This window comes from Eschrichtius robustus, chromosome 8, assembly GCF_028021215.1.
Source record: "Eschrichtius robustus isolate mEscRob2 chromosome 8, mEscRob2.pri, whole genome shotgun sequence".
NCBI lineage: Eukaryota > Metazoa > Chordata > Mammalia > Artiodactyla > Eschrichtiidae > Eschrichtius > Eschrichtius robustus.
In genome coordinates, this window is record NC_090831.1 from 29,749,338 (window position 1) to 29,893,516 (window position 144,179).

Below are 144,179 nucleotides of genomic sequence, written 5' to 3' on the forward strand. Positions count from 1 at the left end.
TTATGTCTCATTACTTCTTCTTGGTTTTTAAAATTGTTTTAATCTGGGTAAAGTTTAGAATATTGTTTGTCCTAGGTGTACACAATCTGGTTCATTTGTACATCATGTATGTCTATTAACGTACAGATCCTCTTCCCATGTAAAATATACCAGTGTTCCGTCGACCTCCCTTGCTATATGTTCGGTCTTTTTGATACATGTATATAATATGTATTTGTATATGTATAGTAACACTAATCTTCATTTCTCAATTTCCCCCCCCCTCCTTTCCTTTTAGATGAGCATAGTTTGTTTTCTAAGCCTGTGAGTGTCTCTCTCTTTGGAAATCTGTTCATCTGTGTCAGTTATTAGATAATGCCATAAGTGATAATATAGGCTGTAGGCCTTTTGCTTTCCGACCTACTTCATGTTCTGTGATTATCTCCAGGCTCATCTATGGTGCCTCAAAGAGCAGTGCTTCAATGTTTTCCATGGCTAATATTCCATTGTGTACATGGACCACTTCTTCTTGGTGCATTCCTCTGTTGATGGACATTTTCGTTGCTTCCAAGTGTTGCCTATGGTAAATATTGCTGGAGTGCAGGATTGCCAGCCTGTGATTTTTGATTTTCATTTTCTCAGGTGATAGACCCAGCAGTGGGTATGATTGATTGACTGGTATGGTAGCTCAACGTTTACCTTTTCAAGGCACCTCAATTGTGCTTTCATTAGTGGCTCTTACCACGTCCCCCTTAGAATCGAGGGTACGCATTTCTCCACAATCACGTCAGCATTTATTGTTTGCAGCATTTTTGTTGATGGCCATTCTGACTGGTGTGAGCTGATAGGTTTTTGTAATTTGGGTTTACGTGTCTGTAAAAATTCCTACAATTCATCATTTTTCCACGCCTTTTTCTTTTCTGTTAAAAGAAAAAAGAAAAAAAGTGTGAGTATAATATACCTCTTCAAATTTCCTTTTTGGAAGGTTGCACTCTAGAATTTTTTGGTCGATTTTCGACCTCAGTATTTTTTGGAGGGCAGGTGTCATTTACAGCACTGCAATTGGTGAATATTTAGTGACCTTTTGCAGTGGGTTTAAAGCTGCTGTTGTGGGAAACGGCCACAAGGATGCAGCATTTCTCCATTCCCAAATCTGGGTACTAGGGCAGCAGAGCCGTTCTGGAAGTCGTTTGCCTAGGTTGTAAATTTGAATGGAATGGGCCAGGAAAACCCCCCATAAGTTCATGTCTCATTACTCCTAGTTCGTGGTTTTAATTTTTTCAATTGGGGTAATGGTTAGAATGTTGCTTGTCCAAGGTATACGCACTCTGGTTCATCTACATATTCTATATACCTATTTATGTAGAGATCCTCTTCCCGTGTAAATTATTACAGAGTGTTGCGTAAACCTTCCTTGCTGTATGGTCGGTCTTTTTGATATATGTGTATAATATGTGTTTGTATACATATGGTAATGCTAATCTTCATTTATCCATTCCCCCCACCTTTCCTTTTAGATAAGCATAGTATTTTTTTTAATAAGTCTGTGATTGACTTTCTCTGTGGAAATATGTTCCTTTGTGTCAGTTATTAGATAACGCCTCTAAGTGATATCATAGGATATAGGACTTTTGCTTTCCGACTTACCTCATGTTCTGTGATTATCTCCAAGATCATCTATGGTGCCTCAAAGAGCAGTGTTTCATTGTTTTCCATGGCTAGTATTCATTGTGTACATGGACCACTTCTTCTTTATCCTTTCATCTGTTGATGGACATTTTGGTTGCTTCACTGTCCTGTCTATTGTGAATAAGGCTGCAGTGCAGCTTTGGCAGCCCGGGTCTTCTTCATTCTGGTCTTCTCAGGTGAGAGGCCCATTGGTGCGCCTGCTGGATTGAATGGTACCTCAATTTTTCCTTTTAAACGCAGCTCCTTTCTGTTCTCATTATTAGCGTTTAACCCTTTTACATCTCACCAGCAGCTAGAGGGTACACAGTTCTCTAAAACCTCTTCAGCATTATTGTTTGTAGACTTTTTGCCAATGGTCAGTCGACTGGTGCGAGTTGAAAACTTTTTGTAGATTAGATTGCATGAGTCTAATAATTCCTGAGGTTGAGCTTTTATCCATTTTCCTTTCTTTAAAAAGAGAGTGAGTAAAACTTACCTCTTCATACTATCTTCTTGAAAATTTTGCCTGTTTTGAATTTTTTTTATCCATTCCCTATCTCAGCACAATTTTGAGGGCAGGTGTCCTTTACAGCCCTGAGTCCTTGTGAATGGTAAGTGACCATTAGCTGTGGGTTAAAAGCTGCTCTTGCGGGAATCGGCCACAAGGCGGCAGCATTTCTCCTTTACCAAATCTGGTTACTAGGGCAACAGAGCCTTACTGGAAGTGGTGTTCTAGGTTGTAAATTAGAATGGAATGTGCGAGGAAAAAGCCCTTTAATTTATGTCTCATTACTTCTTGTTGGTATTTTTAACTTAATTTTTATTTTTTACCACAGCAAACTTGATTACAATGTTTTGTTTGTTCTAGGTGTGCAAGATGTGGTTCTTTCACACATATACATATATCTGTTCTTCTTCGGATCCTTTTCCCATGTAGGTTATGACACAATGTTGAGTAGTCTTCTCTTGGTATTGCGTAGGTCTTTGGTGATTATATATTTCATATGTGTATGTATCTCTCTGTTAACCTCAATATGGTAATGTATCCAATCCTCACACCATTCCATATGGTGAACCATAAGTTTTTTTAATGAATCTATGATAGTGTTTCTCTGTGGAAATATCTTTGTTTGTATCATTTTTTAGGTAACACCTATATGTGATATGATAGGATATGTGTCTTTCGTTTTCTCACTTACTCCAAGTTGCGTGATTACTTCTAGACTCATCTATGGTGCTGCAAATGGCATTGTTTCATTTTTTCACTAGCTCATATTCCATCTGTACGGGTAGCAGCTTTCTTTGTCCACCCATCTGTCGTTGGACTTTTTGGTTACTTCCATATCTTGGCTATTGTAATACTATGTAATGCAGATTTGCGTGCCTGTGTCCTTCCAATTCTGTCTTCTTAGTTTATAGGTCCAGGAATAGGTCTGCTGGATCATATGGTAGCTCAATGTTTACCTTTTCAAGGCACCTCTATTTTGTTCTCCTTAGTGGCTCTTTCCAGGTTACGTCCCACTTAAAGTGGAGGGTATGTATTTCTTCCCAGCACCTTCAGCATTTATTCTTTGTAGTTTTTGCTGATGGTTATTCTGAGTGGTGTGAGCTGATACCTCTTTGTGGTTCAATTTGCATGTGTCTCATAATGCGTTGAAATTGAGCTTTAAGACACGTCCTTTTTATTTTTCCAGCTGTGATTAGAGCTTATTTCTTCAAAGTGTTTTCTTAAAGTATGTGTCACCATTTGAAATATTTTAGCCGTTATCTCCCTCAAGACATTTTGAGGGCAGGTTTCATTTACAGCCCTGCAGTACTTGTTCACATGAAGTGACCGTTCGCTCAGGCTTTAAACCTGCTTTTGCAGGTAACGGCCAGAGAGCGGCAGCCTTTCTACGTTCCCCATGCTGGTACTAGGGAAACAGACCTACCGGCCAGGGGTGTTCTTCGGTTATAAATTAGAGTGCAATGTGCCCGGGTAAACCCACAAATGTTGATGTCTCCTTGCTTTTGTTTGTTTTTAAATTTAATTTCTATTTATTATTAGAGTAATAGTCCATTGTGTACGTGGACCACTTCTTCTTGGTGCATTCCTCTGTTGATGGACATTTTCATGGCTTCCAAGTGCTGGCTGTGGTAAATCTTGCTGGCGTACAGGTTTGCCAGCCTGTGACTTTTTGATTCTCATTTTCTCAGGTGATAGGCCAAGCAGCGGTTGTGATTGATTGACTGGTAGCTCAATGTTTCCCTTTTCAAAGCACCTACATTGTGTTTTCATTAGTGGCTCTTTACATGCCCCCCCTTACAACCGAGGGTACGCATTTCTCCACACTCCCTTCACCATTTATTTTTTGCAGCATTTATCCTAATGGCCATTCTGACTGCTGTGAGCTGATAGGTTTTTGTAATATGGGTATGCATGTCATTAAAATTTTTAAAATTCATCATATTCCTACGCCTTTTTCTTTACTCTTAAAAGAAAAAAACGTGAGTACAATAGAGCTCTTGAAAATGTCTTCTTCGAAGGTTGCCCTCTTTTGAATTTTTTGGTCGATTTTTGACCCCAGACATTTTCTGGAGGGCTGGTGTCATTTACAGAACTGCAAGTTGGTGAAAATTTAGTGACCTTATGCAGTGGGTTCAAAGCTGCTGTTGTGGGAAACGGCCACAAGGAGGTAGCATTTCTCCATGCCCCAATCTGGGTACTAGGGCAGCAGAGCCTTTCTGGAAGTCATTGTCCTAGGTTGTAAATTAGAATGGAATTTGCCAGGAGAAATCCCCATAAGTTTATGTCTCATTACTTCTTCTTGGTTTTTAAAATTTTTTTTAATCTGGGTAAAGTTTAGAATATTGTTTGTCCTAGGTGTACACAATCTGGTTCATTTGTACATCATGTATGTCTATTAACGTACAGATCCTCTTCCCATGTAAAATATACCAGTGTTCCGTCGACCTCCCTTGCTATATGTTCGGTCTTTTTGATACATGTATATAATATGTATTTGTATATGTATAGTAACACTAATCTTCATTTCTCAATTTCCCCCCCTCCTTTCCTTTTAGATGAGCATAGTTTGTTTTCTAAGCCTGTGAGTGTCTTTCTCTTTGGAAATCTGTTCATCTGTGTCAGTTATTAGATAATGCCATAAGTGATAATATAGGCTGTAGGCCTTTTGCTTTCCGACCTACTTCATGTTCTGTGATTATCTCCAGGCTCATCTATGGTGCCTCAAAGAGCAGTGCTTCAATTTTTTCCATGGCTAATATTCCATTGTGTACATGGACCACTTCTTCTTGGTGCATTCCTCTGTTGATGGACATTTTCGTTGCTTCCAAGTGTTGCCTATGGTAAATATTGCTGGAGTGCAGGATTGCCAGCCTGTGATTTTTGATTTTCATTTTCTCAGGTGATAGACCCAGCAGTGGGTATGATTGATTGACTGGTATGGTAGCTCAACGTTTACCTTTTCAAGGCACCTCAATTGTGCTTTCATTAGTGGCTCTTACCACGTCCCCCTTAGAATCGAGGGTACGCATTTCTCCACAATCACGTCAGCATTTATTGTTTGCAGCATTTTTGTTGATGGCCATTCTGACTGGTGTGAGCTGATAGGTTTTTGTAATTTGGGTTTACGTGTCTGTAAAAATTCCTACAATTCATCATTTTTCCACGCCTTTTTCTTTTCTGTTAAAAGAAAAAAGAAAAAAAGTGTGAGTATAATATACCTCTTCAAATTTCCTTTTTGGAAGGTTGCACTCTAGAATTTTTTGGTCGATTTTCGACCTCAGTATTTTTTGGAGGGCAGGTGTCATTTACAGCACTGCAATTGGTGAATATTTAGTGACCTTTTGCAGTGGGTTTAAAGCTGCTGTTGTGGGAAACGGCCACAAGGATGCAGCATTTCTCCATTCCCAAATCTGGGTACTAGGGCAGCAGAGCCGTTCTGGAAGTCGTTTGCCTAGGTTGTAAATTTGAATGGAATGGGCCAGGAAAACCCCCCATAAGTTCATGGCTCATTACTCCTAGTTCGTGGTTTTAATTTTTTCAATTGGGGTAATGGTTAGAATGTTGCTTGTCCAAGGTATACGCACTCTGGTTCATCTACATATTCTATATACCTATTTATGTAGAGATCCTCTTCCCGTGTAAATTATTACAGAGTGTTGCGTAAACCTTCCTTGCTGTATGGTCGGTCTTTTTGATATATGTGTATAATACGTGTTTGTATACATATGATAACGCTAATCTTCATTTATCCATTCCCCACACCTTTCCTTTTAGATAAGCATAGTATTTTTTTTAATAAGTCTGTGATTGACTTTCTCTGTGGAAATATGTTCCTTTGTGTCAGTTATTAGATAACGCCTCTAAGTGATATCATAGGATATAGGACTTTTGCTTTCCGACTTACCTCATGTTCTGTGATTATCTCCAAGATCATCTATGGTGCCTCAAAGAGCAGTGTTTCATTGTTTTCCATGGCTAGTATTCATTGTGTACATGGACCACTTCTTCTTTATCTTTTCATCTGTTGATGGACATTTTGGTTGCTTCACTGTCCTGTCTATTGTGAATAAGGCTGCAGTGCAGCTTTGGCAGCCCGGGTCTTCTTCATTCTGGTCTTCTCAGGTGAGAGGCCCATTGGTGCGCCTGCTGGATTGAATGGTACCTCAATTTTTCCTTTTAAACGCAGCTCCTTTCTGTTCTCATTATTAGCGTTTAACCCTTTTACATCTCACCAGCAGCTAGAGGGTACACAGTTCTCTAAAACCTCTTCAGCATTATTGTTTGTAGACTTTTTGCCAATGGTCAGTCGACTGGTGCGAGTTGAAAACTTTTTGTAGATTAGATTGCATGAGTCTAATAATTCCTGAGGTTGAGCTTTTATCCATTTTCCTTTCTTTAAAAAGAGAGTGAGTAAAACTTACCTCTTCATACTATCTTCTTGAAAATTTTGCCTGTTTTGAATTTTTTTTATCCATTCCCTATCTCAGCACAATTTTGAGGGCAGGTGTCCTTTACAGCCCTGAGTCCTTGTGAATGGTAAGTGACCATTAGCTGTGGGTTAAAAGCTGCTCTTGCGGGAATCGGCCACAAGGCGGCAGCATTTCTCCTTTACCAAATCTGGTTACTAGGGCAACAGAGCCTTACTGGAAGTGGTGTTCTAGGTTGTAAATTAGAATGGAATGTGCGAGGAAAAAGCCCTTTAATTTATGTCTCATTACTTCTTGTTGGTATTTTTAACTTAATTTTTATTTTTTACCACAGCAAACTTCATTACAATGTTTTGTTTGTTCTAGGTGTGCAAGATGTGGTTCTTTCACACATATACATATATCTGTTCTTCTTCGGATCCTTTTCCCATGTAGGTTATGACACAATGTTGAGTAGACTTCTCTTGGTATTGCGTAGGTCTTTGGTGATTATATATTTCATATGTGTATGTATCTCTCTGTTAACCTCAATATGGTAATGTATCCAATCCTCACACCATTCCATATGGTGAACCATAAGTTTTTTTAATGAATCTATGATAGTGTTTCTCTGTGGAAATATCTTTGTTTGTATCATTTTTTAGGTAACACCTATATGTGATATGATAGGATATGTGTCTTTCGTTTTCTCACTTACTCCAAGTTGAGTGATTACTTCTAGACTCATCTATGGTGCTGCAAATGGCATTGTTTCATTTTTTCACTAGCTCATATTCCATCTGTACGGGTAGCAGCTTTCTTTGTCCACCCATCTGTCGTTGGACTTTTTGGTTACTTCCATATCTTGGCTATTGTAATACTATGTAATGCAGATTTGCGTGCCTGTGTCCTTCCAATTCTGTCTTCTTAGTTTATAGGTCCAGGAATAGGTCTGCTGGATCATATGGTAGCTCAATGTTTACCTTTTCAAGGCACCTCTATTTTGTTCTCCTTAGTGGCTCTTTCCAGGTTACGTCCCACTTAAAGTGGAGGGTATGTATTTCTTCCCAGCACCTTCAGCATTTATTCTTTGTAGTTTTTGCTGATGGTTATTCTGAGTGGTGTGAGCTGATACCTCTTTGTGGTTGAATTTGCATGTGTCTCATAATGCGTTGAAATTGAGCTTTAAGACACGTCCTTTTTATTTTTCCAGCTGTGATTAGAGCTTATTTCTTCAAAGTGTTTTCTTAAAGTATGTGTCACCATTTGAAATATTTTAGCCGTTATCTCCCTCAAGACATTTTGAGGGCAGGTTTCATTTACAGCCCTGCAGTACTTGTTCACATGAAGTGACCGTTCGCTCAGGCTTTAAACCTGCTTTTGCAGGTAACGGCCAGAGAGCGGCAGCCTTTCTACGTTCCCCATGCTGGTACTAGGGAAACAGACCTACCGGCCAGGGGTGTTCTTCGGTTATAAATTAGAGTGCAATGTGCCCGGGTAAACCCACAAATGTTGATGTCTCCTTGCTTTTGTTTGTTTTTAAATTTAATTTATATTTATTATTAGAGTAATAGTCCATTGTGTACGTGGACCACTTCTTCTTGGTGCATTCCTCTGTTGATGGACATTTTCATGGCTTCCAAGTGCTGGCTGTGGTAAATCTTGCTGGCGTACAGGTTTGCCAGCCTGTGACTTTTTGATTCTCATTTTCTCAGGTGATAGGCCAAGCAGCGGTTGTGATTGATTGACTGGTAGCTCAATGTTTCCCTTTTCAAAGCACCTACATTGTGTTTTCATTAGTGGCTCTTTACATGCCCCCCCTTACAACCGAGGGTACGCATTTCTCCACACTCCCTTCACCATTTATTTTTTGCAGCATTTATCCTAATGGCCATTCTGACTGCTGTGAGCTGATAGGTTTTTGTAATATGGGTATGCATGTCATTAAAATTTTTAAAATTCATCATATTCCTACGCCTTTTTCTTTTCTCTTATAAGAAAAAACCGTGAGTACAATAGAGCTCTTGAAATTGTCTTCTTCGAAGGTTGCCCTCTTTTGAAATTTTTGGTCGATTTTTGACCCCAGACATTTTCTGGAGGGCTGGTGTCATTTACAGAACTGCAAGTTGGTGAAAATTTAGTGACCTTATGCAGTGGGTTCAAAGCTGCTGTTGTGGGAAACGGCCACAAGGAGGTAGCATTTCTCCATGCCCCAATCTGGGTACTAGGGCAGCAGAGCCTTTCTGGAAGTCATTGTCCTAGGTTGTAAATTAGAATGGAATTTGCCAGGAGAAATCCCCATAAGTTTATGTCTCATTACTTCTTCTTGGTTTTTAAAATTTTTTTTAATCTGGGTAAAGTTTAGAATATTGTTTGTCCTAGGTGTACACAATCTGGTTCATTTGTACATCATGTATGTCTATTAACGTACAGATCCTCTTCCCATGTAAAATATACCAGTGTTCCGTCGACCTCCCTTGCTATATGTTCGGTCTTTTTGATACATGTATATAATATGTATTTGTATATGTATAGTAACACTAATCTTCATTTCTCAATTTCCCCCCCTCCTTTCCTTTTAGATGAGCATAGTTTGTTTTCTAAGCCTGTGAGTGTCTTTCTCTTTGGAAATCTGTTCATCTGTGTCAGTTATTAGATAATGCCATAAGTGATAATATAGGCTGTAGGCCTTTTGCTTTCCGACCTACTTCATGTTCTGTGATTATCTCCAGGCTCATCTATGGTGCCTCAAAGAGCAGTGCTTCAATGTTTTCCATGGCTAATATTCCATTGTGTACATGGACCACTTCTTCTTGGTGCATTCCTCTGTTGATGGACATTTTCGTTGCTTCCAAGTGTTGCCTATGGTAAATATTGCTGGAGTGCAGGATTGCCAGCCTGTGATTTTTGATTTTCATTTTCTCAGGTGATAGACCCAGCAGTGGGTATGATTGATTGACTGGTATGGTAGCTCAACGTTTACCTTTTCAAGGCACCTCAATTGTGCTTTCATTAGTGGCTCTTACCACGTCCCCCTTAGAATCGAGGGTACGCATTTCTCCACAATCACGTCAGCATTTATTGTTTGCAGCATTTTTGTTGATGGCCATTCTGACTGGTGTGAGCTGATAGGTTTTTGTAATTTGGGTTTACGTGTCTGTAAAAATTCCTACAATTCATCATTTTTCCACGCCTTTTTCTTTTCTGTTAAAAGAAAAAAGAAAAAAAGTGTGAGTATAATATACCTCTTCAAATTTCCTTTTTGGAAGGTTGCATTCTAGAATTTTTTGGTCGATTTTCGACCTCAGTATTTTTTGGAGGGCAGGTGTCATTTACAGCACTGCAATTGGTGAATATTTAGTGACCTTTTGCAGTGGGTTTAAAGCTGCTGTTGTGGGAAACGGCCACAAGGATGCAGCATTTCTCCATTCCCAAATCTGGGTACTAGGGCAGCAGAGCCGTTCTGGAAGTCGTTTGCCTAGGTTGTAAATTTGAATGGAATGGGCCAGGAAAACCCCCCATAAGTTCATGTCTCATTACTCCTAGTTCGTGGTTTTAATTTTTTCAATTGGGGTAATGGTTAGAATGTTGCTTGTCCAAGGTATACGCACTCTGGTTCATCTACATATTCTATATACCTATTTATGTAGAGATCCTCTTCCCGTGTAAATTATTACAGAGTGTTGCGTAAACCTTCCTTGCTGTATGGTCGGTCTTTTTGATATATGTGTATAATACGTGTTTGTATACATATGATAACGCTAATCTTCATTTATCCATTCCCCACACCTTTCCTTTTAGATAAGCATAGTATTTTTTTTAATAAGTCTGTGATTGACTTTCTCTGTGGAAATATGTTCCTTTGTGTCAGTTATTAGATAACGCCTCTAAGTGATATCATAGGATATAGGACTTTTGCTTTCCGACTTACCTCATGTTCTGTGATTATCTCCAAGATCATCTATGGTGCCTCAAAGAGCAGTGTTTCATTGTTTTCCATGGCTAGTATTCATTGTGTACATGGACCACTTCTTCTTTATCTTTTCATCTGTTGATGGACATTTTGGTTGCTTCACTGTCCTGTCTATTGTGAATAAGGCTGCAGTGCAGCTTTGGCAGCCCGGGTCTTCTTCATTCTGGTCTTCTCAGGTGAGAGGCCCATTGGTGCGCCTGCTGGATTGAATGGTACCTCAATTTTTCCTTTTAAACGCAGCTCCTTTCTGTTCTCATTATTAGCGTTTAACCCTTTTACATCTCACCAGCAGCTAGAGGGTACACAGTTCTCTAAAACCTCTTCAGCATTATTGTTTGTAGACTTTTTGCCAATGGTCAATCGACTGGTGCGAGTTGAAAACTTTTTGTAGATTAGATTGCATGAGTCTAATAATTCCTGAGGTTGAGCTTTTATCCATTTTCCTTTCTTTAAAAAGAGAGTGAGTAAAACTTACCTCTTCATACTATCTTCTTGAAAATTTTGCCTGTTTTGAATTTTTTTTATCCATTCCCTATCTCAGCACAATTTTGAGGGCAGGTGTCCTTTACAGCCCTGAGTCCTTGTGAATGGTAAGTGACCATTAGCTGTGGGTTAAAAGCTGCTCTTGCGGGAATCGGCCACAAGGCGGCAGCATTTCTCCTTTACCAAATCTGGTTACTAGGGCAACAGAGCCTTACTGGAAGTGGTGTTCTAGGTTGTAAATTAGAATGGAATGTGCGAGGAAAAAGCCCTTTAATTTATGTCTCATTACTTCTTGTTGGTATTTTTAACTTAATTTTTATTTTTTACCACAGCAAACTTCATTACAATGTTTTGTTTGTTCTAGGTGTGCAAGATGTGGTTCTTTCACACATATACATATATCTGTTCTTCTTCGGATCCTTTTCCCATGTAGGTTATGACACAATGTTGAGTAGTCTTCTCTTGGTATTGCGTAGGTCTTTGGTGATTATATATTTCATATGTGTATGTATCTCTCTGTTAACCTCAATATGGTAATGTATCCAATCCTCACACCATTCCATATGGTGAACCATAAGTTTTTTTAATGAATCTATGATAGTGTTTCTCTGTGGAAATATCTTTGTTTGTATCATTTTTTAGGTAACACCTATATGTGATATGATAGGATATGTGTCTTTCGTTTTCTCACTTACTCCAAGTTGAGTGATTACTTCTAGACTCATCTATGGTGCTGCAAATGGCATTGTTTCATTTTTTCACTAGCTCATATTCCATCTGTACGGGTAGCAGCTTTCTTTGTCCACCCATCTGTCGTTGGACTTTTTGGTTACTTCCATATCTTGGCTATTGTAATACTATGTAATGCAGATTTGCGTGCCTGTGTCCTTCCAATTCTGTCTTCTTAGTTTATAGGTCCAGGAATAGGTCTGCTGGATCATATGGTAGCTCAATGTTTACCTTTTCAAGGCACCTCTATTTTGTTCTCCTTAGTGGCTCTTTCCAGGTTACGTCCCACTTAAAGTGGAGGGTATGTATTTCTTCCCAGCACCTTCAGCATTTATTCTTTGTAGTTTTTGCTGATGGTTATTCTGAGTGGTGTGAGCTGATACCTCTTTGTGGTTGAATTTGCATGTGTCTCATAATGCGTTGAAATTGAGCTTTAAGACACGTCCTTTTTATTTTTCCAGCTGTGATTAGAGCTTATTTCTTCAAAGTGTTTTCTTAAAGTATGTGTCACCATTTGAAATATTTTAGCCGTTATCTCCCTCAAGACATTTTGAGGGCAGGTTTCATTTACAGCCCTGCAGTACTTGTTCACATGAAGTGACCGTTCGCTCAGGCTTTAAACCTGCTTTTGCAGGTAACGGCCAGAGAGCGGCAGCCTTTCTACGTTCCCCATGCTGGTACTAGGGAAACAGACCTACCGGCCAGGGGTGTTCTTCGGTTATAAATTAGAGTGCAATGTGCCCGGGTAAACCCACAAATGTTGATGTCTCCTTGCTTTTGTTTGTTTTTAAATTTAATTTATATTTATTATTAGAGTAATAGTCCATTGTGTACGTGGACCACTTCTTCTTGGTGCATTCCTCTGTTGATGGACATTTTCATGGCTTCCAAGTGCTGGCTGTGGTAAATCTTGCTGGCGTACAGGTTTGCCAGCCTGTGACTTTTTGATTCTCATTTTCTCAGGTGATAGGCCAAGCAGCGGTTGTGATTGATTGACTGGTAGCTCAATGTTTCCCTTTTCAAAGCACCTACATTGTGTTTTCATTAGTGGCTCTTTACATGCCCCCCCTTACAACCGAGGGTACGCATTTCTCCACACTCCCTTCACCATTTATTTTTTGCAGCATTTATCCTAATGGCCATTCTGACTGCTGTGAGCTGATAGGTTTTTGTAATATGGGTATGCATGTCATTAAAATTTTTAAAATTCATCATATTCCTACGCCTTTTTCTTTACTCTTAAAAGAAAAAAACGTGAGTACAATAGAGCTCTTGAAAATGTCTTCTTCGAAGGTTGCCCTCTTTTGAATTTTTTGGTCGATTTTTGACCCCAGACATTTTCTGGAGGGCTGGTGTCATTTACAGAACTGCAAGTTGGTGAAAATTTAGTGACCTTATGCAGTGGGTTCAAAGCTGCTGTTGTGGGAAACGGCCACAAGGAGGTAGCATTTCTCCATGCCCCAATCTGGGTACTAGGGCAGCAGAGCCTTTCTGGAAGTCATTGTCCTAGGTTGTAAATTAGAATGGAATTTGCCAGGAGAAATCCCCATAAGTTTATGTCTCATTACTTCTTCTTGGTTTTTAAAATTTTTTTTAATCTGGGTAAAGTTTAGAATATTGTTTGTCCTAGGTGTACACAATCTGGTTCATTTGTACATCATGTATGTCTATTAACGTACAGATCCTCTTCCCATGTAAAATATACCAGTGTTCCGTCGACCTCCCTTGCTATATGTTCGGTCTTTTTGATACATGTATATAATATGTATTTGTATATGTATAGTAACACTAATCTTCATTTCTCAATTTCCCCCCCTCCTTTCCTTTTAGATGAGCATAGTTTGTTTTCTAAGCCTGTGAGTGTCTTTCTCTTTGGAAATCTGTTCATCTGTGTCAGTTATTAGATAATGCCATAAGTGATAATATAGGCTGTAGGCCTTTTGCTTTCCGACCTACTTCATGTTCTGTGATTATCTCCAGGCTCATCTATGGTGCCTCAAAGAGCAGTGCTTCAATGTTTTCCATGGCTAATATTCCATTGTGTACATGGACCACTTCTTCTTGGTGCATTCCTCTGTTGATGGACATTTTCGTTGCTTCCAAGTGTTGCCTATGGTAAATATTGCTGGAGTGCAGGATTGCCGGCCTGTGATTTTTGATTTTCATTTTCTCAGGTGATAGACCCAGCAGTGGGTATGATTGATTGACTGGTATGGTAGCTCAACGTTTACCTTTTCAAGGCACCTCAATTGTGCTTTCATTAGTGGCTCTTACCACGTCCCCCTTAGAATCGAGGGTACGCATTTCTCCACAATCACGTCAGCATTTATTGTTTGCAGCATTTTTGTTGATGGCCATTCTGACTGGTGTGAGCTGATAGGTTTTTGTAATTTGGGTTTACGTGTCTGTAAAAATTCCTACAATTCATCATTTTTCCACGCCTTTTTCTTTTCTGTTAAAAGAAAAAAGAAAAAAAGTGTGAGTATAATATACCTCTTCAAATTTCCTTTTTGGAAGGTTGCATTCTAGAATTTTTTGGTCGATTTTCGACCTCAGTATTTTTTGGAGGGCAGGTGTCATTTACAGCACTGCAATTGGTGAATATTTAGTGACCTTTTGCAGTGGGTTTAAAGCTGCTGTTGTGGGAAACGGCCACAAGGATGCAGCATTTCTCCATTCCCAAATCTGGGTACTAGGGCAGCAGAGCCGTTCTGGAAGTCGTTTGCCTAGGTTGTAAATTTGAATGGAATGGGCCAGGAAAACCCCCCATAAGTTCATGTCTCATTACTCCTAGTTCGTGGTTTTAATTTTTTCAATTGGGGTAATGGTTAGAATGTTGCTTGTCCAAGGTATACGCACTCTGGTTCATCTACATATTCTATATACCTATTTATGTAGAGATCCTCTTCCCGTGTAAATTATTACAGAGTGTTGCGTAAACCTTCCTTGCTGTATGGTCGGTCTTTTTGATATATGTGTATAATACGTGTTTGTATACATATGATAACGCTAATCTTCATTTATCCATTCCCCACACCTTTCCTTTTAGATAAGCATAGTATTTTTTTTAATAAGTCTGTGATTGACTTTCTCTGTGGAAATATGTTCCTTTGTGTCAGTTATTAGATAACGCCTCTAAGTGATATCATAGGATATAGGACTTTTGCTTTCCGACTTACCTCATGTTCTGTGATTATCTCCAAGATCATCTATGGTGCCTCAAAGAGCAGTGTTTCATTGTTTTCCATGGCTAGTATTCATTGTGTACATGGACCACTTCTTCTTTATCTTTTCATCTGTTGATGGACATTTTGGTTGCTTCACTGTCCTGTCTATTGTGAATAAGGCTGCAGTGCAGCTTTGGCAGCCCGGGTCTTCTTCATTCTGGTCTTCTCAGGTGAGAGGCCCATTGGTGCGCCTGCTGGATTGAATGGTACCTCAATTTTTCCTTTTAAACGCAGCTCCTTTCTGTTCTCATTATTAGCGTTTAACCCTTTTACATCTCACCAGCAGCTAGAGGGTACACAGTTCTCTAAAACCTCTTCAGCATTATTGTTTGTAGACTTTTTGCCAATGGTCAGTCGACTGGTGCGAGTTGAAAACTTTTTGTAGATTAGATTGCATGAGTCTAATAATTCCTGAGGTTGAGCTTTTATCCATTTTCCTTTCTTTAAAAAGAGAGTGAGTAAAACTTACCTCTTCATACTATCTTCTTGAAAATTTTGCCTGTTTTGAATTTTTTTTATCCATTCCCTATCTCAGCACAATTTTGAGGGCAGGTGTCCTTTACAGCCCTGAGTCCTTGTGAATGGTAAGTGACCATTAGCTGTGGGTTAAAAGCTGCTCTTGCGGGAATCGGCCACAAGGCGGCAGCATTTCTCCTTTACCAAATCTGGTTACTAGGGCAACAGAGCCTTACTGGAAGTGGTGTTCTAGGTTGTAAATTAGAATGGAATGTGCGAGGAAAAAGCCCTTTAATTTATGTCTCATTACTTCTTGTTGGTATTTTTAACTTAATTTTTATTTTTTACCACAGCAAACTTCATTACAATGTTTTGTTTGTTCTAGGTGTGCAAGATGTGGTTCTTTCACACATATACATATATCTGTTCTTCTTCGGATCCTTTTCCCATGTAGGTTATGACACAATGTTGAGTAGTCTTCTCTTGGTATTGCGTAGGTCTTTGGTGATTATATATTTCATATGTGTATGTATCTCTCTGTTAACCTCAATATGGTAATGTATCCAATCCTCACACCATTCCATATGGTGAACCATAAGTTTTTTTAATGAATCTATGATAGTGTTTCTCTGTGGAAATATCTTTGTTTGTATCATTTTTTAGGTAACACCTATATGTGATATGATAGGATATGTGTCTTTCGTTTTCTCACTTACTCCAAGTTGAGTGATTACTTCTAGACTCATCTATGGTGCTGCAAATGGCATTGTTTCATTTTTTCACTAGCTCATATTCCATCTGTACGGGTAGCAGCTTTCTTTGTCCACCCATCTGTCGTTGGACTTTTTGGTTACTTCCATATCTTGGCTATTGTAATACTATGTAATGCAGATTTGCGTGCCTGTGTCCTTCCAATTCTGTCTTCTTAGTTTATAGGTCCAGGAATAGGTCTGCTGGATCATATGGTAGCTCAATGTTTACCTTTTCAAGGCACCTCTATTTTGTTCTCCTTAGTGGCTCTTTCCAGGTTACGTCCCACTTAAAGTGGAGGGTATGTATTTCTTCCCAGCACCTTCAGCATTTATTCTTTGTAGTTTTTGCTGATGGTTATTCTGAGTGGTGTGAGCTGATACCTCTTTGTGGTTGAATTTGCATGTGTCTCATAATGCGTTGAAATTGAGCTTTAAGACACGTCCTTTTTATTTTTCCAGCTGTGATTAGAGCTTATTTCTTCAAAGTGTTTTCTTAAAGTATGTGTCACCATTTGAAATATTTTAGCCGTTATCTCCCTCAAGACATTTTGAGGGCAGGTTTCATTTACAGCCCTGCAGTACTTGTTCACATGAAGTGACCGTTCGCTCAGGCTTTAAACCTGCTTTTGCAGGTAACGGCCAGAGAGCGGCAGCCTTTCTACGTTCCCCATGCTGGTACTAGGGAAACAGACCTACCGGCCAGGGGTGTTCTTCGGTTATAAATTAGAGTGCAATGTGCCCGGGTAAACCCACAAATGTTGATGTCTCCTTGCTTTTGTTTGTTTTTAAATTTAATTTATATTTATTATTAGAGTAATAGTCCATTGTGTACGTGGACCACTTCTTCTTGGTGCATTCCTCTGTTGATGGACATTTTCATGGCTTCCAAGTGCTGGCTGTGGTAAATCTTGCTGGCGTACAGGTTTGCCAGCCTGTGACTTTTTGATTCTCATTTTCTCAGGTGATAGGCCAAGCAGCGGTTGTGATTGATTGACTGGTAGCTCAATGTTTCCCTTTTCAAAGCACCTACATTGTGTTTTCATTAGTGGCTCTTTACATGCCCCCCCTTACAACCGAGGGTACGCATTTCTCCACACTCCCTTCACCATTTATTTTTTGCAGCATTTATCCTAATGGCCATTCTGACTGCTGTGAGCTGATAGGTTTTTGTAATATGGGTATGCATGTCATTAAAATTTTTAAAATTCATCATATTCCTACGCCTTTTTCTTTACTCTTAAAAGAAAAAAACGTGAGTACAATAGAGCTCTTGAAAATGTCTTCTTCGAAGGTTGCCCTCTTTTGAATTTTTTGGTCGATTTTTGACCCCAGACATTTTCTGGAGGGCTGGTGTCATTTACAGAACTGCAAGTTGGTGAAAATTTAGTGACCTTATGCAGTGGGTTCAAAGCTGCTGTTGTGGGAAACGGCCACAAGGAGGTAGCATTTCTCCATGCCCCAATCTGGGTACTAGGGCAGCAGAGCCTTTCTGGAAGTCATTGTCCTAGGTTGTAAATTAGAATGGAATTTGCCAGGAGAAATCCCCATAAGTTTATGTCTCATTACTTCTTCTTGGTTTTTAAAATTTTTTTAATCTGGGTAAAGTTTAGAATATTGTTTGTCCTAGGTGTACACAATCTGGTTCATTTGTACATCATGTATGTCTATTAACGTACAGATCCTCTTCCCATGTAAAATATACCAGTGTTCCGTCGACCTCCCTTGCTATATGTTCGGTCTTTTTGATACATGTATATAATATGTATTTGTATATGTATAGTAACACTAATCTTCATTTCTCAATTTCCCCCCCTCCTTTCCTTTTAGATGAGCATAGTTTGTTTTCTAAGCCTGTGAGTGTCTTTCTCTTTGGAAATCTGTTCATCTGTGTCAGTTATTAGATAATGCCATAAGTGATAATATAGGCTGTAGGCCTTTTGCTTTCCGACCTACTTCATGTTCTGTGATTATCTCCAGGCTCATCTATGGTGCCTCAAAGAGCAGTGCTTCAATGTTTTCCATGGCTAATATTCCATTGTGTACATGGACCACTTCTTCTTGGTGCATTCCTCTGTTGATGGACATTTTCGTTGCTTCCAAGTGTTGCCTATGGTAAATATTGCTGGAGTGCAGGATTGCCAGCCTGTGATTTTTGATTTTCATTTTCTCAGGTGATAGACCCAGCAGTGGGTATGATTGATTGACTGGTATGGTAGCTCAACGTTTACCTTTTCAAGGCACCTCAATTGTGCTTTCATTAGTGGCTCTTACCACGTCCCCCTTAGAATCGAGGGTACGCATTTCTCCACAATCACGTCAGCATTTATTGTTTGCAGCATTTTTGTTGATGGCCATTCTGACTGGTGTGAGCTGATAGGTTTTTGTAATTTGGGTTTACGTGTCTGTAAAAATTCCTACAATTCATCATTTTTCCACGCCTTTTTCTTTTCTGTTAAAAGAAAAAAGAAAAAAAGTGTGAGTATAATATACCTCTTCAAATTTCCTTTTTGGAAGGTTGCACTCTAGAATTTTTTGGTCGATTTTCGACCTCAGTATTTTTTGGAGGGCAGGTGTCATTTACAGCACTGCAATTGGTGAATATTTAGTGACCTTTTGCAGTGGGTTTAAAGCTGCTGTTGTGGGAAACGGCCACAAGGATGCAGCATTTCTCCATTCCCAAATCTGGGTACTAGGGCAGCAGAGCCGTTCTGGAAGTCGTTTGCCTAGGTTGTAAATTTGAATGGAATGGGCCAGGAAAACCCCCCATAAGTTCATGGCTCATTACTCCTAGTTCGTGGTTTTAATTTTTTCAATTGGGGTAATGGTTAGAATGTTGCTTGTCCAAGGTATACGCACTCTGGTTCATCTACATATTCTATATACCTATTTATGTAGAGATCCTCTTCCCGTGTAAATTATTACAGAGTGTTGCGTAAACCTTCCTTGCTGTATGGTCGGTCTTTTTGATATATGTGTATAATATGTGTTTGTATACATATGGTAATGCTAATCTTCATTTATCCATTCCCCCCACCTTTCCTTTTAGATAAGCATAGTATTTTTTTTAATAAGTCTGTGATTGACTTTCTCTGTGGAAATATGTTCCTTTGTGTCAGTTATTAGATAACGCCTCTAAGTGATATCATAGGATATAGGACTTTTGCTTTCCGACTTACCTCATGTTCTGTGATTATCTCCAAGATCATCTATGGTGCCTCAAAGAGCAGTGTTTCATTGTTTTCCATGGCTAGTATTCATTGTGTACATGGACCACTTCTTCTTTATCTTTTCATCTGTTGATGGACATTTTGGTTGCTTCACTGTCCTGTCTATTGTGAATAAGGCTGCAGTGCAGCTTTGGCAGCCCGGGTCTTCTTCATTCTGGTCTTCTCAGGTGAGAGGCCCATTGGTGCGCCTGCTGGATTGAATGGTACCTCAATTTTTCCTTTTAAACGCAGCTCCTTTCTGTTCTCATTATTAGCGTTTAACCCTTTTACATCTCACCAGCAGCTAGAGGGTACACAGTTGTCTAAAACCTCTTCAGCATTTATTGTTTGTAGACTTTTTGCCAATGGTCAGTCGACTGGTGCGAGTTGAAAACTTTTTGTAGATTAGATTGCATGAGTCTACTAATTCCTGAGGTTGAGCTTTTATCCATTTTCCTTTCTTTAAAAAGAGAGTGAGTAAAACTTACCTCTTCATACTATCTTCTTGAAAATTTTGCCTGTTTTGAATTTTTTTTATCCATTCCCTACCTCAGCACAATTTTGAGGGCAGGTGTCCTTTACAGCCCTGAGTCCTTGTGAATGGTAAGTGACCATTAGCTGTGGGTTAAAAGCTGCTCTTGCGGGAATCGGCCACAAGGCGGCAGCATTTCTCCTTTACCAAATCTGGTTACTAGGGCAACAGAGCCTTACTGGAAGTGGTGTTCTAGGTTGTAAATTAGAATGGAATGTGCGAGGAAAAAGCCCTTTAATTTATGTCTCATTACTTCTTGTTGGTATTTTTAACTTAATTTTTATTTTTTACCACAGCAAACTTGATTACAATGTTTTGTTTGTTCTAGGTGTGCAAGATGTGGTTCTTTCACACATATACATATATCTGTTCTTCTTCGGATCCTTTTCCCATGTAGGTTATGACACAATGTTGAGTAGTCTTCTCTTGGTATTGCGTAGGTCTTTGGTGATTATATATTTCATATGTGTATGTATCTCTCTGTTAACCTCAATATGGTAATGTATCCAATCCTCACACCATTCCATATGGTGAACCATAAGTTTTTTTAATGAATCTATGATAGTGTTTCTCTGTGGAAATATCTTTGTTTGTATCATTTTTTAGGTAACACCTATATGTGATATGATAGGATATGTGTCTTTCGTTTTCTCACTTACTCCAAGTTGCGTGATTACTTCTAGACTCATCTATGGTGCTGCAAATGGCATTGTTTCATTTTTTCACTAGCTCATATTCCATCTGTACGGGTAGCAGCTTTCTTTGTCCACCCATCTGTCGTTGGACTTTTTGGTTACTTCCATATCTTGGCTATTGTAATACTATGCAATGCAGATTTGCGTGCCTGTGTCCTTCCAATTCTGTCTTCTTAGTTTATAGGTCCAGGAATAGGTCTGCTGGATCATATGGTAGCTCAATGTTTACCTTTTCAAGGCACCTCTATTTTGTTCTCCTTAGTGGCTCTTTCCAGGTTACGTCCCACTTAAAGTGGAGGGTATGTATTTCTTCCCAGCACCTTCAGCATTTATTCTTTGTAGTTTTTGCTGATGGTTATTCTGAGTGGTGTGAGCTGATACCTCTTTGTGGTTGAATTTGCATGTGTCTCATAATGCGTTGAAATTGAGCTTTAAGACACGTCCTTTTTATTTTTCCAGCTGTGATTAGAGCTTATTTCTTCAAAGTGTTTTCTTAAAGTATGTGTCACCATTTGAAATATTTTAGCCGTTATCTCCCTCAAGACATTTTGAGGGCAGGTTTCATTTACAGCCCTGCAGTACTTGTTCACATGAAGTGACCGTTCGCTCAGGCTTTAAACCTGCTTTTGCAGGTAACGGCCAGAGAGCGGCAGCCTTTCTACGTTCCCCATGCTGGTACTAGGGAAACAGACCTACCGGCCAGGGGTGTTCTTCGGTTATAAATTAGAGTGCAATGTGCCCGGGTAAACCCACAAATGTTGATGTCTCCTTGCTTTTGTTTGTTTTTAAATTTAATTTATATTTATTATTAGAGTAATAGTCCATTGTGTACGTGGACCACTTCTTCTTGGTGCATTCCTCTGTTGATGGACATTTTCATGGCTTCCAAGTGCTGGCTGTGGTAAATCTTGCTGGCGTACAGGTTTGCCAGCCTGTGACTTTTTGATTCTCATTTTCTCAGGTGATAGGCCAAGCAGCGGTTGTGATTGATTGACTGGTAGCTCAATGTTTCCCTTTTCAAAGCACCTACATTGTGTTTTCATTAGTGGCTCTTTACATGCCCCCCCTTACAACCGAGGGTACGCATTTCTCCACACTCCCTTCACCATTTATTTTTTGCAGCATTTATCCTAATGGCCATTCTGACTGCTGTGAGCTGATAGGTTTTTGTAATATGGGTATGCATGTCATTAAAATTTTTAAAATTCATCATATTCCTACGCCTTTTTCTTTTCTCTTATAAGAAAAAACCGTGAGTACAATAGAGCTCTTGAAATTGTCTTCTTCGAAGGTTGCCCTCTTTTGAATTTTTTGGTCGATTTTTGACCCCAGACATTTTCTGGAGGGCTGGTGTCATTTACAGAACTGCAAGTTGGTGAAAATTTAGTGACCTTATGCAGTGGGTTCAAAGCTGCTGTTGTGGGAAACGGCCACAAGGAGGTAGCATTTCTCCATGCCCCAATCTGGGTACTAGGGCAGCAGAGCCTTTCTGGAAGTCATTGTCCTAGGTTGTAAATTAGAATGGAATTTGCCAGGAGAAATCCCCATAAGTTTATGTCTCATTACTTCTTCTTGGTTTTTAAAATTTTTTTAATCTGGGTAAAGTTTAGAATATTGTTTGTCCTAGGTGTACACAATCTGGTTCATTTGTACATGATGTATGTCTATTAACGTACAGATCCTCTTCCCATGTAAAATATACCAGTGTTCCGTCGACCTCCCTTGCTATATGTTCGGTCTTTTTGATACATGTATATAATATGTATTTGTATATGTATAGTAACACTAATCTTCATTTCTCAATTTCCCCCCCTCCTTTCCTTTTAGATGAGCATAGTTTGTTTTCTAAGCCTGTGAGTGTCTTTCTCTTTGGAAATCTGTTCATCTGTGTCAGTTATTAGATAATGCCATAAGTGATAATATAGGCTGTAGGCCTTTTGCTTTCCGACCTACTTCATGTTCTGTGATTATCTCCAGGCTCATCTATGGTGCCTCAAAGAGCAGTGCTTCAATGTTTTCCATGGCTAATATTCCATTGTGTACATGGACCACTTCTTCTTGGTGCATTCCTCTGTTGATGGACATTTTCGTTGCTTCCAAGTGTTGCCTATGGTAAATATTGCTGGAGTGCAGGATTGCCAGCCTGTGATTTTTGATTTTCATTTTCTCAGGTGATAGACCCAGCAGTGGGTATGATTGATTGACTGGTATGGTAGCTCAACGTTTACCTTTTCAAGGCACCTCAATTGTGCTTTCATTAGTGGCTCTTACCACGTCCCCCTTAGAATCGAGGGTACGCATTTCTCCACAATCACGTCAGCATTTATTGTTTGCAGCATTTTTGTTGATGGCCATTCTGACTGGTGTGAGCTGATAGGTTTTTGTAATTTGGGTTTACGTGTCTGTAAAAATTCCTACAATTCATCATTTTTCCACGCCTTTTTCTTTTCTGTTAAAAGAAAAAAGAAAAAAAGTGTGAGTATAATATACCTCTTCAAATTTCCTTTTTGGAAGGTTGCACTCTAGAATTTTTTGGTCGATTTTCGACCTCAGTATTTTTTGGAGGGCAGGTGTCATTTACAGCACTGCAATTGGTGAATATTTAGTGACCTTTTGCAGTGGGTTTAAAGCTGCTGTTGTGGGAAACGGCCACAAGGATGCAGCATTTCTCCATTCCCAAATCTGGGTACTAGGGCAGCAGAGCCGTTCTGGAAGTCGTTTGTCTAGGTTGTAAATTTGAATGGAATGGGCCAGGAAAACCCCCCATAAGTTCATGGCTCATTACTCCTAGTTCGTGGTTTTAATTTTTTCAATTGGGGTAATGGTTAGAATGTTGCTTGTCCAAGGTATACGCACTCTGGTTCATCTACATATTCTATATACCTATTTATGTAGAGATCCTCTTCCCGTGTAAATTATTACAGAGTGTTGCGTAAACCTTCCTTGCTGTATGGTCGGTCTTTTTGATATATGTGTATAATATGTGTTTGTATACATATGGTAATGCTAATCTTCATTTATCCATTCCCCCCACCTTTCCTTTTAGATAAGCATAGTATTTTTTTTAATAAGTCTGTGATTGACTTTCTCTGTGGAAATATGTTCCTTTGTGTCAGTTATTAGATAACGCCTCTAAGTGATATCATAGGATATAGGACTTTTGCTTTCCGACTTACCTCATGTTCTGTGATTATCTCCAAGATCATCTATGGTGCCTCAAAGAGCAGTGTTTCATTGTTTTCCATGGCTAGTATTCATTGTGTACATGGACCACTTCTTCTTTATCTTTTCATCTGTTGATGGACATTTTGGTTGCTTCACTGTCCTGTCTATTGTGAATAAGGCTGCAGTGCAGCTTTGGCAGCCCGGGTCTTCTTCATTCTGGTCTTCTCAGGTGAGAGGCCCATTGGTGCGCCTGCTGGATTGAATGGTACCTCAATTTTTCCTTTTAAACGCAGCTCCTTTCTGTTCTCATTATTAGCGTTTAACCCTTTTACATCTCACCAGCAGCTAGAGGGTACACAGTTGTCTAAAACCTCTTCAGCATTTATTGTTTGTAGACTTTTTGCCAATGGTCAGTCGACTGGTGCGAGTTGAAAACTTTTTGTAGATTAGATTGCATGAGTCTACTAATTCCTGAGGTTGAGCTTTTATCCATTTTCCTTTCTTTAAAAAGAGAGTGAGTAAAACTTACCTCTTCATACTATCTTCTTGAAAATTTTGCCTGTTTTGAATTTTTTTTATCCATTCCCTACCTCAGCACAATTTTGAGGGCAGGTGTCCTTTACAGCCCTGAGTCCTTGTGAATGGTAAGTGACCATTAGCTGTGGGTTAAAAGCTGCTCTTGCGGGAATCGGCCACAAGGCGGCAGCATTTCTCCTTTACCAAATCTGGTTACTAGGGCAACAGAGCCTTACTGGAAGTGGTGTTCTAGGTTGTAAATTAGAATGGAATGTGCGAGGAAAAAGCCCTTTAATTTATGTCTCATTACTTCTTGTTGGTATTTTTAACTTAATTTTTATTTTTTACCACAGCAAACTTGATTACAATGTTTTGTTTGTTCTAGGTGTGCAAGATGTGGTTCTTTCACACATATACATATATCTGTTCTTCTTCGGATCCTTTTCCCATGTAGGTTATGACACAATGTTGAGTAGTCTTCTCTTGGTATTGCGTAGGTCTTTGGTGATTATATATTTCATATGTGTATGTATCTCTCTGTTAACCTCAATATGGTAATGTATCCAATCCTCACACCATTCCATATGGTGAACCATAAGTTTTTTTAATGAATCTATGATAGTGTTTCTCTGTGGAAATATCTTTGTTTGTATCATTTTTTAGGTAACACCTATATGTGATATGATAGGATATGTGTCTTTCGCTTTCTCACTTACTCCAAGTTGCGTGATTACTTCTAGACTCATCTATGGTGCTGCAAATGGCATTGTTTCATTTTTTCACTAGCTCATATTCCATCTGTACGGGTAGCAGCTTTCTTTGTCCACCCATCTGTCGTTGGACTTTTTGGTTACTTCCATATCTTGGCTATTGTAATACTATGCAATGCAGATTTGCGTGCCTGTGTCCTTCCAATTCTGTCTTCTTAGTTTATAGGTCCAGGAATAGGTCTGCTGGATCATATGGTAGCTCAATGTTTACCTTTTCAAGGCACCTCTATTTTGTTCTCCTTAGTGGCTCTTTCCAGGTTACGTCCCACTTAAAGTGGAGGGTATGTATTTCTTCCCAGCACCTTCAGCATTTATTCTTTGTAGTTTTTGCTGATGGTTATTCTGAGTGGTGTGAGCTGATACCTCTTTGTGGTTGAAATTGCATGTGTCTCATAATGCGTTGAAATTGAGCTTTAAGACACGTCCTTTTTATTTTTCCAGCTGTGATTGGAGCTTATTTCTTCAAAGTGTTTTCTTAAAGTATGTGTCACCATTTGAAATATTTTGGCCGTTATCTCCCTCAAGACATTTTGAGGGCAGGTTTCATTTACAGCCCTGCAGTACTTGTTCATATGAAGTGACCGTTCGCTCAGGCTTTAAACCTGCTTTTGCAGGTAACGGCCAGAGAGCGGCAGCCTTTCTACGTTCCCCATGCTGGTACTAGGGAAACAGACCTACCGGCCATGGGTGTTCTTCGGTTATAAATTAGAGTGCAATGTGCGCGGGTAAACCCACAAATGTTGATGTCTCCTTGCTTTTGTTTGTTTTTAAATTTAATTTCTATTTATTATTAGAGTAATAGTCCATTGTGTACGTGGACCACTTCTTCTTGGTGCATTCCTCTGTTGATGGACATTTTCATGGCTTCCAAGTGCTGGCTGTGGTAAATCTTGCTGGCGTACAGGTTTGCCAGCCTGTGACTTTTTGATTCTCATTTTCTCAGGTGATAGGCCAAGCAGCGGTTGTGATTGATTGACTGGTAGCTCAATGTTTCCCTTTTCAAAGCACCTACATTGTGTTTTCATTAGTGGCTCTTTACATGCCCCCCCTTACAACCGAGGGTACGCATTTCTCCACACTCCCTTCACCATTTATTTTTTGCAGCATTTATCCTAATGGCCATTCTGACTGCTGTGAGCTGATAGGTTTTTGTAATATGGGTATGCATGTCATTAAAATTTTTAAAATTCATCATATTCCTACGCCTTTTTCTTTTCTCTTAAAAGAAAAAACCGTGAGTACAATAGAGCTCTTGAAATTGTCTTCTTCGAAGGTTGCCCTCTTTTGAATTTTTTGGTCGATTTTTGACCCTAGACATTTTCTGGAGGGCTGGTGTCATTTACAGAACTGCAAGTTGGTGAAAATTTAGTGACCTTTTGCAGTGGGTTCAAAGCTGCTGCTGTGGGAAACGGCCACAAGGAGGTAGCATTTCTCCATGCCCCAATCTGGGTACTAGGGCAGCAGAGCCTTTCTGGAAGTCATTGTCCTAGTTTGTAAATTAGAATGGAATTTGCCAGGAGAAATCCCCAAAAGTTTATGTCTCATTACTTCTTCTTTGTTTTTAAAATTTTTTTAATCTGGGTAAAGTTTAGAATATTGTTTGTCCTAGGTGTACACAATCTGGTTCATTTGTACATCATGTATGTCTATTAACGTACAGATCCTCTTCCCATGTAAAATATACCAGTGTTCCGTCGACCTCCCTTGCTATATGTTCGGTCTTTTTGATACATGTATATAATATGTATTTGTATATGTATAGTAACACTAATCTTCATTTCTCAATTTCCCCCCCTCCTTTCCTTTTAGATGAGCATAGTTTGTTTTCTAAGCCTGTGAGTGTCTTTCTCTTTGGAAATCTGTTCATCTGTGTCAGTTATTAGATAATGCTATAAGTGATAATATAGGCTGTAGGCCTTTTGCTTTCCGACCTACTTCATGTTCTGTGATTATCTCCAGGCTCATCTATGGTGCCTCAAAGAGCAGTGCTTCAATGTTTTCCATGGCTAATATTCCATTGTGTACATGGACCACTTCTTCTTGGTGCATTCCTCTGTTGATGGACATTTTCGTTGCTTCCAAGTGTTGCCTATGGTAAATATTGCTGGAGTGCAGGATTGCCAGCCTGTGATTTTTGATTTTCATTTTCTCAGGTGATAGACCCAGCAGTGGGTATGATTGATTGACTGGTATGGTAGCTCAACGTTTACCTTTTCAAGGCACCTCAATTGTGCTTTCATTAGTGGCTCTTACCACGTCCCCCTTAGAATCGAGGGTACGCATTTCTCCACAATCACGTCAGCATTTATTGTTTGCAGCATTTTTGTTGATGGCCATTCTGACTGGTGTGAGCTGATAGGTTTTTGTAATTTGGGTTTACGTGTCTGTAAAAATTCCTACAATTCATCATTTTTCCACGCCTTTTTCTTTTCTGTTAAAAGAAAAAAGAAAAAAAGTGTGAGTATAATATACCTCTTCAAATTTCCTTTTTGGAAGGTTGCACTCTAGAATTTTTTGGTCGATTTTCGACCTCAGTATTTTTTGGAGGGCAGGTGTCATTTACAGCACTGCAATTGGTGAATATTTAGTGACCTTTTGCAGTGGGTTTAAAGCTGCTGTTGTGGGAAACGGCCACAAGGATGCAGCATTTCTCCATTCCCAAATCTGGGTACTAGGGCAGCAGAGCCGTTCTGGAAGTCGTTTGCCTAGGTTGTAAATTTGAATGGAATGGGCCAGGAAAACCCCCCATAAGTTCATGGCTCATTACTCCTAGTTCGTGGTTTTAATTTTTTCAATTGGGGTAATGGTTAGAATGTTGCTTGTCCAAGGTATATGCACTCTGGTTCATCTACATATTCTATATACCTATTTATGTAGAGATCCTCTTCCCGTGTAAATTATTACAGAGTGTTGCGTAAACCTTCCTTGCTGTATGGTCGGTCTTTTTGATATATGTGTATAATATGTGTTTGTATACATATGGTAATGCTAATCTTCATTTATCCATTCCCCCCACCTTTCCTTTTAGATAAGCATAGTATTTTTTTTAATAAGTCTGTGATTGACTTTCTCTGTGGAAATATGTTCCTTTGTGTCAGTTATTAGATAACGCCTCTAAGTGATATCATAGGATATAGGACTTTTGCTTTCCGACTTACCTCATGTTCTGTGATTATCTCCAAGATCATCTATGGTGCCTCAAAGAGCAGTGTTTCATTGTTTTCCATGGCTAGTATTCATTGTGTACATGGACCACTTCTTCTTTATCCTTTCATCTGTTGATGGACATTTTGGTTGCTTCACTGTCCTGTCTATTGTGAATAAGGCTGCAGTGCAGCTTTGGCAGCCCGGGTCTTCTTCATTCTGGTCTTCTCAGGTGAGAGGCCCATTGGTGCGCCTGCTGGATTGAATGGTACCTCAATTTTTCCTTTTAAACGCAGCTCCTTTCTGTTCTCATTATTAGCGTTTAACCCTTTTACATCTCACCAGCAGCTAGAGGGTACACAGTTGTCTAAAACCTCTTCAGCATTTATTGTTTGTAGACTTTTTGCCAATGGTCAGTCGACTGGTGCGAGTTGAAAACTTTTTGTAGATTAGATTGCATGAGTCTACTAATTCCTGAGGTTGAGCTTTTATCCATTTTCCTTTCTTTAAAAAGAGAGTGAGTAAAACTTACCTCTTCATACTATCTTCTTGAAAATTTTGCCTGTTTTGAATTTTTTTTATCCATTCCCTACCTCAGCACAATTTTGAGGGCAGGTGTCCTTTACAGCCCTGAGTCCTTGTGAATGGTAAGTGACCATTAGCTGTGGGTTAAAAGCTGCTCTTGCGGGAATCGGCCACAAGGCGGCAGCATTTCTCCTTTACCAAATCTGGTTACTAGGGCAACAGAGCCTTACTGGAAGTGGTGTTCTAGGTTGTAAATTAGAATGGAATGTGCGAGGAAAAAGCCCTTTAATTTATGTCTCATTACTTCTTGTTGGTATTTTTAACTTAATTTTTATTTTTTACCACAGCAAACTTGATTACAATGTTTTGTTTGTTCTAGGTGTGCAAGATGTGGTTCTTTCACACATATACATATATCTGTTCTTCTTCGGATCCTTTTCCCATGTAGGTTATGACACAATGTTGAGTAGTCTTCTCTTGGTATTGCGTAGGTCTTTGGTGATTATATATTTCATATGTGTATGTATCTCTCTGTTAACCTCAATATGGTAATGTATCCAATCCTCACACCATTCCATATGGTGAACCATAAGTTTTTTTAATGAATCTATGATAGTGTTTCTCTGTGGAAATATCTTTGTTTGTATCATTTTTTAGGTAACACCTATATGTGATATGATAGGATATGTGTCTTTCGCTTTCTCACTTACTCCAAGTTGCGTGATTACTTCTAGACTCATCTATGGTGCTGCAAATGGCATTGTTTCATTTTTTCACTAGCTCATATTCCATCTGTACGGGTAGCAGCTTTCTTTGTCCACCCATCTGTCGTTGGACTTTTTGGTTACTTCCATATCTTGGCTATTGTAATACTATGCAATGCAGATTTGCGTGCCTGTGTCCTTCCAATTCTGTCTTCTTAGTTTATAGGTCCAGGAATAGGTCTGCTGGATCATATGGTAGCTCAATGTTTACCTTTTCAAGGCACCTCTATTTTGTTCTCCTTAGTGGCTCTTTCCAGGTTACGTCCCACTTAAAGTGGAGGGTATGTATTTCTTCCCAGCACCTTCAGCATTTATTCTTTGTAGTTTTTGCTGATGGTTATTCTGAGTGGTGTGAGCTGATACCTCTTTGTGGTTGAAATTGCATGTGTCTCATAATGCGTTGAAATTGAGCTTTAAGACACGTCCTTTTTATTTTTCCAGCTGTGATTAGAGCTTATTTCTTCAAAGTGTTTTCTTAAAGTATGTGTCACCATTTGAAATATTTTGGCCGTTATCTCCCTCAAGACATTTTGAGGGCAGGTTTCATTTACAGCCCTGCAGTACTTGTTCATATGAAGTGACCGTTCGCTCAGGCTTTAAACCTGCTTTTGCAGGTAACGGCCAGAGAGCGGCAGCCTTTCTACGTTCCCCATGCTGGTACTAGGGAAACAGACCTACCGGCCAGGGGTGTTCTTCGGTTATAAATTAGAGTGCAATGTGCCCGGGTAAACCCACAAATGTTGATGTCTCCTTGCTTTTGTTTGTTTTTAAATTTAATTTCTATTTATTATTAGAGTAATAGTCCATTGTGTACGTGGACCACTTCTTCTTGGTGCATTCCTCTGTTGATGGACATTTTCATGGCTTCCAAGTGCTGGCTGTGGTAAATCTTGCTGGCGTACAGGTTTGCCAGCCTGTGACTTTTTGATTCTCATTTTCTCAGGTGATAGGCCAAGCAGCGGTTGTGATTGATTGACTGGTAGCTCAATGTTTCCCTTTTCAAAGCACCTACATTGTGTTTTCATTAGTGGCTCTTTACATGCCCCCCCTTACAACCGAGGGTACGCATTTCTCCACACTCCCTTCACCATTTATTTTTTGCAGCATTTATCCTAATGGCCATTCTGACTGCTGTGAGCTGATAGGTTTTTGTAATATGGGTATGCATGTCATTAAAATTTTTAAAATTCATCATATTCCTACGCCTTTTTCTTTTCTCTTAAAAGAAAAAACCGTGAGTACAATAGAGCTCTTGAAATTGTCTTCTTCGAAGGTTGCCCTCTTTTGAATTTTTTGGTCGATTTTTGACCCTAGACATTTTCTGGAGGGCTGGTGTCATTTACAGAACTGCAAGTTGGTGAAAATTTAGTGACCTTTTGCAGTGGGTTCAAAGCTGCTGCTGTGGGAAACGGCCACAAGGAGGTAGCATTTCTCCATGCCCCAATCTGGGTACTAGGGCAGCAGAGCCTTTCTGGAAGTCATTGTCCTAGTTTGTAAATTAGAATGGAATTTGCCAGGAGAAATCCCCAAAAGTTTATGTCTCATTACTTCTTCTTGGTTTTTAAAATTTTTTTAATCTGGGTAAAGTTTAGAATATTGTTTGTCCTAGGTGTACACAATCTGGTTCATTTGTACATCATGTATGTCTATTAACGTACAGATCCTCTTCCCATGTAAAATATACCAGTGTTCCGTCGACCTCCCTTGCTATATGTTCGGTCTTTTTGATACATGTATATAATATGTATTTGTATATGTATAGTAACACTAATCTTCATTTCTCAATTTCCCCCCCTCCTTTCCTTTTAGATGAGCATAGTTTGTTTTCTAAGCCTGTGAGTGTCTTTCTCTTTGGAAATCTGTTCATCTGTGTCAGTTATTAGATAATGCCATAAGTGATAATATAGGCTGTAGGCCTTTTGCTTTCCGACCTACTTCATGTTCTGTGATTATCTCCAGGCTCATCTATGGTGCCTCGAAGAGCAGTGCTTCAATGTTTTCCATGGCTAATATTCCATTGTGTACATGGACCACTTCTTCTTGGTGCATTCCTCTGTTGATGGACATTTTCGTTGCTTCCAAGTGTTGCCTATGGTAAATATTGCTGGAGTGCAGGATTGCCAGCCTGTGATTTTTGATTTTCATTTTCTCAGGTGATAGACCCAGCAGTGGGTATGATTGATTGACTGGTATGGTAGCTCAACGTTTACCTTTTCAAGGCACCTCAATTGTGCTTTCATTAGTGGCTCTTACCACGTCCCCCTTAGAATCGAGGGTACGCATTTCTCCACAATCACGTCAGCATTTATTGTTTGCAGCATTTTTGTTGATGGCCATTCTGACTGGTGTGAGCTGATAGGTTTTTGTAATTTGGGTTTACGTGTCTGTAAAAATTCCTACAATTCATCATTTTTCCACGCCTTTTTCTTTTCTGTTAAAAGAAAAAAGAAAAAAAGTGTGAGTATAATATACCTCTTCAAATTTCCTTTTTGGAAGGTTGCACTCTAGAATTTTTTGGTCGATTTTCGACCTCAGTATTTTTTGGAGGGCAGGTGTCATTTACAGCACTGCAATTGGTGAATATTTAGTGACCTTTTGCAGTGGGTTTAAAGCTGCTGTTGTGGGAAACGGCCACAAGGATGCAGCATTTCTCCATTCCCAAATCTGGGTACTAGGGCAGCAGAGCCGTTCTGGAAGTCGTTTGCCTAGGTTGTAAATTTGAATGGAATGGGCCAGGAAAACCCCCCATAAGTTCATGGCTCATTACTCCTAGTTCGTGGTTTTAATTTTTTCAATTGGGGTAATGGTTAGAATGTTGCTTGTCCAAGGTATACGCACTCTGGTTCATCTACATATTCTATATACCTATTTATGTAGAGATCCTCTTCCCGTGTAAATTATTACAGAGTGTTGCGTAAACCTTCCTTGCTGTATGGTCGGTCTTTTTGATATATGTGTATAATATGTGTTTGTATACATATGGTAATGCTAATCTTCATTTATCCATTCCCCCCACCTTTCCTTTTAGATAAGCATAGTATTTTTTTTAATAAGTCTGTGATTGACTTTCTCTGTGGAAATATGTTCCTTTGTGTCAGTTATTAGATAACGCCTCTAAGTGATATCATAGGATATAGGACTTTTGCTTTCCGACTTACCTCATGTTCTGTGATTATCTCCAAGATCATCTATGGTGCCTCAAAGAGCAGTGTTTCATTGTTTTCCATGGCTAGTATTCATTGTGTACATGGACCACTTCTTCTTTATCCTTTCATCTGTTGATGGACATTTTGGTTGCTTCACTGTCCTGTCTATTGTGAATAAGGCTGCAGTGCAGCTTTGGCAGCCCGGGTCTTCTTCATTCTGGTCTTCTCAGGTGAGAGGCCCATTGGTGCGCCTGCTGGATTGAATGGTACCTCAATTTTTCCTTTTAAACGCAGCTCCTTTCTGTTCTCATTATTAGCGTTTAACCCTTTTACATCTCACCAGCAGCTAGAGGGTACACAGTTGTCTAAAACCTCTTCAGCATTTATTGTTTGTAGACTTTTTGCCAATGGTCAGTCGACTGGTGCGAGTTGAAAACTTTTTGTAGATTAGATTGCATGAGTCTACTAATTCCTGAGGTTGAGCTTTTATCCATTTTCCTTTCTTTAAAAAGAGAGTGAGTAAAACTTACCTCTTCATACTATCTTCTTGAAAATTTTGCCTGTTTTGAATTTTTTTTATCCATTCCCTACCTCAGCACAATTTTGAGGGCAGGTGTCCTTTACAGCCCTGAGTCCTTGTGAATGGTAAGTGACCATTAGCTGTGGGTTAAAAGCTGCTCTTGCGGGAATCGGCCACAAGGCGGCAGCATTTCTCCTTTACCAAATCTGGTTACTAGGGCAACAGAGCCTTACTGGAAGTGGTGTTCTAGGTTGTAAATTAGAATGGAATGTGCGAGGAAAAAGCCCTTTAATTTATGTCTCATTACTTCTTGTTGGTATTTTTAACTTAATTTTTATTTTTTACCACAGCAAACTTGATTACAATGTTTTGTTTGTTCTAGGTGTGCAAGATGTGGTTCTTTCACACATATACATATATCTGTTCTTCTTCGGATCCTTTTCCCATGTAGGTTATGACACAATGTTGAGTAGTCTTCTCTTGGTATTGCGTAGGTCTTTGGTGATTATATATTTCATATGTGTATGTATCTCTCTGTTAACCTCAATATGGTAATGTATCCAATCCTCACACCATTCCATATGGTGAACCATAAGTTTTTTTAATGAATCTATGATAGTGTTTCTCTGTGGAAATATCTTTGTTTGTATCATTTTTTAGGTAACACCTATATGTGATATGATAGGATATGTGTCTTTCGCTTTCTCACTTACTCCAAGTTGCGTGATTACTTCTAGACTCATCTATGGTGCTGCAAATGGCATTGTTTCATTTTTTCACTAGCTCATATTCCATCTGTACGGGTAGCAGCTTTCTTTGTCCACCCATCTGTCGTTGGACTTTTTGGTTACTTCCATATCTTGGCTATTGTAATACTATGCAATGCAGATTTGCGTGCCTGTGTCCTTCCAATTCTGTCTTCTTAGTTTATAGGTCCAGGAATAGGTCTGCTGGATCATATGGTAGCTCAATGTTTACCTTTTCAAGGCACCTCTATTTTGTTCTCCTTAGTGGCTCTTTCCAGGTTACGTCCCACTTAAAGTGGAGGGTATGTATTTCTTCCCAGCACCTTCAGCATTTATTCTTTGTAGTTTTTGCTGATGGTTATTCTGAGTGGTGTGAGCTGATACCTCTTTGTGGTTGAAATTGCATGTGTCTCATAATGCGTTGAAATTCAGCTTTAAGACACGTCCTTTTTATTTTTCCAGCTGTGATTGGAGCTTATTTCTTCAAAGTGTTTTCTTAAAGTATGTGTCACCATTTGAAATATTTTGGCCGTTATCTCCCTCAAGACATTTTGAGGGCAGGTTTCATTTACAGCCCTGCAGTACTTGTTCATATGAAGTGACCGTTCGCTCAGGCTTTAAACCTGCTTTTGCAGGTAACGGCCAGAGAGCGGCAGCCTTTCTACGTTCCCCATGCTGGTACTAGGGAAACAGACCTACCGGCCATGGGTGTTCTTCGGTTATAAATTAGAGTGCAATGTGCGCGGGTAAACCCACAAATGTTGATGTCTCCTTGCTTTTGTTTGTTTTTAAATTTAATTTCTATTTATTATTAGAGTAATAGTCCATTGTGTACGTGGACCACTTCTTCTTGGTTCATTCCTCTGTTGATGGACATTTTCATGGCTTCCAAGTGCTGGCTGTGGTAAATCTTGCTGGCGTACAGGTTTGCCAGCCTGTGACTTTTTGATTCTCATTTTCTCAGGTGATAGGCCAAGCAGCGGTTGTGATTGATTGACTGGTAGCTCAATGTTTCCCTTTTCAAAGCACCTACATTGTGTTTTCATTAGTGGCTCTTTACATGCCCCCCCTTACAACCGAGGGTACGCATTTCTCCACACTCCCTTCACCATTTATTTTTTGCAGCATTTATCCTAATGGCCATTCTGACTGCTGTGAGCTGATAGGTTTTTGTAATATGGGTATGCATGTCATTAAAATTTTTAAAATTCATCATATTCCTACGCCTTTTTCTTTTCTCTTAAAAGAAAAAACCGTGAGTACAATAGAGCTCTTGAAATTGTCTTCTTCGAAGGTTGCCCTCTTTTGAATTTTTTGGTCGATTTTTGACCCCAGACATTTTCTGGAGGGCTGGTGTCATTTACAGAACTGCAAGTTGGTGAAAATTTAGTGACCTTTTGCAGTGGGTTCAAAGCTGCTGTTGTGGGAAAAGGCCACAAGGAGGTAGCATTTCTCCATGCCCCAATCTGGGTACTAGGGCAGCAGAGCCTTTCTGGAAGTCATTGTCCTAGGTTGTAAATTAGAATGGAATTTGCCAGGAGAAATCCCCATAAGTTTATGTCTCATTACTTCTTCTTGGTTTTTAAAATTTTTTTAATCTGGGTAAAGTTTAGAATATTGTTTGTCCTAGGTGTACACAATCTGGTTCATTTGTACATCATGTATGTCTATTAACGTACAGATCCTCTTCCCATGTAAAATATTCAGGTGTTCCGTCGACCTCCCTTGCTATATGTTCGGTCTTTTTGATACATGTATATAATATGTATTTGTATGTGTATAGTACCACTAATCTTCATTTCTCAATTTCCCCCCCTCCTTTCCTTTTAGATGAGCATAGTTTGTTTTCTAAGCCTGTGAGTGTCTTTCTCTTTGGAAATCTGTTCATCTGTGTCAGTTATTAGATAATGCCATAAGTGATAATATAGGCTGTAGGCCTTTTGCTTTCCGACCTACTTCATGTTTTGTGATTATCTCCAGGCTCCTCTATGGTGCCTCAAAGAGCAGTGCTTCAATGTTTTCCATGGCTAATATTCCATTGTGTACATGGACCACTTCTTCTTGGTGCATTCCTCTGTTGATGGACATTTTCGTTGCTTCCAAGTGTTGCCTATGGTAAATATTGCTGGAGTGCAGGATTGCCAGCCTGTGATTTTTGATTTTCATTTTCTCAGGTGATAGACCCAGCAGTGGGTATGATTGATTGACTGGTATGGTAGCTCAACGTTTACCTTTTCAAGGCACCTCAATTGTGCTTTCATTAGTGGCTCTTACCACGTCCCCCTTAGAATCGAGGGTACGCATTTCTCCACAATCACGTCAGCATTTATTGTTTGCAGCATTTTTGTTGATGGCCATTCTGACTGGTGTGAGCTGATAGGTTTTTGTAATTTGGGTTTACGTGTCTGTAAAAATTCCTACAATTCATCATTTTTCCACGCCTTTTTCTTTTCTGTTAAAAGAAAAAAGAAAAAAAGTGTGAGTATAATATACCTCTTCAAATTTCCTTTTTGGAAGGTTGCACTCTAGAATTTTTTGGTCGATTTTCGACCTCAGTATTTTTTGGAGGGCAGGTGTCATTTACAGCACTGCAATTGGTGAATATTTAGTGACCTTTTGCAGTGGGTTTAAAGCTGCTGTTGTGGGAAACGGCCACAAGGATGCAGCATTTCTCCATTCCCAAATCTGGGTACTAGGGCAGCAGAGCCGTTCTGGAAGTCGTTTGCCTAGGTTGTAAATTTGAATGGAATGGGCCAGGAAAACCCCCCATAAGTTCATGGCTCATTACTCCTAGTTCGTGGTTTTAATTTTTTCAATTGGGGTAATGGTTAGAATGTTGCTTGTCCAAGGTATATGCACTCTGGTTCATCTACATATTCTATATACCTATTTATGTAGAGATCCTCTTCCCGTGTAAATTATTACAGAGTGTTGCGTAAACCTTCCTTGCTGTATGGTCGGTCTTTTTGATATATGTGTATAATATGTGTTTGTATACATATGGTAACGCTAATCTTCATTTATCCATTCCCCCCACCTTTCCTTTTAGATAAGCATAGTATTTTTTTTAATAAGTCTGTGATTGACTTTCTCTGTGGAAATATGTTCCTTTGTGTCAGTTATTAGATAACGCCTCTAAGTGATATCATAGGATATAGGACTTTTGCTTTCCGACTTACCTCATGTTCTGTGATTATCTCCAAGATCATCTATGGTGCCTCAAAGAGCAGTGTTTCATTGTTTTCCATGGCTAGTATTCATTGTGTACATGGACCACTTCTTCTTTATCCTTTCATCTGTTGATGGACATTTTGGTTGCTTCACTGTCCTGTCTATTGTGAATAAGGCTGCAGTGCAGCTTTGGCAGCCCGGGTCTTCTTCATTCTGGTCTTCTCAGGTGAGAGGCCCATTGGTGCGCCTGCTGGATTGAATGGTACCTCAATTTTTCCTTTTAAACGCAGCTCCTTTCTGTTCTCATTATTAGCGTTTAACCCTTTTACATCTCACCAGCAGCTAGAGGGTACACAGTTGTCTAAAACCTCTTCAGCATTTATTGTTTGTAGACTTTTTGCCAATGGTCAGTCGACTGGTGCGAGTTGAAAACTTTTTGTAGATTAGATTGCATGAGTCTACTAATTCCTGAGGTTGAGCTTTTATCCATTTTCCTTTCTTTAAAAAGAGAGTGAGTAAAACTTACCTCTTCATACTATCTTCTTGAAAATTTTGCCTGTTTTGAATTTTTTTTATCCATTCCCTACCTCAGCACAATTTTGAGGGCAGGTGTCCTTTACAGCCCTGAGTCCTTGTGAATGGTAAGTGACCATTAGCTGTGGGTTAAAAGCTGCTCTTGCGGGAATCGGCCACAAGGCGGCAGCATTTCTCCTTTACCAAATCTGGTTACTAGGGCAACAGAGCCTTACTGGAAGTGGTGTTCTAGGTTGTAAATTAGAATGGAATGTGCGAGGAAAAAGCCCTTTAATTTATGTCTCATTACTTCTTGTTGGTATTTTTAACTTAATTTTTATTTTTTACCACAGCAAACTTGATTACAATGTTTTGTTTGTTCTAGGTGTGCAAGATGTGGTTCTTTCACACATATACATATATCTGTTCTTCTTCGGATCCTTTTCCCATGTAGGTTATGACACAATGTTGAGTAGTCTTCTCTTGGTATTGCGTAGGTCTTTGGTGATTATATATTTCATATGTGTATGTATCTCTCTGTTAACCTCAATATGGTAATGTATCCAATCCTCACACCATTCCATATGGTGAACCATAAGTTTTTTTAATGAATCTATGATAGTGTTTCTCTGTGGAAATATCTTTGTTTGTATCATTTTTTAGGTAACACCTATATGTGATATGATAGGATATGTGTCTTTCGCTTTCTCACTTACTCCAAGTTGCGTGATTACTTCTAGACTCATCTATGGTGCTGCAAATGGCATTGTTTCATTTTTTCACTAGCTCATATTCCATCTGTACGGGTAGCAGCTTTCTTTGTCCACCCATCTGTCGTTGGACTTTTTGGTTACTTCCATATCTTGGCTATTGTAATACTATGCAATGCAGATTTGCGTGCCTGTGTCCTTCCAATTCTGTCTTCTTAGTTTATAGGTCCAGGAATAGGTCTGCTGGATCATATGGTAGCTCAATGTTTACCTTTTCAAGGCACCTCTATTTTGTTCTCCTTAGTGGCTCTTTCCAGGTTACGTCCCACTTAAAGTGGAGGGTATGTATTTCTTCCCAGCACCTTCAGCATTTATTCTTTGTAGTTTTTGCTGATGGTTATTCTGAGTGGTGTGAGCTGATACCTCTTTGTGGTTGAAATTGCATGTGTCTCATAATGCGTTGAAATTGAGCTTTAAGACACGTCCTTTTTATTTTTCCAGCTGTGATTAGAGCTTATTTCTTCAAAGTGTTTTCTTAAAGTATGTGTCACCATTTGAAATATTTTGGCCGTTATCTCCCTCAAGACATTTTGAGGGCAGGTTTCATTTACAGCCCTGCAGTACTTGTTCATATGAAGTGACCGTTCGCTCAGGCTTTAAACCTGCTTTTGCAGGTAACGGCCAGAGAGCGGCAGCCTTTCTACGTTCCCCATGCTGGTACTAGGGAAACAGACCTACCGGCCAGGGGTGTTCTTCGGTTATAAATTAGAGTGCAATGTGCCCGGGTAAACCCACAAATGTTGATGTCTCCTTGCTTTTGTTTGTTTTTAAATTTAATTTCTATTTATTATTAGAGTAATAGTCCATTGTGTACGTGGACCACTTCTTCTTGGTGCATTCCTCTGTTGATGGACATTTTCATGGCTTCCAAGTGCTGGCTGTGGTAAATCTTGCTGGCGTACAGGTTTGCCAGCCTGTGACTTTTTGATTCTCATTTTCTCAGGTGATAGGCCAAGCAGCGGTTGTGATTGATTGACTGGTAGCTCAATGTTTCCCTTTTCAAAGCACCTACATTGTGTTTTCATTAGTGGCTCTTTACATGCCCCCCCTTACAACCGAGGGTACGCATTTCTCCACACTCCCTTCACCATTTATTTTTTGCAGCATTTATCCTAATGGCCATTCTGACTGCTGTGAGCTGATAGGTTTTTGTAATATGGGTATGCATGTCATTAAAATTTTTAAAATTCATCATATTCCTACGCCTTTTTCTTTTCTCTTAAAAGAAAAAACCGTGAGTACAATAGAGCTCTTGAAATTGTCTTCTTCGAAGGTTGCCCTCTTTTGAATTTTTTGGTCGATTTTTGACCCTAGACATTTTCTGGAGGGCTGGTGTCATTTACAGAACTGCAAGTTGGTGAAAATTTAGTGACCTTTTGCAGTGGGTTCAAAGCTGCTGCTGTGGGAAACGGCCACAAGGAGGTAGCATTTCTCCATGCCCCAATCTGGGTACTAGGGCAGCAGAGCCTTTCTGGAAGTCATTGTCCTAGTTTGTAAATTAGAATGGAATTTGCCAGGAGAAATCCCCAAAAGTTTATGTCTCATTACTTCTTCTTGGTTTTTAAAATTTTTTTAATCTGGGTAAAGTTTAGAATATTGTTTGTCCTAGGTGTACACAATCTGGTTCATTTGTACATCATGTATGTCTATTAACGTACAGATCCTCTTCCCATGTAAAATATACCAGTGTTCCGTCGACCTCCCTTGCTATATGTTCGGTCTTTTTGATACATGTATATAATATGTATTTGTATATGTATAGTAACACTAATCTTCATTTCTCAATTTCCCCCCCTCCTTTCCTTTTAGATGAGCATAGTTTGTTTTCTAAGCCTGTGAGTGTCTTTCTCTTTGGAAATCTGTTCATCTGTGTCAGTTATTAGATAATGCCATAAGTGATAATATAGGCTGTAGGCCTTTTGCTTTCCGACCTACTTCATGTTCTGTGATTATCTCCAGGCTCATCTATGGTGCCTCGAAGAGCAGTGCTTCAATGTTTTCCATGGCTAATATTCCATTGTGTACATGGACCACTTCTTCTTGGTGCATTCCTCTGTTGATGGACATTTTCGTTGCTTCCAAGTGTTGCCTATGGTAAATATTGCTGGAGTGCAGGATTGCCAGCCTGTGATTTTTGATTTTCATTTTCTCAGGTGATAGACCCAGCAGTGGGTATGATTGATTGACTGGTATGGTAGCTCAACGTTTACCTTTTCAAGGCACCTCAATTGTGCTTTCATTAGTGGCTCTTACCACGTCCCCCTTAGAATCGAGGGTACGCATTTCTCCACAATCACGTCAGCATTTATTGTTTGCAGCATTTTTGTTGATGGCCATTCTGACTGGTGTGAGCTGATAGGTTTTTGTAATTTGGGTTTACGTGTCTGTAAAAATTCCTACAATTCATCATTTTTCCACGCCTTTTTCTTTTCTGTTAAAAGAAAAAAGAAAAAAAGTGTGAGTATAATATACCTCTTCAAATTTCCTTTTTGGAAGGTTGCACTCTAGAATTTTTTGGTCGATTTTCGACCTCAGTATTTTTTGGAGGGCAGGTGTCATTTACAGCACTGCAATTGGTGAATATTTAGTGACCTTTTGCAGTGGGTTTAAAGCTGCTGTTGTGGGAAACGGCCACAAGGATGCAGCATTTCTCCATTCCCAAATCTGGGTACTAGGGCAGCAGAGCCGTTCTGGAAGTCGTTTGCCTAGGTTGTAAATTTGAATGGAATGGGCCAGGAAAACCCCCCATAAGTTCATGGCTCATTACTCCTAGTTCGTGGTTTTAATTTTTTCAATTGGGGTAATGGTTAGAATGTTGCTTGTCCAAGGTATATGCACTCTGGTTCATCTACATATTCTATATACCTATTTATGTAGAGATCCTCTTCCCGTGTAAATTATTACAGAGTGTTGCGTAAACCTTCCTTGCTGTATGGTCGGTCTTTTTGATATATGTGTATAATATGTGTTTGTATACATATGGTAATGCTAATCTTCATTTATCCATTCCCCCCACCTTTCCTTTTAGATAAGCATAGTATTTTTTTTAATAAGTCTGTGATTGACTTTCTCTGTGGAAATATGTTCCTTTGTGTCAGTTATTAGATAACGCCTCTAAGTGATATCATAGGATATAGGACTTTTGCTTTCCGACTTACCTCATGTTCTGTGATTATCTCCAAGATCATCTATGGTGCCTCAAAGAGCAGTGTTTCATTGTTTTCCATGGCTAGTATTCATTGTGTACATGGACCACTTCTTCTTTATCCTTTCATCTGTTGATGGACATTTTGGTTGCTTCACTGTCCTGTCTATTGTGAATAAGGCTGCAGTGCAGCTTTGGCAGCCCGGGTCTTCTTCATTCTGGTCTTCTCAGGTGAGAGGCCCATTGGTGCGCCTGCTGGATTGAATGGTACCTCAATTTTTCCTTTTAAACGCAGCTCCTTTCTGTTCTCATTATTAGCGTTTAACCCTTTTACATCTCACCAGCAGCTAGAGGGTACACAGTTGTCTAAAACCTCTTCAGCATTTATTGTTTGTAGACTTTTTGCCAATGGTCAGTCGACTGGTGCGAGTTGAAAACTTTTTGTAGATTAGATTGCATGAGTCTACTAATTCCTGAGGTTGAGCTTTTATCCATTTTCCTTTCTTTAAAAAGAGAGTGAGTAAAACTTACCTCTTCATACTATCTTCTTGAAAATTTTGCCTGTTTTGAATTTTTTTTATCCATTCCCTACCTCAGCACAATTTTGAGGGCAGGTGTCCTTTACAGCCCTGAGTCCTTGTGAATGGTAAGTGACCATTAGCTGTGGGTTAAAAGCTGCTCTTGCGGGAATCGGCCACAAGGCGGCAGCATTTCTCCTTTACCAAATCTGGTTACTAGGGCAACAGAGCCTTACTGGAAGTGGTGTTCTAGGTTGTAAATTAGAATGGAATGTGCGAGGAAAAAGCCCTTTAATTTATGTCTCATTACTTCTTGTTGGTATTTTTAACTTAATTTTTATTTTTTACCACAGCAAACTTGATTACAATGTTTTGTTTGTTCTAGGTGTGCAAGATGTGGTTCTTTCACACATATACATATATCTGTTCTTCTTCGGATCCTTTTCCCATGTAGGTTATGACACAATGTTGAGTAGTCTTCTCTTGGTATTGCGTAGGTCTTTGGTGATTATATATTTCATATGTGTATGTATCTCTCTGTTAACCTCAATATGGTAATGTATCCAATCCTCACACCATTCCATATGGTGAACCATAAGTTTTTTTAATGAATCTATGATAGTGTTTCTCTGTGGAAATATCTTTGTTTGTATCATTTTTTAGGTAACACCTATATGTGATATGATAGGATATGTGTCTTTCGCTTTCTCACTTACTCCAAGTTGCGTGATTACTTCTAGACTCATCTATGGTGCTGCAAATGGCATTGTTTCATTTTTTCACTAGCTCATATTCCATCTGTACGGGTAGCAGCTTTCTTTGTCCACCCATCTGTCGTTGGACTTTTTGGTTACTTCCATATCTTGGCTATTGTAATACTATGCAATGCAGATTTGCGTGCCTGTGTCCTTCCAATTCTGTCTTCTTAGTTTATAGGTCCAGGAATAGGTCTGCTGGATCATATGGTAGCTCAATGTTTACCTTTTCAAGGCACCTCTATTTTGTTCTCCTTAGTGGCTCTTTCCAGGTTACGTCCCACTTAAAGTGGAGGGTATGTATTTCTTCCCAGCACCTTCAGCATTTATTCTTTGTAGTTTTTGCTGATGGTTATTCTGAGTGGTGTGAGCTGATACCTCTTTGTGGTTGAAATTGCATGTGTCTCATAATGCGTTGAAATTGAGCTTTAAGACACGTCCTTTTTATTTTTCCAGCTGTGATTAGAGCTTATTTCTTCAAAGTGTTTTCTTAAAGTATGTGTCACCATTTGAAATATTTTGGCCGTTATCTCCCTCAAGACATTTTGAGGGCAGGTTTCATTTACAGCCCTGCAGTACTTGTTCATATGAAGTGACCGTTCGCTCAGGCTTTAAACCTGCTTTTGCAGGTAACGGCCAGAGAGCGGCAGCCTTTCTACGTTCCCCATGCTGGTACTAGGGAAACAGACCTACCGGCCAGGGGTGTTCTTCGGTTATAAATTAGAGTGCAATGTGCCCGGGTAAACCCACAAATGTTGATGTCTCCTTGCTTTTGTTTGTTTTTAAATTTAATTTCTATTTATTATTAGAGTAATAGTCCATTGTGTACGTGGACCACTTCTTCTTGGTGCATTCCTCTGTTGATGGACATTTTCATGGCTTCCAAGTGCTGGCTGTGGTAAATCTTGCTGGCGTACAGGTTTGCCAGCCTGTGACTTTTTGATTCTCATTTTCTCAGGTGATAGGCCAAGCAGCGGTTGTGATTGATTGACTGGTAGCTCAATGTTTCCCTTTTCAAAGCACCTACATTGTGTTTTCATTAGTGGCTCTTTACATGCCCCCCCTTACAACCGAGGGTACGCATTTCTCCACACTCCCTTCACCATTTATTTTTTGCAGCATTTATCCTAATGGCCATTCTGACTGCTGTGAGCTGATAGGTTTTTGTAATATGGGTATGCATGTCATTAAAATTTTTAAAATTCATCATATTCCTACGCCTTTTTCTTTTCTCTTAAAAGAAAAAACCGTGAGTACAATAGAGCTCTTGAAATTGTCTTCTTCGAAGGTTGCCCTCTTTTGAATTTTTTGGTCGATTTTTGACCCTAGACATTTTCTGGAGGGCTGGTGTCATTTACAGAACTGCAAGTTGGTGAAAATTTAGTGACCTTTTGCAGTGGGTTCAAAGCTGCTGCTGTGGGAAACGGCCACAAGGAGGTAGCATTTCTCCATGCCCCAATCTGGGTACTAGGGCAGCAGAGCCTTTCTGGAAGTCATTGTCCTAGTTTGTAAATTAGAATGGAATTTGCCAGGAGAAATCCCCAAAAGTTTATGTCTCATTACTTCTTCTTGGTTTTTAAAATTTTTTTAATCTGGGTAAAGTTTAGAATATTGTTTGTCCTAGGTGTACACAATCTGGTTCATTTGTACATCATGTATGTCTATTAACGTACAGATCCTCTTCCCATGTAAAATATACCAGTGTTCCGTCGACCTCCCTTGCTATATGTTCGGTCTTTTTGATACATGTATATAATATGTATTTGTATATGTATAGTAACACTAATCTTCATTTCTCAATTTCCCCCCCTCCTTTCCTTTTAGATGAGCATAGTTTGTTTTCTAAGCCTGTGAGTGTCTTTCTCTTTGGAAATCTGTTCATCTGTGTCAGTTATTAGATAATGCCATAAGTGATAATATAGGCTGTAGGCCTTTTGCTTTCCGACCTACTTCATGTTCTGTGATTATCTCCAGGCTCATCTATGGTGCCTCGAAGAGCAGTGCTTCAATGTTTTCCATGGCTAATATTCCATTGTGTACATGGACCACTTCTTCTTGGTGCATTCCTCTGTTGATGGACATTTTCGTTGCTTCCAAGTGTTGCCTATGGTAAATATTGCTGGAGTGCAGGATTGCCAGCCTGTGATTTTTGATTTTCATTTTCTCAGGTGATAGACCCAGCAGTGGGTATGATTGATTGACTGGTATGGTAGCTCAACGTTTACCTTTTCAAGGCACCTCAATTGTGCTTTCATTAGTGGCTCTTACCACGTCCCCCTTAGAATCGAGGGTACGCATTTCTCCACAATCACGTCAGCATTTATTGTTTGCAGCATTTTTGTTGATGGCCATTCTGACTGGTGTGAGCTGATAGGTTTTTGTAATTTGGGTTTACGTGTCTGTAAAAATTCCTACAATTCATCATTTTTCCACGCCTTTTTCTTTTCTGTTAAAAGAAAAAAGAAAAAAAGTGTGAGTATAATATACCTCTTCAAATTTCCTTTTTGGAAGGTTGCACTCTAGAATTTTTTGGTCGATTTTCGACCTCAGTATTTTTTGGAGGGCAGGTGTCATTTACAGCACTGCAATTGGTGAATATTTAGTGACCTTTTGCAGTGGGTTTAAAGCTGCTGTTGTGGGAAACGGCCACAAGGATGCAGCATTTCTCCATTCCCAAATCTGGGTACTAGGGCAGCAGAGCCGTTCTGGAAGTCGTTTGCCTAGGTTGTAAATTTGAATGGAATGGGCCAGGAAAACCCCCCATAAGTTCATGGCTCATTACTCCTAGTTCGTGGTTTTAATTTTTTCAATTGGGGTAATGGTTAGAATGTTGCTTGTCCAAGGTATACGCACTCTGGTTCATCTACATATTCTATATACCTATTTATGTAGAGATCCTCTTCCCGTGTAAATTATTACAGAGTGTTGCGTAAACCTTCCTTGCTGTATGGTCGGTCTTTTTGATATATGTGTATAATATGTGTTTGTATACATATGGTAATGCTAATCTTCATTTATCCATTCCCCCCACCTTTCCTTTTAGATAAGCATAGTATTTTTTTTTAATAAGTCTGTGATTGACTTTCTCTGTGGAAATATGTTCCTTTGTGTCAGTTATTAGATAACGCCTCTAAGTGATATCATAGGATATAGGACTTTTGCTTTCCGACTTACCTCATGTTCTGTGATTATCTCCAAGATCATCTATGGTGCCTCAAAGAGCAGTGTTTCATTGTTTTCCATGGCTAGTATTCATTGTGTACATGGACCACTTCTTCTTTATCCTTTCATCTGTTGATGGACATTTTGGTTGCTTCACTGTCCTGTCTATTGTGAATAAGGCTGCAGTGCAGCTTTGGCAGCCCGGGTCTTCTTCATTCTGGTCTTCTCAGGTGAGAGGCCCATTGGTGCGCCTGCTGGATTGAATGGTACCTCAATTTTTCCTTTTAAACGCAGCTCCTTTCTGTTCTCATTATTAGCGTTTAACCCTTTTACATCTCACCAGCAGCTAGAGGGTACACAGTTGTCTAAAACCTCTTCAGCATTTATTGTTTGTAGACTTTTTGCCAATGGTCAGTCGACTGGTGCGAGTTGAAAACTTTTTGTAGATTAGATTGCATGAGTCTACTAATTCCTGAGGTTGAGCTTTTATCCATTTTCCTTTCTTTAAAAAGAGAGTGAGTAAAACTTACCTCTTCATACTATCTTCTTGAAAATTTTGCCTGTTTTGAATTTTTTTTATCCATTCCCTACCTCAGCACAATTTTGAGGGCAGGTGTCCTTTACAGCCCTGAGTCCTTGTGAATGGTAAGTGACCATTAGCTGTGGGTTAAAAGCTGCTCTTGCGGGAATCGGCCACAAGGCGGCAGCATTTCTCCTTTACCAAATCTGGTTACTAGGGCAACAGAGCCTTACTGGAAGTGGTGTTCTAGGTTGTAAATTAGAATGGAATGTGCGAGGAAAAAGCCCTTTAATTTATGTCTCATTACTTCTTGTTGGTATTTTTAACTTAATTTTTATTTTTTACCACAGCAAACTTGATTACAATGTTTTGTTTGTTCTAGGTGTGCAAGATGTGGTTCTTTCACACATATACATATATCTGTTCTTCTTCGGATCCTTTTCCCATGTAGGTTATGACACAATGTTGAGTAGTCTTCTCTTGGTATTGCGTAGGTCTTTGGTGATTATATATTTCATATGTGTATGTATCTCTCTGTTAACCTCAATATGGTAATGTATCCAATCCTCACACCATTCCATATGGTGAACCATAAGTTTTTTTAATGAATCTATGATAGTGTTTCTCTGTGGAAATATCTTTGTTTGTATCATTTTTTAGGTAACACCTATATGTGATATGATAGGATATGTGTCTTTCGCTTTCTCACTTACTCCAAGTTGCGTGATTACTTCTAGACTCATCTATGGTGCTGCAAATGGCATTGTTTCATTTTTTCACTAGCTCATATTCCATCTGTACGGGTAGCAGCTTTCTTTGTCCACCCATCTGTCGTTGGACTTTTTGGTTACTTCCATATCTTGGCTATTGTAATACTATGCAATGCAGATTTGCGTGCCTGTGTCCTTCCAATTCTGTCTTCTTAGTTTATAGGTCCAGGAATAGGTCTGCTGGATCATATGGTAGCTCAATGTTTACCTTTTCAAGGCACCTCTATTTTGTTCTCCTTAGTGGCTCTTTCCAGGTTACGTCCCACTTAAAGTGGAGGGTATGTATTTCTTCCCAGCACCTTCAGCATTTATTCTTTGTAGTTTTTGCTGATGGTTATTCTGAGTGGTGTGAGCTGATACCTCTTTGTGGTTGAAATTGCATGTGTCTCATAATGCGTTGAAATTGAGCTTTAAGACACGTCCTTTTTATTTTTCCAGCTGTGATTAGAGCTTATTTCTTCAAAGTGTTTTCTTAAAGTATGTGTCACCATTTGAAATATTTTGGCCGTTATCTCCCTCAAGACATTTTGAGGGCAGGTTTCATTTACAGCCCTGCAGTACTTGTTCATATGAAGTGACCGTTCGCTCAGGCTTTAAACCTGCTTTTGCAGGTAACGGACAGAGAGCGGCAGCCTTTCTACGTTCCCCATGCTGGTACTAGGGAAACAGACCTACCGGCCAGGGGTGTTCTTCGGTTATAAATTAGAGTGCAATGTGCCCGGGTAAACCCACAAATGTTGATGTCTCCTTGCTTTTGTTTGTTTTTAAATTTAATTTCTATTTATTATTAGAGTAATAGTCCATTGTGTACGTGGACCACTTCTTCTTGGTGCATTCCTCTGTTGATGGACATTTTCATGGCTTCCAAGTGCTGGCTGTGGTAAATCTTGCTGGCGTACAGGTTTGCCAGCCTGTGACTTTTTGATTCTCATTTTCTCAGGTGATAGGCCAAGCAGCGGTTGTGATTGATTGACTGGTAGCTCAATGTTTCCCTTTTCAAAGCACCTACATTGTGTTTTCATTAGTGGCTCTTTACATGCCCCCCCTTACAACCGAGGGTACGCATTTCTCCACACTCCCTTCACCATTTATTTTTTGCAGCATTTATCCTAATGGCCATTCTGACTGCTGTGAGCTGATAGGTTTTTGTAATATGGGTATGCATGTCATTAAAATTTTTAAAATTCATCATATTCCTACGCCTTTTTCTTTTCTCTTAAAAGAAAAAACCGTGAGTACAATAGAGCTCTTGAAATTGTCTTCTTCGAAGGTTGCCCTCTTTTGAATTTTTTGGTCGATTTTTGACCCTAGACATTTTCTGGAGGGCTGGTGTCATTTACAGAACTGCAAGTTGGTGAAAATTTAGTGACCTTTTGCAGTGGGTTCAAAGCTGCTGCTGTGGGAAACGGCCACAAGGAGGTAGCATTTCTCCATGCCCCAATCTGGGTACTAGGGCAGCAGAGCCTTTCTGGAAGTCATTGTCCTAGTTTGTAAATTAGAATGGAATTTGCCAGGAGAAATCCCCAAAAGTTTATGTCTCATTACTTCTTCTTGGTTTTTAAAATTTTTTTAATCTGGGTAAAGTTTAGAATATTGTTTGTCCTAGGTGTACACAATCTGGTTCATTTGTACATCATGTATGTCTATTAACGTACAGATCCTCTTCCCATGTAAAATATACCAGTGTTCCATCGACCTCCCTTGCTATATGTTCGGTCTTTTTGATACATGTATATAATATGTATTTGTATATGTATAGTAACACTAATCTTCATTTCTCAATTTCCCCCCCTCCTTTCCTTTTAGATGAGCATAGTTTGTTTTCTAAGCCTGTGAGTGTCTTTCTCTTTGGAAATCTGTTCATCTGTGTCAGTTATTAGATAATGCCATAAGTGATAATATAGGCTGTAGGCCTTTTGCTTTCCGACCTACTTCATGTTCTGTGATTATCTCCAGGCTCATCTATGGTGCCTCAAAGAGCAGTGCTTCAATGTTTTCCATGGCTAATATTCCATTGTGTACATGGACCACTTCTTCTTGGTGCATTCCTCTGTTGATGGACATTTTCGTTGCTTCCAAGTGTTGCCTATGGTAAATATTGCTGGAGTGCAGGATTGCCAGCCTGTGATTTTTGATTTTCATTTTCTCAGGTGATAGACCCAGCAGTGGGTATGATTGATTGACTGGTATGGTAGCTCAACGTTTACCTTTTCAAGGCACCTCAATTGTGCTTTCATTAGTGGCTCTTACCACGTCCCCCTTAGAATCGAGGGTACGCATTTCTCCACAATCACGTCAGCATTTATTGTTTGCAGCATTTTTGTTGATGGCCATTCTGACTGGTGTGAGCTGATAGGTTTTTGTAATTTGGGTTTACGCGTCTGTAAAAATTCCTACAATTCATCATTTTTCCACGCCTTTTTCTTTTCTGTTAAAAGAAAAAAGAAAAAAAGTGTGAGTATAATATACCTCTTCAAATTTCCTTTTTGGAAGGTTGCAGTCTAGAAATTTTTGGTCGATTTTCGACCTCAGTATTTTTTGGAGGGCAGGTGTCATTTACAGCACTGCAATTGGTGAATATTTAGTGACCTTTTGCAGTGGGTTTAAAGCTGCTGTTGTGGGAAACGGCCACAAGGATGCAGCATTTCTCCATTCCCAAATCTGGGTACTAGGGCAGCAGAGCCGTTCTGGAAGTCGTTTGCCTAGGTTGTAAATTTGAATGGAATGGGCCAGGAAAACCCCCCATAAGTTCATGGCTCATTACTCCTAGTTCGTGGTTTTAATTTTTTCAATTGGGGTAATGGTTAGAATGTTGCTTGTCCAAGGTATACGCACTCTGGTTCATCTACATATTCTATATACCTATTTATGTAGAGATCCTCTTCCCGTGTAAATTATTACAGAGTGTTGCGTAAACCTTCCTTGCTGTATGGTCGGTCTTTTTGATATATGTGTATAATATGTGTTTGTATACATATGGTAATGCTAATCTTCATTTATCCATTCCCCCCACCTTTCCTTTTAGATAAGCATAGTATTTTTTTTAATAAGTCTGTGATTGACTTTCTCTGTGGAAATATGTTCCTTTGTGTCAGTTATTAGATAACGCCTCTAAGTGATATCATAGGATATAGGACTTTTGCTTTCCGACTTACCTCATGTTCTGTGATTATCTCCAAGATCATCTATGGTGCCTCAAAGAGCAGTGTTTCATTGTTTTCCATGGCTAGTATTCATTGTGTACATGGACCACTTCTTCTTTATCCTTTCATCTGTTGATGGACATTTTGGTTGCTTCACTGTCCTGTCTATTGTGAATAAGGCTGCAGTGCAGCTTTGGCAGCCCGGGTCTTCTTCATTCTGGTCTTCTCAGGTGAGAGGCCCATTGGTGCGCCTGCTGGATTGAATGGTACCTCAATTTTTCCTTTTAAACGCAGCTCCTTTCTGTTCTCATTATTAGCGTTTAACCCTTTTACATCTCACCAGCAGCTAGAGGGTACACAGTTGTCTAAAACCTCTTCAGCATTTATTGTTTGTAGACTTTTTGCCAATGGTCAGTCGACTGGTGCGAGTTGAAAACTTTTTGTAGATTAGATTGCATGAGTCTACTAATTCCTGAGGTTGAGCTTTTATCCATTTTCCTTTCTTTAAAAAGAGAGTGAGTAAAACTTACCTCTTCATACTATCTTCTTGAAAATTTTGCCTGTTTTGAATTTTTTTTATCCATTCCCTACCTCAGCACAATTTTGAGGGCAGGTGTCCTTTACAGCCCTGAGTCCTTGTGAATGGTAAGTGACCATTAGCTGTGGGTTAAAAGCTGCTCTTGCGGGAATCGGCCACAAGGCGGCAGCATTTCTCCTTTACCAAATCTGGTTACTAGGGCAACAGAGCCTTACTGGAAGTGGTGTTCTAGGTTGTAAATTAGAATGGAATGTGCGAGGAAAAAGCCCTTTAATTTATGTCTCATTACTTCTTGTTGGTATTTTTAACTTAATTTTTATTTTTTACCACAGCAAACTTGATTACAATGTTTTGTTTGTTCTAGGTGTGCAAGATGTGGTTCTTTCACACATATACATATATCTGTTCTTCTTCGGATCCTTTTCCCATGTAGGTTATGACACAATGTTGAGTAGTCTTCTCTTGGTATTGCGTAGGTCTTTGGTGATTATATATTTCATATGTGTATGTATCTCTCTGTTAACCTCAATATGGTAATGTATCCAATCCTCACACCATTCCATATGGTGAACCATAAGTTTTTTTAATGAATCTATGATAGTGTTTCTCTGTGGAAATATCTTTGTTTGTATCATTTTTTAGGTAACACCTATATGTGATATGATAGGATATGTGTCTTTCGCTTTCTCACTTACTCCAAGTTGCGTGATTACTTCTAGACTCATCTATGGTGCTGCAAATGGCATTGTTTCATTTTTTCACTAGCTCATATTCCATCTGTACGGGTAGCAGCTTTCTTTGTCCACCCATCTGTCGTTGGACTTTTTGGTTACTTCCATATCTTGGCTATTGTAATACTATGCAATGCAGATTTGCGTGCCTGTGTCCTTCCAATTCTGTCTTCTTAGTTTATAGGTCCAGGAATAGGTCTGCTGGATCATATGGTAGCTCAATGTTTACCTTTTCAAGGCACCTCTATTTTGTTCTCCTTAGTGGCTCTTTCCAGGTTACGTCCCACTTAAAGTGGAGGGTATGTATTTCTTCCCAGCACCTTCAGCATTTATTCTTTGTAGTTTTTGCTGATGGTTATTCTGAGTGGTGTGAGCTGATACCTCTTTGTGGTTGAAATTGCATGTGTCTCATAATGCGTTGAAATTGAGCTTTAAGACACGTCCTTTTTATTTTTCCAGCTGTGATTAGAGCTTATTTCTTCAAAGTGTTTTCTTAAAGTATGTGTCACCATTTGAAATATTTTGGCCGTTATCTCCCTCAAGACATTTTGAGGGCAGGTTTCATTTACAGCCCTGCAGTACTTGTTCATATGAAGTGACCGTTCGCTCAGGCTTTAAACCTGCTTTTGCAGGTAACGGCCAGAGAGCGGCAGCCTTTCTACGTTCCCCATGCAGGTACTAGGGAAACAGACCTACCGGCCAGGGGTGTTCTTCGGTTATAAATTAGAGTGCAATGTGCCCGGGTAAACCCACAAATGTTGATGTCTCCTTGCTTTTGTTTGTTTTTAAATTTAATTTCTATTTATTATTAGAGTAATAGTCCATTGTGTACGTGGACCACTTCTTCTTGGTGCATTCCTCTGTTGATGGACATTTTCATGGCTTCCAAGTGCTGGCTGTGGTAAATCTTGCTGGCGTACAGGTTTGCCAGCCTGTGACTTTTTGATTCTCATTTTCTCAGGTGATAGGCCAAGCAGCGGTTGTGATTGATTGACTGGTAGCTCAATGTTTCCCTTTTCAAAGCACCTACATTGTGTTTTCATTAGTGGCTCTTTACATGCCCCCCCTTACAACCGAGGGTACGCATTTCTCCACACTCCCTTCACCATTTATTTTTTGCAGCATTTATCCTAATGGCCATTCTGACTGCTGTGAGCTGATAGGTTTTTGTAATATGGGTATGCATGTCATTAAAATTTTTAAAATTCATCATATTCCTACGCCTTTTTCTTTTCTCTTAAAAGAAAAAACCGTGAGTACAATAGAGCTCTTGAAATTGTCTTCTTCGAAGGTTGCCCTCTTTTGAATTTTTTGGTCGATTTTTGACCCTAGACATTTTCTGGAGGGCTGGTGTCATTTACAGAACTGCAAGTTGGTGAAAATTTAGTGACCTTTTGCAGTGGGTTCAAAGCTGCTGCTGTGGGAAACGGCCACAAGGAGGTAGCATTTCTCCATGCCCCAATCTGGGTACTAGGGCAGCAGAGCCTTTCTGGAAGTCATTGTCCTAGTTTGTAAATTAGAATGGAATTTGCCAGGAGAAATCCCCAAAAGTTTATGTCTCATTACTTCTTCTTGGTTTTTAAAATTTTTTTAATCTGGGTAAAGTTTAGAATATTGTTTGTCCTAGGTGTACACAATCTGGTTCATTTGTACATCATGTATGTCTATTAACGTACAGATCCTCTTCCCATGTAAAATATACCAGTGTTCCGTCGACCTCCCTTGCTATATGTTCGGTCTTTTTGATACATGTATATAATATGTATTTGTATATGTATAGTAACACTAATCTTCATTTCTCAATTTCCCCCCCTCCTTTCCTTTTAGATGAGCATAGTTTGTTTTCTAAGCCTGTGAGTGTCTTTCTCTTTGGAAATCTGTTCATCTGTGTCAGTTATTAGATAATGCCATAAGTGATAATATAGGCTGTAGGCCTTTTGCTTTCCGACCTACTTCATGTTCTGTGATTATCTCCAGGCTCATCTATGGTGCCTCGAAGAGCAGTGCTTCAATGTTTTCCATGGCTAATATTCCATTGTGTACATGGACCACTTCTTCTTGGTGCATTCCTCTGTTGATGGACATTTTCGTTGCTTCCAAGTGTTGCCTATGGTAAATATTGCTGGAGTGCAGGATTGCCAGCCTGTGATTTTTGATTTTCATTTTCTCAGGTGATAGACCCAGCAGTGGGTATGATTGATTGACTGGTATGGTAGCTCAACGTTTACCTTTTCAAGGCACCTCAATTGTGCTTTCATTAGTGGCTCTTACCACGTCCCCCTTAGAATCGAGGGTACGCATTTCTCCACAATCACGTCAGCATTTATTGTTTGCAGCATTTTTGTTGATGGCCATTCTGACTGGTGTGAGCTGATAGGTTTTTGTAATTTGGGTTTACGTGTCTGTAAAAATTCCTACAATTCATCATTTTTCCACGCCTTTTTCTTTTCTGTTAAAAGAAAAAAGAAAAAAAGTGTGAGTATAATATACCTCTTCAAATTTCCTTTTTGGAAGGTTGCACTCTAGAATTTTTTGGTCGATTTTCGACCTCAGTATTTTTTGGAGGGCAGGTGTCATTTACAGCACTGCAATTGGTGAATATTTAGTGACCTTTTGCAGTGGGTTTAAAGCTGCTGTTGTGGGAAACGGCCACAAGGATGCAGCATTTCTCCATTCCCAAATCTGGGTACTAGGGCAGCAGAGCCGTTCTGGAAGTCGTTTGCCTAGGTTGTAAATTTGAATGGAATGGGCCAGGAAAACCCCCCATAAGTTCATGGCTCATTACTCCTAGTTCGTGGTTTTAATTTTTTCAATTGGGGTAATGGTTAGAATGTTGCTTGTCCAAGGTATACGCACTCTGGTTCATCTACATATTCTATATACCTATTTATGTAGAGATCCTCTTCCCGTGTAAATTATTACAGAGTGTTGCGTAAACCTTCCTTGCTGTATGGTCGGTCTTTTTGATATATGTGTATAATATGTGTTTGTATACATATGGTAATGCTAATCTTCATTTATCCATTCCCCCCACCTTTCCTTTTAGATAAGCATAGTATTTTTTTTAATAAGTCTGTGATTGACTTTCTCTGTGGAAATATGTTCCTTTGTGTCAGTTATTAGATAACGCCTCTAAGTGATATCATAGGATATAGGACTTTTGCTTTCCGACTTACCTCATGTTCTGTGATTATCTCCAAGATCATCTATGGTGCCTCAAAGAGCAGTGTTTCATTGTTTTCCATGGCTAGTATTCATTGTGTACATGGACCACTTCTTCTTTATCCTTTCATCTGTTGATGGACATTTTGGTTGCTTCACTGTCCTGTCTATTGTGAATAAGGCTGCAGTGCAGCTTTGGCAGCCCGGGTCTTCTTCATTCTGGTCTTCTCAGGTGAGAGGCCCATTGGTGCGCCTGCTGGATTGAATGGTACCTCAATTTTTCCTTTTAAACGCAGCTCCTTTCTGTTCTCATTATTAGCGTTTAACCCTTTTACATCTCACCAGCAGCTAGAGGGTACACAGTTGTCTAAAACCTCTTCAGCATTTATTGTTTGTAGACTTTTTGCCAATGGTCAGTCGACTGGTGCGAGTTGAAAACTTTTTGTAGATTAGATTGCATGAGTCTACTAATTCCTGAGGTTGAGCTTTTATCCATTTTCCTTTCTTTAAAAAGAGAGTGAGTAAAACTTACCTCTTCATACTATCTTCTTGAAAATTTTGCCTGTTTTGAATTTTTTTTATCCATTCCCTACCTCAGCACAATTTTGAGGGCAGGTGTCCTTTACAGCCCTGAGTCCTTGTGAATGGTAAGTGACCATTAGCTGTGGGTTAAAAGCTGCTCTTGCGGGAATCGGCCACAAGGCGGCAGCATTTCTCCTTTACCAAATCTGGTTACTAGGGCAACAGAGCCTTACTGGAAGTGGTGTTCTAGGTTGTAAATTAGAATGGAATGTGCGAGGAAAAAGCCCTTTAATTTATGTCTCATTACTTCTTGTTGGTATTTTTAACTTAATTTTTATTTTTTACCACAGCAAACTTGATTACAATGTTTTGTTTGTTCTAGGTGTGCAAGATGTGGTTCTTTCACACATATACATATATCTGTTCTTCTTCGGATCCTTTTCCCATGTAGGTTATGACACAATGTTGAGTAGTCTTCTCTTGGTATTGCGTAGGTCTTTGGTGATTATATATTTCATATGTGTATGTATCTCTCTGTTAACCTCAATATAGTAATGTATCCAATCCTCACACCATTCCATATGGTGAACCATAAGTTTTTTTAATGAATCTATGATAGTGTTTCTCTGTGGAAATATCTTTGTTTGTATCATTTTTTAGGTAACACCTATATGTGATATGATAGGATATGTGTCTTTCGCTTTCTCACTTACTCCAAGTTGCGTGATTACTTCTAGACTCATCTATGGTGCTGCAAATGGCATTGTTTCATTTTTTCACTAGCTCATATTCCATCTGTACGGGTAGCAGCTTTCTTTGTCCACCCATCTGTCGTTGGACTTTTTGGTTACTTCCATATCTTGGCTATTGTAATACTATGCAATGCAGATTTGCGTGCCTGTGTCCTTCCAATTCTGTCTTCTTAGTTTATAGGTCCAGGAATAGGTCTGCTGGATCATATGGTAGCTCAATGTTTACCTTTTCAAGGCACCTCTATTTTGTTCTCCTTAGTGGCTCTTTCCAGGTTACGTCCCACTTAAAGTGGAGGGTATGTATTTCTTCCCAGCACCTTCAGCATTTATTCTTTGTAGTTTTTGCTGATGGTTATTCTGAGTGGTGTGAGCTGATACCTCTTTGTGGTTGAAATTGCATGTGTCTCATAATGCGTTGAAATTGAGCTTTAAGACACGTCCTTTTTATTTTTCCAGCTGTGATTAGAGCTTATTTCTTCAAAGTGTTTTCTTAAAGTATGTGTCACCATTTGAAATATTTTGGCCGTTATCTCCCTCAAGACATTTTGAGGGCAGGTTTCATTTACAGCCCTGCAGTACTTGTTCATATGAAGTGACCGTTCGCTCAGGCTTTAAACCTGCTTTTGCAGGTAACGGCCAGAGAGCGGCAGCCTTTCTACGTTCCCCATGCTGGTACTAGGGAAACAGACCTACCGGCCAGGGGTGTTCTTCGGTTATAAATTAGAGTGCAATGTGCCCGGGTAAACCCACAAATGTTGATGTCTCCTTGCTTTTGTTTGTTTTTAAATTTAATTTCTATTTATTATTAGAGTAATAGTCCATTGTGTACGTGGACCACTTCTTCTTGGTGCATTCCTCTGTTGATGGACATTTTCATGGCTTCCAAGTGCTGGCTGTGGTAAATCTTGCTGGCGTACAGGTTTGCCAGCCTGTGACTTTTTGATTCTCATTTTCTCAGGTGATAGGCCAAGCAGCGGTTGTGATTGATTGACTGGTAGCTCAATGTTTCCCTTTTCAAAGCACCTACATTGTGTTTTCATTAGTGGCTCTTTACATGCCCCCCCTTACAACCGAGGGTACGCATTTCTCCACACTCCCTTCACCATTTATTTTTTGCAGCATTTATCCTAATGGCCATTCTGACTGCTGTGAGCTGATAGGTTTTTGTAATATGGGTATGCATGTCATTAAAATTTTTAAAATTCATCATATTCCTACGCCTTTTTCTTTTCTCTTAAAAGAAAAAACCGTGAGTACAATAGAGCTCTTGAAATTGTCTTCTTCGAAGGTTGCCCTCTTTTGAATTTTTTGGTCGATTTTTGACCCTAGACATTTTCTGGAGGGCTGGTGTCATTTACAGAACTGCAAGTTGGTGAAAATTTAGTGACCTTTTGCAGTGGGTTCAAAGCTGCTGCTGTGGGAAACGGCCACAAGGAGGTAGCATTTCTCCATGCCCCAATCTGGGTACTAGGGCAGCAGAGCCTTTCTGGAAGTCATTGTCCTAGTTTGTAAATTAGAATGGAATTTGCCAGGAGAAATCCCCAAAAGTTTATGTCTCATTACTTCTTCTTGGTTTTTAAAATTTTTTTAATCTGGGTAAAGTTTAGAATATTGTTTGTCCTAGGTGTACACAATCTGGTTCATTTGTACATCATGTATGTCTATTAACGTACAGATCCTCTTCCCATGTAAAATATACCAGTGTTCCATCGACCTCCCTTGCTATATGTTCGGTCTTTTTGATACATGTATATAATATGTATTTGTATATGTATAGTAACACTAATCTTCATTTCTCAATTTCCCCCCCTCCTTTCCTTTTAGATGAGCATAGTTTGTTTTCTAAGCCTGTGAGTGTCTTTCTCTTTGGAAATCTGTTCATCTGTGTCAGTTATTAGATAATGCCATAAGTGATAATATAGGCTGTAGGCCTTTTGCTTTCCGACCTACTTCATGTTCTGTGATTATCTCCAGGCTCATCTATGGTGCCTCAAAGAGCAGTGCTTCAATGTTTTCCATGGCTAATATTCCATTGTGTACATGGACCACTTCTTCTTGGTGCATTCCTCTGTTGATGGACATTTTCGTTGCTTCCAAGTGTTGCCTATGGTAAATATTGCTGGAGTGCAGGATTGCCAGCCTGTGATTTTTGATTTTCATTTTCTCAGGTGATAGACCCAGCAGTGGGTATGATTGATTGACTGGTATGGTAGCTCAACGTTTACCTTTTCAAGGCACCTCAATTGTGCTTTCATTAGTGGCTCTTACCACGTCCCCCTTAGAATCGAGGGTACGCATTTCTCCACAATCACGTCAGCATTTATTGTTTGCAGCATTTTTGTTGATGGCCATTCTGACTGGTGTGAGCTGATAGGTTTTTGTAATTTGGGTTTACGTGTCTGTAAAAATTCCTACAATTCATCATTTTTCCACGCCTTTTTCTTTTCTGTTAAAAGAAAAAAGAAAAAAAGTGTGAGTATAATATACCTCTTCAAATTTCCTTTTTGGAAGGTTGCAGTCTAGAAATTTTTGGTCGATTTTCGACCTCAGTATTTTTTGGAGGGCAGGTGTCATTTACAGCACTGCAATTGGTGAATATTTAGTGACCTTTTGCAGTGGGTTTAAAGCTGCTGTTGTGGGAAACGGCCACAAGGATGCAGCATTTCTCCATTCCCAAATCTGGGTACTAGGGCAGCAGAGCCGTTCTGGAAGTCGTTTGCCTAGGTTGTAAATTTGAATGGAATGGGCCAGGAAAACCCCCCATAAGTTCATGGCTCATTACTCCTAGTTCGTGGTTTTAATTTTTTCAATTGGGGTAATGGTTAGAATGTTGCTTGTCCAAGGTATACGCACTCTGGTTCATCTACATATTCTATATACCTATTTATGTAGAGATCCTCTTCCCGTGTAAATTATTACAGAGTGTTGCGTAAACCTTCCTTGCTGTATGGTCGGTCTTTTTGATATATGTGTATAATATGTGTTTGTATACATATGGTAATGCTAATCTTCATTTATCCATTCCCCCCACCTTTCCTTTTAGATAAGCATAGTATTTTTTTTAATAAGTCTGTGATTGACTTTCTCTGTGGAAATATGTTCCTTTGTGTCAGTTATTAGATAACGCCTCTAAGTGATATCATAGGATATAGGACTTTTGCTTTCCGACTTACCTCATGTTCTGTGATTATCTCCAAGATCATCTATGGTGCCTCAAAGAGCAGTGTTTCATTGTTTTCCATGGCTAGTATTCATTGTGTACATGGACCACTTCTTCTTTATCCTTTCATCTGTTGATGGACATTTTGGTTGCTTCACTGTCCTGTCTATTGTGAATAAGGCTGCAGTGCAGCTTTGGCAGCCCGGGTCTTCTTCATTCTGGTCTTCTCAGGTGAGAGGCCCATTGGTGCGCCTGCTGGATTGAATGGTACCTCAATTTTTCCTTTTAAACGCAGCTCCTTTCTGTTCTCATTATTAGCGTTTAACCCTTTTACATCTCACCAGCAGCTAGAGGGTACACAGTTGTCTAAAACCTCTTCAGCATTTATTGTTTGTAGACTTTTTGCCAATGGTCAGTCGACTGGTGCGAGTTGAAAACTTTTTGTAGATTAGATTGCATGAGTCTACTAATTCCTGAGGTTGAGCTTTTATCCATTTTCCTTTCTTTAAAAAGAGAGTGAGTAAAACTTACCTCTTCATACTATCTTCTTGAAAATTTTGCCTGTTTTGAATTTTTTTTATCCATTCCCTACCTCAGCACAATTTTGAGGGCAGGTGTCCTTTACAGCCCTGAGTCCTTGTGAATGGTAAGTGACCATTAGCTGTGGGTTAAAAGCTGCTCTTGCGGGAATCGGCCACAAGGCGGCAGCATTTCTCCTTTACCAAATCTGGTTACTAGGGCAACAGAGCCTTACTGGAAGTGGTGTTCTAGGTTGTAAATTAGAATGGAATGTGCGAGGAAAAAGCCCTTTAATTTATGTCTCATTACTTCTTGTTGGTATTTTTAACTTAATTTTTATTTTTTACCACAGCAAACTTGATTACAATGTTTTGTTTGTTCTAGGTGTGCAAGATGTGGTTCTTTCACACATATACATATATCTGTTCTTCTTCGGATCCTTTTCCCATGTAGGTTATGACACAATGTTGAGTAGTCTTCTCTTGGTATTGCGTAGGTCTTTGGTGATTATATATTTCATATGTGTATGTATCTCTCTGTTAACCTCAATATGGTAATGTATCCAATCCTCACACCATTCCATATGGTGAACCATAAGTTTTTTTAATGAATCTATGATAGTGTTTCTCTGTGGAAATATCTTTGTTTGTATCATTTTTTAGGTAACACCTATATGTGATATGATAGGATATGTGTCTTTCGCTTTCTCACTTACTCCAAGTTGCATGATTACTTCTAGACTCATCTATGGTGCTGCAAATGGCATTGTTTCATTTTTTCACTAGCTCATATTCCATCTGTAGGGGTAGCAGCTTTCTTTGTCCACCCATCTGTCGTTGGACTTTTTGGTTACTTCCATATCTTGGCTATTGTAATACTATGCAATGCAGATTTGCGTGCCTGTGTCCTTCCAATTCTGTCTTCTTAGTTTATAGGTCCAGGAATAGGTCTGCTGGATCATATGGTAGCTCAATGTTTACCTTTTCAAGGCACCTCTATTTTGTTCTCCTTAGTGGCTCTTTCCAGGTTACGTCCCACTTAAAGTGGAGGGTATGTATTTCTTCCCAGCACCTTCAGCATTTATTCTTTGTAGTTTTTGCTGATGGTTATTCTGAGTGGTGTGAGCTGATACCTCTTTGTGGTTGAAATTGCATGTGTCTCATAATGCGTTGAAATTCAGCTTTAAGACACGTCCTTTTTATTTTTCCAGCTGTGATTAGAGCTTATTTCTTCAAAGTGTTTTCTTAAAGTATGTGTCACCATTTGAAATATTTTGGCCATTATCTCCCTCAAGACATTTTGAGGGCAGGTTTCATTTACAGCCCTGCAGTACTTGTTCATATGAAGTGACCGTTCGCTCAGGCTTTAAACCTGCTTTTGCAGGTAACGGCCAGAGAGCGGCAGCCTTTCTACGTTCCCCATGCTGGTACTAGGGAAACAGACCTACCGGCCAGGGGTGTTCTTCGGTTATAAATTAGAGTGCAATGTGCCCGGGTAAACCCACAAATGTTGATGTCTCCTTGCTTTTGTTTGTTTTTAAATTTAATTTCTATTTATTATTAGAGTAATAGTCCATTGTGTACGTGGACCACTTCTTCTTGGTGCATTCCTCTGTTGATGGACATTTTCATGGCTTCCAAGTGCTGGCTGTGGTAAATCTTGCTGGCGTACAGGTTTGCCAGCCTGTGACTTTTTGATTCTCATTTTCTCAGGTGATAGGCCAAGCAGCGGTTGTGATTGATTGACTGGTAGCTCAATGTTTCCCTTTTCAAAGCACCTACATTGTGTTTTCATTAGTGGCTCTTTACATGCCCCCCCTTACAACCGAGGGTACGCATTTCTCCACACTCCCTTCACCATTTATTTTTTGCAGCATTTATCCTAATGGCCATTCTGACTGCTGTGAGCTGATAGGTTTTTGTAATATGGGTATGCATGTCATTAAAATTTTTAAAATTCATCATATTCCTACGCCTTTTTCTTTTCTCTTAAAAGAAAAAACCGTGAGTACAATAGAGCTCTTGAAATTGTCTTCTTCGAAGGTTGCCCTCTTTTGAATTTTTTGGTCGATTTTTGACCCCAGACATTTTCTGGAGGGCTGGTGTCATTTACAGAACTGCAAGTTGGTGAAAATTTAGTGACCTTTTGCAGTGGGTTCAAAGCTGCTGTTGTGGGAAAAGGCCACAAGGAGGTAGCATTTCTCCATGCCCCAATCTGGGTACTAGGGCAGCAGAGCCTTTCTGGAAGTCATTGTCCTAGGTTGTAAATTAGAATGGAATTTGCCAGGAGAAATCCCCATAAGTTTATGTCTCATTACTTCTTCTTGGTTTTTAAAATTTTTTTAATCTGGGTAAAGTTTAGAATATTGTTTGTCCTAGGTGTACACAATCTGGTTCATTTGTACATCATGTATGTCTATTAACGTACAGATCCTCTTCCCATGTAAAATATTCAGGTGTTCCGTCGACCTCCCTTGCTATATGTTCGGTCTTTTTGATACATGTATATAATATGTATTTGTATGTGTATAGTACCACTAATCTTCATTTCTCAATTTCCCCCCCTCCTTTCCTTTTAGATGAGCATAGTTTGTTTTCTAAGCCTGTGAGTGTCTTTCTCTTTGGAAATCTGTTCATCTGTGTCAGTTATTAGATAATGCCATAAATGATAATATAGGCTGTAGGCCTTTTGCTTTCCGACCTACTTCATGTTTTGTGATTATCTCCAGGCTCCTCTATGGTGCCTCAAAGAGCAGTGCTTCAATGTTTTCCATGGCTAATATTCCATTGTGTACATGGACCACTTCTTCTTGGTGCATTCCTCTGTTGATGGACATTTTCGTTGCTTCCAAGTGTTGCCTATGGTAAATATTGCTGGAGTGCAGGATTGGCAGCCTGTGATTTTTGATTTTCATTTTCTCAGGTGATAGACCCAGCAGTGGGTATGATTGATTGACTGGTATGGTAGCTCAACGTTTACCTTTTCAAGGCACCTAAATTGTGCTTTCATTAGTGGCTCTTACCACGTCCCCCTTAGAATCGAGGGTACGCATTTCTCCACAATCACGTCAGCATCTATTGTTTGCAGCATTTTTGTTGATGGCCATTCTGACTGGTGTGAGCTGATAGGTTTTTGTAATTTGGGTTTACGTGTCTGTAAAAATTCCTACAATTCATCATTTTTCCACGCCTTTTTCTTTTCTGTTAAAAGAAAAAAGAAAAAAAGTGTGAGTATAATATACCTCTTCAAATTTCCTTTTTGGAAGGTTGCACTCTAGAATTTTTTGGTCGATTTTCGACCTCAGTATTTTTTGGAGGGCAGGTGTCATTTACAGCACTGCAATTGGTGAATATTTAGTGACCTTTTGCAGTGGGTTTAAAGCTGCTGTTGTGGGAAACGGCCACAAGGATGCAGCATTTCTCCATTCCCAAATCTGGGTACTAGGGCAGCAGAGCCGTTCTGGAAGTCGTTTGCCTAGGTTGTAAATTTGAATGGAATGGGCCAGGAAAACCCCCCATAAGTTCATGTCTCATTACTCCTAGTTCGTGGTTTTAATTTTTTCAATTGGGGTAATGGTTAGAATGTTGCTTGTCCAAGGTGTACGCACTCTGGTTCATCTACATATTCTATATACCTATTTATGTAGAGATCCTCTTCCCGTGTAAATTATTACAGAGTGTTGCGTAAACCCTCCTTGCTGTATGGTCGGTCTTTTTGATATATGTGTATAATATGTGTTTGTATACATATGGTAACGCTAATCTTCATTTATCCATTCCCCCCACCTTTCCTTTTAGATAAGCATAGTATTTTTTTTAATAAGTCTGTGATTGACTTTCTCTGTGGAAATATGTTCCTTTGTGTCAGTTATTAGATAACGCCTCTAAGTGATATCATAGTATATAGGACTTTTGCTTTCCGACTTACCTCATGTTCTGTGATTATCTCCAAGATCATCTATGGTGCCTCAAAGAGCAGTGTTTCATTGTTTTCCATGGCTAGTATTCATTGTGTACATGGACCACTTCTTCTTTACCCTTTCATCTGTTGATGGACATTTTGGTTGCTTCACTGTCCTGTCTATTGTGAATAAGGCTGCAGTGCAGCTTTGGCAGCCCGGGTCTTCTTCATTCTGGTCTTCTCAGGTGAGAGGCCCATTGGTGCGCCTGCTGGATTGAATGGTACCTCAATTTTTCCTTTTAAACGCAGCTCCTTTCTGTTCTCATTATTAGCGTTTAACCCTTTTACATCTCACCAGCAGCTAGAGGGTACACAGTTGTCTAAAACCTCTTCAGCATTTATTGTTTGTAGACTTTTTGCCAATGGTCAGTCGACTGGTGCGAGTTGAAAACTTTTTGTAGATTAGATTGCATGAGTCTACTAATTCCTGAGGTTGAGCTTTTATCCATTTTCCTTTCTTTAAAAAGAGAGTGAGTAAAACTTACCTCTTCATACTATCTTCTTGAAAATTTTGCCTGTTTTGAATTTTTTTTATCCATTCCCTACCTCAGCACAATTTTGAGGGCAGGTGTCCTTTACAGCCCTGAGTCCTTGTGAATGGTAAGTGACCATTAGCTGTGGGTTAAAAGCTGCTCTTGCGGGAATCGGCCACAAGGCGGCAGCATTTCTCCTTTACCAAATCTGGTTACTAGGGCAACAGAGCCTTAGTGGAAGTGGTGTTTTAGGTTGTAAATTAGAATGGAATGTGCGAGGAAACAGCCCTTTAATTTATGTCTCATTACTTCCTGTTGGTATTTTTAACTTAATTTTTATTTTGTATCACAGCAAACTTGATTACAATGTTTTGTTTGTTCTAGGTGTGCAAGATGTGGTTCTTTCACACATATACATATATCTGTTCTTCTTCGGATCCTTTTCCCATGTAGGTTATGACACAATGTTGAGTAGTCTTCTCTTGGTATTGCGTAGGTCTTTGGTGATTATATATTTCATATGTGTATGTATCTCTCTGTTAACCTCAATATGGTAATGTATCCAATCCTCACACCATTCCATATGGCGAAGTATAAGTTTTTTTTAATGAATCTATGATAGTGTTTCTCTGTGGAAATATCTTTGTTTGTATCATTTTTTAGGTAACACCTATGTGTGATATGATAGGATATGTGTCTTTCGCTTTCTCACTTACTCCAAGTTGCGTGATTACTTCTAGACTCATCTATGGTGCTGCAAATGGCATTGTTTCATTTTTTCACTAGCTCATATTCCATCTGTACAGGTAGCAGCTTTCTTTGTCCACCCATCTGTCGTTGGACTTTTTGGTTACTTCCATATCTTGGCTATTGTAATACTATGCAATGCAGATTTGCGTGCCTGTGTCCTTCCAATTCTGTCTTCTTAGTTTATAGGTCCAGGAATAGGTCTGCTGGATCATATGGTAGCTCAATGTTTACCTTTTCAAGGCACCTCTATTTTGTTCTCCTTAGTGGCTCTTTCCAGGTTACGTCCCATTTAAAGTGGAGGGTATGTATTTCTTCCCAGCACCTTCAGCATTTATTCTTTGTAGTTTTTGCTGATGGTTATTCTGAGTGGTGTGAGCTGATACCTCTTTGTGGTTGAATTTGCATGTGTCACATAATGCGTTGAAATTGAGCTTTAAGACATGTCCTTTTTATTTTTCCAGCTGTGATTAGAGCTTATTTCTTCAAAGTGTTTTCTTAAAGTATGTGTCACCTTTTGAAATATTTTGGCCATTATCTCCCTCAAGACATTTTGAGGGCAGGTTTCATTTACAGCCCTGCAGTACTTGTTCATATGAAGTGACCGTTAGCTCAGGCTTTAAACCTGCTTTTGCAGGTAACGGCCAGAGAGCGGCAGCCTTTCTACGTTCCCCATGCTGGTACTAGGGAAACAGACCTACCGGCCAGTGGTGTTCTTCGGTTATAAATTAGAGTGCAATGTGCCCGTGTAAACCCACAAATGTTGATGTCTCCTTGCTTTTGTTTGTTTTTAAATTTAATTTATATTTATTTTTAGAGTAATAGTCCATTGTGTACGTGGACCACTTCTTCTTGGTGCATTTCTCTGGTGATGCACATATTCATTGCTTCCAAATATTGGCTATGGCAAATGTTGCTTGAGTGCAGGATTGCCAACTCTTGTCTTTTTGATCCTCATCTTCTCAGGTGATAGCCCCAGCAGTGGGCATGGAAAAATGCTCAACCTCTTGAATTAATAAAGACATGCTAATCCAATCTACAGAAACATTTACCTCACAACAGTCAGAATGATCATCACCAGAAAATCTACAAACGATAAATGCTGAACAGGTATTAGAGAACTGTGTACCCTCTAGCAGCTGATTGGATGTAAACTGGTAACAGTCAGTAGTGAGAACATAATGGAGGTGAGTTTAAAGGTAAACACTGAGCTACTATATGATCTGGAAAGCCCACTGCTGGGACTACCACCTCAGAAGACCAGAATCAGAAAGAAACAGGCTGGCAATCCTGCACTGAAGCAATATTTACCATAGCCAAAGTTGGAAACAACCAAAATGTCCTTCAACAGATGAATGCACAAAGAAGAAGTTTTCATTGTACACAGTCGAATATTAGCCATGGAAAAGAATGAAACAGTGACGTTTGCAACACCATAGAAAGACCTAGAGATAATCACACAACTTGAAGTAACGAAGAAACTGAAAGACAGATATCGTATGATATCACTTTTAGGTTTTACCTAAAAATTGATACACATGAACTTATTTCCAAGACAAGGGCCCTAATGGATGAAGAAAACAAAATTATATTTAACCAAATGGAAAGGAGTGAGGCATGTATAAATTAGGATATGCTGGATGACAGACCTATACTAATACATATGAAAAATATAAATCACCAAAACCTAGGCTATACCTACAGAGGTCTACTCAACACTCTGTAATAACCTACGTGGGATAGGATCCAAAGATCTATAGATACATATATAGAATGAACCAGATTCTGTACACCTAGAAGAAACACAACATTTTAATCAAATTTGCTCTAATAAAAAATAAATTTAAAAATCAAACAGAAAGTAAGGAGATATAAGCTGTTGGGTGTTGTCTTGGCACATTCCACTCTAATTTTCAGCCTACTAACACGATTTCCAGGAAGGCTCTTTTGCCCAAGTGCCGAGAGTTGGAAATGTAGAAATGCTGCCTCCTTGTGGCCATTTAACGCAAGACCAGCTTTAACCCCACAGCTAATGGTCAGTTAATATTCACAAGGACTCAGGGCTGTAAAGGACACCTGCCCTCAAAAAATGTCCTGAGGCAGGGAATGGGCAAAAAACTCAACACACAAAAATTTTTCAAGAAGATCATAGGTAAGTTTTACTCATTTTTTAAGGGGTAAGTTTTACTCACTTTTTTTTAAAAAGGAAAATGGATACAAACTAAACATAAAGAATTATTAGACTAATGCAAATCTAATCTACACAAAGTTTCAACTCGCACCAGTCAAATAACCATTAGAAAAACGTCTACGAACAATAAATGCTGAAGGGGTTTTAGCCAACTCTGTGCCCTGTAGCGGCTGGTGAGATGTAAAGTGGTAAGAGGCAATAATGAGAAGAGAAAGGAGCTGAGTTTAAAAGTAAAAATTGAGCCACCATTTGATCCAGCAGGCCCAGAGCTGGGCCTATCACCAGAGAAGAGCAGAATCGAGAAGACAGAGGCTGCAAAAGCTGCACTGCAGCAGTATTCACAATAGACAAGACAAGGAAACAACAAAAATGCCCATCAACATGAATAGACAAAGAAGAAGTGGTCGGGGTACACAATGGAATATTTGCCATGGAAACAATGAAACACTGCTCTTTGCAGCACCATAGATGAGTCTAGATATAATCACAGAACATGAGGTAATTCAGAAAGCAAAAGAAAAATATACTATGATATTATTTATAGGTATTATCTAACAACTGACACAAATGAACATATTTCCACAGAGAAAGACCCAGAGTTAGAAGAAAAACTATGCTTATGTTTAATATAACAGTGAGCATACGTAAAGAAATACATATTAAATACATATACCAAAAAGACCGACCATATAGAAATGGAGGTCTATGGAACACTCTAAATAATTTACATGAGAAGGTGATCTGTACATGAAGAAATATATGTAATGTACAATTGAAACAGAATATGTACACCTGAGAAAAAACATATTCTAAAAATTAAAATAATGAACAAGAAGTAATGAGACATAAACTTCAGGGTCTTCTTCCTGGCACATTCCATTCTAATTTACAACCTAGAACACCACTTCCAGTAAGCCTCTGTTTCCCTAGTAACCAAATTTGGTAAAGGAGAAATGCTGCCACCTTGTGGCCGTTTCCTGCAAGAGCAGCTTTAAACTCACAGCTAATGGTCACTTAACACTCAGAAGGACTGAGGGCTGTAAAGGACACCTGCCCTAAAAAAGTGTGCTGAAGTAGGGAGTGGACAAAAAAATTCAAAACAGGCAAATGTTTCAAGAGGAGGGTATGAAGAGTTAAGTTTTATTCACACTCTTTTTAAAAAGAAGGAAAATGGATAAAAGCTCAACCTCAGGGAGTGTTAGACCCATGCAATCTAATCTACAAAAAGTTTCAACTTACACCAGTCGACTGACCATCAGCAAAAAGTCTACAAACAATAAATGCTGAAGGGGTTTTAGAGAACTGTGTACCCTCTACCTGCTGGTGAGACGTAAAGGGGTCACAGCCAATAATGAGAACAGAAAGGAGCTCTGTTTCAAAGTAAAAATGGAGGTACCGTTCAATCCAGCAGGCGCACCATTGGACCTCTCACCTGAGAAGACAAGAATCGAGAAGACACAGGCCGCAAAAGCTGCAGAGCAGCCTTATTCACAATAGCCAAGAGAGTAAAGCAATCAAAATGTACAACAACAGGTGAATGGATAAAGAAGAAGTGGTCCATGTACACAATGGAATATTAGCTATGGAAAACAATGAACCATTGCTCTCTGAGGCACCACAAATGAGTCTGGAGATAATCATGAAACATGAGGTAGGTCGGAAAGCAAAAGACCTATACTCTATGATATCACTTATAGGCGTTATCTAATAACTGACACAAATGAACATATTTCCACAGAGAAAGACACTCACAGAGTTAGAAAACAAACTATGCTCATCTAAAAGGAAAGGTGGGGGGAATGGATAAATTAAGATTAGTGTTACTATATGTATACAAACACATATTATATACATATCTCAAAAAGACCGACAATATAGCAAGGGAGGTCTGCGGAACCCTCTGTAACATTTTACAAGGGAAGAGGATCTGTACTTGAATAGACATATGTAATGTACAAATGAACCAGATTGTGTACACCTAGGACAAACAATATGCTAAGCTTTGCCCCAATTAAAAAAAATTTTTAAAACCAAGAAGAAATAATGAGACATAAACTTATGGGGGTTTCTCCATGCACATTCCAATGTAATTTACAACCTAGGAACACGACTTCCAGAAAGGCTCTGCTGCCCTAGTACCCAGATTTGGGAATGGAGAAATGCTGCCTGCTTGACGCCTCTTCCCACAACAGCAGCTTTAAACCCATTGCTAAAGGTCACTAAATATTCACCACACTTGCAGTTCGGTAAATGACACCTGCTCTCTAAAAAAATTCTGGGGTGGAAAATCGACCAAAAATTTCAAAAGAGGGCAACCTTCCAAGAGGACAATTTCAAGAGTTATACTGTACGCCCAACTGTTTCCTTTTTTGAACAGAAAAGAAAACGGCGGAGAAAAATAATGAGTTTTACGAATTTTCAACGACATGCAAACCCAAATTACAAAATCCTATCAGCTCACAGCAGCCAGAAGGGCCATTAGCATACAGGCTGCAAACAATAAATGCTGAAGCGATTGTGGAGAAATGCGTACCCTCGATTCTAAGGGGGACGTGGTAAGTGCCACTAATGAAAACGCAAAGAAGGTGCTTTGAAAAGGGAAACACGGTGCTACCAGTCAGTCAATCACACCCACTGCTGGGCCTATCACCTGAGAACATGAGAATCAAAAAGTCACAGGCTGGCAATCCTGCACTCCAACAATATTTACCATCGCCAACGCTTGGAAGCAATGAAAATGTCCATCAACCGAGGAATGCACAAAGTAGAAGTGGTCCACGTACACAGTGGAAAATTACTCCAATAAGAAATAAAAATTAAGTTTAAAAATCCAACAAAAGTAAGGAGACATCAGATTGTGTGGGTGTGTCCGGGCACACTCCACTCTAATTTATAACCGAGAAACACCACAGGCCGCAAGGGCTTTTCCCTAGGTACCAGGGTGGGGAACATAGAAAGGCTGCCACCCTCTGGCAGTTACCTGCACAAGCAGCTTTAAAGCCTGTGCTAATGGTCATTGCATAGGAACAAGTACTGCAGAACTGTAAATGAAACCTGCCCTCAAAATGTCTTGAGGGAGGTAATGGCCAAAACATTTCAAAATGTGACACATACTTTAAGAGAACCCTCTGAAGAACGAAGGGGTAATCACAGCTTGAAAAATAAAAAGGACATGTCTTAAAGCTCAATTTCAACGGATTATGAGGCACGTGCGAATTCAACCACAAAGCGGTATCAGCTCACAAGTGGCAGAATAACCATCAGCAAGAAAACTACAAACAATAAATGCTGAAGGTGTTGTGGAGAAATGCCTACCCTCAACTTCAAGGGGGACGTAACTTGGAAAGGGCCACGAACGAGAACAGAAGGGAGGTGCCTTAAAAAGGTAAACATTGAGCTACCATATGATCCAGCAGGCCCACTCCTCGACCTATAATCTAAGAAGAGAGAATTGGAAAGACACAGGCAGGCAAATCTGCATGGCACAGTATTACAATAGCCAAGATATGGAAGTAACCAAGAAGTCCACCAACAGACGGGTGGACACAGAAGAACTCCTCCATGTACAGATGGAATAGTCGCTAGTGAAAAAAATGAAACAATGCCATTTGCAGCACCATAGATGAGTCTAGACGTAATCACGCCACCTGTAGTAAGTGAGAAAGCAAAAGACACATATCCTATCATATCACTTTCAGGAGTTACTTCAAAATTGATACCAGTGAAGATATTGCCACAGAGAAAGGCAATCACAGATTCATTAAAAAACTTATGGTTCACCAAATAGAAAGGGATGAGGATTGGACACACTACCATATTGGGGTTAACAGAGATATACAAACCATGTGAAATATATAATCACCAAAGATGTACGGAAGGCCAGGAGAAGACTACTCAACATTGTGTCATAACCTACATGGGAAAAGGATGCGAGGAAGAATAGATACACGTATATGTGTGAAAGAACCACATCTTGCACACCTAGAACAAACAAGGCATTGTAATCAAATGTGCTGGGATAAAAAATAAAAAGTAAATTACAAATATGAACAAGAAGTAATGAGACATAACCTTAAAGGGCTTTTTCCTGGCACATTCCATTCTAATTTACAACCTAGAACACCACTTCCATTAAGCCTCTGTTTCCCTAGTAACCAAATTTGGTAAAGGAGAAATGCTGCCACCTTGTGGCCGTTTCCTGCAAGAGCAGCTTTAAACTCACAGCTAATGGTCACTTAACACTCAGAAGGACTGAGGGCTGTAAAGGACACCTGCCCTAAAAAAGTGTGCTGAAGTAGGGAGTGGACACAAAAATTCAAAACAGGCAAATGTTTCAAGAGGAGGGTATGAAGAGTTAAGTTTTATTCACACTCTTTTTAAAAAGAAGGAAAATGGATAAAAGCTCAACCTCAGGGAGTGTTAGACCCATGCAATCTAATCTACAAAAAGTTTCAACTTACACCAGTCGACTGACCATCAGCAAAAAGTCTACAAACAATAAATGCTGAAGGGGTTTTAGAGAACTGTGTACCCTCTACCTGCTGGTGAGACGTAAAGGGGTCACAGCCAATAATGAGAACAGAAAGGAGCTCTGTTTCAAAGTAAAAATGGAGGTACCGTTCAATCCAGCAGGCGCACCATTGGACCTCTCACCTGAGAAGACAAGAATCGAGAAGACACAGGCCGCAAAAGCTGCAGAGCAGCCTTATTCACAAGAGCCAAGAGAGTAAAGCAATCAAAATGTACAACAACAGGTGAATGGATAAAGAAGAAGTGGTCCATGTACACAATGGAATATTAGCTATGGAAAACAATGAACCATTGCTCTCTGAGGCACCACAAATGAGTCTGGAGATAATCATGAAACATGAGGTAGGTCGGAAAGCAAAAGACCTATACTCTATGATATCACTTATAGGCGTTATCTAATAACTGACACAAATGAACATATTTCCACAGAGAAAGACACTCACAGAGTTAGAAAACAAACTATGCTCATCTAAAAGGAAAGGTGGGGGGAATGGATAAATTAAGATTAGTGTTACTATATGTATACAAACACATATTATATACATATCTCAAAAAGACCGACAATATAGCAAGGGAGGTCTGCGGAACCCTCTGTAACATTTTACAAGGGAAGAGGATCTGTACTTGAATAGACATATGTAATGTACAAATGAACCAGATTGTGTACACCTAGGACAAACAATATGCTAAGCTTTGCCCCAATTAAAAAAAAATTTTAAAACCAAGAAGAAATAATGAGACATAAACTTATGGGGGTTTCTCCATGCACATTCCAATGTAATTTACAACCTAGGAACACGACTTCCAGAAAGGCTCTGCTGCCCTAGTACCCAGATTTGGGAATGGAGAAATGCTGCCTGCTTGACGCCTCTTCCCACAACAGCAGCTTTAAACCCATTGCTAAAGGTCACTAAATATTCACCACACTTGCAGTTCGGTAAATGACACCTGCTCTCTAAAAAAATTCTGGGGTGGAAAATCGACCAAAAATTTCAAAAGAGGGCAACCTTCCAAGAGGACAATTTCAAGAGTTATACTGTACGCCCAACTGTTTCCTTTTTTGAACAGAAAAGAAAACGGCGGAGAAAAATAATGAGTTTTACGAATTTTCAACGACATGCAAACCCAAATTACAAAATCCTATCAGCTCACAGCAGCCAGAAGGGCCATTAGCATACAGGCTGCAAACAATAAATGCTGAAGCGATTGTGGAGAAATGCGTACCCTCGATTCTAAGGGGGACGTGGTAAGTGCCACTAATGAAAACGCAAAGAAGGTGCTTTGAAAAGGGAAACACGGTGCTACCAGTCAGTCAATCACACCCACTGCTGGGCCTATCACCTGAGAACATGAGAATCAAAAAGTCACAGGCTGGCAATCCTGCACTCCAACAATATTTACCATCGCCAACGCTTGGAAGCAATGAAAATGTCCATCAACCGAGGAATGCACAAAGTAGAAGTGGTCCACGTACACAGTGGAAAATTACTCCAATAAGAAATAAAAATTAAGTTTAAAAATCCAACAAAAGTAAGGAGACATCAGATTGTGTGGGTGTGTCCGGGCACACTCCACTCTAATTTATAACCGAGAAACACCACAGGCCGCAAGGGCTTTTCCCTAGGTACCAGGGTGGGGAACATAGAAAGGCTGCCACCCTCTGGCAGTTACCTGCACAAGCAGCTTTAAAGCCTGTGCTAATGGTCATTGCATAGGAACAAGTACTGCAGAACTGTAAATGAAACCTGCCCTCAAAATGTCTTGAGGGAGGTAATGGCCAAAACATTTCAAAATGTGACACATACTTTAAGAGAACCCTCTGAAGAACGAAGGGGTAATCACAGCTTGAAAAATAAAAAGGACATGTCTTAAAGCTCAATTTCAACGGATTATGAGGCACGTGTGAATTCAACCACAAAGCGGTATCAGCTCACAAGTGGCAGAATAACCATCAGCAAGAAAACTACAAACAATAAATGCTGAAGGTGTTGTGGAGAAATGCCTACCCTCAACTTCAAGGGGGACGTAACTTGGAAAGGGCCACGAACGAGAACAGAAGGGAGGTGCCTTAAAAAGGTAAACATTGAGCTACCATATGATCCAGCAGGCCCACTCCTCGACCTATAATCTAAGAAGAGAGAATTGGAAAGACACAGGCAGGCAAATCTGCATGGCACAGTATTACAATAGCCAAGATATGGAAGTAACCAAGAAGTCCACCAACAGACGGGTGGACACAGAAGAACTCCTCCATGTACAGATGGAATATTCGCTAGTGAAAAAAATGAAACAATGCCATTTGCAGCACCATAGATGAGTCTAGACGTAATCACGCCACCTGTAGTAAGTGAGAAAGCAAAAGACACATATCCTATCATATCACTTTCAGGAGTTACTTCAAAATTGATACCAGTGAAGATATTGCCACAGAGAAAGGCAATCACAGATTCATTAAAAAACTTATGGTTCACCAAATAGAAAGGGATGAGGATTGGATACACTACCATTTTGGGGTTAACAGAGATATACAAACCATGTGAAATATATAATCACCAAAGATGTACGGAAGGCCAGGAGAAGACTACTCAACATTGTGTCATAACCTACATGGGAAAAGGATGCGAGGAAGAATAGATACACGTATATGTGTGAAAGAACCACATCTTGCACACCTAGAACAAACAAGGCATTGTAATCAAATGTGCTGGGATAAAAAATAAAAAGTAAATTACAAATATGAACAAGAAGTAATGAGACATAACCTTAAAGGGCTTTTTCCTGGCACATTCCATTCTAATTTACAACCTAGAACACCACTTCCATTAAGCCTCTGTTTCCCTAGTAACCAAATTTGGTAAAGGAGAAATGCTGCCACCTTGTGGCCGTTTCCTGCAAGAGCAGCTTTAAACTCACAGCTAATGGTCACTTAACACTCAGAAGGACTGAGGGCTGTAAAGGACACCTGCCCTAAAAAAGTGTGCTGAAGTAGGGAGTGGACACAAAAATTCAAAACAGGCAAATGTTTCAAGAGGAGGGTATGAAGAGTTAAGTTTTATTCACACTCTTTTTAAAAAGAAGGAAAATGGATAAAAGCTCAACCTCAGGGAGTGTTAGACCCATGCAATCTAATCTACAAAAAGTTTCAACTTACACCAGTCGACTGACCATCAGCAAAAAGTCTACAAACAATAAATGCTGAAGGGGTTTTAGAGAACTGTGTACCCTCTACCTGCTGGTGAGACGTAAAGGGGTCACAGCCAATAATGAGAACAGAAAGGAGCTCTGTTTCAAAGTAAAAATGGAGGTACCGTTCAATCCAGCAGGCGCACCATTGGACCTCTCACCTGAGAAGACAAGAATCGAGAAGACACAGGCCGCAAAAGCTGCAGAGCAGCCTTATTCACAAGAGCCAAGAGAGTAAAGCAATCAAAATGTACAACAACAGGTGAATGGATAAAGAAGAAGTGGTCCATGTACACAATGGAATATTAGCTATGGAAAACAATGAACCATTGCTCTCTGAGGCACCACAAATGAGTCTGGAGATAATCATGAAACATGAGGTAGGTCGGAAAGCAAAAGACCTATACTCTATGATATCACTTATAGGCGTTATCTAATAACTGACACAAATGAACATATTTCCACAGAGAAAGACACTCACAGAGTTAGAAAACAAACTATGCTCATCTAAAAGGAAAGGTGGGGGGAATGGATAAATTAAGATTAGTGTTACTATATGTATACAAACACATATTATATACATATCTCAAAAAGACCGACAATATAGCAAGGGAGGTCTGCGGAACCCTCTGTAACATTTTACAAGGGAAGAGGATCTGTACTTGAATAGACATATGTAATGTACAAATGAACCAGATTGTGTACACCTAGGACAAACAATATGCTAAGCTTTGCCCCAATTAAAAAAAAATTTTAAAACCAAGAAGAAATAATGAGACATAAACTTATGGGGGTTTCTCCATGCACATTCCAATGTAATTTACAACCTAGGAACACGACTTCCAGAAAGGCTCTGCTGCCCTAGTACCCAGATTTGGGAATGGAGAAATGCTGCCTGCTTGAGGCCTCTTCCCACAACAGCAGCTTTAAACCCATTGCTAAAGGTCACTAAATATTCACCACACTTGCAGTTCGGTAAATGACACCTGCTCTCTAAAAAAATTCTGGGGTGGAAAATCGACCAAAAATTTCAAAAGAGGGCAACCTTCCAAGAGGACAATTTCAAGAGTTATACTGTACGCCCAACTGTTTCCTTTTTTGAACAGAAAAGAAAACGGCGGAGAAAAATAATGAGTTTTACGAATTTTCAACGACATGCAAACCCAAATTACAAAATCCTATCAGCTCACAGCAGCCAGAAGGGCCATTAGCATACAGGCTGCAAACAATAAATGCTGAAGCGATTGTGGAGAAATGCATACCCTCGATTCTAAGGGGGACGTGGTAAGTGCCACTAATGAAAACGCAAAGAAGGTGCTTTGAAAAGGGAAACACGGTGCTACCAGTCAGTCAATCACACCCACTGCTGGGCCTATCACCTGAGAACATGAGAATCAAAAAGTCACAGGCTGGCAATCCTGCACTCCAACAATATTTACCATCGCCAACGCTTGGAAGCAATGAAAATGTCCATCAACCGAGGAATGCACAAAGTAGAAGTGGTCCACGTACACAGTGGAAAATTACTCCAATAAGAAATAAAAATTAAGTTTAAAAATCCAACAAAAGTAAGGAGACATCAGATTGTGTGGGTGTGTCCGGGCACACTCCACTCTAATTTATAACCGAGAAACACCACAGGCCGCAAGGGCTTTTCCCTAGGTACCAGGGTGGGGAACATAGAAAGGCTGCCACCCTCTGGCAGTTACCTGCACAAGCAGCTTTAAAGCCTGTGCTAATGGTCATTGCATAGGAACAAGTACTGCAGAACTGTAAATGAAACCTGCCCTCAAAATGTCTTGAGGGAGGTAATGGCCAAAACATTTCAAAATGTGACACATACTTTAAGAGAACCCTCTGAAGAACGAAGGGGTAATCACAGCTTCAAAAATAAAAAGGACATGTCTTAAAGCTCAATTTCAACGGATTATGAGGCACGTGTGAATTCAACCACAAAGCGGTATCAGCTCACAAGTGGCAGAATAACCATCAGCAAGAAAACTACAAACAATAAATGCTGAAGGTGTTGTGGAGAAATGCCTACCCTCAACTTCAAGGGGGACGTAACTTGGAAAGGGCCACGAACGAGAACAGAAGGGAGGTGCCTTAAAAAGGTAAACATTGAGCTACCATATGATCCAGCAGGCCCAGTCCTCGACCTATAATCTAAGAAGAGAGAATTGGAAAGACACAGGCAGGCAAATCTGCATGGCACAGTATTACAATAGCCAAGATATGGAAGTAACCAAGAAGTCCACCAACAGACGGGTGGACACAGAAGAACTCCTCCATGTACAGATGGAATATTCGCTAGTGAAAAAAATGAAACAATGCCATTTGCAGCACCATAGATGAGTCTAGACGTAATCACGCCACCTGTAGTAAGTGAGAAAGCAAAAGACACATATCCTATCATATCACTTTCAGGAGTTACTTCAAAATTGATACCAGTGAAGATATTTCCACAGAGAAAGGCAATCACAGATTCATTAAAAAACTTATGGTTCACCAAATAGAAAGGGATGAGGATTGGACACACTACCATATTGGGGTTAACAGAGATATACAAACCATGTGAAATATATAATCACCAAAGATGTACGGAAGACCAGGAGAAGACTACTCAACATTGTGTCATAACCTACATGGGAAAAGGATGCGAGGAAGAATAGATACACGTATATGTGTGAAAGAAGCACATCTTGCACACCTAGAACAAACAAGGCATTGTAATCAAATGTGCTGGGATAAAAAATAAAAAGTAAATTACAAATATGAACAAGAAGTAATGAGACATAACCTTAAAGGGCTTTTTCCTGGCACATTCCATTCTAATTTACAACCTAGAACACCACTTCCATTAAGCCTCTGTTTCCCTAGTAACCAAATTTGGTAAAGGAGAAATGCTGCCACCTTGTGGCCGTTTCCTGCAAGAGCAGCTTTAAACTCACAGCTAATGGTCACTTAACACTCAGAAGGACTGAGGGCTGTAAAGGACACCTGCCCTAAAAAAGTGTGCTGAAGTAGGGAGTGGACAAAAAAATTCAAAACAGGCAAATGTTTCAAGAGGAGGGTATGAAGAGTTAAGTTTTATTCACACTCTTTTTAAAAAGAAGGAAAATGGATAAAAGCTCAACCTCAGGGAGTGTTAGACCCATGCAATCTAATCTACAAAAAGTTTCAACTTACACCAGTCGACTGACCATCAGCAAAAAGTCTACAAACAATAAATGCTGAAGGGGTTTTAGAGAACTGTGTACCCTCTACCTGCTGGTGAGACGTAAAGGGGTCACAGCCAATAATGAGAACAGAAAGGAGCTCTGTTTCAAAGTAAAAATGGAGGTACCGTTCAATCCAGCAGGCGCACCATTGGACCTCTCACCTGAGAAGACAAGAATCGAGAAGACACAGGCCGCAAAATCTGCAGAGCAGCCTTATTCACAAGAGCCAAGAGAGTAAAGCAATCAAAATGTACAACAACAGGTGAATGGATAAAGAAGAAGTGGTCCATGTACACAATGGAATATTAGCTACGGAAAACAATGAACCATTGCTCTCTGAGGCACCACAAATGAGTCTGGAGATAATCATGAAACATGAGGTAGGTCGGAAAGCAAAAGACCTATACTCTATGATATCACTTACAGGCGTTATCTAATAACTGACACAAATGAACATATTTCCACAGAGAAAGACACTCACAGAGTTAGAAAACAAACTATGCTCATCTAAAAGGAAAGGTGGGGGGAATGGATAAATTAAGATTAGTGTTACTATATGTATACAAACACATATTATATACATATCTCAAAAAGACCGACAATATAGCAAGGGAGGTCTGCGGAACCCTCTGTAACATTTTACAAGGGAAGAGGATCTGTACTTGAATAGACATATGTAATGTACAAATGAACCAGATTGTGTACACCTAGGACAAACAATATGCTAAGCTTTACCCCAATTAAAAAAATTTTTAAAACCAAGAAGAAATAATGAGACATAAACTTATGGGGGTTTCTCCATGCACATTCCAATGTAATTTACAACCTAGGAACACGACTTCCAGAAAGGCTCTGCTGCCCTAGTACCCAGATTTGGGAATGGAGAAATGCTGCCTGCTTGAGGCCTCTTCCCACAACAGCAGCTTTAAACCCATTGCTAAAGGTCACTAAATATTCACCACACTTGCAGTTCGGTAAATGACACCTGCTCTCTAAAAAAATTCTGGGGTGGAAAATCGACCAAAAATTTCAAAAGAGGGCAACCTTCCAAGAGGACAATTTCAAGAGTTATACTGTACGCCCAACTGTTTCCTTTTTTGAACAGAAAAGAAAACGGCGGAGAAAAATAATGAGTTTTACGAATTTTCAAAGACATGCAAACCCAAATTACAAAATCCTATCAGCTCACAGCAGCCAGAAGGGCCATTAGCATACAGGCTGCAAACAATAAATGCTGAAGCGATTGTGGAGAAATGCGTACCCTCGATTCTAAGGGGGACGTGGTAAGTGCCACTAATGAAAACGCAAAGAAGGTGCTTTGAAAAGGGAAACACGGTGCTACCAGTCAGTCAATCACACCCACTGCTGGGCCTATCACCTGAGAACATGAGAATCAAAAAGTCACAGGCTGGCAATCCTGCACTCCAACAATATTTACCATCGCCAACGCTTGGAAGCAATGAAAATGTCCATCAACCGAGGAATGCACAAAGTAGAAGTGGTCCACGTACACAGTCGAAAATTACTCCAATAAGAAATAAAAATTAAGTTTAAAAATCCAACAAAAGTAAGGAGACATCAGATTGTGTGGGTGTGTCCGGGCACACTCCACTCTAATTTATAACCGAGAAACACCACAGGCCGCAAGGGCTTTTCCCTAGGTACCAGGGTGGGGAACATAGAAAGGCTGCCCCCCTCTGGCAGTTACCTGCACAAGCAGCTTTAAAGCCTGTGCTAATGGTCATTGCATAGGAACAAGTACTGCAGAACTGTAAATGAAACCTGCCCTCAAAATGTCTTGAGGGAGGTAATGGCCAAAACATTTCAAAATGTGACACATACTTTAAGAGAACCCTCTGAAGAACGAAGGGGTAATCACAGCTTGAAAAATAAAAAGGACATGTCTTAAAGCTCAATTTCAACGGATTATGAGGCACGTGCGAATTCAACCACAAAGCGGTATCAGCTCACAAGTGGCAGAATAACCATCAGCAAGAAAACTACAAACAATAAATGCTGAAGGTGTTGTGGAGAAATGCCTACCCTCAACTTCAAGGGGGACGTAACTTGGAAAGGGCCACGAACGAGAACAGAAGGGAGGTGCCTTAAAAAGGTAAACATTGAGCTACCATATGATCCAGCAGGCCCACTCCTCGACCTATAATCTAAGAAGAGAGAATTGGAAAGACACAGGCAGGCAAATCTGCATGGCACAGTATTACAATAGCCAAGATATGGAAGTAACCAAGAAGTCCACCAACAGACGGGTGGACACAGAAGAACTCCTCCATGTACAGATGGAATATTCGCTAGTGAAAAAAATGAAACAATGCCATTTGCAGCACCATAGATGAGTCTAGACGTAATCACGCCACCTGTAGTAAGTGAGAAAGCAAAAGACACATATCCTATCATATCACTTTCAGGAGTTACTTCAAAATTGATACCAGTGAAGATATTTCCACAGAGAAAGGCAATCACAGATTCATTAAAAAACTTATGGTTCACCAAATAGAAAGGGATGAGGATTGGACACACTACCATATTGGGGTTAACAGAGATATACAAACCATGTGAAATATATAATCACCAAAGATGTACGGAAGACCAGGAGAAGACTACTCAACATTGTGTCATAACCTACATGGGAAAAGGATGCGAGGAAGAATAGATACACGTATATGTGTGAAAGAAGCACATCTTGCACACCTAGAACAAACAAGGCATTGTAATCAAATGTGCTGGGATAAAAAATAAAAAGTAAATTACAAATATGAACAAGAAGTAATGAGACATAACCTTAAAGGGCTTTTTCCTGGCACATTCCATTCTAATTTACAACCTAGAACACCACTTCCATTAAGCCTCTGTTTCCCTAGTAACCAAATTTGGTAAAGGAGAAATGCTGCCACCTTGTGGCCGTTTCCTGCAAGAGCAGCTTTAAACTCACAGCTAATGGTCACTTAACACTCAGAAGGACTGAGGGCTGTAAAGGACACCTGCCCTAAAAAAGTGTGCTGAAGTAGGGAGTGGACAAAAAAATTCAAAACAGGCAAATGTTTCAAGAGGAGGGTATGAAGAGTTAAGTTTTATTCACACTCTTTTTAAAAAGAAGGAAAATGGATAAAAGCTCAACCTCAGGGAGTGTTAGACCCATGCAATCTAATCTACAAAAAGTTTCAACTTACACCAGTCGACTGACCATCAGCAAAAAGTCTACAAACAATAAATGCTGAAGGGGTTTTAGAGAACTGTGTACCCTCTACCTGCTGGTGAGACGTAAAGGGGTCACAGCCAATAATGAGAACAGAAAGGAGCTCTGTTTCAAAGTAAAAATGGAGGTACCGTTCAATCCAGCAGGCGCACCATTGGACCTCTCACCTGAGAAGACAAGAATCGAGAAGACACAGGCCGCAAAATCTGCAGAGCAGCCTTATTCACAAGAGCCAAGAGAGTAAAGCAATCAAAATGTACAACAACAGGTGAATGGATAAAGAAGAAGTGGTCCATGTACACAATGGAATATTAGCTACGGAAAACAATGAACCATTGCTCTCTGAGGCACCACAAATGAGTCTGGAGATAATCATGAAACATGAGGTAGGTCGGAAAGCAAAAGACCTATACTCTATGATATCACTTACAGGCGTTATCTAATAACTGACACAAATGAACATATTTCCACAGAGAAAGACACTCACAGAGTTAGAAAACAAACTATGCTCATCTAAAAGGAAAGGTGGGGGGAATGGATAAATTAAGATTAGTGTTACTATATGTATACAAACACATATTATATACATATCTCAAAAAGACCGACAATATAGCAAGGGAGGTCTGCGGAACCCTCTGTAACATTTTACAAGGGAAGAGGATCTGTACTTGAATAGACATATGTAATGTACAAATGAACCAGATTGTGTACACCTAGGACAAACAATATGCTAAGCTTTACCCCAATTAAAAAAATTTTTAAAACCAAGAAGAAATAATGAGACATAAACTTATGGGGGTTTCTCCATGCACATTCCAATGTAATTTACAACCTAGGAACACGACTTCCAGAAAGGCTCTGCTGCCCTAGTACCCAGATTTGGGAATGGAGAAATGCTGCCTGCTTGAGGCCTCTTCCCACAACAGCAGCTTTAAACCCATTGCTAAAGGTCACTAAATATTCACCACACTTGCAGTTCGGTAAATGACACCTGCTCTCTAAAAAAATTCTGGGGTGGAAAATCGACCAAAAATTTCAAAAGAGGGCAACCTTCCAAGAGGACAATTTCAAGAGTTATACTGTACGCCCAACTGTTTCCTTTTTTGAACAGAAAAGAAAACGGCGGAGAAAAATAATGAGTTTTACGAATTTTCAAAGACATGCAAACCCAAATTACAAAATCCTATCAGCTCACAGCAGCCAGAAGGGCCATTAGCATACAGGCTGCAAACAATAAATGCTGAAGCGATTGTGGAGAAATGCGTACCCTCGATTCTAAGGGGGACGTGGTAAGTGCCACTAATGAAAACGCAAAGAAGGTGCTTTGAAAAGGGAAACACGGTGCTACCAGTCAGTCAATCACACCCACTGCTGGGCCTATCACCTGAGAACATGAGAATCAAAAAGTCACAGGCTGGCAATCCTGCACTCCAACAATATTTACCATCGCCAACGCTTGGAAGCAATGAAAATGTCCATCAACCGAGGAATGCACAAAGTAGAAGTGGTCCACGTACACAGTCGAAAATTACTCCAATAAGAAATAAAAATTAAGTTTAAAAATCCAACAAAAGTAAGGAGACATCAGATTGTGTGGGTGTGTCCGGGCACACTCCACTCTAATTTATAACCGAGAAACACCACAGGCCGCAAGGGCTTTTCCCTAGGTACCAGGGTGGGGAACATAGAAAGGCTGCCCCCCTCTGGCAGTTACCTGCACAAGCAGCTTTAAAGCCTGTGCTAATGGTCATTGCATAGGAACAAGTACTGCAGAACTGTAAATGAAACCTGCCCTCAAAATGTCTTGAGGGAGGTAATGGCCAAAACATTTCAAAATGTGACACATACTTTAAGAGAACCCTCTGAAGAACGAAGGGGTAATCACAGCTTGAAAAATAAAAAGGACATGTCTTAAAGCTCAATTTCAACGGATTATGAGGCACGTGCGAATTCAACCACAAAGCGGTATCAGCTCACAAGTGGCAGAATAACCATCAGCAAGAAAACTACAAACAATAAATGCTGAAAGTGTTGTGGAGAAATGCCTACCCTCAACTTCAAGGGGGACGTAACTTGGAAAGGGCCACGAACGAGAACAGAAGGGAGGTGCCTTAAAAAGGTAAACATTGAGCTACCATATGATCCAGCAGGCCCACTCCTCGACCTATAATCTAAGAAGAGAGAATTGGAAAGACACAGGCAGGCAAATCTGCATGGCACAGTATTACAATAGCCAAGATATGGAAGTAACCAAGAAGTCCACCAACAGACGGGTGGACACAGAAGAACTCCTCCATGTACAGATGGAATATTCGCTAGTGAAAAAAATGAAACAATGCCATTTGCAGCACCATAGATGAGTCTAGACGTAATCACGCCACCTGTAGTAAGTGAGAAAGCAAAAGACACATATCCTATCATATCACTTTCAGGAGTTACTTCAAAATTGATACCAGTGAAGATATTTCCACAGAGAAAGGCAATCACAGATTCATTAAAAAACTTATGGTTCACCAAATAGAAAGGGATGAGGATTGGACACACTACCATATTGGGGTTAACAGAGATATACAAACCATGTGAAATATATAATCACCAAAGATGTACGGAAGACCAGGAGAAGACTACTCAACATTGTGTCATAACCTACATGGGAAAAGGATGCGAGGAAGAATAGATACACGTATATGTGTGAAAGAAGCACATCTTGCACACCTAGAACAAACAAGGCATTGTAATCAAATGTGCTGGGATAAAAAATAAAAAGTAAATTACAAATATGAACAAGAAGTAATGAGACATAACCTTAAAGGGCTTTTTCCTGGCACATTCCATTCTAATTTACAACCTAGAACACCACTTCCATTAAGCCTCTGTTTCCCTAGTAACCAAATTTGGTAAAGGAGAAATGCTGCCACCTTGTGGCCGTTTCCTGCAAGAGCAGCTTTAAACTCACAGCTAATGGTCACTTAACACTCAGAAGGACTGAGGGCTGTAAAGGACACCTGCCCTAAAAAAGTGTGCTGAAGTAGGGAGTGGACAAAAAAATTCAAAACAGGCAAATGTTTCAAGAGGAGGGTATGAAGAGTTAAGTTTTATTCACACTCTTTTTAAAAAGAAGGAAAATGGATAAAAGCTCAACCTCAGGGAGTGTTAGACCCATGCAATCTAATCTACAAAAAGTTTCAACTTACACCAGTCGACTGACCATCAGCAAAAAGTCTACAAACAATAAATGCTGAAGGGGTTTTAGAGAACTGTGTACCCTCTACCTGCTGGTGAGACGTAAAGGGGTCACAGCCAATAATGAGAACAGAAAGGAGCTCTGTTTCAAAGTAAAAATGGAGGTACCGTTCAATCCAGCAGGCGCACCATTGGACCTCTCACCTGAGAAGACAAGAATCGAGAAGACACAGGCCGCAAAAGCTGCAGAGCAGCCTTATTCACAAGAGCCAAGAGAGTAAAGCAATCAAAATGTACAACAACAGGTGAATGGATAAAGAAGAAGTGGTCCATGTACACAATGGAATATTAGCTACGGAAAACAATGAACCATTGCTCTCTGAGGCACCACAAATGAGTCTGGAGATAATCATGAAACATGAGGTAGGTCGGAAAGCAAAAGACCTATACTCTATGATATCACTTACAGGCGTTATCTAATAACTGACACAAATGAACATATTTCCACAGAGAAAGACACTCACAGAGTTAGAAAACAAACTATGCTCATCTAAAAGGAAAGGTGGGGGGAATGGATAAATTAAGATTAGTGTTACTATATGTATACAAACACATATTATATACATATCTCAAAAAGACCGACAATATAGCAAGGGAGGTCTGCGGAACCCTCTGTAACATTTTACAAGGGAAGAGGATCTGTACTTGAATAGACATATGTAATGTACAAATGAACCAGATTGTGTACACCTAGGACAAACAATATGCTAAGCTTTACCCCAATTAAAAAAATTTTTAAAACCAAGAAGAAATAATGAGACATAAACTTATGGGGGTTTCTCCATGCACATTCCAATGTAATTTACAACCTAGGAACACGACTTCCAGAAAGGCTCTGCTGCCCTAGTACCCAGATTTGGGAATGGAGAAATGCTGCCTGCTTGAGGCCTCTTCCCACAACAGCAGCTTTAAACCCATTGCTAAAGGTCACTAAATATTCACCACACTTGCAGTTCGGTAAATGACACCTGCTCTCTAAAAAAATTCTGGGGTGGAAAATCGACCAAAAATTTCAAAAGAGGGCAACCTTCCAAGAGGACAATTTCAAGAGTTATACTGTACGCCCAACTGTTTCCTTTTTTGAACAGAAAAGAAAACGGCGGAGAAAAATAATGAGTTTTACGAATTTTCAAAGACATGCAAACCCAAATTACAAAATCCTATCAGCTCACAGCAGCCAGAAGGGCCATTAGCATACAGGCTGCAAACAATAAATGCTGAAGCGATTGTGGAGAAATGCGTACCCTCGATTCTAAGGGGGACGTGGTAAGTGCCACTAATGAAAACGCAAAGAAGGTGCTTTGAAAAGGGAAACACGGTGCTACCAGTCAGTCAATCACACCCACTGCTGGGCCTATCACCTGAGAACATGAGAATCAAAAAGTCACAGGCTGGCAATCCTGCACTCCAACAATATTTACCATCGCCAACGCTTGGAAGCAATGAAAATGTCCATCAACCGAGGAATGCACAAAGTAGAAGTGGTCCACGTACACAGTCGAAAATTACTCCAATAAGAAATAAAAATTAAGTTTAAAAATCCAACAAAAGTAAGGAGACATCAGATTGTGTGGGTGTGTCCGGGCACACTCCACTCTAATTTATAACCGAGAAACACCACAGGCCGCAAGGGCTTTTCCCTAGGTACCAGGGTGGGGAACATAGAAAGGCTGCCCCCCTCTGGCAGTTACCTGCACAAGCAGCTTTAAAGCCTGTGCTAATGGTCATTGCATAGGAACAAGTACTGCAGAACTGTAAATGAAACCTGCCCTCAAAATGTCTTGAGGGAGGTAATGGCCAAAACATTTCAAAATGTGACACATACTTTAAGAGAACCCTCTGAAGAACGAAGGGGTAATCACAGCTTGAAAAATAAAAAGGACATGTCTTAAAGCTCAATTTCAACGGATTATGAGGCACGTGCGAATTCAACCACAAAGCGGTATCAGCTCACAAGTGGCAGAATAACCATCAGCAAGAAAACTACAAACAATAAATGCTGAAGGTGTTGTGGAGAAATGCCTACCCTCAACTTCAAGGGGGACGTAACTTGGAAAGGGCCACGAACGAGAACAGAAGGGAGGTGCCTTAAAAAGGTAAACATTGAGCTACCATATGATCCAGCAGGCCCACTCCTCGACCTATAATCTAAGAAGAGAGAATTGGAAAGACACAGGCAGGCAAATCTGCATGGCACAGTATTACAATAGCCAAGATATGGAAGTAACCAAGAAGTCCACCAACAGACGGGTGGACACAGAAGAACTCCTCCATGTACAGATGGAATATTCGCTAGTGAAAAAAATGAAACAATGCCATTTGCAGCACCATAGATGAGTCTAGACGTAATCACGCCACCTGTAGTAAGTGAGAAAGCAAAAGACACATATCCTATCATATCACTTTCAGGAGTTACTTCAAAATTGATACCAGTGAAGATATTTCCACAGAGAAAGGCAATCACAGATTCATTAAAAAACTTATGGTTCACCAAATAGAAAGGGATGAGGATTGGACACACTACCATATTGGGGTTAACAGAGATATACAAACCATGTGAAATATATAATCACCAAAGATGTACGGAAGACCAGGAGAAGACTACTCAACATTGTGTCATAACCTACATGGGAAAAGGATGCGAGGAAGAATAGATACACGTATATGTGTGAAAGAAGCACATCTTGCACACCTAGAACAAACAAGGCATTGTAATCAAATGTGCTGGGATAAAAAATAAAAAGTAAATTACAAATATGAACAAGAAGTAATGAGACATAACCTTAAAGGGCTTTTTCCTGGCACATTCCATTCTAATTTACAACCTAGAACACCACTTCCATTAAGCCTCTGTTTCCCTAGTAACCAAATTTGGTAAAGGAGAAATGCTGCCACCTTGTGGCCGTTTCCTGCAAGAGCAGCTTTAAACTCACAGCTAATGGTCACTTAACACTCAGAAGGACTGAGGGCTGTAAAGGACACCTGCCCTAAAAAAGTGTGCTGAAGTAGGGAGTGGACACAAAAATTCAAAACAGGCAAATGTTTCAAGAGGAGGGTATGAAGAGTTAAGTTTTATTCACACTCTTTTTAAAAAGAAGGAAAATGGATAAAAGCTCAACCTCAGGGAGTGTTAGACCCATGCAATCTAATCTACAAAAAGTTTCAACTTACACCAGTCGACTGACCATCAGCAAAAAGTCTACAAACAATAAATGCTGAAGGGGTTTTAGAGAACTGTGTACCCTCTACCTGCTGGTGAGACGTAAAGGGGTCACAGCCAATAATGAGAACAGAAAGGAGCTCTGTTTCAAAGTAAAAATGGAGGTACCGTTCAATCCAGCAGGCGCACCATTGGACCTCTCACCTGAGAAGACAAGAATCGAGAAGACACAGGCCGCAAAAGCTGCAGAGCAGCCTTATTCACAAGAGCCAAGAGAGTAAAGCAATCAAAATGTACAACAACAGGTGAATGGATAAAGAAGAAGTGGTCCATGTACACAATGGAATATTAGCTACGGAAAACAATGAACCATTGCTCTCTGAGGCACCACAAATGAGTCTGGAGATAATCATGAAACATGAGGTAGGTCGGAAAGCAAAAGACCTATACTCTATGATATCACTTACAGGCGTTATCTAATAACTGACACAAATGAACATATTTCCACAGAGAAAGACACTCACAGAGTTAGAAAACAAACTATGCTCATCTAAAAGGAAAGGTGGGGGGAATGGATAAATTAAGATTAGTGTTACTATATGTATACAAACACATATTATATACATATCTCAAAAAGACCGACAATATAGCAAGGGAGGTCTGCGGAACCCTCTGTAACATTTTACAAGGGAAGAGGATCTGTACTTGAATAGACATATGTAATGTACAAATGAACCAGATTGTGTACACCTAGGACAAACAATATGCTAAGCTTTACCCCAATTAAAAAAATTTTTAAAACCAAGAAGAAATAATGAGACATAAACTTATGGGGGTTTCTCCATGCACATTCCAATGTAATTTACAACCTAGGAACACGACTTCCAGAAAGGCTCTGCTGCCCTAGTACCCAGATTTGGGAATGGAGAAATGCTGCCTGCTTGAGGCCTCTTCCCACAACAGCAGCTTTAAACCCATTGCTAAAGGTCACTAAATATTCACCACACTTGCAGTTCGGTAAATGACACCTGCTCTCTAAAAAAATTCTGGGGTGGAAAATCGACCAAAAATTTCAAAAGAGGGCAACCTTCCAAGAGGACAATTTCAAGAGTTATACTGTACGCCCAACTGTTTCCTTTTTTGAACAGAAAAGAAAACGGCGGAGAAAAATAATGAGTTTTACGAATTTTCAAAGACATGCAAACCCAAATTACAAAATCCTATCAGCTCACAGCAGCCAGAAGGGCCATTAGCATACAGGCTGCAAACAATAAATGCTGAAGCGATTGTGGAGAAATGCGTACCCTCGATTCTAAGGGGGACGTGGTAAGTGCCACTAATGAAAACGCAAAGAAGGTGCTTTGAAAAGGGAAACACGGTGCTACCAGTCAGTCAATCACACCCACTGCTGGGCCTATCACCTGAGAACATGAGAATCAAAAAGTCACAGGCTGGCAATCCTGCACTCCAACAATATTTACCATCGCCAACGCTTGGAAGCAATGAAAATGTCCATCAACCGAGGAATGCACAAAGTAGAAGTGGTCCACGTACACAGTCGAAAATTACTCCAATAAGAAATAAAAATTAAGTTTAAAAATCCAACAAAAGTAAGGAGACATCAGATTGTGTGGGTGTGTCCGGGCACACTCCACTCTAATTTATAACCGAGAAACACCACAGGCCGCAAGGGCTTTTCCCTAGGTACCAGGGTGGGGAACATAGAAAGGCTGCCCCCCTCTGGCAGTTACCTGCACAAGCAGCTTTAAAGCCTGTGCTAATGGTCATTGCATAGGAACAAGTACTGCAGAACTGTAAATGAAACCTGCCCTCAAAATGTCTTGAGGGAGGTAATGGCCAAAACATTTCAAAATGTGACACATACTTTAAGAGAACCCTCTGAAGAACGAAGGGGTAATCACAGCTTGAAAAATAAAAAGGACATGTCTTAAAGCTCAATTTCAACGGATTATGAGGCACGTGCGAATTCAACCACAAAGCGGTATCAGCTCACAAGTGGCAGAATAACCATCAGCAAGAAAACTACAAACAATAAATGCTGAAGGTGTTGTGGAGAAATGCCTACCCTCAACTTCAAGGGGGACGTAACTTGGAAAGGGCCACGAACGAGAACAGAAGGGAGGTGCCTTAAAAAGGTAAACATTGAGCTACCATATGATCCAGCAGGCCCACTCCTCGACCTATAATCTAAGAAGAGAGAATTGGAAAGACACAGGCAGGCAAATCTGCATGGCACAGTATTACAATAGCCAAGATATGGAAGTAACCAAGAAGTCCACCAACAGACGGGTGGACACAGAAGAACTCCTCCATGTACAGATGGAATATTCGCTAGTGAAAAAAATGAAACAATGCCATTTGCAGCACCATAGATGAGTCTAGACGTAATCACGCCACCTGTAGTAAGTGAGAAAGCAAAAGACACATATCCTATCATATCACTTTCAGGAGTTACTTCAAAATTGATACCAGTGAAGATATTTCCACAGAGAAAGGCAATCACAGATTCATTAAAAAACTTATGGTTCACCAAATAGAAAGGGATGAGGATTGGACACACTACCATATTGGGGTTAACAGAGATATACAAACCATGTGAAATATATAATCACCAAAGATGTACGGAAGACCAGGAGAAGACTACTCAACATTGTGTCATAACCTACATGGGAAAAGGATGCGAGGAAGAATAGATACACGTATATGTGTGAAAGAAGCACATCTTGCACACCTAGAACAAACAAGGCATTGTAATCAAATGTGCTGGGATAAAAAATAAAAAGTAAATTACAAATATGAACAAGAAGTAATGAGACATAACCTTAAAGGGCTTTTTCCTGGCACATTCCATTCTAATTTACAACCTAGAACACCACTTCCATTAAGCCTCTGTTTCCCTAGTAACCAAATTTGGTAAAGGAGAAATGCTGCCACCTTGTGGCCGTTTCCTGCAAGAGCAGCTTTAAACTCACAGCTAATGGTCACTTAACACTCAGAAGGACTGAGGGCTGTAAAGGACACCTGCCCTAAAAAAGTGTGCTGAAGTAGGGAGTGGACACAAAAATTCAAAACAGGCAAATGTTTCAAGAGGAGGGTATGAAGAGTTAAGTTTTATTCACACTCTTTTTAAAAAGAAGGAAAATGGATAAAAGCTCAACCTCAGGGAGTGTTAGACCCATGCAATCTAATCTACAAAAAGTTTCAACTTACACCAGTCGACTGACCATCAGCAAAAAGTCTACAAACAATAAATGCTGAAGGGGTTTTAGAGAACTGTGTACCCTCTACCTGCTGGTGAGACGTAAAGGGGTCACAGCCAATAATGAGAACAGAAAGGAGCTCTGTTTCAAAGTAAAAATGGAGGTACCGTTCAATCCAGCAGGCGCACCATTGGACCTCTCACCTGAGAAGACAAGAATCGAGAAGACACAGGCCGCAAAAGCTGCAGAGCAGCCTTATTCACAAGAGCCAAGAGAGTAAAGCAATCAAAATGTACAACAACAGGTGAATGGATAAAGAAGAAGTGGTCCATGTACACAATGGAATATTAGCTACGGAAAACAATGAACCATTGCTCTCTGAGGCACCACAAATGAGTCTGGAGATAATCATGAAACATGAGGTAGGTCGGAAAGCAAAAGACCTATACTCTATGATATCACTTACAGGCGTTATCTAATAACTGACACAAATGAACATATTTCCACAGAGAAAGACACTCACAGAGTTAGAAAACAAACTATGCTCATCTAAAAGGAAAGGTGGGGGGAATGGATAAATTAAGATTAGTGTTACTATATGTATACAAACACATATTATATACATATCTCAAAAAGACCGACAATATAGCAAGGGAGGTCTGCGGAACCCTCTGTAACATTTTACAAGGGAAGAGGATCTGTACTTGAATAGACATATGTAATGTACAAATGAACCAGATTGTGTACACCTAGGACAAACAATATGCTAAGCTTTACCCCAATTAAAAAAATTTTTAAAACCAAGAAGAAATAATGAGACATAAACTTATGGGGGTTTCTCCATGCACATTCCAATGTAATTTACAACCTAGGAACACGACTTCCAGAAAGGCTCTGCTGCCCTAGTACCCAGATTTGGGAATGGAGAAATGCTGCCTGCTTGAGGCCTCTTCCCACAACAGCAGCTTTAAACCCATTGCTAAAGGTCACTAAATATTCACCACACTTGCAGTTCGGTAAATGACACCTGCTCTCTAAAAAAATTCTGGGGTGGAAAATCGACCAAAAATTTCAAAAGAGGGCAACCTTCCAAGAGGACAATTTCAAGAGTTATACTGTACGCCCAACTGTTTCCTTTTTTGAACAGAAAAGAAAACGGCGGAGAAAAATAATGAGTTTTACGAATTTTCAAAGACATGCAAACCCAAATTACAAAATCCTATCAGCTCACAGCAGCCAGAAGGGCCATTAGCATACAGGCTGCAAACAATAAATGCTGAAGCGATTGTGGAGAAATGCGTACCCTCGATTCTAAGGGGGACGTGGTAAGTGCCACTAATGAAAACGCAAAGAAGGTGCTTTGAAAAGGGAAACACGGTGCTACCAGTCAGTCAATCACACCCACTGCTGGGCCTATCACCTGAGAACATGAGAATCAAAAAGTCACAGGCTGGCAATCCTGCACTCCAACAATATTTACCATCGCCAACGCTTGGAAGCAATGAAAATGTCCATCAACCGAGGAATGCACAAAGTAGAAGTGGTCCACGTACACAGTCGAAAATTACTCCAATAAGAAATAAAAATTAAGTTTAAAAATCCAACAAAAGTAAGGAGACATCAGATTGTGTGGGTGTGTCCGGGCACACTCCACTCTAATTTATAACCGAGAAACACCACAGGCCGCAAGGGCTTTTCCCTAGGTACCAGGGTGGGGAACATAGAAAGGCTGCCCCCCTCTGGCAGTTACCTGCACAAGCAGCTTTAAAGCCTGTGCTAATGGTCATTGCATAGGAACAAGTACTGCAGAACTGTAAATGAAACCTGCCCTCAAAATGTCTTGAGGGAGGTAATGGCCAAAACATTTCAAAATGTGACACATACTTTAAGAGAACCCTCTGAAGAACGAAGGGGTAATCACAGCTTGAAAAATAAAAAGGACATGTCTTAAAGCTCAATTTCAACGGATTATGAGGCACGTGCGAATTCAACCACAAAGCGGTATCAGCTCACAAGTGGCAGAATAACCATCAGCAAGAAAACTACAAACAATAAATGCTGAAGGTGTTGTGGAGAAATGCCTACCCTCAACTTCAAGGGGGACGTAACTTGGAAAGGGCCACGAACGAGAACAGAAGGGAGGTGCCTTAAAAAGGTAAACATTGAGCTACCATATGATCCAGCAGGCCCACTCCTCGACCTATAATCTAAGAAGAGAGAATTGGAAAGACACAGGCAGGCAAATCTGCATGGCACAGTATTACAATAGCCAAGATATGGAAGTAACCAAGAAGTCCACCAACAGACGGGTGGACACAGAAGAACTCCTCCATGTACAGATGGAATATTCGCTAGTGAAAAAAATGAAACAATGCCATTTGCAGCACCATAGATGAGTCTAGACGTAATCACGCCACCTGTAGTAAGTGAGAAAGCAAAAGACACATATCCTATCATATCACTTTCAGGAGTTACTTCAAAATTGATACCAGTGAAGATATTTCCACAGAGAAAGGCAATCACAGATTCATTAAAAAACTTATGGTTCACCAAATAGAAAGGGATGAGGATTGGACACACTACCATATTGGGGTTAACAGAGATATACAAACCATGTGAAATATATAATCACCAAAGATGTACGGAAGACCAGGAGAAGACTACTCAACATTGTGTCATAACCTACATGGGAAAAGGATGCGAGGAAGAATAGATACACGTATATGTGTGAAAGAAGCACATCTTGCACACCTAGAACAAACAAGGCATTGTAATCAAATGTGCTGGGATAAAAAATAAAAAGTAAATTACAAATATGAACAAGAAGTAATGAGACATAACCTTAAAGGGCTTTTTCCTGGCACATTCCATTCTAATTTACAACCTAGAACACCACTTCCATTAAGCCTCTGTTTCCCTAGTAACCAAATTTGGTAAAGGAGAAATGCTGCCACCTTGTGGCCGTTTCCTGCAAGAGCAGCTTTAAACTCACAGCTAATGGTCACTTAACACTCAGAAGGACTGAGGGCTGTAAAGGACACCTGCCCTAAAAAAGTGTGCTGAAGTAGGGAGTGGACAAAAAAATTCAAAACAGGCAAATGTTTCAAGAGGAGGGTATGAAGAGTTAAGTTTTATTCACACTCTTTTTAAAAAGAAGGAAAATGGATAAAAGCTCAACCTCAGGGAGTGTTAGACCCATGCAATCTAATCTACAAAAAGTTTCAACTTACACCAGTCGACTGACCATCAGCAAAAAGTCTACAAACAATAAATGCTGAAGGGGTTTTAGAGAACTGTGTACCCTCTACCTGCTGGTGAGACGTAAAGGGGTCACAGCCAATAATGAGAACAGAAAGGAGCTCTGTTTCAAAGTAAAAATGGAGGTACCGTTCAATCCAGCAGGCGCACCATTGGACCTCTCACCTGAGAAGACAAGAATCGAGAAGACACAGGCCGCAAAAGCTGCAGAGCAGCCTTATTCACAAGAGCCAAGAGAGTAAAGCAATCAAAATGTACAACAACAGGTGAATGGATAAAGAAGAAGTGGTCCATGTACACAATGGAATATTAGCTACGGAAAACAATGAACCATTGCTCTCTGAGGCACCACAAATGAGTCTGGAGATAATCATGAAACATGAGGTAGGTCGGAAAGCAAAAGACCTATACTCTATGATATCACTTACAGGCGTTATCTAATAACTGACACAAATGAACATATTTCCACAGAGAAAGACACTCACAGAGTTAGAAAACAAACTATGCTCATCTAAAAGGAAAGGTGGGGGGAATGGATAAATTAAGATTAGTGTTACTATATGTATACAAACACATATTATATACATATCTCAAAAAGACCGACAATATAGCAAGGGAGGTCTGCGGAACCCTCTGTAACATTTTACAAGGGAAGAGGATCTGTACTTGAATAGACATATGTAATGTACAAATGAACCAGATTGTGTACACCTAGGACAAACAATATGCTAAGCTTTACCCCAATTAAAAAAATTTTTAAAACCAAGAAGAAATAATGAGACATAAACTTATGGGGGTTTCTCCATGCACATTCCAATGTAATTTACAACCTAGGAACACGACTTCCAGAAAGGCTCTGCTGCCCTAGTACCCAGATTTGGGAATGGAGAAATGCTGCCTGCTTGAGGCCTCTTCCCACAACAGCAGCTTTAAACCCATTGCTAAAGGTCACTAAATATTCACCACACTTGCAGTTCGGTAAATGACACCTGCTCTCTAAAAAAATTCTGGGGTGGAAAATCGACCAAAAATTTCAAAAGAGGGCAACCTTCCAAGAGGACAATTTCAAGAGTTATACTGTACGCCCAACTGTTTCCTTTTTTGAACAGAAAAGAAAACGGCGGAGAAAAATAATGAGTTTTACGAATTTTCAAAGACATGCAAACCCAAATTACAAAATCCTATCAGCTCACAGCAGCCAGAAGGGCCATTAGCATACAGGCTGCAAACAATAAATGCTGAAGCGATTGTGGAGAAATGCGTACCCTCGATTCTAAGGGGGACGTGGTAAGTGCCACTAATGAAAACGCAAAGAAGGTGCTTTGAAAAGGGAAACACGGTGCTACCAGTCAGTCAATCACACCCACTGCTGGGCCTATCACCTGAGAACATGAGAATCAAAAAGTCACAGGCTGGCAATCCTGCACTCCAACAATATTTACCATAGCCAACGCTTGGAAGCAATGAAAATGTCCATCAACCGAGGAATGCACAAAGTAGAAGTGGTCCACGTACACAGTCGAAAATTACTCCAATAAGAAATAAAAATTAAGTTTAAAAATCCAACAAAAGTAAGGAGACATCAGATTGTGTGGGTGTGTCCGGGCACACTCCACTCTAATTTATAACCGAGAAACACCACAGGCCGCAAGGGCTTTTCCCTAGGTACCAGGGTGGGGAACATAGAAAGGCTGCCCCCCTCTGGCAGTTACCTGCACAAGCAGCTTTAAAGCCTGTGCTAATGGTCATTGCATAGGAACAAGTACTGCAGAACTGTAAATGAAACCTGCCCTCAAAATGTCTTGAGGGAGGTAATGGCCAAAACATTTCAAAATGTGACACATACTTTAAGAGAACCCTCTGAAGAACGAAGGGGTAATCACAGCTTGAAAAATAAAAAGGACATGTCTTAAAGCTCAATTTCAACGGATTATGAGGCACGTGCGAATTCAACCACAAATCGGTATCAGCTCACAAGTGGCAGAATAACCATCAGCAAGAAAACTACAAACAATAAATGCTGAAGGTGTTGTGGAGAAATGCCTACCCTCAACTTCAAGGGGGACGTAACTTGGAAAGGGCCACGAACGAGAACAGAAGGGAGGTGCCTTGAAAAGGTAAACATTGAGCTACCATATGATCCAGCAGGCCCACTCCTCGACCTATAATCTAAGAAGAGAGAATTGGAAAGACACAGGCAGGCAAATCTGCATGGCACAGTATTACAATAGCCAAGATATGGAAGTAACCAAGAAGTCCACCAACAGACGGGTGGACACAGAAGAACTCCTCCATGTACAGATGGAATATTCGCTAGTGAAAAAAATGAAACAATGCCATTTGCAGCACCATAGATGAGTCTAGACGTAATCACGCCACCTGTAGTAAGTGAGAAAGCAAAAGACACATATCCTATCATATCACTTTCAGGAGTTACTTCAAAATTGATACCAGTGAAGATATTTCCACAGAGAAAGGCAATCACAGATTCATTAAAAAACTTATGGTTCACCAAATAGAAAGGGATGAGGATTGGACACACTACCATATTGGGGTTAACAGAGATATACAAACCATGTGAAATATATAATCACCAAAGATGTACGGAAGACCAGGAGAAGACTACTCAACATTGTGTCATAACCTACATGGGAAAAGGATGCGAGGAAGAATAGATACACGTATATGTGTGAAAGAAGCACATCTTGCACACCTAGAACAAACAAGGCATTGTAATCAAATGTGCTGGGATAAAAAATAAAAAGTAAATTACAAATATGAACAAGAAGTAATGAGACATAACCTTAAAGGGCTTTTTCCTGGCACATTCCATTCTAATTTACAACCTAGAACACCACTTCCATTAAGCCTCTGTTTCCCTAGTAACCAAATTTGGTAAAGGAGAAATGCTGCCACCTTGTGGCCGTTTCCTGCAAGAGCAGCTTTAAACTCACAGCTAATGGTCACTTAACACTCAGAAGGACTGAGGGCTGTAAAGGACACCTGCCCTAAAAAAGTGTGCTGAAGTAGGGAGTGGACACAAAAATTCAAAACAGGCAAATGTTTCAAGAGGAGGGTATGAAGAGTTAAGTTTTATTCACACTCTTTTTAAAAAGAAGGAAAATGGATAAAAGCTCAACCTCAGGGAGTGTTAGACCCATGCAATCTAATCTACAAAAAGTTTCAACTTACACCAGTCGACTGACCATCAGCAAAAAGTCTACAAACAATAAATGCTGAAGGGGTTTTAGAGAACTGTGTACCCTCTACCTGCTGGTGAGACGTAAAGGGGTCACAGCCAATAATGAGAACAGAAAGGAGCTCTGTTTCAAAGTAAAAATGGAGGTACCGTTCAATCCAGCAGGCGCACCATTGGACCTCTCACCTGAGAAGACAAGAATCGAGAAGACACAGGCCGCAAAAGCTGCAGAGCAGCCTTATTCACAAGAGCCAAGAGAGTAAAGCAATCAAAATGTACAACAACAGGTGAATGGATAAAGAAGAAGTGGTCCATGTACACAATGGAATATTAGCTACGGAAAACAATGAACCATTGCTCTCTGAGGCACCACAAATGAGTCTGGAGATAATCATGAAACATGAGGTAGGTCGGAAAGCAAAAGACCTATACTCTATGATATCACTTACAGGCGTTATCTAATAACTGACACAAATGAACATATTTCCACAGAGAAAGACACTCACAGAGTTAGAAAACAAACTATGCTCATCTAAAAGGAAAGGTGGGGGGAATGGATAAATTAAGATTAGTGTTACTATATGTATACAAACACATATTATATACATATCTCAAAAAGACCGACAATATAGCAAGGGAGGTCTGCGGAACCCTCTGTAACATTTTACAAGGGAAGAGGATCTGTACTTGAATAGACATATGTAATGTACAAATGAACCAGATTGTGTACACCTAGGACAAACAATATGCTAAGCTTTACCCCAATTAAAAAAATTTTTAAAACCAAGAAGAAATAATGAGACATAAACTTATGGGGGTTTCTCCATGCACATTCCAATGTAATTTACAACCTAGGAACACGACTTCCAGAAAGGCTCTGCTGCCCTAGTACCCAGATTTGGGAATGGAGAAATGCTGCCTGCTTGAGGCCTCTTCCCACAACAGCAGCTTTAAACCCATTGCTAAAGGTCACTAAATATTCACCACACTTGCAGTTCGGTAAATGACACCTGCTCTCTAAAAAAATTCTGGGGTGGAAAATCGACCAAAAATTTCAAAAGAGGGCAACCTTCCAAGAGGACAATTTCAAGAGTTATACTGTACGCCCAACTGTTTCCTTTTTTGAACAGAAAAGAAAACGGCGGAGAAAAATAATGAGTTTTACGAATTTTCAAAGACATGCAAACCCAAATTACAAAATCCTATCAGCTCACAGCAGCCAGAAGGGCCATTAGCATACAGGCTGCAAACAATAAATGCTGAAGCGATTGTGGAGAAATGCGTACCCTCGATTCTAAGGGGGACGTGGTAAGTGCCACTAATGAAAACGCAAAGAAGGTGCTTTGAAAAGGGAAACACGGTGCTACCAGTCAGTCAATCACACCCACTGCTGGGCCTATCACCTGAGAACATGAGAATCAAAAAGTCACAGGCTGGCAATCCTGCACTCCAACAATATTTACCATAGCCAACGCTTGGAAGCAATGAAAATGTCCATCAACCGAGGAATGCACAAAGTAGAAGTGGTCCCCGTACACAGTCGAAAATTACTCCAATAAGAAATAAAAATTAAGTTTAAAAATCCAACAAAAGTAAGGAGACATCAGATTGTGTGGGTGTGTCCGGGCACACTCCACTCTAATTTATAACCGAGAAACACCACAGGCCGCAAGGGCTTTTCCCTAGGTACCAGGGTGGGGAACATAGAAAGGCTGCCCCCCTCTGGCAGTTACCTGCACAAGCAGCTTTAAAGCCTGTGCTAATGGTCATTGCATAGGAACAAGTACTGCAGAACTGTAAATGAAACCTGCCCTCAAAATGTCTTGAGGGAGGTAATGGCCAAAACATTTCAAAATGTGACACATACTTTAAGAGAACCCTCTGAAGAACGAAGGGGTAATCACAGCTTGAAAAATAAAAAGGACATGTCTTAAAGCTCAATTTCAACGGATTATGAGGCACGTGCGAATTCAACCACAAATCGGTATCAGCTCACAAGTGGCAGAATAACCATCAGCAAGAAAACTACAAACAATAAATGCTGAAGGTGTTGTGGAGAAATGCCTACCCTCAACTTCAAGGGGGACGTAACTTGGAAAGGGCCACGAACGAGAACAGAAGGGAGGTGCCTTGAAAAGGTAAACATTGAGCTACCATATGATCCAGCAGGCCCACTCCTCGACCTATAATCTAAGAAGAGAGAATTGGAAAGACACAGGCAGGCAAATCTGCATGGCACAGTATTACAATAGCCAAGATATGGAAGTAACCAAGAAGTCCACCAACAGACGGGTGGACACAGAAGAACTCCTCCATGTACAGATGGAATATTCGCTAGTGAAAAAAATGAAACAATGCCATTTGCAGCACCATAGATGAGTCTAGACGTAATCACGCCACCTGTAGTAAGTGAGAAAGCAAAAGACACATATCCTATCATATCACTTTCAGGAGTTACTTCAAAATTGATACCAGTGAAGATATTTCCACAGAGAAAGGCAATCACAGATTCATTAAAAAACTTATGGTTCACCAAATAGAAAGGGATGAGGATTGGACACACTACCATATTGGGGTTAACAGAGATATACAAACCATGTGAAATATATAATCACCAAAGATGTACGGAAGACCAGGAGAAGACTACTCAACATTGTGTCATAACCTACATGGGAAAAGGATGCGAGGAAGAATAGATACACGTATATGTGTGAAAGAAGCACATCTTGCACACCTAGAACAAACAAGGCATTGTAATCAAATGTGCTGGGATAAAAAATAAAAAGTAAATTACAAATATGAACAAGAAGTAATGAGACATAACCTTAAAGGGCTTTTTCCTGGCACATTCCATTCTAATTTACAACCTAGAACACCACTTCCATTAAGCCTCTGTTTCCCTAGTAACCAAATTTGGTAAAGGAGAAATGCTGCCACCTTGTGGCCGTTTCCTGCAAGAGCAGCTTTAAACTCACAGCTAATGGTCACTTAACACTCAGAAGGACTGAGGGCTGTAAAGGACACCTGCCCTAAAAAACTGTGCTGAAGTAGGGAGTGGACAAAAAAATTCAAAACAGGCAAATGTTTCAAGAGGAGGGTATGAAGAGTTAAGTTTTATTCACACTCTTTTTAAAAAGAAGGAAAATGGATAAAAGCTCAACCTCAGGGAGTGTTAGACCCATGCAATCTAATCTACAAAAAGTTTCAACTTACACCAGTCGACTGACCATCAGCAAAAAGTCTACAAACAATAAATGCTGAAGGGGTTTTAGAGAACTGTGTACCCTCTACCTGCTGGTGAGACGTAAAGGGGTCACAGCCAATAATGAGAACAGAAAGGAGCTCTGTTTCAAAGTAAAAATGGAGGTACCGTTCAATCCAGCAGGCGCACCATTGGACCTCTCACCTGAGAAGACAAGAATCGAGAAGACACAGGCCGCAAAAGCTGCAGAGCAGCCTTATTCACAAGAGCCAAGAGAGTAAAGCAATCAAAATGTACAACAACAGGTGAATGGATAAAGAAGAAGTGGTCCATGTACACAATGGAATATTAGCTATGGAAAACAATGAACCATTGCTCTCTGAGGCACCACAAATGAGTCTGGAGATAATCATGAAACATGAGGTAGGTCGGAAAGCAAAAGACCTATACTCTATGATATCACTTATAGGCGTTATCTAATGACTGACACAAATGAACATATTTCCACAGAGAAAGACACTCACAGAGTTAGAAAACAAACTATGCTCATCTAAAAGGAAAGGTGGGGGGAATGGATAAATTAAGATTAGTGTTACTATATGTATACAAACACATATTATATACATATCTCAAAAAGACCGACAATATAGCAAGGGAGGTCTGCGGAACCCTCTGTAACATTTTACAAGGGAAGAGGATCTGTACTTGAATAGACATATGTAATGTACAAATGAACCAGATTGTGTACACCTAGGACAAACAATATGCTAAGCTTTGCCCCAATTAAAAAAAAATTTTAAAACCAAGAAGAAATAATGAGACATAAACTTATGGGGGTTTCTCCATGCACATTCCAATGTAATTTCCAACCTAGGAACACGACTTCCAGAAAGGCTCTGCTGCCCTAGTACCCAGATTTGGGAATGGAGAAATGCTGCCTGCTTGAGGCCTCTTCCCACAACAGCAGCTTTAAACCCATTGCTAAAGGTCACTAAATATTCACCACACTTGCAGTTCGGTAAATGACACCTGCTCTCTAAAAAAATTCTGGGGTGGAAAATCGACCAAAAATTTCAAAAGAGGGCAACCTTCCAAGAAGACGATTTCAAGAGTTCTACTGTACTCCCAACTGTTTCCTTTTTTGAACAGAAAAGAAAACGGCGGCGAAAAATAATGAGTTTTACGAATTTTCAACGACATGCAAACCCAAATTACAAAATCCTATCAGCTCACAGCAGCCAGAAGGGCCATTAGCATACAGGCTGCAAACAATAAATGCTGAAGCGATTGTGGAGAAATGCGTACCCTCGATTCTAAGGGGGACATGGTAAGTGCCACTAATGAAAACGCAAAGGAGGTGCTTTGAAAAGGGAAACACGGTGCTACCAGTCAGTCAATCACACCCACAGCTGGGCCTATCACCTGAGAACATGAGAATCAAAAAGTCACAGGCTGGCAATCCTGCACTCCAACAATATTTACCATCGCCAACGCTTGGAAGCAATGAAAATGTCCATCAACCGAGGAATGCACAAAGTAGAAGTGGTCCACGTACACAGTGGAAAATTACTCCAATAAGAAATAAAAATTAAGTTTAAAAATCCAACAAAAGTAAGGAGACATCAGATTGTGTGGGTGTGTCCGGGCACACTCCACTCTAATTTATAACCGAGAAACACCACAGGCCGCAAGGGCTTTTCCCTAGGTACCAGGGTGGGGAACATAGAAAGGCTGCCCCCCTCTGGCAGTTACCTGCACAAGCAGCTTTAAAGCCTGTGCTAATGGTCATTGCATAGGAACAAGTACTGCAGAACTGTAAATGAAACCTGCCCTCAAAATGTCTTGAGGGAGGTAATGGCCAAAACATTTCAAAATGTGACACATACTTTAAGAGAACCCTCTGAAGAACGAAGGGGTAATCACAGCTTGAAAAATAAAAAGGACATGTCTTAAAGCTCAATTTCAACGGATTATGAGGCACGTGCGAATTCAACCACAAATCGGTATCAGCTCACAAGTGGCAGAATAACCATCAGCAAGAAAACTACAAACAATAAATGCTGAAGGTGTTGTGGAGAAATGCCTACCCTCAACTTCAAGGGGGACGTAACTTGGAAAGGGCCACGAACGAGAACAGAAGGGAGGTGCCTTGAAAAGGTAAACATTGAGCTACCATATGATCCAGCAGGCCCACTCCTCGACCTATAATCTAAGAAGAGAGAATTGGAAAGACACAGGCAGGCAAATCTGCATGGCACAGTATTACAATAGCCAAGATATGGAAGTAACCAAGAAGTCCACCAACAGACGGGTGGACACAGAAGAACTCCTCCATGTACAGATGGAATATTCGCTAGTGAAAAAAATGAAACAATGCCATTTGCAGCACCATAGATGAGTCTAGACGTAATCACGCCACCTGTAGTAAGTGAGAAAGCAAAAGACACATATCCTATCATATCACTTTCAGGAGTTACTTCAAAATTGATACCAGTGAAGATATTTCCACAGAGAAAGGCAATCACAGATTCATTAAAAAACTTATGGTTCACCAAATAGAAAGGGATGAGGATTGGACACACTACCATATTGGGGTTAACAGAGATATACAAACCATGTGAAATATATAATCACCAAAGATGTACGGAAGACCAGGAGAAGACTACTCAACATTGTGTCATAACCTACATGGGAAAAGGATGCGAGGAAGAATAGATACACGTATATGTGTGAAAGAAGCACATCTTGCACACCTAGAACAAACAAGGCATTGTAATCAAATGTGCTGGGATAAAAAATAAAAAGTAAATTACAAATATGAACAAGAAGTAATGAGACATAACCTTAAAGGGCTTTTTCCTGGCACATTCCATTCTAATTTACAACCTAGAACACCACTTCCATTAAGCCTCTGTTTCCCTAGTAACCAAATTTGGTAAAGGAGAAATGCTGCCACCTTGTGGCCGTTTCCTGCAAGAGCAGCTTTAAACTCACAGCTAATGGTCACTTAACACTCAGAAGGACTGAGGGCTGTAAAGGACACCTGCCCTAAAAAACTGTGCTGAAGTAGGGAGTGGACAAAAAAATTCAAAACAGGCAAATGTTTCAAGAGGAGGGTATGAAGAGTTAAGTTTTATTCACACTCTTTTTAAAAAGAAGGAAAATGGATAAAAGCTCAACCTCAGGGAGTGTTAGACCCATGCAATCTAATCTACAAAAAGTTTCAACTTACACCAGTCGACTGACCATCAGCAAAAAGTCTACAAACAATAAATGCTGAAGGGGTTTTAGAGAACTGTGTACCCTCTACCTGCTGGTGAGACGTAAAGGGGTCACAGCCAATAATGAGAACAGAAAGGAGCTCTGTTTCAAAGTAAAAATGGAGGTACCGTTCAATCCAGCAGGCGCACCATTGGACCTCTCACCTGAGAAGACAAGAATCGAGAAGACACAGGCCGCAAAAGCTGCAGAGCAGCCTTATTCACAAGAGCCAAGAGAGTAAAGCAATCAAAATGTACAACAACAGGTGAATGGATAAAGAAGAAGTGGTCCATGTACACAATGGAATATTAGCTATGGAAAACAATGAACCATTGCTCTCTGAGGCACCACAAATGAGTCTGGAGATAATCATGAAACATGAGGTAGGTCGGAAAGCAAAAGACCTATACTCTATGATATCACTTATAGGCGTTATCTAATGACTGACACAAATGAACATATTTCCACAGAGAAAGACACTCACAGAGTTAGAAAACAAACTATGCTCATCTAAAAGGAAAGGTGGGGGGAATGGATAAATTAAGATTAGTGTTACTATATGTATACAAACACATATTATATACATATCTCAAAAAGACCGACAATATAGCAAGGGAGGTCTGCGGAACCCTCTGTAACACTTTACAAGGGAAGAGGATCTGTACTTGAATAGACATATGTAATGTACAAATGAACCAGATTGTGTACACCTAGGACAAACAATATGCTAAGCTTTGCCCCAATTAAAAAAAAATTTTAAAACCAAGAAGAAATAATGAGACATAAACTTATGGGGGTTTCTCCATGCACATTCCAATGTAATTTCCAACCTAGGAACACGACTTCCAGAAAGGCTCTGCTGCCCTAGTACCCAGATTTGGGAATGGAGAAATGCTGCCTGCTTGAGGCCTCTTCCCACAACAGCAGCTTTAAACCCATTGCTAAAGGTCACTAAATATTCACCACACTTGCAGTTCGGTAAATGACACCTGCTCTCTAAAAAAATTCTGGGGTGGAAAATCGACCAAAAATTTCAAAAGAGGGCAACCTTCCAAGAAGACGATTTCAAGAGTTCTACTGTACTCCCAACTGTTTCCTTTTTTGAACAGAAAAGAAAACGGCGGCGAAAAATAATGAGTTTTACGAATTTTCAACGACATGCAAACCCAAATTACAAAATCCTATCAGCTCACAGCAGCCAGAAGGGCCATTAGCATACAGGCTGCAAACAATAAATGCTGAAGCGATTGTGGAGAAATGCGTACCCTCGATTCTAAGGGGGACATGGTAAGTGCCACTAATGAAAACGCAAAGGAGGTGCTTTGAAAAGGGAAACACGGTGCTACCAGTCAGTCAATCACACCCACAGCTGGGCCTATCACCTGAGAACATGAGAATCAAAAAGTCACAGGCTGGCAATCCTGCACTCCAACAATATTTACCATCGCCAACGCTTGGAAGCAATGAAAATGTCCATCAACCGAGGAATGCACAAAGTAGAAGTGGTCCACGTACACAGTGGAAAATTACTCCAATAAGAAATAAAAATTAAGTTTAAAAATCCAACAAAAGTAAGGAGACATCAGATTGTGTGGGTGTGTCCGGGCACACTCCACTCTAATTTATAACCGAGAAACACCACAGGCCGCAAGGGCTTTTCCCTAGGTACCAGGGTGGGGAACATAGAAAGGCTGCCCCCCTCTGGCAGTTACCTGCACAAGCAGCTTTAAAGCCTGTGCTAATGGTCATTGCATAGGAACAAGTACTGCAGAACTGTAAATGAAACCTGCCCTCAAAATGTCTTGAGGGAGGTAATGGCCAAAACATTTCAAAATGTGACACATACTTTAAGAGAACCCTCTGAAGAACGAAGGGGTAATCACAGCTTGAAAAATAAAAAGGACATGTCTTAAAGCTCAATTTCAACGGATTATGAGGCACGTGCGAATTCAACCACAAATCGGTATCAGCTCACAAGTGGCAGAATAACCATCAGCAAGAAAACTACAAACAATAAATGCTGAAGGTGTTGTGGAGAAATGCCTACCCTCAACTTCAAGGGGGACGTAACTTGGAAAGGGCCACGAACGAGAACAGAAGGGAGGTGCCTTGAAAAGGTAAACATTGAGCTACCATATGATCCAGCAGGCCCACTCCTCGACCTATAATCTAAGAAGAGAGAATTGGAAAGACACAGGCAGGCAAATCTGCATGGCACAGTATTACAATAGCCAAGATATGGAAGTAACCAAGAAGTCCACCAACAGACGGGTGGACACAGAAGAACTCCTCCATGTACAGATGGAATATTCGCTAGTGAAAAAAATGAAACAATGCCATTTGCAGCACCATAGATGAGTCTAGACGTAATCACGCCACCTGTAGTAAGTGAGAAAGCAAAAGACACATATCCTATCATATCACTTTCAGGAGTTACTTCAAAATTGATACCAGTGAAGATATTTCCACAGAGAATGGCAATCACAGATTCATTAAAAAACTTATGGTTCACCAAATAGAAAGGGATGAGGATTGGACACACTACCATATTGGGGTTAACAGAGATATACAAACCATGTGAAATATATAATCACCAAAGATGTACGGAAGACCAGGAGAAGACTACTCAACATTGTGTCATAACCTACATGGGAAAAGGATGCGAGGAAGAATAGATACACGTATATGTGTGAAAGAAGCACATCTTGCACACCTAGAACAAACAAGGCATTGTAATCAAATGTGCTGGGATAAAAAATAAAAAGTAAATTACAAATATGAACAAGAAGTAATGAGACATAACCTTAAAGGGCTTTTTCCTGGCACATTCCATTCTAATTTACAACCTAGAACACCACTTCCATTAAGCCTCTGTTTCCCTAGTAACCAAATTTGGTAAAGGAGAAATGCTGCCACCTTGTGGCCGTTTCCTGCAAGAGCAGCTTTAAACTCACAGCTAATGGTCACTTAACACTCAGAAGGACTGAGGGCTGTAAAGGACACCTGCCCTAAAAAACTGTGCTGAAGTAGGGAGTGGACAAAAAAATTCAAAACAGGCAAATGTTTCAAGAGGAGGGTATGAAGAGTTAAGTTTTATTCACACTCTTTTTAAAAAGAAGGAAAATGGATAAAAGCTCAACCTCAGGGAGTGTTAGACCCATGCAATCTAATCTACAAAAAGTTTCAACTTACACCAGTCGACTGACCATCAGCAAAAAGTCTACAAACAATAAATGCTGAAGGGGTTTTAGAGAACTGTGTACCCTCTACCTGCTGGTGAGACGTAAAGGGGTCACAGCCAATAATGAGAACAGAAAGGAGCTCTGTTTCAAAGTAAAAATGGAGGTACCGTTCAATCCAGCAGGCGCACCATTGGACCTCTCACCTGAGAAGACAAGAATCGAGAAGACACAGGCCGCAAAAGCTGCAGAGCAGCCTTATTCACAAGAGCCAAGAGAGTAAAGCAATCAAAATGTACAACAACAGGTGAATGGATAAAGAAGAAGTGGTCCATGTACACAATGGAATATTAGCTATGGAAAACAATGAACCATTGCTCTCTGAGGCACCACAAATGAGTCTGGAGATAATCATGAAACATGAGGTAGGTCGGAAAGCAAAAGACCTATACTCTATGATATCACTTATAGGCGTTATCTAATGACTGACACAAATGAACATATTTCCACAGAGAAAGACACTCACAGAGTTAGAAAACAAACTATGCTCATCTAAAAGGAAAGGTGGGGGGAATGGATAAATTAAGATTAGTGTTACTATATGTATACAAACACATATTATATACATATCTCAAAAAGACCGACAATATAGCAAGGGAGGTCTGCGGAACCCTCTGTAACATTTTACAAGGGAAGAGGATCTGTACTTGAATAGACATATGTAATGTACAAATGAACCAGATTGTGTACACCTAGGACAAACAATATGCTAAGCTTTGCCCCAATTAAAAAAAAATTTTAAAACCAAGAAGAAATAATGAGACATAAACTTATGGGGGTTTCTCCATGCACATTCCAATGTAATTTCCAACCTAGGAACACGACTTCCAGAAAGGCTCTGCTGCCCTAGTACCCAGATTTGGGAATGGAGAAATGCTGCCTGCTTGAGGCCTCTTCCCACAACAGCAGCTTTAAACCCATTGCTAAAGGTCACTAAATATTCACCACACTTGCAGTTCGGTAAATGACACCTGCTCTCTAAAAAAATTCTGGGGTGGAAAATCGACCAAAAATTTCAAAAGAGGGCAACCTTCCAAGAAGACGATTTCAAGAGTTCTACTGTACTCCCAACTGTTTCCTTTTTTGAACAGAAAAGAAAACGGCGGCGAAAAATAATGAGTTTTACGAATTTTCAACGACATGCAAACCCAAATTACAAAATCCTATCAGCTCACAGCAGCCAGAAGGGCCATTAGCATACAGGCTGCAAACAATAAATGCTGAAGCGATTGTGGAGAAATGCGTACCCTCGATTCTAAGGGGGACATGGTAAGTGCCACTAATGAAAACGCAAAGGAGGTGCTTTGAAAAGGGAAACACGGTGCTACCAGTCAGTCAATCACACCCACAGCTGGGCCTATCACCTGAGAACATGAGAATCAAAAAGTCACAGGCTGGCAATCCTGCACTCCAACAATATTTACCATCGCCAACGCTTGGAAGCAATGAAAATGTCCATCAACCGAGGAATGCACAAAGTAGAAGTGGTCCACGTACACAGTGGAAAATTACTCCAATAAGAAATAAAAATTAAGTTTAAAAATCCAACAAAAGTAAGGAGACATCAGATTGTGTGGGTGTGTCCGGGCACACTCCACTCTAATTTATAACCGAGAAACACCACAGGCCGCAAGGGCTTTTCCCTAGGTACCAGGGTGGGGAACATAGAAAGGCTGCCCCCCTCTGGCAGTTACCTGCACAAGCAGCTTTAAAGCCTGTGCTAATGGTCATTGCATAGGAACAAGTACTGCAGAACTGTAAATGAAACCTGCCCTCAAAATGTCTTGAGGGAGGTAATGGCCAAAACATTTCAAAATGTGACACATACTTTAAGAGAACCCTCTGAAGAACGAAGGGGTAATCACAGCTTGAAAAATAAAAAGGACATGTCTTAAAGCTCAATTTCAACGGATTATGAGGCACGTGCGAATTCAACCACAAATCGGTATCAGCTCACAAGTGGCAGAATAACCATCAGCAAGAAAACTACAAACAATAAATGCTGAAGGTGTTGTGGAGAAATGCCTACCCTCAACTTCAAGGGGGACGTAACTTGGAAAGGGCCACGAACGAGAACAGAAGGGAGGTGCCTTGAAAAGGTAAACATTGAGCTACCATATGATCCAGCAGGCCCACTCCTCGACCTATAATCTAAGAAGAGAGAATTGGAAAGACACAGGCAGGCAAATCTGCATGGCACAGTATTACAATAGCCAAGATATGGAAGTAACCAAGAAGTCCACCAACAGACGGGTGGACACAGAAGAACTCCTCCATGTACAGATGGAATATTCGCTAGTGAAAAAAATGAAACAATGCCATTTGCAGCACCATAGATGAGTCTAGACGTAATCACGCCACCTGTAGTAAGTGAGAAAGCAAAAGACACATATCCTATCATATCACTTTCAGGAGTTACTTCAAAATTGATACCAGTGAAGATATTTCCACAGAGAAAGGCAATCACAGATTCATTAAAAAACTTATGGTTCACCAAATAGAAAGGGATGAGGATTGGACACACTACCATATTGGGGTTAACAGAGATATACAAACCATGTGAAATATATAATCACCAAAGATATACGGAAGACCAGGAGAAGACTACTCAACATTGTGTCATAACCTACATGGGAAAAGGATGCGAGGAAGAATAGATACACGTATATGTGTGAAAGAAGCACATCTTGCACACCTAGAACAAACAAGGCATTGTAATCAAATGTGCTGGGATAAAAAATAAAAAGTAAATTACAAATATGAACAAGAAGTAATGAGACATAACCTTAAAGGGCTTTTTCCTGGCACATTCCATTCTAATTTACAACCTAGAACACCACTTCCATTAAGCCTCTGTTTCCCTAGTAACCAAATTTGGTAAAGGAGAAATGCTGCCACCTTGTGGCCGTTTCCTGCAAGAGCAGCTTTAAACTCACAGCTAATGGTCACTTAACACTCAGAAGGACTGAGGGCTGTAAAGGACACCTGCCCTAAAAAAGTGTGCTGAAGTAGGGAGTGGACAAAAAAATTCAAAACAGGCAAATGTTTCAAGAGGAGGGTATGAAGAGTTAAGTTTTATTCACACTCTTTTTAAAAAGAAGGAAAATGGATAAAAGCTCAACCTCAGGGAGTGTTAGACCCATGCAATCTAATCTACAAAAAGTTTCAACTTACACCAGTCGACTGACCATCAGCAAAAAGTCTACAAACAATAAATGCTGAAGGGGTTTTAGAGAACTGTGTACCCTCTACCTGCTGGTGAGACGTAAAGGGGTCACAGCCAATAATGAGAACAGAAAGGAGCTCTGTTTCAAAGTAAAAATGGAGGTACCGTTCAATCCAGCAGGCGCACCATTGGACCTCTCACCTGAGAAGACAAGAATCGAGAAGACACAGGCCGCAAAAGCTGCAGAGCAGCCTTATTCACAAGAGCCAAGAGAGTAAAGCAATCAAAATGTACAACAACAGGTGAATGGATAAAGAAGAAGTGGTCCATGTACACAATGGAATATTAGCTATGGAAAACAATGAACCATTGCTCTCTGAGGCACCACAAATGAGTCTGGAGATAATCATGAAACATGAGGTAGGTCGGAAAGCAAAAGACCTATACTCTATGATATCACTTATAGGCGTTATCTAATGACTGACACAAATGAACATATTTCCACAGAGAAAGACACTCACAGAGTTAGAAAACAAACTATGCTCATCTAAAAGGAAAGGTGGGGGGAATGGATAAATTAAGATTAGTGTTACTATATGTATACAAACACATATTATATACATATCTCAAAAAGACCGACAATATAGCAAGGGAGGTCTGCGGAACCCTCTGTAACATTTTACAAGGGAAGAGGATCTGTACTTGAATAGACATATGTAATGTACAAATGAACCAGATTGTGTACACCTAGGACAAACAATATGCTAAGCTTTGCCCCAATTAAAAAAAAATTTTAAAACCAAGAAGAAATAATGAGACATAAACTTATGGGGGTTTCTCCATGCACATTCCAATGTAATTTCCAACCTAGGAACACGACTTCCAGAAAGGCTCTGCTGCCCTAGTACCCAGATTTGGGAATGGAGAAATGCTGCCTGCTTGAGGCCTCTTCCCACAACAGCAGCTTTAAACCCATTGCTAAAGGTCACTAAATATTCACCACACTTGCAGTTCGGTAAATGACACCTGCTCTCTAAAAAAATTCTGGGGTGGAAAATCGACCAAAAATTTCAAAAGAGGGCAACCTTCCAAGAAGACGATTTCAAGAGTTCTACTGTACTCCCAACTGTTTCCTTTTTTGAAAAGAAAAGAAAACGGCGGCGAAAAATAATGAGTTTTACGAATTTTCAACGACATGCAAACCCAAATTACAAAATCCTATCAGCTCACAGCAGCCAGAAGGGCCATTAGCATACAGGCTGCAAACAATAAATGCTGAAGCGATTGTGGAGAAATGCGTACCCTCGATTCTAAGGGGGACATGGTAAGTGCCACTAATGAAAACGCAAAGGAGGTGCTTTGAAAAGGGAAACACGGTGCTACCAGTCAGTCAATCACACCCACAGCTGGGCCTATCACCTGAGAACATGAGAATCAAAAAGTCACAGGCTGGCAATCCTGCACTCCAACAATATTTACCATCGCCAACGCTTGGAAGCAATGAAAATGTCCATCAACCGAGGAATGCACAAAGTAGAAGTGGTCCACGTACACAGTGGAAAATTACTCCAATAAGAAATAAAAATTAAGTTTAAAAATCCAACAAAAGTAAGGAGACATCAGATTGTGTGGGTGTGTCCGGGCACACTCCACTCTAATTTATAACCGAGAAACACCACAGGCCGCAAGGGCTTTTCCCTAGGTACCAGGGTGGGGAACATAGAAAGGCTGCCCCCCTCTGGCAGTTACCTGCACAAAAAGCTTTAAAACCTGTGCTAATGGTCATTGCATAGGAACAAGTACTGCAGAACTGTAAATGAAACCTGCCCTCAAAATGTCTTGAGGGAGGTAATGGCCAAAACATTTCAAAATGTGACACATACTTTAAGAGAACCCTCTGAAGAACGAAGGGGTAATCACAGCTTGAAAAATAAAAAGGACATGTCTTAAAGCTCAATTTCAACGGATTATGAGGCACGTGCGAATTCAACCACAAAGCGGTATCAGCTCACAAGTGGCAGAATAACCATCAGCAAGAAAACTACAAACAATAAATGCTGAAGGTGTTGTGGAGAAATGCCTACCCTCAACTTCAAGGGGGACGTAACTTGGAAAGGGCCACGAACGAGAACAGAAGGGAGGTGCCTTGAAAAGGTAAACATTGAGCTACCATATGATCCAGCAGGCCCACTCCTCGACCTATAATCTAAGAAGAGAGAATTGGAAAGACACAGGCAGGCAAATCTGCATGGCACAGTATTACAATAGCCAAGATATGGAAGTAACCAAGAAGTCCACCAACAGACGGGTGGACACAGAAGAACTCCTCCATGTACAGATGGAATATTCGCTAGTGAAAAAAATGAAACAATGCCATTTGCAGCACCATAGATGAGTCTAGACGTAATCACGCCACCTGTAGTAAGTGAGAAAGCAAAAGACACATATCCTATCATATCACTTTCAGGAGTTACTTCAAAATTGATACCAGTGAAGATATTTCCACAGAGAAAGGCAATCACAGATTCATTAAAAAACTTATGGTTCACCAAATAGAAAGGGATGAGGATTGGACACACTACCATATTGGGGTTAACAGAGATATACAAACCATGTGAAATATATAATCACCAAAGATGTACGGAAGACCAGGAGAAGACTACTCAACATTGTGTCATAACCTACATGGGAAAAGGATGCGAGGAAGAATAGATACACGTATATGTGTGAAAGAAGCACATCTTGCACACCTAGAACAAACAAGGCATTGTAATCAAATGTGCTGGGATAAAAAATAAAAAGTAAATTACAAATATGAACAAGAAGTAATGAGACATAACCTTAAAGGGCTTTTTCCTGGCACATTCCATTCTAATTTACAACCTAGAACACCACTTCCATTAAGCCTCTGTTTCCCTAGTAACCAAATTTGGTAAAGGAGAAATGCTGCCACCTTGTGGCCGTTTCCTGCAAGAGCAGCTTTAAACTCACAGCTAATGGTCACTTAACACTCAGAAGGACTGAGGGCTGTAAAGGACACCTGCCCTAAAAAAGTGTGCTGAAGTAGGGAGTGGACACAAAAATTCAAAACAGGCAAATGTTTCAAGAGGAGGGTATGAAGAGTTAAGTTTTATTCACACTCTTTTTAAAAAGAAGGAAAATGGATAAAAGCTCAACCTCAGGGAGTGTTAGACCCATGCAATCTAATCTACAAAAAGTTTCAACTTACACCAGTCGACTGACCATCAGCAAAAAGTCTACAAACAATAAATGCTGAAGGGGTTTTAGAGAACTGTGTACCCTCTACCTGCTGGTGAGACGTAAAGGGGTCACAGCCAATAATGAGAACAGAAAGGAGCTCTGTTTCAAAGTAAAAATGGAGGTACCGTTCAATCCAGCAGGCGCACCATTGGACCTCTCACCTGAGAAGACAAGAATCGAGAAGACACAGGCCGCAAAAGCTGCAGAGCAGCCTTATTCACAAGAGCCAAGAGAGTAAAGCAATCAAAATGTACAACAACAGGTGAATGGATAAAGAAGAAGTGGTCCATGTACACAATGGAATATTAGCTATGGAAAACAATGAACCATTGCTCTCTGAGGCACCACAAATGAGTCTGGAGATAATCATGAAACATGAGGTAGGTCGGAAAGCAAAAGACCTATACTCTATGATATCACTTATAGGCGTTATCTAATGACTGACACAAATGAACATATTTCCACAGAGAAAGACACTCACAGAGTTAGAAAACAAACTATGCTCATCTAAAAGGAAAGGTGGGGGGAATGGATAAATTAAGATTAGTGTTACTATATGTATACAAACACATATTATATACATATCTCAAAAAGACCGACAATATAGCAAGGGAGGTCTGCGGAACCCTCTGTAACATTTTACAAGGGAAGAGGATCTGTACTTGAATAGACATATGTAATGTACAAATGAACCAGATTGTGTACACCTAGGACAAACAATATGCTAAGCTTTACCCCAATTAAAAAAATTTTTAAAACCAAGAAGAAATAATGAGACATAAACTTATGGGGGTTTCTCCATGCACATTCCAATGTAATTTCCAACCTAGGAACACGACTTCCAGAAAGGCTCTGCTGCCCTAGTACCCAGATTTGGGAATGGAGAAATGCTGCCTGCTTGAGGCCTCTTCCCACAACAGCAGCTTTAAACCCATTGCTAAAGGTCACTAAATATTCACCACACTTGCAGTTCGGTAAATGACACCTGCTCTCTAAAAAAATTCTGGGGTGGAAAATCGACCAAAAATTTCAAAAGAGGGCAACCTTCCAAGACGACGATTTCAAGAGTTATACTGTACTCCCAACTGTTTCCTTTTTTGAACAGAAAAGAAAACGGCGGAGAAAAATAATGAGTTTTACGAATTTTCAACGACATGCAAACCCAAATTACAAAATCCTATCAGCTCACAGCAGCCAGAAGGGCCATTAGCATAAATGCTGCAAACAATAAATGCTGAAGCGATTGTGGAGAAATGCGTACCCTCGATTCTAAGGGGGACGTGGTAAGTGCCACTAATGAAAACGCAAAGAAGGTGCTTTGAAAAGGGAAACACGGTGCTACCAGTCAGTCAATCACACCCACTGCTGGGCCTATCACCTGAGAACATGAGAATCAAAAAGTCACAGTCTGGCAATCCTGCACTCCAACAATATTTACCATAGCCAACACTTGAAAGCAATGAAAATGTCCATCAACCGAGGAATGCACAAAGTAGAAGCGGTCCACGTACACAGTGGAAAATTACTCCAATAAGAAATAAAAATTAAGTTTAAAAATCCAACAAAAGTAAGGAGACATCAGATTGTGTGGGTGTGTCCGGGCACACTCCACTCTAATTTATAACCGAGAAACACCACAGGCCGCAAGGGCTTTTCCCTAGGTACCAGGGTGGGGAACATAGAAAGGCTGCCACCCTCTGGCAGTTACCTGCACAAGCAGCTTTAAAGCCTGTGCTAATGGTCATTGCATAGGAACAAGTACTGCAGAACTGTAAATGAAACCTGCCCTCAAAATGTCTTGAGGGAGGTAATGGCCAAAACATTTCAAAATGTGACACATACTTTAAGAGAACCCTCTGAAGAACGAAGGGGTAATCACAGCTTGAAAAATAAAAAGGACATGTCTTAAAGCTCAATTTCAACGGATTATGAGGCACGTGCGAATTCAACCACAAAGCGGTATCAGCTCACAAGTGGCAGAATAACCATCAGCAAGAAAACTACAAACAATAAATGCTGAAGGTGTTGTGGAGAAATGCCTACCCTCAACTTCAAGGGGGACGTAACTTGGAAAGGGCCACGAACGAGAACAGAAGGGAGGTGCCTTAAAAAGGTAAACATTGAGCTACCATATGATCCAGCAGGCCCACTCCTCGACCTATAATCTAAGAAGAGAGAATTGGAAAGACACAGGCAGGCAAATCTGCATGGCACAGTATTACAATAGCCAAGATATGGAAGTAACCAAGAAGTCCACCAACAGACGGGTGGACACAGAAGAACTCCTCCATGTACAGATGGAATAGTCGCTAGTGAAAAAAATGAAACAATGCCATTTGCAGCACCATAGATGAGTCTAGACGTAATCACGCCACCTGTAGTAAGTGAGAAAGCAAAAGACACATATCCTATCATATCACTTTCAGGAGTTACTTCAAAATTGATACCAGTGAAGATATTTCCACAGAGAAAGGCAATCACAGATTCATTAAAAAACTTATGGTTCACCAAATAGAAAGGGATGAGGATTGGACACACTACCATATTGGGGTTAACAGAGATATACAAACCATGTGAAATATATAATCACCAAAGATGTACGGAAGGCCAGGAGAAGACTACTCAACATTGTGTCATAACCTACATGGGAAAAGGATGCGAGGAAGAATAGATACACGTATATGTGTGAAAGAAGCACATCTTGCACACCTAGAACAAACAAGGCATTGTAATCAAATGTGCTGGGATAAAAAATAAAAAGTAAATTACAAATATGAACAAGAAGTAATGAGACATAACCTTAAAGGGCTTTTTCCTGGCACATTCCATTCTAATTTACAACCTAGAACACCACTTCCATTAAGCCTCTGTTTCCCTAGTAACCAAATTTGGTAAAGGAGAAATGCTGCCACCTTGTGGCCGTTTCCTGCAAGAGCAGCTTTAAACTCACAGCTAATGGTCACTTAACACTCAGAAGGACTGAGGGCTGTAAAGGACACCTGCCCTAAAAAAGTGTGCTGAAGTAGGGAGTGGACAAAAAAATTCAAAACAGGCAAATGTTTCAAGAGGAGGGTATGAAGAGTTAAGTTTTATTCACACTCTTTTTAAAAAGAAGGAAAATGGATAAAAGCTCAACCTCAGGGAGTGTTAGACCCATGCAATCTAATCTACAAAAAGTTTCAACTTACACCAGTCGACTGACCATCAGCAAAAAGTCTACAAACAATAAATGCTGAAGGGGTTTTAGAGAACTGTGTACCCTCTACCTGCTGGTGAGACGTAAAGGGGTCACAGCCAATAATGAGAACAGAAAGGAGCTCTGTTTCAAAGTAAAAATGGAGGTACCGTTCAATCCAGCAGGCGCACCATTGGACCTCTCACCTGAGAAGACAAGAATCGAGAAGACACAGGCCGCAAAAGCTGCAGAGCAGCCTTATTCACAATAGCCAAGAGAGTAAAGCAATCAAAATGTACAACAACAGGTGAATGGATAAAGAAGAAGTGGTCCATGTACACAATGGAATATTAGCTATGGAAAACAATGAACCATTGCTCTCTGAGGCACCACAAATGAGTCTGGAGATAATCATGAAACATGAGGTAGGTCGGAAAGCAAAAGACCTATACTCTATGATATCACTTATAGGCGTTATCTAATAACTGACACAAATGAACATATTTCCACAGAGAAAGACACTCACAGAGTTAGAAAACAAACTATGCTCATCTAAAAGGAAAGGTGGGGGGAATGGATAAATTAAGATTAGTGTTACTATATGTATACAAACACATATTATATACATATCTCAAAAAGACCGACAATATAGCAAGGGAGGTCTGCGGAACCCTCTGTAACATTTTACAAGGGAAGAGGATCTGTACTTGAATAGACATATGTAATGTACAAATGAACCAGATTGTGTACACCTAGGACAAACAATATGCTAAGCTTTGCCCCAATTAAAAAAAAATTTTAAAACCAAGAAGAAATAATGAGACATAAACTTATGGGGGTTTCTCCATGCACATTCCAATGTAATTTACAACCTAGGAACACGACTTCCAGAAAGGCTCTGCTGCCCTAGTACCCAGATTTGGGAATGGAGAAATGCTGCCTGCTTGACGCCTCTTCCCACAACAGCAGCTTTAAACCCATTGCTAAAGGTCACTAAATATTCACCACACTTGCAGTTCGGTAAATGACACCTGCTCTCTAAAAAAATTCTGGGGTGGAAAATCGACCAAAAATTTCAAAAGAGGGCAACCTTCCAAGAGGACAATTTCAAGAGTTATACTGTACGCCCAACTGTTTCCTTTTTTGAACAGAAAAGAAAACGGCGGAGAAAAATAATGAGTTTTACGAATTTTCAAAGACATGCAAACCCAAATTACAAAATCCTATCAGCTCACAGCAGCCAGAAGGGCCATTAGCATACAGGCTGCAAACAATAAATGCTGAAGCGATTGTGGAGAAATGCGTACCCTCGATTCTAAGGGGGACGTGGTAAGTGCCACTAATGAAAACGCAAAGAAGGTGCTTTGAAAAGGGAAACACGGTGCTACCAGTCAGTCAATCACACCCACTGCTGGGCCTATCACCTGAGAACATGAGAATCAAAAAGTCACAGGCTGGCAATCCTGCACTCCAACAATATTTACCATCGCCAACGCTTGGAAGCAATGAAAATGTCCATCAACCGAGGAATGCACAAAGTAGAAGCGGTCCACGTACACAGTGGAAAATTACTCCAATAAGAAATAAAAATTAAGTTTAAAAATCCAACAAAAGTAAGGAGACATCAGATTGTGTGGGTGTGTCCGGGCACACTCCACTCTAATTTATAACCGAGAAACACCACAGGCCGCAAGGGCTTTTCCCTAGGTACCAGGGTGGGGAACATAGAAAGGCTGCCACCCTCTGGCAGTTACCTGCACAAGCAGCTTTAAAGCCTGTGCTAATGGTCATTGCATAGGAACAAGTACTGCAGAACTGTAAATGAAACCTGCCCTCAAAATGTCTTGAGGGAGGTAATGGCCAAAACATTTCAAAATGTGACACATACTTTAAGAGAACCCTCTGAAGAACGAAGGGGTAATCACAGCTTGAAAAATAAAAAGGACATGTCTTAAAGCTCAATTTCAACGGATTATGAGGCACGTGCGAATTCAACCACAAAGCGGTATCAGCTCACAAGTGGCAGAATAACCATCAGCAAGAAAACTACAAACAATAAATGCTGAAGGTGTTGTGGAGAAATGCCTACCCTCAACTTCAAGGGGGACGTAACTTGGAAAGGGCCACGAACGAGAACAGAAGGGAGGTGCCTTAAAAAGGTAAACATTGAGCTACCATATGATCCAGCAGGCCCACTCCTCGACCTATAATCTAAGAAGAGAGAATTGGAAAGACACAGGCAGGCAAATCTGCATGGCACAGTATTACAATAGCCAAAATATGGAAGTAACCAAAAAGTCCACCAACAGACGGGTGGACACAGAAGAACTCCTCCATGTACAGATGGAATAGTCGCTAGTGAAAAAAATGAAACAATGCCATTTGCAGCACCATAGATGAGTCTAGACGTAATCACGCCACCTGTAGTAAGTGAGAAAGCAAAAGACACATATCCTATCATATCACTTTCAGGAGTTACTTCAAAATTGATACCAGTGAAGATATTTCCACAGAGAAAGGCAATCACAGATTCATTAAAAAACTTATGGTTCACCAAATAGAAAGGGATGAGGATTGGACACACTACCATATTGGGGTTAACAGAGATATACAAACCATGTGAAATATATAATCACCAAAGATGTACGGAAGGCCAGGAGAAGACTACTCAACATTGTGTCATAACCTACATGGGAAAAGGATGCGAGGAAGAATAGATACACGTATATGTGTGAAAGAACCACATCTTGCACACCTAGAACAAACAAGGCATTGTAATCAAATGTGCTGGGATAAAAAATAAAAAGTAAATTACAAATATGAACAAGAAGTAATGAGACATAACCTTAAAGGGCTTTTTCCTGGCACATTCCATTCTAATTTACAACCTAGAACACCACTTCCATTAAGCCTCTGTTTCCCTAGTAACCAAATTTGGTAAAGGAGAAATGCTGCCACCTTGTGGCCGTTTCCTGCAAGAGCAGCTTTAAACTCACAGCTAATGGTCACTTAACACTCAGAAGGACTGAGGGCTGTAAAGGACACCTGCCCTAAAAAAGTGTGCTGAAGTAGGGAGTGGACAAAAAAATTCAAAACAGGCAAATGTTTCAAGAGGAGGGTATGAAGAGTTAAGTTTTATTCACACTCTTTTTAAAAAGAAGGAAAATGGATAAAAGCTCAACCTCAGGGAGTGTTAGACCCATGCAATCTAATCTACAAAAAGTTTCAACTTACACCAGTCGACTGACCATCAGCAAAAAGTCTACAAACAATAAATGCTGAAGGGGTTTTAGAGAACTGTGTACCCTCTACCTGCTGGTGAGACGTAAAGGGGTCACAGCCAATAATGAGAACAGAAAGGAGCTCTGTTTCAAAGTAAAAATGGAGGTACCGTTCAATCCAGCAGGCGCACCATTGGACCTCTCACCTGAGAAGACAAGAATCGAGAAGACACAGGCCGCAAAAGCTGCAGAGCAGCCTTATTCACAATAGCCAAGAGAGTAAAGCAATCAAAATGTACAACAACAGGTGAATGGATAAAGAAGAAGTGGTCCATGTACACAATGGAATATTAGCTATGGAAAACAATGAACCATTGCTCTCTGAGGCACCACAAATGAGTCTGGAGATAATCATGAAACATGAGGTAGGTCGGAAAGCAAAAGACCTATACTCTATGATATCACTTATAGGCGTTATCTAATAACTGACACAAATGAACATATTTCCACAGAGAAAGACACTCACAGAGTTAGAAAACAAACTATGCTCATCTAAAAGGAAAGGTGGGGGGAATGGATAAATTAAGATTAGTGTTACTATATGTATACAAACACATATTATATACATATCTCAAAAAGACCGACAATATAGCAAGGGAGGTCTGCGGAACCCTCTGTAACATTTTACAAGGGAAGAGGATCTGTACTTGAATAGACATATGTAATGTACAAATGAACCAGATTGTGTACACCTAGGACAAACAATATGCTAAGCTTTGCCCCAATTAAAAAAAAATTTTAAAACCAAGAAGAAATAATGAGACATAAACTTATGGGGGTTTCTCCATGCACATTCCAATGTAATTTACAACCTAGGAACACGACTTCCAGAAAGGCTCTGCTGCCCTAGTACCCAGATTTGGGAATGGAGAAATGCTGCCTGCTTGACGCCTCTTCCCACAACAGCAGCTTTAAACCCATTGCTAAAGGTCACTAAATATTCACCACACTTGCAGTTCGGTAAATGACACCTGCTCTCTAAAAAAATTCTGGGGTGGAAAATCGACCAAAAATTTCAAAAGAGGGCAACCTTCCAAGAGGACAATTTCAAGAGTTATACTGTACGCCCAACTGTTTCCTTTTTTGAACAGAAAAGAAAACGGCGGAGAAAAATAATGAGTTTTACGAATTTTCAACGACATGCAAACCCAAATTACAAAATCCTATCAGCTCACAGCAGCCAGAAGGGCCATTAGCATACAGGCTGCAAACAATAAATGCTGAAGCGATTGTGGAGAAATGCGTACCCTCGATTCTAAGGGGGACGTGGTAAGTGCCACTAATGAAAACGCAAAGAAGGTGCTTTGAAAAGGGAAACACGGTGCTACCAGTCAGTCAATCACACCCACTGCTGGGCCTATCACCTGAGAACATGAGAATCAAAAAGTCACAGGCTGGCAATCCTGCACTCCAACAATATTTACCATCGCCAACGCTTGGAAGCAATGAAAATGTCCATCAACCGAGGAATGCACAAAGTAGAAGTGGTCCACGTACACAGTGGAAAATTACTCCAATAAGAAATAAAAATTAAGTTTAAAAATCCAACAAAAGTAAGGAGACATCAGATTGTGTGGGTGTGTCCGGGCACACTCCACTCTAATTTATAACCGAGAAACACCACAGGCCGCAAGGGCTTTTCCCTAGGTACCAGGGTGGGGAACATAGAAAGGCTGCCACCCTCTGGCAGTTACCTGCACAAGCAGCTTTAAAGCCTGTGCTAATGGTCATTGCATAGGAACAAGTACTGCAGAACTGTAAATGAAACCTGCCCTCAAAATGTCTTGAGGGAGGTAATGGCCAAAACATTTCAAAATGTGACACATACTTTAAGAGAACCCTCTGAAGAACGAAGGGGTAATCACAGCTTGAAAAATAAAAAGGACATGTCTTAAAGCTCAATTTCAACGGATTATGAGGCACGTGCGAATTCAACCACAAAGCGGTATCAGCTCACAAGTGGCAGAATAACCATCAGCAAGAAAACTACAAACAATAAATGCTGAAGGTGTTGTGGAGAAATGCCTACCCTCAACTTCAAGGGGGACGTAACTTGGAAAGGGCCACGAACGAGAACAGAAGGGAGGTGCCTTAAAAAGGTAAACATTGAGCTACCATATGATCCAGCAGGCCCACTCCTCGACCTATAATCTAAGAAGAGAGAATTGGAAAGACACAGGCAGGCAAATCTGCATGGCACAGTATTACAATAGCCAAGATATGGAAGTAACCAAGAAGTCCACCAACAGACGGGTGGACACAGAAGAACTCCTCCATGTACAGATGGAATAGTCGCTAGTGAAAAAAATGAAACAATGCCATTTGCAGCACCATAGATGAGTCTAGACGTAATCACGCCACCTGTAGTAAGTGAGAAAGCAAAAGACACATATCCTATCATATCACTTTCAGGAGTTACTTCAAAATTGATACCAGTGAAGATATTGCCACAGAGAAAGGCAATCACAGATTCATTAAAAAACTTATGGTTCACCAAATAGAAAGGGATGAGGATTGGACACACTACCATATTGGGGTTAACAGAGATATACAAACCATGTGAAATATATAATCACCAAAGATGTACGGAAGGCCAGGAGAAGACTACTCAACATTGTGTCATAACCTACATGGGAAAAGGATGCGAGGAAGAATAGATACACGTATATGTGTGAAAGAACCACATCTTGCACACCTAGAACAAACAAGGCATTGTAATCAAATGTGCTGGGATAAAAAATAAAAAGTAAATTACAAATATGAACAAGAAGTAATGAGACATAACCTTAAAGGGCTTTTTCCTGGCACATTCCATTCTAATTTACAACCTAGAACACCACTTCCATTAAGCCTCTGTTTCCCTAGTAACCAAATTTGGTAAAGGAGAAATGCTGCCACCTTGTGGCCGTTTCCTGCAAGAGCAGCTTTAAACTCACAGCTAATGGTCACTTAACACTCAGAAGGACTGAGGGCTGTAAAGGACACCTGCCCTAAAAAAGTGTGCTGAAGTAGGGAGTGGACACAAAAATTCAAAACAGGCAAATGTTTCAAGAGGAGGGTATGAAGAGTTAAGTTTTATTCACACTCTTTTTAAAAAGAAGGAAAATGGATAAAAGCTCAACCTCAGGGAGTGTTAGACCCATGCAATCTAATCTACAAAAAGTTTCAACTTACACCAGTCGACTGACCATCAGCAAAAAGTCTACAAACAATAAATGCTGAAGGGGTTTTAGAGAACTGTGTACCCTCTACCTGCTGGTGAGACGTAAAGGGGTCACAGCCAATAATGAGAACAGAAAGGAGCTCTGTTTCAAAGTAAAAATGGAGGTACCGTTCAATCCAGCAGGCGCACCATTGGACCTCTCACCTGAGAAGACAAGAATCGAGAAGACACAGGCCGCAAAAGCTGCAGAGCAGCCTTATTCACAAGAGCCAAGAGAGTAAAGCAATCAAAATGTACAACAACAGGTGAATGGATAAAGAAGAAGTGGTCCATGTACACAATGGAATATTAGCTATGGAAAACAATGAACCATTGCTCTCTGAGGCACCACAAATGAGTCTGGAGATAATCATGAAACATGAGGTAGGTCGGAAAGCAAAAGACCTATACTCTATGATATCACTTATAGGCGTTATCTAATAACTGACACAAATGAACATATTTCCACAGAGAAAGACACTCACAGAGTTAGAAAACAAACTATGCTCATCTAAAAGGAAAGGTGGGGGGAATGGATAAATTAAGATTAGTGTTACTATATGTATACAAACACATATTATATACATATCTCAAAAAGACCGACAATATAGCAAGGGAGGTCTGCGGAACCCTCTGTAACATTTTACAAGGGAAGAGGATCTGTACTTGAATAGACATATGTAATGTACAAATGAACCAGATTGTGTACACCTAGGACAAACAATATGCTAAGCTTTGCCCCAATTAAAAAAAAATTTTAAAACCAAGAAGAAATAATGAGACATAAACTTATGGGGGTTTCTCCATGCACATTCCAATGTAATTTACAACCTAGGAACACGACTTCCAGAAAGGCTCTGCTGCCCTAGTACCCAGATTTGGGAATGGAGAAATGCTGCCTGCTTGACGCCTCTTCCCACAACAGCAGCTTTAAACCCATTGCTAAAGGTCACTAAATATTCACCACACTTGCAGTTCGGTAAATGACACCTGCTCTCTAAAAAAATTCTGGGGTGGAAAATCGACCAAAAATTTCAAAAGAGGGCAACCTTCCAAGAGGACAATTTCAAGAGTTATACTGTACGCCCAACTGTTTCCTTTTTTGAACAGAAAAGAAAACGGCGGAGAAAAATAATGAGTTTTACGAATTTTCAACGACATGCAAACCCAAATTACAAAATCCTATCAGCTCACAGCAGCCAGAAGGGCCATTAGCATACAGGCTGCAAACAATAAATGCTGAAGCGATTGTGGAGAAATGCGTACCCTCGATTCTAAGGGGGACGTGGTAAGTGCCACTAATGAAAACGCAAAGAAGGTGCTTTGAAAAGGGAAACACGGTGCTACCAGTCAGTCAATCACACCCACTGCTGGGCCTATCACCTGAGAACATGAGAATCAAAAAGTCACAGGCTGGCAATCCTGCACTCCAACAATATTTACCATCGCCAACGCTTGGAAGCAATGAAAATGTCCATCAACCGAGGAATGCACAAAGTAGAAGTGGTCCACGTACACAGTGGAAAATTACTCCAATAAGAAATAAAAATTAAGTTTAAAAATCCAACAAAAGTAAGGAGACATCAGATTGTGTGGGTGTGTCCGGGCACACTCCACTCTAATTTATAACCGAGAAACACCACAGGCCGCAAGGGCTTTTCCCTAGGTACCAGGGTGGGGAACATAGAAAGGCTGCCACCCTCTGGCAGTTACCTGCACAAGCAGCTTTAAAGCCTGTGCTAATGGTCATTGCATAGGAACAAGTACTGCAGAACTGTAAATGAAACCTGCCCTCAAAATGTCTTGAGGGAGGTAATGGCCAAAACATTTCAAAATGTGACACATACTTTAAGAGAACCCTCTGAAGAACGAAGGGGTAATCACAGCTTGAAAAATAAAAAGGACATGTCTTAAAGCTCAATTTCAACGGATTATGAGGCACGTGTGAATTCAACCACAAAGCGGTATCAGCTCACAAGTGGCAGAATAACCATCAGCAAGAAAACTACAAACAATAAATGCTGAAGGTGTTGTGGAGAAATGCCTACCCTCAACTTCAAGGGGGACGTAACTTGGAAAGGGCCACGAACGAGAACAGAAGGGAGGTGCCTTAAAAAGGTAAACATTGAGCTACCATATGATCCAGCAGGCCCACTCCTCGACCTATAATCTAAGAAGAGAGAATTGGAAAGACACAGGCAGGCAAATCTGCATGGCACAGTATTACAATAGCCAAGATATGGAAGTAACCAAGAAGTCCACCAACAGACGGGTGGACACAGAAGAACTCCTCCATGTACAGATGGAATAGTCGCTAGTGAAAAAAATGAAACAATGCCATTTGCAGCACCATAGATGAGTCTAGACGTAATCACGCCACCTGTAGTAAGTGAGAAAGCAAAAGACACATATCCTATCATATCACTTTCAGGAGTTACTTCAAAATTGATACCAGTGAAGATATTGCCACAGAGAAAGGCAATCACAGATTCATTAAAAAACTTATGGTTCACCAAATAGAAAGGGATGAGGATTGGATACACTACCATTTTGGGGTTAACAGAGATATACAAACCATGTGAAATATATAATCACCAAAGATGTACGGAAGGCCAGGAGAAGACTACTCAACATTGTGTCATAACCTACATGGGAAAAGGATGCGAGGAAGAATAGATACACGTATATGTGTGAAAGAACCACATCTTGCACACCTAGAACAAACAAGGCATTGTAATCAAATGTGCTGGGATAAAAAATAAAAAGTGAATTACAAATATGAACAAGAAGTAATGAGACATAACCTTAAAGGGCTTTTTCCTGGCACATTCCATTCTAATTTACAACCTAGAACACCACTTCCATTAAGCCTCTGTTTCCCTAGTAACCAAATTTGGTAAAGGAGAAATGCTGCCACCTTGTGGCCGTTTCCTGCAAGAGCAGCTTTAAACTCACAGCTAATGGTCACTTAACACTCAGAAGGACTGAGGGCTGTAAAGGACACCTGCCCTAAAAAAGTGTGCTGAAGTAGGGAGTGGACAAAAAAATTCAAAACAGGCAAATGTTTCAAGAGGAGGGTATGAAGAGTTAAGTTTTATTCACACTCTTTTTAAAAAGAAGGAAAATGGATAAAAGCTCAACCTCAGGGAGTGTTAGACCCATGCAATCTAATCTACAAAAAGTTTCAACTTACACCAGTCGACTGACCATCAGCAAAAAGTCTACAAACAATAAATGCTGAAGGGGTTTTAGAGAACTGTGTACCCTCTACCTGCTGGTGAGACGTAAAGGGGTCACAGCCAATAATGAGAACAGAAAGGAGCTCTGTTTCAAAGTAAAAATGGAGGTACCGTTCAATCCAGCAGGCGCACCATTGGACCTCTCACCTGAGAAGACAAGAATCGAGAAGACACAGGCCGCAAAAGCTGCAGAGCAGCCTTATTCACAAGAGCCAAGAGAGTAAAGCAATCAAAATGTACAACAACAGGTGAATGGATAAAGAAGAAGTGGTCCATGTACACAATGGAATATTAGCTATGGAAAACAATGAACCATTGCTCTCTGAGGCACCACAAATGAGTCTGGAGATAATCATGAAACATGAGGTAGGTCGGAAAGCAAAAGACCTATACTCTATGATATCACTTATAGGCGTTATCTAATAACTGACACAAATGAACATATTTCCACAGAGAAAGACACTCACAGAGTTAGAAAACAAACTATGCTCATCTAAAAGGAAAGGTGGGGGGAATGGATAAATTAAGATTAGTGTTACTATATGTATACAAACACATATTATATACATATCTCAAAAAGACCGACAATATAGCAAGGGAGGTCTGCGGAACCCTCTGTAACATTTTACAAGGGAAGAGGATCTGTACTTGAATAGACATATGTAATGTACAAATGAACCAGATTGTGTACACCTAGGACAAACAATATGCTAAGCTTTGCCCCAATTAAAAAAAAATTTTAAAACCAAGAAGAAATAATGAGACATAAACTTATGGGGGTTTCTCCATGCACATTCCAATGTAATTTACAACCTAGGAACACGACTTCCAGAAAGGCTCTGCTGCCCTAGTACCCAGATTTGGGAATGGAGAAATGCTGCCTGCTTGACGCCTCTTCCCACAACAGCAGCTTTAAACCCATTGCTAAAGGTCACTAAATATTCACCACACTTGCAGTTCGGTAAATGACACCTGCTCTCTAAAAAAATTCTGGGGTGGAAAATCGACCAAAAATTTCAAAAGAGGGCAACCTTCCAAGAGGACAATTTCAAGAGTTATACTGTACGCCCAACTGTTTCCTTTTTTGAACAGAAAAGAAAACGGCGGAGAAAAATAATGAGTTTTACGAATTTTCAACGACATGCAAACCCAAATTACAAAATCCTATCAGCTCACAGCAGCCAGAAGGGCCATTAGCATACAGGCTGCAAACAATAAATGCTGAAGCGATTGTGGAGAAATGCGTACCCTCGATTCTAAGGGGGACGTGGTAAGTGCCACTAATGAAAACGCAAAGAAGGTGCTTTGAAAAGGGAAACACGGTGCTACCAGTCAGTCAATCACACCCACTGCTGGGCCTATCACCTGAGAACATGAGAATCAAAAAGTCACAGGCTGGCAATCCTGCACTCCAACAATATTTACCATCGCCAACGCTTGGAAGCAATGAAAATGTCCATCAACCGAGGAATGCACAAAGTAGAAGTGGTCCACGTACACAGTGGAAAATTACTCCAATAAGAAATAAAAATTAAGTTTAAAAATCCAACAAAAGTAAGGAGACATCAGATTGTGTGGGTGTGTCCGGGCACACTCCACTCTAATTTATAACCGAGAAACACCACAGGCCGCAAGGGCTTTTCCCTAGGTACCAGGGTGGGGAACATAGAAAGGCTGCCACCCTCTGGCAGTTACCTGCACAAGCAGCTTTAAAGCCTGTGCTAATGGTCATTGCATAGGAACAAGTACTGCAGAACTGTAAATGAAACCTGCCCTCAAAATGTCTTGAGGGAGGTAATGGCCAAAACATTTCAAAATGTGACACATACTTTAAGAGAACCCTCTGAAGAACGAAGGGGTAATCACAGCTTGAAAAATAAAAAGGACATGTCTTAAAGCTCAATTTCAACGGATTATGAGGCACGTGTGAATTCAACCACAAAGCGGTATCAGCTCACAAGTGGCAGAATAACCATCAGCAAGAAAACTACAAACAATAAATGCTGAAGGTGTTGTGGAGAAATGCCTACCCTCAACTTCAAGGGGGACGTAACTTGGAAAGGGCCACGAACGAGAACAGAAGGGAGGTGCCTTAAAAAGGTAAACATTGAGCTACCATATGATCCAGCAGGCCCACTCCTCGACCTATAATCTAAGAAGAGAGAATTGGAAAGACACAGGCAGGCAAATCTGCATGGCACAGTATTACAATAGCCAAGATATGGAAGTAACCAAGAAGTCCACCAACAGACGGGTGGACACAGAAGAACTCCTCCATGTACAGATGGAATAGTCGCTAGTGAAAAAAATGAAACAATGCCATTTGCAGCACCATAGATGAGTCTAGACGTAATCACGCCACCTGTAGTAAGTGAGAAAGCAAAAGACACATATCCTATCATATCACTTTCAGGAGTTACTTCAAAATTGATACCAGTGAAGATATTGCCACAGAGAAAGGCAATCACAGATTCATTAAAAAACTTATGGTTCACCAAATAGAAAGGGATGAGGATTGGATACACTACCATTTTGGGGTTAACAGAGATATACAAACCATGTGAAATATATAATCACCAAAGATGTACGGAAGGCCAGGAGAAGACTACTCAACATTGTGTCATAACCTACATGGGAAAAGGATGCGAGGAAGAATAGATACACGTATATGTGTGAAAGAAACACATCTTGCACACCTAGAACAAACAAGGCATTGTAATCAAATGTGCTGGGATAAAAAATAAAAAGTAAATTACAAATATGAACAAGAAGTAATGAGACATAACCTTAAAGGGCTTTTTCCTGGCACATTCCATTCTAATTTACAACCTAGAACACCACTTCCATTAAGCCTCTGTTTCCCTAGTAACCAAATTTGGTAAAGGAGAAATGCTGCCACCTTGTGGCCGTTTCCTGCAAGAGCAGCTTTAAACTCACAGCTAATGGTCACTTAACACTCAGAAGGACTGAGGGCTGTAAAGGACACCTGCCCTAAAAAAGTGTGCTGAAGTAGGGAGTGGACAAAAAAATTCAAAACAGGCAAATGTTTCAAGAGGAGGGTATGAAGAGTTAAGTTTTATTCACACTCTTTTTAAAAAGAAGGAAAATGGATAAAAGCTCAACCTCAGGGAGTGTTAGACCCATGCAATCTAATCTACAAAAAGTTTCAACTTACACCAGTCGACTGACCATCAGCAAAAAGTCTACAAACAATAAATGCTGAAGGGGTTTTAGAGAACTGTGTACCCTCTACCTGCTGGTGAGACGTAAAGGGGTCACAGCCAATAATGAGAACAGAAAGGAGCTCTGTTTCAAAGTAAAAATGGAGGTACCGTTCAATCCAGCAGGCGCACCATTGGACCTCTCACCTGAGAAGACAAGAATCGAGAAGACACAGGCCGCAAAAGCTGCAGAGCAGCCTTATTCACAAGAGCCAAGAGAGTAAAGCAATCAAAATGTACAACAACAGGTGAATGGATAAAGAAGAAGTGGTCCATGTACACAATGGAATATTAGCTATGGAAAACAATGAACCATTGCTCTCTGAGGCACCACAAATGAGTCTGGAGATAATCATGAAACATGAGGTAGGTCGGAAAGCAAAAGACCTATACTCTATGATATCACTTATAGGCGTTATCTAATAACTGACACAAATGAACATATTTCCACAGAGAAAGACACTCACAGAGTTAGAAAACAAACTATGCTCATCTAAAAGGAAAGGTGGGGGGAATGGATAAATTAAGATTAGTGTTACTATATGTATACAAACACATATTATATACATATCTCAAAAAGACCGACAATATAGCAAGGGAGGTCTGCGGAACCCTCTGTAACATTTTACAAGGGAAGAGGATCTGTACTTGAATAGACATATGTAATGTACAAATGAACCAGATTGTGTACACCTAGGACAAACAATATGCTAAGCTTTGCCCCAATTAAAAAAAAAATTTTAAAACCAAGAAGAAATAATGAGACATAAACTTATGGGGGTTTCTCCATGCACATTCCAATGTAATTTACAACCTAGGAACACGACTTCCAGAAAGGCTCTGCTGCCCTAGTACCCAGATTTGGGAATGGAGAAATGCTGCCTGCTTGACGCCTCTTCCCACAACAGCAGCTTTAAACCCATTGCTAAAGGTCACTAAATATTCACCACACTTGCAGTTCGGTAAATGACACCTGCTCTCTAAAAAAATTCTGGGGTGGAAAATCGACCAAAAATTTCAAAAGAGGGCAACCTTCCAAGAGGACAATTTCAAGAGTTATACTGTACGCCCAACTGTTTCCTTTTTTGAACAGAAAAGAAAACGGCGGAGAAAAATAATGAGTTTTACGAATTTTCAACGACATGCAAACCCAAATTACAAAATCCTATCAGCTCACAGCAGCCAGAAGGGCCATTAGCATACAGGCTGCAAACAATAAATGCTGAAGCGATTGTGGAGAAATGCGTACCCTCGATTCTAAGGGGGACGTGGTAAGTGCCACTAATGAAAACGCAAAGAAGGTGCTTTGAAAAGGGAAACACGGTGCTACCAGTCAGTCAATCACACCCACTGCTGGGCCTATCACCTGAGAACATGAGAATCAAAAAGTCACAGGCTGGCAATCCTGCACTCCAACAATATTTACCATCGCCAACGCTTGGAAGCAATGAAAATGTCCATCAACCGAGGAATGCACAAAGTAGAAGTGGTCCACGTACACAGTGGAAAATTACTCCAATAAGAAATAAAAATTAAGTTTAAAAATCCAACAAAAGTAAGGAGACATCAGATTGTGTGGGTGTGTCCGGGCACACTCCACTCTAATTTATAACCGAGAAACACCACAGGCCGCAAGGGCTTTTCCCTAGGTACCAGGGTGGGGAACATAGAAAGGCTGCCACCCTCTGGCAGTTACCTGCACAAGCAGCTTTAAAGCCTGTGCTAATGGTCATTGCATAGGAACAAGTACTGCAGAACTGTAAATGAAACCTGCCCTCAAAATGTCTTGAGGGAGGTAATGGCCAAAACATTTCAAAATGTGACACATACTTTAAGAGAACCCTCTGAAGAACGAAGGGGTAATCACAGCTTGAAAAATAAAAAGGACATGTCTTAAAGCTCAATTTCAACGGATTATGAGGCACGTGTGAATTCAACCACAAAGCGGTATCAGCTCACAAGTGGCAGAATAACCATCAGCAAGAAAACTACAAACAATAAATGCTGAAGGTGTTGTGGAGAAATGCCTACCCTCAACTTCAAGGGGGACGTAACTTGGAAAGGGCCACGAACGAGAACAGAAGGGAGGTGCCTTAAAAAGGTAAACATTGAGCTACCATATGATCCAGCAGGCCCACTCCTCGACCTATAATCTAAGAAGAGAGAATTGGAAAGACACAGGCAGGCAAATCTGCATGGCACAGTATTACAATAGCCAAGATATGGAAGTAACCAAGAAGTCCACCAACAGACGGGTGGACACAGAAGAACTCCTCCATGTACAGATGGAATAGTCGCTAGTGAAAAAAATGAAACAATGCCATTTGCAGCACCATAGATGAGTCTAGACGTAATCACGCCACCTGTAGTAAGTGAGAAAGCAAAAGACACATATCCTATCATATCACTTTCAGGAGTTACTTCAAAATTGATACCAGTGAAGATATTGCCACAGAGAAAGGCAATCACAGATTCATTAAAAAACTTATGGTTCACCAAATAGAAAGGGATGAGGATTGGATACACTACCATTTTGGGGTTAACAGAGATATACAAACCATGTGAAATATATAATCACCAAAGATGTACGGAAGGCCAGGAGAAGACTACTCAACATTGTGTCATAACCTACATGGGAAAAGGATGCGAGGAAGAATAGATACACGTATATGTGTGAAAGAACCACATCTTGCACACCTAGAACAAACAAGGCATTGTAATCAAATGTGCTGGGATAAAAAATAAAAAGTAAATTACAAATATGAACAAGAAGTAATGAGACATAACCTTAAAGGGCTTTTTCCTGGCACATTCCATTCTAATTTACAACCTAGAACACCACTTCCATTAAGCCTCTGTTTCCCTAGTAACCAAATTTGGTAAAGGAGAAATGCTGCCACCTTGTGGCCGTTTCCTGCAAGAGCAGCTTTAAACTCACAGCTAATGGTCACTTAACACTCAGAAGGACTGAGGGCTGTAAAGGACACCTGCCCTAAAAAAGTGTGCTGAAGTAGGGAGTGGACAAAAAAATTCAAAACAGGCAAATGTTTCAAGAGGAGGGTATGAAGAGTTAAGTTTTATTCACACTCTTTTTAAAAAGAAGGAAAATGGATAAAAGCTCAACCTCAGGGAGTGTTAGACCCATGCAATCTAATCTACAAAAAGTTTCAACTTACACCAGTCGACTGACCATCAGCAAAAAGTCTACAAACAATAAATGCTGAAGGGGTTTTAGAGAACTGTGTACCCTCTACCTGCTGGTGAGACGTAAAGGGGTCACAGCCAATAATGAGAACAGAAAGGAGCTCTGTTTCAAAGTAAAAATGGAGGTACCGTTCAATCCAGCAGGCGCACCATTGGACCTCTCACCTGAGAAGACAAGAATCGAGAAGACACAGGCCGCAAAAGCTGCAGAGCAGCCTTATTCACAAGAGCCAAGAGAGTAAAGCAATCAAAATGTACAACAACAGGTGAATGGATAAAGAAGAAGTGGTCCATGTACACAATGGAATATTAGCTATGGAAAACAATGAACCATTGCTCTCTGAGGCACCACAAATGAGTCTGGAGATAATCATGAAACATGAGGTAGGTCGGAAAGCAAAAGACCTATACTCTATGATATCACTTATAGGCGTTATCTAATAACTGACACAAATGAACATATTTCCACAGAGAAAGACACTCACAGAGTTAGAAAACAAACTATGCTCATCTAAAAGGAAAGGTGGGGGGAATGGATAAATTAAGATTAGTGTTACTATATGTATACAAACACATATTATATACATATCTCAAAAAGACCGACAATATAGCAAGGGAGGTCTGCGGAACCCTCTGTAACATTTTACAAGGGAAGAGGATCTGTACTTGAATAGACATATGTAATGTACAAATGAACCAGATTGTGTACACCTAGGACAAACAATATGCTAAGCTTTGCCCCAATTAAAAAAAAATTTTAAAACCAAGAAGAAATAATGAGACATAAACTTATGGGGGTTTCTCCATGCACATTCCAATGTAATTTACAACCTAGGAACACGACTTCCAGAAAGGCTCTGCTGCCCTAGTACCCAGATTTGGGAATGGAGAAATGCTGCCTGCTTGACGCCTCTTCCCACAACAGCAGCTTTAAACCCATTGCTAAAGGTCACTAAATATTCACCACACTTGCAGTTCGGTAAATGACACCTGCTCTCTAAAAAAATTCTGGGGTGGAAAATCGACCAAAAATTTCAAAAGAGGGCAACCTTCCAAGAGGACAATTTCAAGAGTTATACTGTACGCCCAACTGTTTCCTTTTTTGAACAGAAAAGAAAACGGCGGAGAAAAATAATGAGTTTTACGAATTTTCAACGACATGCAAACCCAAATTACAAAATCCTATCAGCTCACAGCAGCCAGAAGGGCCATTAGCATACAGGCTGCAAACAATAAATGCTGAAGCGATTGTGGAGAAATGCGTACCCTCGATTCTAAGGGGGACGTGGTAAGTGCCACTAATGAAAACGCAAAGAAGGTGCTTTGAAAAGGGAAACACGGTGCTACCAGTCAGTCAATCACACCCACTGCTGGGCCTATCACCTGAGAACATGAGAATCAAAAAGTCACAGGCTGGCAATCCTGCACTCCAACAATATTTACCATCGCCAACGCTTGGAAGCAATGAAAATGTCCATCAACCGAGGAATGCACAAAGTAGAAGTGGTCCACGTACACAGTCGAAAATTACTCCAATAAGAAATAAAAATTAAGTTTAAAAATCCAACAAAAGTAAGGAGACATCAGATTGTGTGGGTGTGTCCGGGCACACTCCACTCTAATTTATAACCGAGAAACACCACAGGCCGCAAGGGCTTTTCCCTAGGTACCAGGGTGGGGAACATAGAAAGGCTGCCACCCTCTGGCAGTTACCTGCACAAGCAGGTTTAAAGCCTGTGCTAATGGTCATTGCATAGGAACAAGTACTGCAGAACTGTAAATGAAACCTGCCCTCAAAATGTCTTGAGGGAGGTAATGGCCAAAACATTTCAAAATGTGACACATACTTTAAGAGAACCCTCTGAAGAACGAAGGGGTAATCACAGCTTCAAAAATAAAAAGGACATGTCTTAAAGCTCAATTTCAACGGATTATGAGGCACGTGTGAATTCAACCACAAAGCGGTATCAGCTCACAAGTGGCAGAATAACCATCAGCAAGAAAACTACAAACAATAAATGCTGAAGGTGTTGTGGAGAAATGCCTACCCTCAACTTCAAGGGGGACGTAACTTGGAAAGGGCCACGAACGAGAACAGAAGGGAGGTGCCTTAAAAAGGTAAACATTGAGCTACCATATGATCCAGCAGGCCCAGTCCTCGACCTATAATCTAAGAAGAGAGAATTGGAAAGACACAGGCAGGCAAATCTGCATGGCACAGTATTACAATAGCCAAGATATGGAAGTAACCAAGAAGTCCACCAACAGACGGGTGGACACAGAAGAACTCCTCCATGTACAGATGGAATATTCGCTAGTGAAAAAAATGAAACAATGCCATTTGCAGCACCATAGATGAGTCTAGACGTAATCACGCCACCTGTAGTAAGTGAGAAAGCAAAAGACACATATCCTATCATATCACTTTCAGGAGTTACTTCAAAATTGATACCAGTGAAGATATTTCCAGAGAGAAAGGCAATCACAGATTCATTAAAAAACTTATGGTTCACCAAATAGAAAGGGATGAGGATTGGACACACTACCATATTGGGGTTAACAGAGATATACAAACCATGTGAAACATATAATCACCAAAGATGTACGGAAGACCAGGAGAAGACTACTCAACATTGTGTCATAACCTACATGGGAAAAGGATGCGAGGAAGAATAGATACACGTATATGTGTGAAAGAAGCACATCTTGCACACCTAGAACAAACAAGGCATTGTAATCAAATGTGCTGGGATAAAAAATAAAAAGTAAATTACAAATATGAACAAGAAGTAATGAGACATAACCTTAAAGGGCTTTTTCCTGGCACATTCCATTCTAATTTACAACCTAGAACACCACTTCCATTAAGCCTCTGTTTCCCTAGTAACCAAATTGGGTAAAGGAGAAATGCTGCCACCTTGTGGCCGTTTCCTGCAAGAGCAGCTTTAAACTCACAGCTAATGGTCACTTAACACTCAGAAGGACTGAGGGCTGTAAAGGACACCTGCCCTAAAAAAGTGTGCTGAAGTAGGGAGTGGACAAAAAAATTCAAAACAGGCAAATGTTTCAAGAGGAGGGTATGAAGAGTTAAGTTTTATTCACACTCTTTTTAAAAAGAAGGAAAATGGATAAAAGCTCAACCTCAGGGAGTGTTAGACCCATGCAATCTAATCTACAAAAAGTTTCAACTTACACCAGTCGACTGACCATCAGCAAAAAGTCTACAAACAATAAATGCTGAAGGGGTTTTAGAGAACTGTGTACCCTCTACCTGCTGGTGAGACGTAAAGGGGTCACAGCCAATAATGAGAACAGAAAGGAGCTCTGTTTCAAAGTAAAAATGGAGGTACCGTTCAATCCAGCAGGTGCACCATTGGACCTCTCACCTGAGAAGACAAGAATCGAGAAGACACAGGCCGCAAAAGCTGCAGAGCAGCCTTATTCACAAGAGCCAAGAGAGTAAAGCAATCAAAATGTACAACAACAGGTGAATGGATAAAGAAGAAGTGGTCCATGTACACAATGGAATATTAGCTACGGAAAACAATGAACCATTGCTCTCTGAGGCACCACAAATGAGTCTGGAGATAATCATGAAACATGAGGTAGGTCGGAAAGCAAAAGACCTATACTCTATGATATCACTTATAGGCGTTATCTAATGACTGACACAAATGAACATATTTCCACAGAGAAAGACACTCACAGAGTTAGAAAACAAACTATGCTCATCTAAAAGGAAAGGTGGGGGGAATGGATAAATTAAGATTAGTGTTACTATATGTATACAAACACATATTATATACATATCTCAAAAAGACCGACAATATAGCAAGGGAGGTCTGCGGAACCCTCTGTAACATTTTACAAGGGAAGAGGATCTGTACTTGAATAGACATATGTAATGTACAAATGAACCAGATTGTGTACACCTAGGACAAACAATATGCTAAGCTTTGCCCCAATTAAAAAAAAATTTTAAAACCAAGAAGAAATAATGAGACATAAACTTATGGGGGTTTCTCCATGCACATTCCAATGTAATTTCCAACCTAGGAACACGACTTCCAGAAAGGCTCTGCTGCCCTAGTACCCAGATTTGGGAATGGAGAAATGCTGCCTGCTTGAGGCCTCTTCCCACAACAGCAGCTTTAAACCCATTGCTAAAGGTCACTAAATATTCACCACACTTGCAGTTCGGTAAATGACACCTGCTCTCTAAAAAAATTCTGGGGTGGAAAATCGACCAAAAATTTCAAAAGAGGGCAACCTTCCAAGAAGACGATTTCAAGAGTTCTACTGTACTCCCAACTGTTTCCTTTTTTGAACAGAAAAGAAAACGGCGGCGAAAAATAATGAGTTTTACGAATTTTCAACGACATGCAAACCCAAATTACAAAATCCTATCAGCTCACAGCAGCCAGAAGGGCCATTAGCATACAGGCTGCAAACAATAAATGCTGAAGCGATTGTGGAGAAATGCGTACCCTCGATTCTAAGGGGGACATGGTAAGTGCCACTAATGAAAAGGCAAAGGAGGTGCTTTGAAAAGGGAAACACGGTGCTACCAGTCAGTCAATCACACCCACAGCTGGGCCTATCACCTGAGAACATGAGAATCAAAAAGTCACAGGCTGGCAATCCTGCACTCCAACAATATTTACCATCGCCAACGCTTGGAAGCAATGAAAATGTCCATCAACCGAGGAATGCACAAAGTAGAAGTGGTCCACGTACACAGTGGAAAATTACTCCAATAAGAAATAAAAATTAAATTTAAAAATCCAACAAAAGTAAGGAGACATCAGATTGTGTGGGTGTGTCCGGGCACACTCCACTCTAATTTATAACCGAGAAACACCACAGGCCGCAAGGGCTTTTCCCTAGGTACCAGGGTGGGGAACATAGAAAGGCTGCCCCCCTCTGGCAGTTACCTGCACAAAAAGCTTTAAAACCTGTGCTAATGGTCATTGCATAGGAACAAGTACTGCAGAACTGTAAATGAAACCTGCCCTCAAAATGTCTTGAGGGAGGTAATGGCCAAAACATTTCAAAATGTGACACATACTTTAAGAGAACCCTCTGAAGAACGAAGGGGTAATCACAGCTTGAAAAATAAAAAGGACATGTCTTAAAGCTCAATTTCAACGGATTATGAGGCACGTGCGAATTCAACCACAAAGCGGTATCAGCTCACAAGTGGCAGAATAACCATCAGCAAGAAAACTACAAACAATAAATGCTGAAGGTGTTGTGGAGAAATGCCTACCCTCAACTTCAAGGGGGACGTAACTTGGAAAGGGCCACGAACGAGAACAGAAGGGAGGTGCCTTGAAAAGGTAAACATTGAGCTACCATATGATCCAGCAGGCCCACTCCTCGACCTATAATCTAAGAAGAGAGAATTGGAAAGACACAGGCAGGCAAATCTGCATGGCACAGTATTACAATAGCCAAGATATGGAAGTAACCAAGAAGTCCACCAACAGACGGGTGGACACAGAAGAACTCCTCCATGTACAGATGGAATATTCGCTAGTGAAAAAAATGAAACAATGCCATTTGCAGCACCATAGATGAGTCTAGACGTAATCACGCCACCTGTAGTAAGTGAGAAAGCAAAAGACACATATCCTATCATATCACTTTCAGGAGTTACTTCAAAATTGATACCAGTGAAGATATTTCCACAGAGAAAGGCAATCACAGATTCATTAAAAAACTTATGGTTCACCAAATAGAAAGGGATGAGGATTGGACACACTACCATATTGGGGTTAACAGAGATATACAAACCATGTGAAATATATAATCACCAAAGATGTACGGAAGACCAGGAGAAGACTACTCAACATTGTGTCATAACCTACATGGGAAAAGGATGCGAGGAAGAATAGATACACGTATATGTGTGAAAGAAACACATCTTGCACACCTAGAACAAACAAGGCATTGTAATCAAATGTGCTGGGATAAAAAATAAAAAGTAAATTACAAATATGAACAAGAAGTAATGAGACATAACCTTAAAGGGCTTTTTCCTGGCACATTCCATTCTAATTTACAACCTAGAACACCACTTCCATTAAGCCTCTGTTTCCCTAGTAACCAAATTTGGTAAAGGAGAAATGCTGCCACCTTGTGGCCGTTTCCTGCAAGAGCAGCTTTAAACTCACAGCTAATGGTCACTTAACACTCAGAAGGACTGAGGGCTGTAAAGGACACCTGCCCTAAAAAAGTGTGCTGAAGTAGGGAGTGGACAAAAAAATTCAAAACAGGCAAATGTTTCAAGAGGAGGGTATGAAGAGTTAAGTTTTATTCACACTCTTTTTAAAAAGAAGGAAAATGGATAAAAGCTCAACCTCAGGGAGTGTTAGACCCATGCAATCTAATCTACAAAAAGTTTCAACTTACACCAGTCGACTGACCATCAGCAAAAAGTCTACAAACAATAAATGCTGAAGGGGTTTTAGAGAACTGTGTACCCTCTACCTGCTGGTGAGACGTAAAGGGGTCACAGCCAATAATGAGAACAGAAAGGAGCTCTGTTTCAAAGTAAAAATGGAGGTACCGTTCAATCCAGCAGGCGCCCCATTGGACCTCTCACCTGAGAAGACAAGAATCGAGAAGACACAGGCCGCTAAAGCTGCAGAGCAGCCTTATTCACAATAGCCAAGAGAGTAAAACAATCAAAATGTACAACAACAGGTGAATGGATAAAGAAGAAGTGGTCCATGTACACAATGGAATATTAGCTATGGAAAACAATGAACCATTGCTCTCTGAGGCACCACAAATGAGTCTGGAGATAATCATGAAACATGAGGTAGGTCGGAAAGCAAAAGACCTATACTCTATGATATCACTTATAGGCGTTATCTAATGACTGACACAAATGAACATATTTCCACAGAGAAAGACACTCACAGAGTTAGAAAACAAACTATGCTCATCTAAAAGGAAAGGTGGGGGGAATGGATAAATTAAGATTAGTGTTACTATATGTATACAAACACATATTATATACATATCTCAAAAAGACCGACAATATAGCAAGGGAGGTCTGCGGAACCCTCTGTAACATTTTACAAGGGAAGAGGATCTGTACTTGAATAGACATATGTAATGTACAAATGAACCAGATTGTGTACACCTAGGACAAACAATATGCTAAGCTTTACCCCAATTAAAAAAATTTTTAAAACCAAGAAGAAATAATGAGACATAAACTTATGGGGGTTTCTCCATGCACATTCCAATGTAATTTCCAACCTAGGAACACGACTTCCAGAAAGGCTCTGCTGCCCTAGTACCCAGATTTGGGAATGGAGAAATGCTGCCTGCTTGAGGCCTCTTCCCACAACAGCAGCTTTAAACCCATTGCTAAAGGTCACTAAATATTCACCACACTTGCAGTTCGGTAAATGACACCTGCTCTCTAAAAAAATTCTGGGGTGGAAAATCGACCAAAAATTTCAAAAGAGGGCAACCTTCCAAGACGACGATTTCAAGAGTTATACTGTACTCCCAACTGTTTCCTTTTTTGAACAGAAAAGAAAACGGCGGAGAAAAATAATGAGTTTTACGAATTTTCAACGACATGCAAACCCAAATTACAAAATCCTATCAGCTCACAGCAGCCAGAAGGGCCATTAGCATACAGGCTGCAAACAATAAATGCTGAAGCGATTGTGGAGAAATGCGTACCCTCGATTCTAAGGGGGACGTGGTAAGTGCCACTAATGAAAACGCAAAGAAGGTGCTTTGAAAAGGGAAACACTGTGCTACCAGTCAGTCAATCACACCCACTGCTGGGCCTATCACCTGAGAACATGAGAATCAAAAAGTCACAGGCTGGCAATCCTGCACTCCAACAATATTTACCATCGCCAACGCTTGGAAGCAATGAAAATGTCCATCAACCGAGGAATGCACAAAGTAGAAGTGGTCCACGTACACAGTGGAAAATTACTCCAATAAGAAATAAAAATTAAGTTTAAAAATCCAACAAAAGTAAGGAGACATCAGATTGTGTGGGTGTGTCCGGGCACACTCCACTCTAATTTATAACCGAGAAACACCACAGGCCGCAAGGGCTTTTCCCTAGGTACCAGGGTGGGGAACATAGAAAGGCTGCCCCCCTCTGGCAGTTACCTGCACAAAAAGCTTTAAAACCTGTGCTAATGGTCATTGCATAGGAACAAGTACTGCAGAACTGTAAATGAAACCTGCCCTCAAAATGTCTTGAGGGAGGTAATGGCCAAAACATTTCAAAATGTGACACATACTTTAAGAGAACCCTCTGAAGAACGAAGGGGTAATCACAGCTTGAAAAATAAAAAGGACATGTCTTAAAGCTCAATTTCAACGGATTATGAGGCACGTGCGAATTCAACCACAAAGCGGTATCAGCTCACAAGTGGCAGAATAACCATCAGCAAGAAAACTACAAACAATAAATGCTGAAGGTGTTGTGGAGAAATGCCTACCCTCAACTTCAAGGGGGACGTAACTTGGAAAGGGCCACGAACGAGAACAGAAGGGAGGTGCCTTGAAAAGGTAAACATTGAGCTACCATATGATCCAGCAGGCCCACTCCTCGACCTATAATCTAAGAAGAGAGAATTGGAAAGACACAGGCAGGCAAATCTGCATGGCACAGTATTACAATAGCCAAGATATGGAAGTAACCAAGAAGTCCACCAACAGACGGGTGGACACAGAAGAACTCCTCCATGTACAGATGGAATATTCGCTAGTGAAAAAAATGAAACAATGCCATTTGCAGCACCATAGATGAGTCTAGACGTAATCACGCCACCTGTAGTAAGTGAGAAAGCAAAAGACACATATCCTATCATATCACTTTCAGGAGTTACTTCAAAATTGATACCAGTGAAGATATTTCCACAGAGAAAGGCAATCACAGATTCATTAAAAAACTTATGGTTCACCAAATAGAAAGGGATGAGGATTGGACACACTACCATATTGGGGTTAACAGAGATATACAAACCATGTGAAATATATAATCACCAAAGATGTACGGAAGACCAGGAGAAGACTACTCAACATTGTGTCATAACCTACATGGGAAAAGGATGCGAGGAAGAATAGATACACGTATATGTGTGAAAGAAGCACATCTTGCACACCTAGAACAAACAAGGCATTGTAATCAAATGTGCTGGGATAAAAAATAAAAAGTAAATTACAAATATGAACAAGAAGTAATGAGACATAACCTTAAAGGGCTTTTTCCTGGCACATTCCATTCTAATTTACAACCTAGAACACCACTTCCATTAAGCCTCTGTTTCCCTAGTAACCAAATTTGGTAAAGGAGAAATGCTGCCACCTTGTGGCCGTTTCCTGCAAGAGCAGCTTTAAACTCACAGCTAATGGTCACTTAACACTCAGAAGGACTGAGGGCTGTAAAGGACACCTGCCCTAAAAAAGTGTGCTGAAGTAGGGAGTGGACAAAAAAATTCAAAACAGGCAAATGTTTCAAGAGGAGGGTATGAAGAGTTAAGTTTTATTCACACTCTTTTTAAAAAAAAGGAAAATGGATAAAAGCTCAACCTCAGGGAGTGTTAGACCCATGCAATCTAATCTACAAAAGGTTTCAACTTACACCAGTCGACTGACCATCAGCAAAAAGTCTACAAACAATAAATGCTGAAGGGGTTTTAGAGAACTGTGTACCCTCTACCTGCTGGTGAGACGTAAAGGGGTCACAGCCAATAATGAGAACAGAAAGGAGCTCTGTTTCAAAGTAAAAATGGAGGTACCGTTCAATCCAGCAGGCGCACCATTGGACCTCTCACCTGAGAAGACAAGAATCGAGAAGACACAGGCCGCAAAAGCTGCAGAGCAGCCTTATTCACAAGAGCCAAGAGAGTAAAGCAATCAAAATGTACAACAACAGGTGAATGGATAAAGAAGAAGTGGTCCATGTACACAATGGAATATTAGCTATGGAAAACAATGAACCATTGCTCTCTGAGGCACCACAAATGAGTCTGGAGATAATCATGAAACATGAGGTAGGTCGGAAAGCAAAAGACCTATACTCTATGATATCACTTATAGGCGTTATCTAATGACTGACACAAATGAACATATTTCCACAGAGAAAGACACTCACAGAGTTAGAAAACAAACTATGCTCATCTAAAAGGAAAGGTGGGGGGAATGGATAAATTAAGATTAGTGTTACTATATGTATACAAACACATATTATATACATATCTCAAAAAGACCGACAATATAGCAAGGGAGGTCTGCGGAACCCTCTGTAACATTTTACAAGGGAAGAGGATCTGTACTTGAATAGACATATGTAATGTACAAATGAACCAGATTGTGTACACCTAGGACAAACAATATGCTAAGCTTTGCCCCAATTAAAAAAAATTTTAAAACCAAGAAGAAATAATGAGACATAAACTTATGGGGGTTTCTCCATGCACATTCCAATGTAATTTCCAACCTAGGAACACGACTTCCAGAAAGGCTCTGCTGCCCTAGTACCCAGATTTGGGAATGGAGAAATGCTGCCTGCTTGAGGCCTCTTCCCACAACAGCAGCTTTAAACCCATTGCTAAAGGTCACTAAATATTCACCACACTTGCAGTTCGGTAAATGACACCTGCTCTCTAAAAAAATTCTGGGGTGGAAAATCGACCAAAAATTTCAAAAGAGGGCAACCTTCCAAGAAGACGATTTCAAGAGTTCTACTGTACTCCCAACTGTTTCCTTTTTTGAACAGAAAAGAAAACGGCGGCGAAAAATAATGAGTTTTACGAATTTTCAACGACATGCAAACCCAAATTACAAAATCCTATCAGCTCACAGCAGCCAGAAGGGCCATTAGCATACAGGCTGCAAACAATAAATGCTGAAGCGATTGTGGAGAAATGCGTACCCTCGATTCTAAGGGGGACATGGTAAGTGCCACTAATGAAAACGCAAAGGAGGTGCTTTGAAAAGGGAAACACGGTGCTACCAGTCAGTCAATCACACCCACAGCTGGGCCTATCACCTGAGAACATGAGAATCAAAAAGTCACAGGCTGGCAATCCTGCACTCCAACAATATTTACCATCGCCAACGCTTGGAAGCAATGAAAATGTCCATCAACCGAGGAATGCACAAAGTAGAAGTGGTCCACGTACACAGTGGAAAATTACTCCAATAAGAAATAAAAATTAAGTTTAAAAATCCAACAAAAGTAAGGAGACATCAGATTGTGTGGGTGTGTCCGGGCACACTCCACTCTAATTTATAACCGAGAAACACCACAGGCCGCAAGGGCTTTTCCCTAGGTACCAGGGTGGGGAACATAGAAAGGCTGCCCCCCTCTGG